This window comes from Epinephelus lanceolatus, chromosome 16 (genome assembly GCF_041903045.1).
Source record: "Epinephelus lanceolatus isolate andai-2023 chromosome 16, ASM4190304v1, whole genome shotgun sequence".
NCBI classification, from domain to species: Eukaryota; Metazoa; Chordata; class Actinopteri; order Perciformes; family Serranidae; genus Epinephelus; species Epinephelus lanceolatus.
In genome coordinates, this window is record NC_135749.1 from 30,234,776 (window position 1) to 30,378,954 (window position 144,179).

General features: G+C 40.8%; 3 protein-coding genes across 4 annotated transcripts in view; 1 reads left to right on the forward strand and 2 right to left on the reverse strand.

Moving 5' to 3' along the window:
- Nucleotides 1-19,269: 19,269 nt before the first annotated feature.
- pou2f2a (POU class 2 homeobox 2a) lies at nucleotides 19,270-104,501 on the reverse strand. 2 transcript variants are annotated; one of them, XM_033636274.2, is made up of 16 exons: nucleotides 102,838-104,501; nucleotides 39,540-39,605; nucleotides 39,274-39,302; nucleotides 36,578-36,634; nucleotides 34,419-34,601; nucleotides 32,709-32,984; nucleotides 32,406-32,520; nucleotides 30,803-30,894; nucleotides 28,533-28,799; nucleotides 28,277-28,418; nucleotides 27,715-27,863; nucleotides 26,567-26,764; nucleotides 26,395-26,443; nucleotides 25,612-25,753; nucleotides 23,562-23,635; nucleotides 19,270-21,203 (listed from the first exon to the last, which is right to left on the reverse strand). In XM_033636274.2, the coding sequence occupies exons 1-16, from the start codon at nucleotides 102,935-102,937 to the stop codon at nucleotides 20,824-20,826; spliced, it is 2,319 nt and encodes a 772-aa protein (XP_033492165.1). In that variant the 5' UTR covers nucleotides 102,938-104,501; the 3' UTR covers nucleotides 19,270-20,823. The 2 variants fall into 2 exon arrangements, with proteins under 2 accessions (XP_033492165.1, XP_078031985.1); XM_078175859.1 differs by lacking the exon at nucleotides 23,562-23,635.
- A 24,346-nt stretch (nucleotides 104,502-128,847) lies between these two features.
- LOC144467377 (uncharacterized) lies at nucleotides 128,848-131,440 on the forward strand. Its single transcript, XM_078175860.1, has 5 exons — nucleotides 128,848-129,088; nucleotides 129,373-129,528; nucleotides 130,041-130,081; nucleotides 130,201-130,266; nucleotides 131,065-131,440. The coding sequence occupies exons 1-5, from the start codon at nucleotides 128,952-128,954 to the stop codon at nucleotides 131,184-131,186; spliced, it is 522 nt and encodes a 173-aa protein (XP_078031986.1). The 5' UTR covers nucleotides 128,848-128,951; the 3' UTR covers nucleotides 131,187-131,440.
- Nucleotides 131,441-143,016: 11,576 nt separating this feature from the next.
- The window catches only part of atp1a3a (ATPase Na+/K+ transporting subunit alpha 3a), a 34,825-nt gene continuing 33,662 nt past the window's right edge, over nucleotides 143,017-144,179 (reverse strand). The window contains exon 23 of the mRNA XM_078175861.1: nucleotides 143,017-144,179. This exon is cut by the window's right edge and continues 283 nt beyond it. The gene's annotated coding sequence lies outside the window, so the exon portion shown is untranslated.

Here is a 144,179-nt window from a genome sequence, read left to right on the forward strand (position 1 = left end):
CACATGATCAGTGTAATTCCAGTATTACCTGGTCTTTTAGCTCATAAACAATTAGGTTCTGAGTCCACATGATATTACACTTGCTTGTCAGTACTGGTCAATACAGTGAAACAGTTTGCAGCCAGACAGTTTTTTTCTTAGAAGGTGGTACATACTCTTAGGGCGCATTCACACTGGCGCTATTTGCTCCACTTTAAACGAACCCTGGTCCACTTCCACAGGTGGTTTGTTTGGAGTGGTGTTAACGCTCATTTGAACTCTGGTGCGGACCAGACGAGCGAACCCTGGTCCGCTTGAAAACTGGGGCTCTTGGTTCACTTGCAAGTGAACCCTGGTGCGGTTTGCTTACTGTGGGAAATGCAAATGGACTATCCAGCAAACCAAAGAGAGGAAGTGAATCAAAGAGAGAGAGTGACGTAGAGTGCAGTGCATTTGGGTAGAAAAAAAACAAAGTCAACAGCACAAACTGGGAGAAGGAGAGGTAAAAAAAGAAAAAGTTGGAAAATGTCTCGTGGGTAGACTTGGAGTAATGAGGAGGTGCAGGTGCTTATTGATATATGTTCAGAGGACTATATATCACAGTTGCCTGTGGCTACCCACAAGAACCATGAGGTTTTTAAAGGGGATGGATTTCCGTTTTCGGTCCTGGCCAATCGATGAGCCGGGTTTTCTTCCTCATGCTTTTTTTCTTCCTGGTCAGTGGTTGTTTTGGGGCAATACCGCCCCCAAACGAGCAGCTGTTGTAACTGCATGACACTGTCCAGGCGGTTTGGTCCACTTTAAAAAGAGCAGTGTGAAAGTGAACCAAACCAAATGAAGGCCTAATTGAACCGAGTCCCTCAGACTATCGTTGGGTGACTTGACCAGGCCTTGAGTCTCATCCAGCATGTGAAAACTGGGGCTGATTGGACTGTGTAAGGTTAAGTTGCAACAGCTTCCTGTGTCATGTCCTATCGTCGAAATTTGCTGCTTTGCCATGGCAACAACGTTTGATGAAAACTCAAAATTTAATAACTTTTCATAGTTAGGTCTTTAAGATTTATCTCAAATTTGAAACAATCCTGATTAGAGTTTGAAAATCTTTGCATAAAATACATGAAAAACACACAAAATTCAAAATGGCGGACTTCCGTGTGGGTGAAGTTGATGAAACCCAATGAGAAAGATGTCCCAAAATAATGAGAGCAATGTGTATACTGAATTTTGTGAATACCAGAGCAACTTTGTTCCAACTAAGGCTTTGCATGCATTAAGGGTGTTATGGAGCCCACTAAACACACATGAACAAGATCACTTTACATTTCATTATGTTCACAGGTTTTGATGTATGTGCCTAGTTGTCGAGAATACCAAAGATGTCAAAAATTCGTAAAAACGCTAAAAGTAATTGGGGGGTGCTATAGAGCCGATGTGCCATGCCCAAGCTGAATTGCACCACCAAAGTGAATTACTTACTAGTCTGAACTAGTCGTGAGTTTTGTGCATTCTAAGGTCCTCAAACATGTGTTCATACAATGAAAATTAAACATGAATCTCCAAAGCTAAAAAAAAGAGAGCAATGATCCACTCAGATGATGTGAACATCAAATGAACTATGGAGCCTGCTGGCCACGCCCGAGACCACACTGGAGAATATTGTCATTTTCACCAGTTCTGCAGTGAGGGCCAATTTCTGTGAGTTTTTCAAGCAGCGTTTGTGGAAAAATAATGATCTCTACAAAAATAACAGGTTCCTCACACTTTCAGTGCCATGGATTGTTGGGCCCTGGCATTTTGTTGCTCGGGCCCTAATAATAGCAACACACCAAGTAACAAGAAGTATGTAGCTGTGTGAAAAATAAAGCAGTCCCAAAATGAGTCCTAAAAAGCACACCAGCAAGTTACATCCCCTGCAGACCATTAACCTATTTTTAGGCTGAATGCTTCCTCACATCACTATTCAGGATGCTTCGTCTACGTCCAAACTGACTGTAAATCACTCGCAGCAAACTGAATTAGAAATTTAATTTAGTGGTGTTAGTGATGCTAACAGGATCTTTTCTCTGCAGAATCTCACAGTGCTTCATTCATACGTTTAACTGTCTGTTGACAGCTGAGACAGAAAAGTATGTAAAAGCCGACAGCACTAACACAGCGACAGGCCAACGAAAATACTAACAAGGAGCTTAGATTTGATTCAGTGTTGATGTAGACGCCTGTGGCTTGGATGCAAAGCTGCAGGAGTATCTCCTTAATTAATCTCTCCTAAGTCACTGCCTCAGTCTCGCTTCTCTTAACTTCCTTTCCTACATCATTGTCTCCTTTTTCCTTTCTAATCCTGTTCTTCATCACTCTGTCCTTCTTTCTCTGGTCTGTTTCCTTTTCTACACGTCTTGCAGACCAGAAAACAGACCTGAGACTCAGCAGCTGTCTCTTCCCTCATCCTCCTTGTTTTTATTGTTTGAATATAACGTATACATTTAGACTGACATGTATAGTCTGCTGTCTTCTGCTACACAGACATGCGAGGCCCTGTTGTATGTCGACACTTGTCCGTACCTGCGTGTTTCTGAGACAAATTATAGTTTCTGCACTGTGAGATTAAGGCGACTCTGACTCAGATTGGTTTTGTAAGTGTTTTGTTGGCCAGTTCCACAGTCAAGACTCTACTGTTTTCTGTCCCACAAAGACCCGAAATAAAAACTGAAGCATTGCATCACATTGAAGGTTTGGCTGCGTAGTTTTTCCCCTCTGCACAAAGACGAAAGCTCTCCATCATTTTCTAGTTATTTGCATTTGAATTATTGTCTCTCTTTTATACTCTGATATATTTTGGTTTTGGCTCGTTGATGACACTCTTGTCCACAATAACTAACACTCAGTGGTTTGAGGTTTAGAGTCTTGCTTCAGCACTTTGACAGCAGACTGACAGACAAATCAGTTGCCAATACGATCAAGTGTTTGACCTTTGATACAAGGCGCCCCCTCTACCCACTGGGTGATCCTGCCACCTACAATTATGATGATTTCTTCCACTGTTTGCAGTTAGAACTCGCTCTGGGGGAGAGTGTTGGCTAAATGATGTCTCCAGTATTAAATATCAAATGTTGGGTTAGGGCAGGGTGGAGTGTGGTGGGCTTGGCTGCACACAGTTACGCTTGGATGGCTTTGGATTGAGACTGAGTTTGTCTGAGTCGGGTTGAGATTGGCTGGCACTGTGTTTGTGTAGGTTTGGCCCGGTTGGCAGGGGTTGGCCAGGGCGGGAAGCAGCCTATAGGCCCCGGAATATGCAAGAGTCCTGCTTCTTTTTTGGCTGAAGTCAAGAGCATGATGGCAACAGACATCACACCAGGGCTTGCGGTGATTAGCCAGCGAGACAACGCGCCAACCAAGCAGCCATCCAGCCGACCGCAAGCAGCCGGCCACCTACCACACACCCCGAGCGCGCAGTTTGTTTCTATAGCTACGGAGTGACTGTCTGCATCACCGCGGTTACCAGGGGACGTTGTGTCTGGAGGTGTCTGGATTGTGGGAGACAGTCAAACGTCAGAAGCAGATGTGGTGTCGCGTTGGCTCGTGTATTTACATTTTAGGCGTGTAGCCATGTGTCTCTCATGCAGAGACTTGAAGGCTGGGGGGGCCAATCAGGAGGCCGGTTCACTCTGAATCCATCCATCCTGACAGTCAGGAGGGGAAACCCCGATCTGAGGGTGCAGAGACTGACAGAGAGTTTACAGGATTTCTGCTTAATCCTGTAAACTCTGACACTTTGACTAAATCAGTCTTCTCCTACACTGATCTGTGAAACTCTGATTACCTCATACAGTTATGGAAAGTTGCTCAAGTTGTATTTAAAGGTCTAGTCTGTAGGATTTATGGGGATGTATAGGCAGAAATGAGAACCAGATGCTCCCCCTTTTCAGTACTTTGGTTCTGTCTTGGTTGCTATGATATGGAATATTGGCGATATTGGCATGTATTAGCATACATGTTGGTATAAGGTAGCACTAAGAACTTGCTTTGGATGAGGGGGAGGGTGAAGCATGCAGGGAGAGAGGACAGACCCGCCGCTCTGTGTAGGTTCATGAGAGGAAACAAGAGGAACCATGAGTGACATGTGTATGGTGATTTTTGCAGCCGTCATAAGTATATCTTGATTGGTTGAACAGAGCCAATGCAGCACTGGCAACCGCCATTTTTGAAAACCTGTGAGCCATGTAAACAACACGAAACACAAACACCAGCTTATGTTGAAAAAAATGGAAGAAAACATAGAATATGGCCAAACAGGAAAGTCCAGGCGTTACGTGGAAATACAACACGATTTTGACTTGTGAAATGAAAGTGACGTCACCAGTCGGCGGCCAGCTTACAGTGTTTCTCTTTAATAATAATAATGGTGCCAATGCAGACAGTAAAAAGGCCACTGAAGGTCTGGAGTTCTCGGGGAAGCTCCCCAGAGGGCAGTTCCTCTAAGAAAACGAAAAGTCTGAAAACGCCTGATGTCACTGGTGCACGCTGCTGCTAGGATGGGCCAAATCAACTCCGACTGGCCAGGTCAGAAAACATATCAACGTCAGGTATGAAAGTCCTGCAAGACAGAGACTGGGGTTTATCAAGGTTTGTTCACAAATTGCTTATTCATCTCAGATCCATACAGCAATTCACCGAAAGAGCAAAACAAGCATGCCTCCTTCTCTTTCGAAAACGTTCCACTTTCAGTGTGTAGGCTATTAGGTCAGAGGGTGTTGCTGTTGTTTCATGTAGCGAAGGGGATTTTGAATATGGTAACACGCAGATAGTGGAAGAGGGGGAAAATGCCTGCCTAAATAGCGACCAATGGCAGGTTTGTAGCCGCAGTCTACATCCGGTGAGTCGGTGAGTCAGACGTTTCAGATGTCTCAGATGTCTGTGAGTTGTTAGCAGTTTCACCAGTGAGACATCTCACCTCTAAACCTCTCAGCTGGTTTCAGTTTTTACAAAATGATCAAAGAGTCCAAAAACGTGATGCTTTGTGTGTCAAAATCTTTGGTTTTCTTCTCTGTCTTGTTAAATATCTCCCAACCCCTCAGATTTATCATGGGACCATTTAAAGGAGCCTGACCCCTGGGTTGCAAAACAACTGTGGAGTACTGCTTACACATTGATGCATCAGTATTAATGCTCTGATAATGTCATTCAGTCAGAGGGTACATTTTTCTGCTGAACGACTGTTACATGTTTTTAATAATACTTATATACATGTACCTATGTTGTATTTTGAATCCAGGACTTTTACTTTGCAGAGAGCACTTGTTTGAGTACTGCAAAATGAAGTACAAATAACTTAAGGGATTACCTTAAATAAACATCATTAACTTAACAAACACAAAATCAACAGTCCAGGCTCATGAGAGCATTTGTCGTGAAGCTGTTTGCCCACTAATTTTAATATTTATTCAAAACAACTCAAACCAGTGTGACATGTTTGTACCGGTTTGACAACACACGCAGTTGAACTGTTCAACACAAGCTCGTTTACGTTTATTATAACGGAGACGCAGAGCGGATGGATTAGATTGTTTACAGAAGCACATGTGCAGATGACAGCTTTAACAAATATGTGTCTTTTCTGATTTGAGTTTTGACAGGTAACAAAAACACTCCTTTAGCCTAAAGACATTTAGAAGGCCTTCAGCTGAAGCCAAATTAAAATAAATCCACCAAACTGGAGTTTTTTTTACAGAAACAATCACGAGTACTCTGCAGAGATGTTACCTAATGCTCTGGTGAGGCCGTTGAATAAGACTCATTTCCTTGAAAATTACAACAGTTCCAAGAAACTTGAGAGTTTTTGATTTTATGTTTTCTTGTGATTTCTTAGAGAAGAATCTAAGACTTGTGACAAGAGCTGAGTGTAAAGATTAAAATGTAGGTTTTTATCTGTTACAGGAGAATATTTAAGTAGAAATGTGGCAAGGAAGAATATGATTTGGCGATTGTAACAGGATGCTAAAAAGCTAAAACATTTATGGTTTTAAATTCCTGACATTAGATATACTGTTAGTATAAGCCTGGTATTATTATAAAAAAAACCCTTCTTCTACAGAAACAACTCCTCCACTGTCTAACTTTGGTGAGTTAAGCATCTTAAAGCTGCAAAGATTAGTCGATAATTGGTTAGTCGGTCAAAAGAAAATAAATCGACAACTATTTTGATAACTGATGAATCTTTTCAGTCATGGTTCAAGCAAAAATGTTAAACATTTGCTGGTTCCAGCTTCTGAAATGTGAGAATTTGATGCTTTTATTTGCCATTTATGAAAATAAATGAAAAAATTGAGTTTTGAACTGTGGGTTGGAGCAAACTGAAGATGTCACTGTGGGCCCTGGGAAATTGTGATGAGCCAACGATTGATCGGTTACTCATGAAAGTCATCGGCAGATTAGTAGATAATGAAAATTATCGGTACTTGCAGCACTAATCTTAATTAGTATTCATAGGAGACCATAAAGTAAACACCTCTTAAGGAGCAGTGAACAAATGAAACATTACACTTTACTTTTTTGTGTCAAACACTTCCTTCAGTCATGATTCAGATGCTATATTCTCAAATGCATCTCTCTGTGCTACCTGAGTTTAGGAGAAGGATGGAATTCGCATATATTATTATCAATTAATACCACATTTAAAACTATTTCCACTTCAAGGTGCCATGACATATTTGAGTCTCTGTGTCGTTTTGATCTTTTTACAGTGAATGAGCGCCACTTAGTGGTGTAAGAGATGAACTGCATCTCAACACACTCCAGTCTTTTTAAGAAAACAGCAGAACTCCTCTAAGGCAGACATGAAATCTCAAAATACACACTAAAGACGGAAAATATGGCTATTGTGGTAATTTTTAAAGGAAGGTTAATACTGACTGAAAAGTATTTGGCTGATGTTGGAAAGCCTCAGTTCCTTCTCTGTAATGTGGTTCAATTAGTTGTTCGATGTGGGAAAAAATAGTATAATTTAAAAGAAAATCCCTATTATGAGAAAAACGGTGTCAAACCATACTAAAGTACGCTTTTGGTGTTTATCCTGGCATTTTCTTCCTTTTTTAAAAGTTTGTTTGGTTATCACCGAACTCAAATACCCTATGAAACTTAATTTAAGGGTTTCATGTTTAGGCTTTAGGGGAATATATTGGCAGATATGGAACATGGTATAATAAGCATGTTCTCTTTAGTGTACAATCATCTAAAAATAGGAACCATTGTGTTTTTGTTACCTTGAAAACTGGCATGTTACACCACCGTGTTTCTACAGTAGCCCAGGATGGACAAACCAAACACTGGCTCTGGATAGGACCCTTCACATTGTAGTTAGTAGTCCGTTCAGGAAGAGCAGCATTGGAAAAACACTCATTTTTGTATGTGAATCGGTGTTTTACTGGTTTGAATCACCTGGTCTGTTTGTTTTGGGGAGGTAAAGATCTCTGTGGATAATTTGGCCCCCAGTTAAAACCTCCTGAACAATGAACACTGAAGGAACTGGAAGTTCAGGTTTTGCACATGGGAGAAGTTTCAGTTTGTTGCAAACTGCAGTCTTTAGCACAAGATGCCACTAAGTGCTACACACTGATCTGTTAAAGTAATATCAATTATTGTGAAGGGGATTTTTTTGTGTTGTTTTGGGGTGTGTGGGGTGTAAAAACTACTTTCAAACTAAATCCTCAAGATCAGGAAACAGATAAAGATGTTATAAACCCTCCTTAGCAGGTCATTCCTGCTGTTCTGCAACCGCTACACCCTTCAGTGTGTGTGCTGTGGTCGGGCCAAAGCCGCCAATTTCACGGCTGTTTCACACCTGGTATTTTAATTTTGGTTCCCAAACATTTGGCTCATTCACATCTGGCACGCAGGGCGTGTGAAGGTGCAAACACAGAGGTTCATTCACGGTTACAGAGCGACTGAGCACAGACGGAGTTGGGACTGAGTATCTACTAGAGACAGAGACAGGGTTAGTTTCTTCCTTGCAGCAGGCGAAGTTACTCCTCAGGGACCTGTGGGTTACAACATGCTAGTTCCCAGAAGAGAGACTGGGACTGACTGGAAACACACACACACACAGACCGGGCCACCCAGATCTGAACCACCCAGGACCAATAGAAGCGTCATTATTTCATGGGATCAGTTCATGAGGGAGGTGGCTGAATGTCATAACTACACATCATCAGCTTCACACAGAAGCCTCATATCTGCCTTTTATTTCACCACAGCTGGCAGCTGCTGGAGAAAATGTTTTATACGACTGGGACAAAGTCAAACTAAATACAGCATGAAACATCTGAGGTTTAATGTCTTTGAGGGAAAAAATAATGATATTTAAAAGCAAAATGACGGTGTTGAGTAAGTGAGTGTGTTTTTCAGGTTACTATGTTACTAGTGCAAATGGGCGCCCATGCCCTGATCCAAAAGGTTTGACTCTCAGCACCCAGTAATTTGCTGGACAGGGAACAGAGAGAACTAATTTGTACCCTGCAGCTATCTGTATGTGGAGCTGGATGCGCTGGTATGATTTACTGGATTTGGGAGGAGCTGTGGGGATTTTGGCTTGGCAGATGTGTGACATTACAAAGCTGCTAACCACTCTGGATCCTTCTCATGAAAAAAAGAGCAAGATGGAGACCAGGGAGAGGGGGAGGAGGAGGAGGAGGAGGAGGAGGAGGAAGCATGTAGAAACTGGCTGAGAAGATGTAGTTTTTGGAAAGAAAACAAGTTCGATCTTCTCTCCCTAAACAACAACACAGTGTGGAGGACGATGGAACCACTGGGCAGAAGTAAGTTGTGAAAGTGTGCAGGGGCACTGCTAGGAATCTTGGACCCTCTGAGCTCAACAACACATTAAATATCTATAATCCCTGGCAGGTAGCATCGTTGCTGTCCTGCTCCAGGCCCCCTGAATCATTTAGGGGTCTCCCTCTAGCACCGCTGAACATGTGTAACTGAAAGAATGTAAAGCAAAGTGCACACGTGTGCTAAAAACCCTCCTGCTATGTCAGCAACTCTTCACAAGCTACCCAGCAGCATATAAAAAATAAGCCCACAATTACCAGCTGCAATGTTAAAGTTATGCACATATTAAAGGAATACTTCACCCCCCAAATGACCAGTTGTACATCAGTTACTCACCATATGTTACGTTGAATTCAACAAGGGAACTTTTTTTCTTGCACGCCTCAACAGTGAATGGTATGATACGTAGAACCCGAAGCATAAAGTACCTAGATCACAGTGTAAAACTGAACCACTACATCACTGATCAAGACTGAAGACCTAAGTGTAGGTTAAGCTAGCTAGCTAACCCAACAAATTTTCAGGATTTGGTTTTGGTTTTGGAAAAGGGGAGAAACGCAGATTTCCTTGCAACCTCGTCAGTTAACATGTATAGCTCGAAATCCACAAAACCAGAATGAAAATAACAGAAAGCTCAAAATGACTGCATGAGAGTCTGTCAGCGTTGCGAGGTCGGAAATGTAGGATTATCATACCAGAGACTCAAAATTATCGTATTTTGAGGGAAATTATCGTACATCCGTCATAACCAAAATAACAATCCTACTGATGCGCTATAGACAAATGTAGTCACTCTAGTGTTTATTTTTTTGGTTTACTTTTTTTCCATTTTCCTTGCTTCTGTTTTTCCTCTTCTTCTTCTTGTTCTGTTTTGAATCTCATTCTCGCTCGACTTCCTGACGGGTCCTAGCGCCTAGTGGGGCGGGTACACTGCATCTGTTCCCATGTGACATGGGAACAGATGCCTTCACATTTGCCTGTGGTGATTAAATTGCAACCTATTGTGTGGCTGCAGTGGTCTCTAAATACTGGACAAAGACATTGCTGTCTCCATTAGTGCCTTAGGGTTTTTTCACACATGGTCCTTTTCAGCCTTCGAATCGGACTCAGAGCGGTGACTCGGCATTTTTTGTGCAAATGTGAACACTCCAAGAGAACTCAGACCCCTCTGAAGCGAACCGAACTCAGAGTTTGGTTCGCTTCAAGTCCGCGGTGCGGTTCACTTAACCTGTGCCCTATGAACATGGGTCCGCTTTGTCTTTTGCCATTGTATTGTAGCCCTCCAGGCGTGCCGTAGACACTATTTCAGTGGGCTGCATAATAAACACAATGGAACCATGGCCACAGGTAACAGCATGACCAGTGGACGAGGAGTACTTTGGTCTGACGATGAAACAACTGCACGTCTCGAGGAAAACATCAAACAGCAACTGTCCACAAGGCACAGAAATGCTGAGGTGTTCCTCCACTTTTAAGTTCATAACCTCACTGCAGTGCCACGTCAAAGTAAAAACTATATCAGCATAAATTATATATAGACTACAGTGTGAACAGAAAGAGGACTGAGGCCCCAATCAGAGCTGAAGTGGACCAGAGAGAGAACTGAGTCCTCTTTCATATGAACTGACAATGTGGATGCAAGAAGAAATGAGTCTCCTTTCTGTCTGTCCACTTTTTGGTCCACTTCAAGAGGACTGAGTTCGGTTCATTTAAAAAGGACCAAGTGTGAAAACACCCTTAAAAACAAAGCCACAGGAAAGGTCCAGGTTCAAAAATACCCTTCCCTTCCCTTCCCTTTAGGAGACAGGAAAGCGCATAAAACACAGTTTAGTCTAAAATTCAGCCGCAGTTTGGAAATACAAAAGTACTGTATTTTTGGATTTAACCTGCGAATAGATAGATATATTGAAAAGAAACATTCCTCAGGCACTCACAGAGAGAAAGTATATTAAAAGGTTTATTCTTTATTTAAAAAGACCGGTTTCCACCTCACAGTGTCTTCAGCACGGTCAGAGGGTCAAAGACTTTTACATTCCTTTTATCATTGCTCTGCCTCAGAGTGCCTGAAGAATATTTCTTTTTTGTGATTTTCTTTTCTATCTTCAAGGGCACCTGAACATTCCTCTAAGTTACTGCATATGAGACTGACTGAGTACTTGGCCTCAGTTCTTTTTATATTCAGACAGCACCATATTTTATACCTAGATTGTATTGAATTTAACCGTTTTCATGCTGAAATCTCACCAAAGAATTCAAAGTTCATGTAAGAAAGTTATTCTCCAGAGAAACTGAAAGAGACAATTCAACCCCAAATCAAAAATACATATGTCTTCTCTTACCTGTAGTGCTCTTAATATAGATTGTTTTGGTGTGAGTTGCAGAGGGTTGGGGACATCGTAGAGATGTCTGCATACTTTCCAATATGATGGAACTAGATGACACTCAGCCTGTGGTGCTCAAAGTGCTAAAAAAAACATTTGAAAACCTCCTCAGCAATGTCTCTTTACAGGAATCATGACCTGGTTACTCGAGATAATCCACAGACCTTGTTGTGAGCAGTTTCATGTAAGATTTTTTTTCTTTCTACTGAACCATATCACCATAATGGAATTGTGCATCTACTCATCAACGAGAGGTGTCCTCCTTGGCTAATGCGGAATTTATGGTTCTGCGTCAAATCAACGCCGTAGCTACAGCGTAGGCTCCATGTCAAAGCAAAGCCTACACTGTAACCTACGCTGTAGCCTGACGCGCACCTCCCCAGAAATGAAACTACACATAGCGGTGACGCAGACCTCATGTCTGTTTCTGTATACTGACACCATTTACCTCAGTGGAAAGAAAGCTTTTATTTACTTAAATTATGAAGACAGTAAAGGCTCCACTAAAATAGCATTTTAAGTCTTGTGGGTAATTTATCCTTCAGGAATTTTTAATTCGGCATTTATCCTGGCTTCATATCAGAAGAGGAAATCTCTGCTTTTCGCTAGGCTAATTTATACAATGTAAAATGCCATAGGCTTGTGCTAATAACGTTAGGGTGTTGTATGTGTTTGGAAAATGTATTTAGTATGACAGCTGTTTTGTGAGTGAACCTTGTGAGTTGAAATGGAGCCAAATTATGTACTGTTACCTTTGCTAAAGTCTGCCATTGTCCCTGGTTTAATATGAGAGGAAGAAAAGATCGCTAGCTGCTAGGCTAATTTATACAATGTCAAATACCTTAGGCTTGTGCTAATAACGTTAGCATGTTTTATTTGTGGGGAAAATGTGTCCAGATAAAGACAAGTGTTTGTCTTTTTGTTATAGTGAAACTGATTTGTGTAGTTGTGTTTGAAATTGTCTCTATTAAGCCATGTTTAATGTGTGTTTAATGTGTGTTTTGGGTATGTTTTGAATCTAAACTTTACAGCACTTCACAGAAACCTCCGCCGCAGACTAGTGTTTTGGAGGTGTAACTGCGGAGTGACAGACACCATTGCACAAGTATAAATGCTCACAACAGCATAGGCCACTTGTGTAGGCTATGGCGTAGGGTCTGCCGCACAACTATAAACCCCACTTAACTTTCACATTAGCTAGCTCAGTTGTGTTTGGTGAGCAGTGATACGGCTGTCGGATGCAGTTTGGTAGGAAAATAGTTCCCATCAATCATCTTTTTGTTTTCTGATTGAGTCTGATTTTTGCCTTTACAATTTTGACAGTGACATCCTTGAATACAGCAAAAAACAAAACAACAAAACAAACAACAAAGACACGGGAGATGACTTTGGTCTAAATTCGCACTTTATTCCTAACACTTACAGGTTTGTTTTGTCCCCGTTTCCCTGGCCCCTTAAAACAACAGGCACACAGATAGCGATGAGTTCAGGGACAGTAGAGAACAGTTTCAAACCCAAACGTTTCCAACAGAATTAGGTTATAGAATCAACTCAGACAGAGAGAGCCTCAAGGTCAAAAAACAGCATATTGTAAGCATACTTCAAAACAGAAAAAAGGACCCGAAAAACAGATACTGAAGCTTACAGAGCAGTGTTTGTTTCATCTTTTATGTCCACCATCATCATCACCGCCACCATCATCATTAGGCTATATTAAAGAATACTTTTAGAGTTTACAGCCACCATAAAAACGTGGGAGTTGCACAATGCGGAGAAAAAACTAAATCAAGGTGAGAAGATACAGTGGAGCTCTTTGGTTTTCACTATTGAGGTTTTTTTCTTTAGCAGTAAAATCTATCTTTGCTGTCCTCTTAACCTTTGGATTTAAGCTGCATTGTAGAAAAAATAGAAAGGAAAACGTTTCTTTAACTTTCTCCTAAATAAAGGAACAATAACATGGGGCAAACAATATCGACTGAAATTATTCTCTCTTTTTTTTTCACTCTATTGTCAGGTTTTACTTTTTGTGTTCTCAAGGCCAAAAAAGAGTCTTTTATGTGTCACGGTGACTTGGAAAGTTGAGCAGAGTAGTAAAATTAACATTCACAGCCACAGAAGAACTACAGTAGAAAACTGTCAAGGCCTGAAGTGCTCTTATTATCTGACAGTGTTTTTATATTAACAACAGACGCTGGATACCTTTTATTTTAGCAGTTTCGGTCCCTAACAAGAATCCTGAATGTTTATATACACATGGAATGACTGTGAGTGTGTGTGTTGTGTCGGTAGTGTAGCGTCTCACTGCGGTAGTTTTAACTTTGGTATCATTCTCTGTCCACCACAGCAGAGTCGGACTACACAGGCACACAGACAGAGCTGCACTGCTGTCGGAGACAAAACAAAAAAACGACAAAAAACGCAAATCTTAAAAATATAAATTTGTATTTTCTTAACTTTAGTTTGACATCCACGTTTTTTTAAGCTCCGCAGTGGATATTTAACAGCCCAAGGGTCAAGCATCACATTTAAAACATAACGTGTATTCTAAGTAAAACCTGAAGTTCAAATGTTTTCCTCCGACAGCAGTGACAAATATACACACACCTTCCTCTCTACAAAACAGCCACATCCTCAGCACAGAGGACATGGTGTAATCTGTAGGTTAAAGCCATAAGAACAACTGAAAATCTTTGTTTCTCCATCATCTAACTTTGCTAGGGCCAGTTTCACATCCCTCACTCCTGAGTTCAGACAAGTCACATCTCTTTTTTATTTTTATTTTATTTTGTCATTAAAGCTTGAGTGTCTATTTGGTTTTTTCATCAGAGTATCAGAGGTATGAGTTAAAAGCCCCTCGTCTGTGAAGAAGAGACGGAGGGAATCAGAAAGCTTTTAAGAGAGCAGAGGAGGAGACGTGAACGGAGGAAATTCACTCAAAAGGATGGAAATGTTGAGTTTTAAACCAAACATAGGACAAATGTTACAACGTGTCAAACACTGACTAGTTTAACCAGATTGGAGTGTGTGAAACTGAGCTGTTAGTATTTCATAGTCAGTTTACTTTACTTTCCAGTTACAGAGCAAACCAGACTTTCTATTGTCCTGAAGCAGCAGGACTGAGTTGCACAAGCTATTTGTGAAATCCATCGCTAAGTTTGTTTGTGAAGTTCTTAGAAACCACTAGTTAGTTTTAGACATGTGATCAGGTTGCACCAGTACGAAAAGATTTAGTTGAGAAGACTTTAGTAATTAGGACTTTGTGAGGACACATCTGTAGGCTAGCGCCGTCTCATCAGGAAGTCAAGGCTCATTCATACTCCCTTTACATACGAAAATAGATATGTCTGTTTCAAATGTTGTAAACATCACTGCCCTTATACTTCCCAGTATCCTTTATGATGGCATAGATACAGCCAATTGATGGCACAACAGTGCAGAGTCAAAAAAATTCAGACAACAAACAACGCAACGGTGGACGAGGTTGTAATAATCTACCTTTTAACAGAGGTAGTGTTGTAGATGGCCATTAAATGAATCCGGACATGTGAAGGGAGAATTTTTTTCATTACGTCACTAATTCGTCCTGTTCTGCCTTTTTTAGAAATGTCTTTGTCGTGTCCTTTGGTCATATGTTGCTTGACGTAGGCTACACTGTCCCCACGATCTCTAGTGGTACTGCTCTGTTTCGTTCATATCCATAAGCTTTCAGAAAATGTTCACAAATACGGACGAAATGAGCACAGAGGATGGACAGAAGTCTCTGTCCGTGTCTCTATACGTACCTAACATTGAGCATAAATGAGCCCTTAGCATCACAAGCTAACGGCCACAACTTACAGTTTTAGGGGCTTTTTTTTACTTTTAAACTTGACTGCTAATACTTCGTAAATGTAGATATGATTTTATTTTGTTATTTGCGTGAGTGATCAACTGTGAAATCCGATATGTCAACCATTCTGCATATTAGCTCTTTTAGTCGTCTAAACAGGTCATATATTAGCAAGCTAATGTTAGCTTTTTCAGTTAGTTCCGTTAGCTATGTAACGGCTACATAATGGCAGTTACTGGGTGTAAATAGTTAGTAACAACTAACATATACCTAAGAACCAATTCGTTTGGTGCAGATAAGTTTAATTTAGTAGCCTAATGTGTACCGTTCCATTTAGTATACACTAATCAACCACATTTTGAATTAACAAAGAGCTGGTGCAACTGAAAACAATATAAGTTTGATCCAAAATGAGAAACCCAATGTTTCCAACTGGAGATTAAAAAACAGTAACACACACTCCAGGTTCTGCGAGAGATTGCAAATATCAGACAGTCAACGCTGAGACAAATTGCCCCCACAAAGTTAATTTTAAAACAGCATTTTCCTCCGTCACAGTTTCCCTGCTACTTTCTCTCTGTCTCAGGTTACAACAGTCTTTAAGTTTGGTTTTGCTTTGAAACATTCGTTTGGCATTTTCTCTTCTTGTCTTGATCTCAAGAACACCCCTCTCTCTGCAGATACAAGCCTCACAACAACCCCTGAAAAAACTATTACAAAGATCCAGAAAGACATAAATAGGATCCAATAAATACATAAATAAAGAGTCAATAAATAAAGGTGAGAGACAAAGAAGTTAATAAAATACAAACGGACCATTTTTCCCTATCCCCGAAAAAAGCACACACCTCCCTCATACAATAAATACAAATATTTTTTTTTCCAACAAAGAGCCCGTGAGAGATAAAGAGTTTTAAAGCTTTTGGTTCTTAAATCAAGTCGTCGTCTTCGGTCGTCATCATCAAAGGTAATAGTCCCAGCCTTTTTATACATCAGCAACAAGTAAGAGCAGTTGAACATAGATTATTTCCCCCCTACAAAAACCTAGAAGAACTAATGGATACATTCCCTCTAAAAGTGGACGTTAACAGCCTTTAATCCGTCTCAGACGTGAGCACCCCCCCACTTCCCTCCCAATATCATCTTTATCATTGGTTGCCTTCAGTACCTGTGTGTGTTTGATGAAAGCTTTCTCTGTTTTCAACCTGGACCTCTTTTTATTATTCCATCAGAGTGATCTTTTCTCACAAAAATATCGCCAACTGCTTCACTGTGGAGCTTTTTAAAAGAAACATGTTTTAGCTCATTAACGTAAAATCAAACATACTGTATTGGTGATAATTTATCAACAGTTTTTAGATACTTGAACACTGGTATGCCTTCACTAATAAAAACAGCACAATATGAAAAATCACTGATCCTTAAAAACTCTACCTTGGTGATACATTCAATGGAAATTAGAGTTGACTGATGATCATCTAGATGTGCTGTACATACTTGTTTATCTTATTCACAGTTATGTTAAAAGGTTTGGTTTCCAGGTCACATAACTTAATAATAATATAATAATAATATAATATAATTAATATACAGCCTGTTCTCATTCCTGGGGCATCAAATATTGCAGCTTGGTCAGTGGCCGTCAGTTTCTGATTCTGATACACAAGGCACCCTACAGCATCTGTACAAATATACCAGGCTTTAATTTAACTCTGATGCAAACCCATCCGTGGCAATGACATTGTATAAAGAGCGAGACAGTCCAAGTTTGGCAGGAGAGGGGGACGGAGGGGTGGATGACTCAACCAAGCACAGGACTTTCACCCTGGAGATGGGTGTTTGTGTTTGTGAGAAACACAGGTTAAATTTACTTATTTTAACCCTAACCATGATGTTTTTTTCCTACCTAACCAAGTAATTTTATTGCCTAAACCTAAAACAGTTTTGGTGAAAGCTGTTTCCTTCGCCTGATATCGGACAGAATTATCAACTCATCACACTGTGTTTCCATCGTTAGTCTGACATTGCGTCCACTCTATCCGATTTTTGTAAGGGAAGGAGGTTCGATTTCCTCTAACCAATTAGACCAACATATCCACCTAAATCTAACATCATTTTAACTCCACACTGATGTGTAGCCATGCCAATGTCGGGTGATATTGGGATAGCATGTCAATTAAGAACAGCCCGGATAGCAGCTTCTATCTTGTCCTCAGCGCTCGCCATTGTTCTTATAACTCCTCATTGGTTCCGGCACACTGCTTGACAACAGCAAGACAATGATGTTAGTCCTGTCGGTGGTGCCAGTTGGCTAATTGAGGACCCCTGCATTGCTCATTTGTTGTTGTTATTTACCTGTGAAATTACTGTTTCATGTCACGATGCCAGACAAATCAGTCAACTTGTACTTGGGGTAGTGGTGCCGGTTCAAATGTCTGGACTCAAGCAAATGTTTCCCATGAACATGGAAGATTAGTTTGAAAAGACACTATGGATGTGACGTGTGGAAATTGACCTGCCATCCCTGAGCGTCCAAGACGACGCTAGTCGGGTACCTAAAGCATCCCAGTCTGAAGGCCACTGACCAAGCTGCTGTATTTGATGAGATGAGAGTGAGAACATGTTGGAATATGTGAGCCTGCTCTCACCTGCATTACAATAATACAACTTCAGGGAGAAACACATGACGTAAAGTTGAGATGACGGATTAGCAATATCGCTTATGTTTAAAATATCAGTAAATTGATTTTCATTCGTGCTGAAATGAATAGAAAACAGTGGCTGCCTGTTAAGTATGCTACATTAAAAATGAGCTATGTGGCCAAAAGAAGTCAATCTGTATTTTACACCACTTATTAACTTCTCACTCTGTAAAGAAACATCTGTTAAAAGATACGAACAAGAGCAACCGTACAGTTAAGCCTCAGAAGCCCTCTGCAGAAATAAATAGTGAAAGTTATCTGAATATAAATAAACTAAACTTGTGCTGAGTTTCACAAGGCGACAGAGGGATCACTTTGATTTTTGGAGTTTGTGTTAGAAATGATCCAAGCAGCAGGAGAGAACGTTGGAGACAATAAGTTTGATGGGAAAAGTCTGTGAAACGGGTCCAAGTTGAAAATGACCAGAGCTCTGCTTTCAAGTATCTAAAATAAACACTGGGTGACATTAGTTTGTTGAACATGTTTATGAGACATAAAGAGTGCGTTGTGTTTTACGGTTTGGTTTGGATGCAAGAGAATTTATCTTTATACCGACACATGCTCGCACAAGCACACACACGTTCCCACAGTCACACACAGCTGAGCCACACGTACAACTTGTGCATTGGTTTGGTTGTTCTATTTGGTTCTATGTCTAAAAAGTTTTGCTTTTGGTTTTCAGTTTTGGCTTTCTCACAACATTCTGGATCAACTAAAAAAAACTTTTTTTTTGTAATCTTGGAAGCTACATTTTCACAGTTATTTCCAACCATAAAAAAAAATAAAAACCCAGAGCACAACCGAAGAGACAAGAAGATATGAAAATAGGCAACACGTCGCCAAAACCCACCACCTGCCCACCCCTGCCCCTCCCTCCCTCCCTCCTTCCCGCCGCATAATAAGTAGAAAGCAATGAGACAAATCCATACATCATTAACAGACACACTATGGAAAGCAAAAACAAAAATATATATATTCTCAAAGTCAGTTTGTTGAGGTTATTCCATATTTTATCCATCCAGGAAAAAGTGAGAACAAAGCCGAGGTCGCTGGCAGAGGGAGGGAGGGAACGATTTCTGTCTGTCGATACAAGAACAGCAATCACAGCTAAAGACAAACAGACAGACAGGGCCTTACTCCCCCCTTTTCTCCCCTCGTCCTCCCCCTCTTTGTTTGTATTTGGTTTAGTTACGGTTCAGTCACTCATACATAATTAGTAGCAGTAGTAGTAGCTTTTGGTTTTGGGTTACTTTTTGGTTTTTTGGTCCGCCGCTTCGAGCGCACCTCCTCCTGCTCCTCTTCCTTCTATCTTCTTGCTTTTCCCCTGCAGCTTTTCATACCTTTGGCTCCTCCGCTCCTGACCGCTTCTCCTCCTCTTCTTCTTCTCCTCTTTTCTTTTGGCCCTTTGATCTGATCTTTGGAGACAAAGGAGAGGGGCAGATGGGAGGGAGGGATGGAGGGCAGGGGTTTGGGGGCAGTAAGGGGAACGCCGGTGCTTCACCTCTTTCTTTTGTTCTTTTTTTTTTTTTGGTTTGGACTTGCTTTGCTGTTTTGCTTGTAGTGTGTGTGTGTGTATGTGTGTGTGTTTTCCCTTTGACACTGCTGAGGTTTTGTCTGGACACTCGTCTCCCGGGCGAATCAAGAGACAACGCTGCCAGAGGCGATGCTTTGGTATCCAAGAGTGACTGTCTGGTGGTAGATGAGCAGTCTGGAAGATGACATGATGATGGTATGGGTGTGTATGTGGTGATGAAAATAAAAGAAGCCAAATAATGCTGAATAAAATCCCAAGACTGTCCACATCTGCCTGTGGTATCCTCTTTGTAGACTGTTGAGTGTGTTTACTTCGATTTGAGCAAACACTAAAGACAACAATGAGAATATTGATGATGAAATCCTGATAGAAAATGTTCTCTTTGCACAGAAAATTAGGATGTAAATAAAACAGCTAAACAACCACCAAAAAAAAGACCAATATATTTATTTTTACCTGGATCAAATAAGATTTTCCAACACGTAAGGTTGGTTTTATCCAATTTACATGCCAGAAGGGTGGGTTTTACCACATAGTATAATTTAATGAATACCAGAAAGCTCAGGCATTAACAGCAAAGTATACTACAGTAAGTATGGATTGGCATCTTTAGTGATGCTATAGTAATTATAGTGGTAAACTCCACCCATCTGCCACCCCAGGCTGGTGAAAACAAACGCTGCCTGTTCTACTGTAAGGTATGCATCACTGTAAAGAGAGAGGTAGGTAGATATGCTGCATGTGGGATCAGCTGTAAAACATTACATATCTGTAATACCATAAAGAGTGATTAATGGAAATTAATAGAAAAAATAGATGTTTTGTAAAACTGAAAATGAGAACAAAGGAAATCCTGAGTGAAATGGAAAATGTTTGTCATGAAGTGAAATGAAGTACTGACCTGATCCTGGACAGATCAGAATGCAAAGTCTTTTTGAACTAAAGCTTTTCTCTCCGTTTTGTTGTTTTTTTGTCTTTTTTGGTTTTCAGTTTTTGGTATTTGGAGATTTTGGTTTTCATCTTTGTAAGTGTGTGTTTCTCTTCTAGCATCTTTTCTCTCCTCTTTTGTTTTGTTTTTTTTTTTTTTAAATTTGGTTGCAACCACATGACCTTCCGAGCTTGTTAAACAAGTCTTTTCTTTTTGCCTCCCATTTCTCACACACAGTTTCGCTTCTCATCCCTGCCCTCAGCAAGTTTATTTTTTCTCCAGCCAATAAAAAGCATGCTGTTCGTTTCCCCGATGCTGAGCAAAAACACTCCTCAGTGCCACCTCTCCAGCTGTAGATCATTATTTGGTTTCAAATGTCCCCCCTCCGTTCTGCAGTTCTCTCTATCCTCTCCATTCTCCCTCTCTCTTTGCTTCCTCCCATCATCCATCTGTGTATATTTTTGGCTTCAGAAGACTTCAGCGGGGAGACAGAGAAAGAGAGAGACGAAATCAGAGATGGATCAGACAGAGAGATGGCTTTGGTTGAAAGGCGAGGTTGTAAATTTAGATTTTTAAAGCTCCTTTAACTCTTCCTCTTCCTCCTCCTCGTTCTCCTCTGATAAGAAACTTTGGCTGTCAGTGAGGGATCATTCGGCCATGGCCCCTCCCAAAGGAGGTGGCGAGGCTTCGCTGAAAGAACAGAAGGAGGCGGGGCTTGAACAAGGAGATGCGGACTCCTCGGGACACGAAGTCGGGCTCATGAGGTCGCTGGCGCCGGGCGGCGGAGACTGGGAGAAGGACGGACGGGGGCCGCACATTCCACCAACGCTGCTGACCAGTCCCATGGCAGGTGTGGAGGTTGTTGCCATGGAGCCGGTCACCATGGGGAGGAGGGTAGGGCGGTTGAGGAAGAGTGAGGGGCGGAGGGAAGGAGGTACAGCGGGACCCCCAGGTCCTCCCAGAAGCATGTGAGCGGCTCCCCCCTCGAGGCTGGAGATGGGCAGCTGACCACTGCTGGCTGCCAGGGCTGGTAGGGATGGACGAGAGGAAGAAGATAGAGGGAGTGTGGACAGTTATGGAGCGAGAGATAAGACAAGGGTTGAGATGAAAGGAGGAGGGAAAGAGAAAGAAAAAATGTGATAAATACAAAGTGACAAATGATGAAGAGAGGTAGAAAAAAGATGACGGAAGGGAAAAGAGTAAAAGGAAAAGCAGGACGAACGTAGATGTGGTGGCGTTGAAGAGGAAACAAACAGTAGAGATGGGACAGCAGTAATTGAGAAAAGACAGAAAAGAGGTGAAGAGAAAGATGGAGAGATGGATAACCAGGCAGAGGACAAAAAGGAAAGAAAATTTGTAGAAAAGCAGGCAGAGTGGATAAAAAAAGACAGGTTTGGAGGATAGAAAAAGACAGGAAGAAAAGAGACACATCAGTAACTAGAGATGCAGATGACGTGGGAAGACTGCAGAGTGACTAAACTGGCAGTTTTCATACATTCACTTATATAATGGAAATAAATCATTCTGGGAGTAAGCAGGCAAAAATGATTTAAGGGTCAGGTCACCCAAGTCACAACAAAACTATTTTCAAACGGATATCAGAATAATTTCGGACAGACTTTTATGAAAATAACTTGGTGACACATTTGCTGAAGCTGTCACTATAAAACAGACGGATAATGGTCTATTGCTTCTAATGGCATTTGCTAGAATCTAACTCAGCGCACCAAAAACAACCAATCAGAGCCGAGGAGTCTTTAAGGCAGCTGTCAATCATGTCAATCACTGCTCGTGAACGACGGCCAAACTGCCAAACTAGGCAGCGCTGATCAATTGCATTGCCTAATTCCCACCTCAAACATATTTTTGTGTACTATTTAGTTGTAACATGAGAAAGATTGTGACCTGGCTGCCAGGTTGGACCAGTCGGAACAGCTTTTCCATTTTACAGCCAATGGTACACTATAATATGTTCCTGAAAACATTTGGGGTGATATATACTGTGTATGTATATATATATCTATATCTATATATATATATATACAGTATATATGGTATTAGTTATTTGGGTGAACTGAACCTTTAGAAATAAATATGCTTCTATTTACATTTGGATATAAAAAATACTAAATCCTAAATTGCAAGAAGACAAATGATAGTCAGCAAAAGGATGAAGATGGAGATACAGTTATTTACTACACATGCACACAACCAGCTACATGATGCTATGAATGATGAATACTGAGTTGGATGCTTGTGAAAGTATGAAAATAAACTTCTGTCTCATTCTGCTGACTATCTGCACACAACATCAAGTAGCACCACAGAAAAACAAAATAAAATCATCAGTATGTGTCATACTGTTCACAGAAAAACCACGAGTGACCTAAAGAGGTTTACTTTAGATGTTACAAGGTGTTTTTCAAGGCATCATTATGTTATATAGCGATGAGAAATAAGATCCCAACACTGAAAATAATCCTGTATTTTCCTGCAGAATTACTGCAGCGAGCACGGCAGAATAAGCTGTCTATCAGTCAGAGCTCCACTGTAACAGAGAGTGACACCTGCCGACTTTTGAATTCCAGTGTAATAGTCAACACTTTTATCCATTACAGCGCCACGAGTGTAAACATTCATAGCTTGTGTGTGGCCCCAGAGGGATTCAAACCAGAAATCCTTTTCCACGTCAACACTTCATTTCAAAAACCCTCTTTTCACCGAGGCTCCTCTTTCTTCTCTCCTTCAGCCTATAACTCTATCAGAGCCGGCAGTGCCAGAGCTGCAGTTTCCATAACAGGCTGTATCCTTCTCATCAACACATGGCCTGGAGGAGGCTGGCTCTGAATGACGCCAGAACAGAGCGGGAGAAAAAGGGGAAGGTCTGAATCGGCGCTATAGGGAGATGGATCACATGACGGATTCAAAGCTGAGCTCACAGACTTTATTTGTGATGCTTAATTGATTTGGCAGCAGATCGTCTCTTTTAAAAAGGGGAATTTTGAGTGGAAACTAGTTATTTAGCCAACAGGCCTCGGTATAGAGAGGGAGGGGATTGTGCCTGTTCAACTGTTTACTGTAAGCTGACTTGGCCTCCTAAGCTTTGCCATAAGGGGCTCTTGTCACTCTGTGATAATAGCAGTCTATTGTATGAGAATCAAATTGAATCTTTCACCATACTGAGCAATTCAAAAAGTTTGTGCTGAGGAGGAGGAGTGAGAGCCGGGCTCGCTGTTGGCTACTGTCGTCTGAGAGCTGCAAGGAAATTCATTTTGGACAGAATGGATGAAGGGTGAAATGGGAAGTAGTCTTAAGAAATGGAGACTCATGAAGACTTGCTGGGCTGGAGGGGACAGTCTGCATGCACACACACATGCACACACACCTTGCATGGTAGCCAGGGGACTGCTGCCAATGAGGGCCTGGTTCATCCCTGTGCTTACTCCCATCAATGTGTTCCTGAAATGTGGACGGACCGCAAATTCACACAAACAATTCACACTTGTAGAGAAAGAGTTAGCAGGTTAGAGTGATGTAAACCCAGTAATTATGTCTCTTGTCTTGTGTTTGATGGTGTAATCTGGGCACCAGCAGCTTCTCTGACACTGTCTATCTGTGTCAAAACTGCATGCCTTAGCTTGTACATACATCTCCATGTGTGTGAGCAGAATTGCAGTCAAACTGGTGTGGCAGCAGTCTGACACACCTTTCAACAGCTTTTCTTTGCAACATACAGCTGCATACGTTTCAGGTGATGTCAAGTTTAACATGTTTTCATTACAGCTGATGGAGGGCTGATGGTTTCACTGATTCAGGAACAACCTAAACACTCCAAAATGTGTGAAAAAAAACCCTTTCAAATACAGATAGTATAAAATAGTTTAGCATTTTTGCATTCTTACACAGAGGTGTAAATAAGATTTTTCCAAAGAGTCAGTCTTTTATTTTGAAAGAAACACGGTCTCTCTCCTTTTAATTAAGGCCTGCAACAAATTATCATTTTTACTAATAATTTGTCTGTTTTTGCCTGATATCAGATGAAATTGTCAGCTGGTCACACTCCGTTTCCATCTTCAGTTTGACATTGTCTCCCCTCTAACTGATTTCCATGGGGGAGGTTTTTTTTTATTTTCTCCAACCAATCACTTGAGACCAGTATATCCACCTGAGTCTAATGTCATTTAAAGTCAACACTGATGCGCAGCCTTACCAATATACCTGCTTATGCTTGGGTTTTAAAAGTGGAGCAGAGCAAAGTAAAAACTAATGACAATGACAATAGCATCAGTCCCGCCCATGGCACTGACTGACTAATCTAGTCCCCCCACTGGATGTTGAGAAACTGCTGTTTCACATCACAATGCCAGACCAGAGTCAGTCAACTCAAACTCGGTGGACTGGGCGAATTCATAGGTCTACTCTGGACCCAGGCAAAATGTATTGCTTATTATTTTTGATTAATTGCCTTATTTCACAAAATGTGGATTATAAAATGTCAAATTGTCAAAAAACAAATATATACATTTTACAATAATACAAATCTAAAAAAGCAGAGGGTTTTCACATTTAAGACATAGACATGGGAGAGTGTTTCATAGCTTGCTTTCTGCTTTGATGACTTAGAAGATTGACCGATTAACCGTAAATTGTTGTGGGCAAAGTTTGTTTTCTGTTTTCCTGTTGTACTTCCACCTATCATCTTTCTTATTATGACTGGCTCAAAGCCTCAAACCGAATCATGTTTCTTTATAACTTCCCCTGCGTCGTGTACATATAATTTAATGGTGCTGAGCAAACGGTGGTGAAAAACAGTTGAGGTATCGGGAGAAAATCTTGTTGTCTAAAAGGCGTGTTTGATGCTTTCCTATCTCATTAATGACAATACTTTAACGTCAGGTTGAAGATCTAATTTACCTGTTAGGTGACTGAGTAAAGGAAACGACAGTTTGAGTTTCCCCAAAACTAGCAGTTAGTCTGACCAGCACTGAGGTGGCGCTGTTGGGTAATGGTAGATTTGGTTCATTGAAGGCCCTAGCAAAGCAATACGGTACATAAAATAAGCACAGCAGTAACATCAGATAGATCAGATTAGTAGGATTTAACTATATATCTTTAAATGTTACAGTTATGAATGAAAATGATGAAAGAAATAAACAAGTTTGCCTATTTCAGATATCTCTGCAGTTCAAATCAACTGCCAATTGTGTACCTGAAAGTAACTTTTAGTGTGAAGTCATCGTTATTCCGTCTATAGATCATTTCAAACTTGATGACTTAAACATTCTAAATAGGTCCACGTGTATTTCCTGTTGGAATGTCTGTAATGCAGTAGTTGAGAGGAAGTAAACAATGCCCTCTGCTGCCATAAAATCCCTTTAAAGATAAAATAACCACCATGTTTTTTTTTCAATTATTACCATCAGATAAACACTCACCCAGTGTTGAGCCCGTGGGCCCCAAGGCTGGGAGGGGCAGGGCTAGCTGTGCTATGTGGGGGTGGGGTCACAGAAGAAGAGGCAGAGCTTACAGCAGCGGAGCTGACAGGAGTCATGGGGCAGGATGCTGAAGAGCTGGCGGCTGAGGGGAAGAGAAGGAGAGGGATGTTGGTGCCATGTAGCAGGTTTGTTTTCACTGTGTGGATGAGTTACAGCATTAAATAAACATTTTGGTGACACAGTTCTTAATCAGCAGTCAGGATCCTTAGCTTTTTGAGTGTCTTCTTTAACTCCAGTCAACTGCAGACTGGAGAGAGAAGTTTGCAACTGGAAAGTATTAGCCTCGGCTCAACGGACCGATAAATTTCCAGCTGTGTTTGTTACCTGTCAGGCCATCTGTCATATCTGTGAAGCCTGGGATAGCTCACACCGTAGCCAGGGTCCATAAATCACGAGGACAAGCCATGACTCATGGAGGTAAACAACTCAAGACGGGACCAGTGCTTCCATGTTGTTGTCAACAAAACATCATTGTTTTCTATTTCAATCTTCCTCTCACAGAAATCATTTTTTTTAAAGTGATGATTCTTCAGTGTTTCATCAAAGCAGCGAAAATCTCCGACAATACAGAAGTATCAACTTCTTCCAAATAACGTCAGGACCAGTTTAATCTTCCCGTGACCAACCTTAGGGTTCCAAAAACACAATTGGGAAGCACTGCTCTAACCTTTAATAATTCATTGACGAGACTCTACACGGGCACAAACAGTAATTACAGCTCACCTGTTGTGCTGAGACAGGTGGTGACCTGGGACAGACCCTGACTCGATATCTGGAGAGGGAGAGAGGGAAAGAGAGATCAGGAAATACTTCCATCTGTGGAAACAAATATCCAACCTCTGAAATTACACAAAACAAGTAAAGGAAGAGTCAGTGGATGTGTGGTGGACTGTACCATGTGTGGGCTGTAGCAGGGGGCTTTGTGTGTCACAACAGGTGAAGTCTGGCTGGGCAAGGGAGGGGTGGTGCTGCTAGAGGGGTTGATGCGTTTCTCTTTCTGTCTGCGGTTGCAGAACCAAACACGAATCACCTCCTTCTCCATGTTGAGCTGCTCCGCCATGAGCAGGATCTCCTCCGAGGTAGGCTTCTGGTTCTGAGGAGGAAAACATCAAACTGATGAGTAAAAAGAGAGACGAGCAGAAACTGAAACCAATGGATGAATGAACGGGTGATGATATTTGCCTAACCCTTACATGCATACCTTCAGCTCTTTAGCAGGCCTGAAACATCCTGTCTAATTCAGTCAATTCACTCAAATGTGCACCCAAATTGACAGTATTCCTTAGATTATTTGTCCTCAACACTGACTATGTTTTCTCTCCTTTGGACCAGGGATGCGGGCTTTTCTTTTGGGCATGTATCTCTACCTCACAGTTTTACAATCTGTAAGCTAGTTGGTTTGTGTACAACACACAGAGCTGACTCAAATAGGTAAGAAGCTGTGTGTTACAAACTACGTTAAAACCCCAGCTGAGATGCATGTTATGAATGTGCCGTATTGGTGCTCAAAGAATGCTCCTAAAACCACAATAATACCGGCATATTCCAAATGAAAATGTTTCTTAAAAAAAAGAAGGCCTAATTTGGAATATCCAAATGCAATATGGTGTTTACATGACTGGTGTCATATTCTGAGTCATAGTGGAACATCATAGTGTGCATGCAAATGTAGACAATGTTCATATGTTAAAGTTTTAAAAAGTCTTAAAAAGCTTTGTTTTTTTTTTAGTATTTTCTCTCAAATGATTATATGCAAGACATTTACTTTGAGTAAAAGATCTGAATACTTCCTGAAAAATAAAAGATGAGGCTCTTAAATCTGCCTTGTGCATCATTTTGTACAGTTGAGATCCAGAAAAATACCTCACCTGTCAGATCTCAGTAAGAAATTCAACATCCACTGAGATATGATTCCTCTGAATGCCATGATATCTTTCTGTTGACATTTTTCTGTTTTTGTGTCAGTCTCACTCTCCAGACTGACAGATTCCAGACTGACAGACACGGTGTTCTATATCCTTGGTAAATAAGTCAATGTCCTACCGTGCAGAAGTTGCGCTCTAAGGCCACTCGCACATTGGTCTCGATGCTGGTGCGCTTCTTCCTGCGCCGGCCGGATAGACCCTCGATGCCCAACATAGGGGAGGAGAGAGAAGACGGGCTGGGCAGCATGCTGTCTACTGCCATGGTTTCTGTCAGAGAGAGAGAGAGATAGAGAGACAAGAGCAAGAATAAATAAAGAGACATGAAGACATGTGGGCCAACAGACAGAAAAGCATGGAAGAAAACATGCAGTAAAGCCTTCTGAAGTAAAAGAACTACAGTTTTTTGCACTTACATGGTAACAACCAAAAAATATCACACTGATAACTTTAGACTTTTAGAACTGTTACTGACATACAGTATTGCTTCCATTACTTCCATTAACAATAACTTCATCCATCCGCGCAATTTCGTCAGAGCTTGGTTTTGGACTTTTTCCAAGTTTTGGAGGTCATTTATAAGTCATGCAAAATGAATGATTGCTGGGAACAAACTGCTGTCTGGATTTTCTTTATGACAGACTTGTGTCTGCTGTCAATCAGGTTAAGTTCTGGACGTTTACCTGCATCACTCAGCCACTTCTCCAGCAGTGGTTTCAGCTTGCACATGTTCTTAAAGCTCAGGTTGAGAGCTTCAAATCGGGAGATGGTGGTCTGGCTGAAGTCGTTACCATACAGTTTACCCATCGCAACACCAACGTCTCCCTGTCAGACAAATAAACAGTGTCAGAAATTAAGCTGAGACACACACACACACACACACACACACACACACACACACACACACACTCCTGTCCACCTTCTTATTACCCCTTTTACCTGGGTGAATCCGAGCTTGATGCGTCGTTGTTTGAAGGTGCGGGCAAACTGCTCCAGCTCCTCCAGGTCGCTGGGTTCTTCCCCCATGTGACTCCCGTGACCTCCAGGAGTCAAGCCAGAAGTCAACGAGGAAGCCATGGCGCTGCTGGATGCTGAGGTGGCTCCTACAGACGTCACAACACCAACGCTGCTGCTGCCGGTGGCGACTATAGAGCCGCTGCTGCCACTGCTGCTTCCGCCAACCACAACATCGCTGCTCTTCTCCCTCTGTAATGTCGGGAAGACAGAGGTAAGAACTTTATTCAAATGGACTGACATGATATTGTATGTGTGGAGCAGGAGTCACCAACTATTTTTGTTGAAGGGCAAGAATTTGTAGGGGCAGGACTTTTTCTAAATAAACAATTATTTAGACCTTAATAGCATCTCATTGTTAATTAATTTAATGTGCAATAATATAATGAAATTACTTTTAAATAAAAAAATAAATAAAATGGAATGTTAGAAATGAGAGTTTGCTTCCATCCTTGCATGAAGATAAGCACAAGCCGCATCCTGTTAATAAAATACGGGAAATTGTTTCACCTTCACCTGATTGCACCTGATCTGCACTGAAATATCTGTAAATTAACCACCCGAAAACGACCCCAACTTTATTCATAATAGCAGCACAATTGTCAGGACTGAGAAAAGGCCTGAGGGCATGTGTGTTTATATTAAAATATTTTCTAGTAAGCTTACTAGAACCGGGCCTGCAAGCTGTGGGTCGACCCGAAAATCACTACTACTTGCTGATGAATGTCTGTAGTACCTGCTGATTGAACGCACATATTTGGGGTTTATAAATCATTCATGATAAAATGATCAGTTGCAACTGTTTTGGGGGTTCCTTCAAAAGCCAGCTGACGATCACGAGTGTACAGGTTGAGCATGAGGCCAAAGAAATTAAGTGAATCCTAAAGAAATACTTCACCCACCAAATAAACATTTATGTATCAATTCCTTATCTAGTGTCACGCTTTATTTGTGAAGCGAGCTGTTTTTCTTACACGCCTCTGAGTGATCCAATAACAGCAAACACTTGATGAATTAAAGTCACTGGGGACCGTGTTTAACAACAGCAAAACTATATTAAAATATCCATTTACAAACTCCCACACAACCCTGCAAGTGTTGCTGCAAAGTCTATTGGTATTGTGGTAAAATTTTGTTTCGTTTTGTTTTTGATTTTATTTACTATTATAATTTGTTTTGACTGTAAAGTACCTTGTAATTTTATTTAAAATGATATGTTGAAAAATATATACATAAAAATATATATTATAGTGTATTTTTTTTATTATGTATTATTGTCATTACTGCTAAATCATACAGAGCTGAAATAGACTGGTCAGTGAATACATATGATTTAATCATCTGGGAGACATGCATAAAAACAACAATTTGATCCTGTGTGCACTGACAAATTAAACAAATTTGACATCAATCATGCACAAAAAACATCTTTTATTCTAAACAGGAGAAAAAAACTATGAATATATTATCTGTAGACAGAGTTTAACCTCGGCCTGCCATCAGATCATCTGAGACACATAGTACGTCAGAGCAGGAGTTTGACCCTGCGAGCTTTGGGAGTATCAACTAATTGACCAGACATCATGCACGATACCTGCCGCTATGCGCCTCATTTACATTTATCATCTCTGTGAATAAAATACATGAACAAGCAGGGAGCGGCCGCTGTCGTGTTTGACACGACTTCATCACAGCTTATTGAAAAATCTATAACGGCCCTCGGATGTGTGGGGATGCATTCATGCATTGTGTTACAGAGGATAAAGACCTAGGACAAGAGGTGAGCTGAGTGAATATATCATCAAGATTCTATGCCTTTCATGAAAAGAAGCTGCCACAATGGAATATATTTTTCAATAAGCAGCTACCTCGACCTTTTTCCTTTGGCAGATTGTTGCAGCAGAGATCAGCTATTTGTTTAAACTCTAAAGTGTCTCTGAAAGCAGAAGACAATCTGAAGGATAGTCAAGAGTGTTTTGCATTCTGCAGGTAGTTTGCAAGAGATGACGGGTGATGGTGGTGAATATCAGTCTAACAAAAGACCTGTGCTGCAGAGATTCAACATCTATTGGTTTTGCATGAAGATAACTAATACCACTTGTTGTGTATTTACATTATGTTTCTCAAGGTCTCTTTTACGCTGTCTTTCTCTCCCTCTCTCTCTGTCCGAACAAACTCACACAAAGACTTTCTACCTGTGCTTGGAGACCCAGGCGAGGCGGGGTTGTCAGTAGCCCCCCTGGGCTTTGCTGAGGTAGCTGGATCAGATTTGGTGTCGAGAGCAAACCTGTGAAAGGAAGAGTAACCAATTAACAAACCAAACAATCATCCAACCAACCAACCACTCAATCAAATTATTAAAGGTCCAGTATGTAGGACTTAGGGGGAGATACTGGCATAAATAAAATAAACATCATAAGTATTTTTTTTGTATAATCACCTGAAAATAAGAATCGTTGCGTTTTCGTTACCTTAGAATGAGCTGCTCATATCTACAGAGCCCAAAAAGGACCAAACACCGGCTCTAGATAGGGCCATTCACATTTCCTTATTGGCTACCATAGGTAGCAGTTAGCAACATAGTTAGCAGTCCTTATTGGCTACCATAGTTAGCGTACAAGGTGAGCAGCATCAGAAAAAAAAAACATGAAACTACTTAGCTTCTAGTAAAAACCCTCTGAACCTCTGAATCATACATCATCACAAAGAAGAGGTGAACACACGTAGGAGAGAATTAATTTGTAACGTGAAACTGCTTTATAAAGTATTTTACTAGTTTGAATCACCTGGACCTCTATGGATAATTTGGTTCCCCAAACAATAAACACTGAAAGAATCCTAACAGTGAGTTCAAGTTTGGTCCATGGGAGACGTTTCAGCTGGTTGCAATCATAGACAATAGGCAATATTGGACGTAGCTACTGTGAGGTCAACCATCGGTTCATGGACTTCCATTTTGAAGCCTCAAGCTCGGCATTTTGGTCATTGCCATTTTGTTTGTTTGAGCCAGGAGTGACCTTATTTGGATGAGAGGCTGGCGCTGTGGAGGAGCAAGGGGTGGATCTGACTGAGAAGCCAAGGACAGGGGTGTCGGTGGCTTAGTGGTAGAGCAGGCGCCCCATGTACAAGGCTGTTGCCGCAGCGGCCCGGGTTTGAATCCAGCCCGTGGCCCTTTGCTGCATGTCATCCCCCTCTCTCTCTCCCCCTTTCACGCTTACCTGTCCTGTCCAATAAAGGCAAAATGCCCTAAAAAGTATCTTTAAAAAAAACAAACAAAAAAAAGAAGAAGCCGAGGACACTATCGGCAGACAGCCTGTCACTCAAAGCAACCAGCACTGTAACTTTAAGCCTTGATAAAATGTGACCCTAGTTGACCGCTGTACAGTTGCCATGAATGTTGAAATTAGCTTTTGAGACTGAAACTGTTTTTTGTACCAGGTTGTAAACATGTATTACTACTGTAAATTTGGGCATTTTAACACAGGGGGCTGTGGGGATTGACTTGCTTCCGGAGCCAGTCTCAAGTGGCCATGAAAGGAACTGCAGCTTTTAGCACTTTTGAGTTGGCTTCATTTTTCAGCCCCGTACATTGCCTCTTGGTTCCAGTCTGCAATCCTCACTGCTAGATGCCACTAAATCCACACACAGCTGTGATAAACGCACCAGTAAAGCCATTGGGTATGGAAACAAAAATTCTTTACCATATTACATGAATTCTTGGTGGTTTTAATTCTTCAAGTGTGTACTTTATTGTAATTATCAGAACTGAAGACCAGAAGTTTCCTAAGTGGACCTCACCCTGCTGCGGCTGCTGTGCCTGTGGTGGCTGAGACAGGAGGAACTGGGCAGGAGACTGGAGATGATGACCCGGCATCAGAACCAGCTGCTGGAGCTGCAACAGCTGCTGGATGTCCTGCAATGAAAACACAAACACTCCTCAATATACTGCACAAATAAACTGGGCTTAAAGGTGACAGACAAGTCAAGGGATGGCCAAATATTTTTAAAAGAAGTGTCAAAAGTACAACTAAGAAATCACATGCTGTACTTCGCTTACTTCAAAAGGTACACACTGTTCATTAGAGCACTTGCTGTTCATACCTGGGCTGTGAGCTGGATTGGCTGTGACAGGGCCAGCTGCGGTGGAGGTGGGGCTTGGACAGTTTGTTCCTGTTTGGTTTGTTGCTGTTGCTGCTGCTGTTGCTGCTGGGATTGTGATTGGCTCTGCTGCTGCTGCTGGTTGGCTTGTTGCTGTGCGGCAGCATGGGCAGCGTGAGCGGCGTGGGCAGCGTTTGACTGCTGAACGGCGGCCGCCAGGAGCTGAGCCTGAGCCTGTTGTAGGAGCAGCTGCTGCTGGGCTGGGAGCAGAGCGGCAAGCTAGGGGACAGCAGGAGGAGGTGGAGGAGGAAAGGGGCGACAGAGAAATAAGGACAGCGATGGCAAATGAGATGAAGTTGTAAAGATGCAGGAAGGAGGTTGAAAGGAGAGGTGAATGACAAAGTAGTTTGACAAAAAAGGAAATGAGAAGGATCATGTGCAAGAAGAATAAAATGAAGACAAAAGTGGAGACATAAAGAAAGTCAGGGGAGAGAACAAAGAGCAGAGTCAGCTAAGCATTCCAGGAATAGAGGTGTAGGTGAATCTGTTAGCGGACAATAAAAGCATGCCAGAGCAAGACAAGCAAGAAAAGCCATCCACTTAACTTAAAGAATATTTGGCTTAGGTATTTCACCTAATGCAAATACTGTACACTGTATGTTGTGCAGGTGCTTTCTTGTCCTTCAGGGCATTTATGTACTTAGACTGAATATTTTTCTCGTGTGCAAGTGCATGACAGTAGTCACATTATTCGGCACTTAACACTATAAACTAAATGAAGGCACAATCACATGAAAGCATGTTTGAGACTGCTTATTTAATCCATGAAAGCATTTAACTATCAGTTTTGGTTCATTTTACCAGATGACAGCATTTCTAAATTGTTGATAGAGCACAAATGTAACATTTTAACCACAGATGTGGACACAATGTAGCCAGCAATTTGAAATCAAAATCTTCGGATTGAAATCAAAGAGCAGATCTAGACTAACTCTCAAGGACCTTCTTCTTCTGGAATAGATAAATCATGACGAATAGTGCAGAGAGGAGTCCACTGTGCTTAGCTAAAATTTCAAGAGAGACTGGTACTCATCAAATCTGATAGAAACGGCAGTGCGCACAACTCCAAAAATCTTAATGTGTAGAAAATCTGCAAACAATAAGAACACCAGCACTACTAGGAAGTTTCACTTATTCAATATGGGCCAAAATGCACAGAAGATCATCAGCGCTGATGATGGTGCAAATATATTTTACCTAAAGATGGTTTCTGTCATTTTACAAAGTTCTAATCACAGTGATTAATGTTCAACTGTTCGTTTTTCTAATAGGTTTGGTTTTAATAAGTTATGGTGACATAAAAGGGGGTTCAATGTCATGATTGACAGCTGTGTGTGTTGTGATTAAAGTCTCTGCTTGGTATTGGCTGGAAGGGTGTATGGGCAGGAACACAATACTGGGGAGACTGCTACTGCGCAGAACGTTACTAGCGCAAGATGGCAACGGCCGTATCCAGGATATTTTGGCTTCATTTTTGTACAGTGGGAGAAAATGGAGCTGCCTTGTCCTTCTTTATATACAGTCTATGTTACATTTACAAGCAGTTTTTATTTAAAGTCTAAAAAAGCAGTTGCCATGTCAGCCAAGAAGGGGGTCACATCTCGTCTTAACACAATTTACTATGTGTGTGAGTGAGCGTGTGCATCGTCTCACCCCTGCTAGCTGACTGCCAGCCAGCATTAGCTGTGTGTGGTGGTGTTGTTGTTGTTGTTGTTGTTGCTGTTGTTGTTGTTGTTGTTGCTGCTGCTGTTGTTGCTGTTGCTGTTGTTGTTGTTGTTGTTGAGAGGAAGGGGGGATGTTGCTATGGGCCATCTCAGAGCTCTCCTCACTCTTTCCCTAAAGCAGATCACAAAGAAATGTTTTTGTGAGTAAATGCATTGATCCAGAGACGTTTTTTAAAGCAACACACACACACACACACACACACACACACACACACACACACAGTCATACGCTGATAGGTACAGCTATTGTCCTCTACTACTGACAATCTGACTTTTCTTGTTTTGCTGGCGCAGTGAAAGGTTTTTTTAATCCAGTACTCATGGAATATACACAGGGTATACATAGAATATATGAGAAATTATACTTGCACAAAATCAAACTGCTGTTTAACGCAACGCTACAAGAAAATGTCTGTTTGATTTCAGAAAATGAATCCTGCAAGTCTGTCCCCAAAATGATTAATCTTATAAATGTAGGGAGGAGGTAGACCCGAAGCACAAATCCCATATATACTTGTGGAAAAAAAAAAAAAACTTATTGTGAATATAAATGGCTGACAAAATGCAATCAACTTGTGCACACATTTCAGTGATCAAAGCCAGTTTAACATATCATTTTTGTAGCTATTTTGCACATGCAAACATACCAGTTTAGACATAATTTCTACTATATTTCTACTTTAACTCTGCATTTTGCTTCTCACACACACAGTCTCAGGTCTTAAAATGCAAACATTTAACAGATCAGACTTTGAGCAGCTGCATAATTATGAGACCTGCAAAGCTGATGTGATAAACCAGTTTTGGACCCTCACAAATGTTCGTGTAGCCAGGGAACAGGTTTCTCAGAATGCACAATCATGAGACAAACCAGATTTTGTCAGCGAAAAGAAAAAGAGTCAAAGATACTTCATTAGCGCTCCCTTGTTTGACTTTGTAAGCCTCCGTCTATTGTTGCCCTCTCCTGATTCACAAGTTGAAGTGTTTGCCGTTCACCTGTCCAGAAGGTCGAGTCAATCCTCCCCGTTTTCATGGTGTCAGGAACACTCCAAAGCTGCTGACCTCTGACCTCTAGCTGTCGTTAGCCGCTCACAGCCCTGTCATTACCCATCCATCACAGCTGCACTGTGCTGCATCTGTACGTCTATCACTCACTGTCACCTCTCTCACACCCTTTCTTCTTTCTGCCTTTTCTCTCACAGCTGCCTGTTTCTTCTCCTCAGTGAAGGTGGGCGTGGACAAAGTTGTATGATTTGCATATTAAGTGCAATGACTACAAACACACCACAGATACAGTCATGCCAGCACAAACACACACTTTTGTTGTTTGTTTTGTTTTGTTGTTGTTTTCAGTGATACACAAAAACACCAACGGTTTTTGATTAAATCTGACAACAACAAAAAAAGGTGACATAAAATGTACTAAAATGAGTACAACTGTAAGCAAATAACTTTGCACCTACAGTATCATGCTTGCCCTGGGATCCCTATGAGCAAAAAAACTCAATTTCAAACTGTTCTAAAAACTCTTTTGTGATTTTTAATGAAAGAAAGCGCTGCTATTCTCCATTACAGTCATTCCTCAGCTGCAAGCACAATGCTACCCATAGCTACATGCTAATGTCAGTGAAACATGTGATCCTGGTCACTGATGCTGAAAATTCCAGAACGATTTTGGATCATATTCATGCTGGAACATTAAGTAAGTTTTCTTGGTGATTTCTCACAGTAGAAAGTGCCGCTATTCTCTGTTACAGTCCTTCCCCAGCTGCAAGTACACTGCTACATGTAGCTACATGCTAATGTCAGGATAGCATGTTATCTCAGTTGTCAATGCTGTTCATTTTTCTCCAATTTGAGATCATTTTCCTGCAGGAACATGTCTGATTGTGTTAGGAAGGTTCTTATAAAGCTGATTATAATCAGAGATCAGTACTGGAAACTGTTTATGAAAATGGTGAATGAATATAAAAATAATTGATCAGCTCTTCGTGGCCTCTATATAACCAAAGAAGCTGCTGACAGCCAATTTTGACAGGTTATAAACTGGGATTGACCAAAACAGCACGCGTGTCAGATCTGGCTCACCTTGCTACCAGCCGGTGTGGGAGAGATGCTGAAGGGGCTTGTTTTCATCGGCTGGACCTGCAGTGGCAAATAAAAGTGACAAATAAAATCACGCACACCAGTGTCGACATCATCCGATGACAATGCAATCAGTTACTCAAACATCAACAACAACATAAAAACTGCCACTGCCAATGTTTTGATAATCTAATGATCATTTTAGTGATTTCTTTGAGCAAGAAAGCCAAAAATTTGCTGGTTTCATGCTTCTTAAATGTTCAAATTTGATGTTTTTTGCCATACATGATAATAAACTCAATAGCTTTTGAATTTGGACTGTGTGTCGGATAAAACATACTATTCTAAAACATCACCTCTGGCTCTGGGATATCACACATGCCATGTTTCATTTTATGACAAAATTATTCATCAATAATGAAAATAATCATTAATTACAGCCCCACTGTATGAGAAAGACGCTATCAAAAAACCCAACAAGTATTGTAGCTTAATATGGAAGTTCACAATCATGTGTCAGGATTTGAGAAAACAAAGTGTTGATTTTTCCACCAAATATTAAACTCTACTCTACTAATGAACAGATAAGTAACATTAAATGTTATTTTGAGGACTTGATACAGATATTGCTTCTATTATACATTTATGTATCTATATACAGTACAGGCCAAAAGTTTGGACACACCTTCTCATTCAATGCGTTTTCTTTATTTTCATGACTATTTACATTGTAGATTCTCACTGAAGGCATCAAAACTATGAATGAACACATGTGGAGTTATGTACTTAACAAAAAAAGGTGAAATAACTGAAAACATGTTTTATATTCTAGTTTCTTCAAAATAGCCACCCTTTGCTCTGATTACTGCTTTGCACACTCTTGGCATTCTCTCGATGAGCTTCAAGAGGTAGTCACCTGAAATGGTTTTCCAACAGTCTTGAAGGAGTTCCCAGAGGTGTTTAGCACTTGTTGGCCCCTTTGCCTTCACTCTGCGGTCCAGCTCACCCCAAACCATCTGGATTGGGTTCAGGTCTGGTGACTGTGGAGGCCAGGTCATCTGCCGCAGCACTCCATCACTCTCCTTCTTGGTCAAATAGCCCTTACACAGCCTGGAGGTGTGTTTGGGGTCATTGTCCTGTTGAAAAATAAATGATCGTCCAACTAAACGCAAACCGGATGGGATGGCATGTCGCTGCAGGATGCTGTGGTAGCCATGCTGGTTCAGTGTGCCTTCAATTTCGAATAAATCCCCAACAGTGTCACCAGCAAAACACCCCCACACCATCACACCTCCTCCTCCATGCTTCACAGTGGGAACCAGGCATGTGGAATCCATCCGTTCACCTTTTCTGCGTCTCACAAAGACACGGCGGTTGGAACCAAAGATCTCAAATTTGGACTCATCAGACCAAAGCACAGATTTCCACTGGTCTAATGTCCATTCTTTGTGTTTCTTGGCCCAAACAAATCTCTTCTGCTTGTTGCCTCTCCTTAGCAGTGGTTTCCTAGCAGCTATTTGACCATGAAGGCCTGATTGGCGCAGTCTCCTCTTAACAGTTGTTCTAGAGATGGGTCTGCTGCTAGAACTCTGTGTGGCATTCATCTGGTCTCTGATCTGAGCTGCTGTTAACTTGCGATTTCTGAGGCTGGTGACTCGGATGAACTTCACCTCAGAAGCAGAGGTGACTCTTGGTCTTCCTTTCCTGGGTCGGTCCTCATGTGTGCCAGTTTCGTTGTAGCGCTTGATGGTTTTTGCGACTCCACTTGGGGACACAAGTTTTTGCAATTTTCTGGACTGACTGACCTTCATTTCTTAAAGTAATGATGGCCACTCGTTTTTCTTTAGTTAGCTGATTGGTTCTTGCCATAATATGAATTTTAACAGTTGTCCAATAGGGCTGTCGGCTGTGTATTAACCTGACTTCTGCACAACACAACTGATGGTCCCAACCCCATTGATAAAGCAAGAAATTCCACTAATTCACCCTGATAAGGCACACCTGTGAAGTGGAAACCATTTCAGGTGACTACCTCTTGAAGCTCATCGAGAGAATGCCAAGAGTGTGCAAAGCAGTAATCAGAGCAAAGGGTGGCTATTTTGAAGAAACTAGAATATAAAACATGTTTTCAGTTATTTCACCTTTTTTTGTTAAGTACATAACTCCACATGTGTTCATTCATAGTTTTGATGCCTTCAGTGAGAATCTACAATGTAAATAGTCATGAAAAAAAAGAAAACGCATTGAATGAGAAGGTGTGTCCAAACTTTTGGCCTGTACTGTATATATATATATTTATGTATCTATATATATATATATATATATATATATATATATATATATTTACTGTATCATGATAATTTACGGACAGTAAACTTTATGTATTTATCAGATTCATTTTTTTGGTACATTAATTTTTATCCTATTTATCAATTTGTTGGATTTGTTCTGGAGTGAGGTATTTAACAAAGTCACTCCATGTTGTACTGTGTATGACTGCATATTTGAAAATAAAACTTGATTTGATTTGGAGATAAAAGCAAAGTTTAGAAAAGTGCAACCTTTATTTTATTCAAAATTACTCTTAATAACGGTAGCTATTATTATTGTTATCATTATTATTTTAGCTTCTGTGTTAAAATAATAACACTGTGATAATAACACAAAATAATATAATAAAATAAAAGTAAAAGACCAACCTGGTCATCTGGGCTGTTTCTGTCAGAGTCTGAAACACAAAGAGACCGTTTATTAGACAGTGTGAGGGAGTGTGTGTGTGTGTGTGTGTGTGTGTGTGCGTGTGTGCGTGTGCGTGTGCGTTTGCTGGGTTGTAGAAATTGCACAATGACTTAAACAACATCACAATCATTTGAAATAATTAGAGAAAATTCATGATGACTGAACATGTTTAAACAAAATGTCATTATTATTATTCATGTCATGAAATATATTTGTGTTTGTGTACCTGAACTGTCCCCTGGATACTCAGCCCCAGGCTTCTCCTCTTCTGCTGCTTTAGACATCCTGATATCTGCAAGAGACACACACATTCACACACACATCAGAAAGGGTCACGGAAAATACATGGAGGTACACATGCTACATGGTTAGAACAGCAGAAGGTTGTGAAAAACACACTCTCAGCGACTGTCATTTAGGTGCCTTTAGAACATTTGACCACTATACTGTATGTCACAAGAGAAGACTGGACACGCTGGACACACACACACACACACTAATGCTTATAAATCCAACAGTATCAGTGGGTGAAACAGACTGACTCTGTTCCTCTCTCTGTTTGTGTTGTAAATTAAAAAAAGCAGTTCATCACAAATGATGTAAAAGTGTAACTGACTAAAAAAAATGAATGTTGAATAAAATGCAAATACAACTGTGTTATCTGTTTAAACTGGGTTGATTATTGCATCAATAACTGCAATAATTTTCTGAATCATAACTTGCATACAGTGTCAAAAGTCATTGGGGGAGAAGGGCAAAACTAAATGTGTGACATGCCATTGTGTCTTGTATCAGAAGGCGGGCCGGCCCTCCCTCTCCGTCGGGCGAGATCAGCACTTGTATCTATTCATCTGTAAAGACGATTTGCCTCTGACATTATACTTATAACACCCGCTCTCAGGACTAGCGTACACTCTACAGTATAATTTAAAGTTGACACAGTGATATCGACAAGTCAAATAAAAAAAAAAATGGTTTGAAGTTTTACTGATTTTAGGTTTGACTTTTGATGTACCTGCATTTTTATTGCATTTTAAACCTATGCCAAGGATATTTTGCTTTAATTTATAATTTTTCCTGCAGAAATATTTTTGTATAATATGCTTGTATTTTAGTCCTTTTCAGACCGACATTAAGGATATTTTAGAATGTATATTTTATCCTACTTTCATCATTATGATTCTACCTCATCCCCATTATCATGATATTTTTTATTTCATTGTTTTTACTCTGAACTGAGGTCTCACTTGTAAGATCTTGGTCTCAGTGTCAATTCCTGAGTAAATACAGTAATAATGTAGTGCAAAAATAATCCAAAACTGCCACATGAAAATATGTTATTTTCCTCCTTGCTTGCATATGAATATTGTTTGCAGTTGTGGTCAGCCTATAGTTGCAGAGGTGCAGCATCAAATTCTCGGCCCTATTCGTAAGCCATCTCTGCCGTACTTGGCTCTAGTTGTGTCTTCAGACAAATCCAATTGCAGGGGCGGATTAAACCATTTTGCGCCTTCTGTAAGAGGTAAGAGGGGCCGCAGAGGGCTTCCACATTTTTTTTTATATGCAAAGTTCTGCTGATTTATTCAGCCAATTTTAATTTGGATATGTCATTCATTAATTTAAAAGGAAAAAAAATGCTACCTTACATTGAGGTCCTGGGTAATCAGTTCCCCACGTCCCTGTATAGTTGTACAGCAATAAATTCAGTAATTTCATATTCCATTTCATGTTTGAGCAAAACAAAAACAAAAGTGCAGTTCAGAATGACAACTATATTCTATATTTTTTTTTCAAACACAATCTACGTGCTTTTGAGAACATTTTAGTCAATTGTAATAATAACTGTGTGAGAAGAAGGGATAAAATCCACACATAGCCAGGATAGCTCTTGAATGACGCTATAGAAACCCACACAAATCTTCTCAATAGAATCAGTCCTCCATGTTTTATACATTTATTTGTGTGTACACTCTCTCCTGTCCTTGCATCATCTGTTGCTTGTTCTCTTTCACCATTCACATACACAAACAAGGGTCCAAACAATCCCTGCTGTCTGAATGAGAGGTCAGTCCTGCAGTTTTCTCTCTGCCTGAGTGCGATTCTCACTATTGTGCAGGTCAAAGTTCAACTGCTGCTGTCGGGGATTCAAAAGAACACAGAGCACTCGGATATGACTGTAAACAAATAATTTGCGAGCAGTCACTATTAGTGAAAGTGTCCTGAGTTGATGATCTTTGACAACAAGAAGTGGAAATGATAATGTCATTGTCCTGTGATAACCTCGTGTTGGTGATGAAACCCTTTGAAAGCTCGGCTGGATAAAATCAGAAATACATCACTGTCAAGATAAAACCTGTTCTTCTTCGCTCCTAAAAATTCAGGTGTGGAAGATATGGCACAGTTTTTACTCTGCAGTGATGATGTGAAACTTCCAAGATTTACCCCTGCTGATAATTTCATCCTGTTTTCATTAAATACGACCTGCAAACGACCGCACTAAGCAAAAATGTACCTCAACAACAAAACTGATGATACCATGCTCTAATTGAGCTCTTTAAATGTAAAATTTATTGACTCAGGATGTGGGACTGGGATTAAGAATCAGCTTTTTGTGGCAGATATTGTGTTAACTACCCTCGCTGTGCCTCCTGTTTGTGGCGACGTCTGGGATTGCGGCAGTAATTGGTCCAGGAAGAGCGACGCCAGAGGAACTGCTTACCTGAGCACCAGACATTACTCAGCATGGCCGCTACCGCCATCTTGGATAAAACACTACTTCACTCGCCCCCTGTGCTACGCCTTTAACTTCTGTCTGTCTTGTGCTTTTATAACTCATTTCGCCTCTTCAGCTCAGGGACTTTTTGCTCATCTACGGCGCCGGCTCAACAACAAAAGAGACACCTCGATAAAAACGTGGTAAGAAAGAGCTCAAAATGTAAGCTCTGTGTGATTTAGTGCTTACGTTCTGTCTGCGTGAGGTTCATGTGTCTGACAGGAGGCTGAAAATAATCAAAGTACACCTGATAAAACCACAGCTAACATCCTCCTCTAGCCTGCACCTCGTCTTCCTCGATATAATTACAACTACAGCTTCTGTCCTGCTGCTTCACTGCCTCCTTTATACCCTACAGAGAACACACACACACATACACACACATACACGGAGGGCCCACATTTTGTGTATGACACAGGAAATATGGACAAGGGAGGAATGAATGCTTGAAAACAAACGAAGGAGAAGGGCTTGCTGTAAATGATATATAAACCCAGTGTGTGTGTGTGTGTGTGTGTGTGTTTGTGTGTGTGGTAATCTTATCATCAGGGTCACAGACAAGTTCAAGATGTGATGAGAGGAGGTGGGAAGAAAGGACAGAGGGGGAGAAAGAGAAACAAAGAGAAAGAGAGCGTGATGTCAGGATGCAGTGAGAACATTTTGAATGTGAGGAAGAAAACTGGGACAAATCATGTCCTACCCAAAAAAAACCCCAACAACCTTAAAATTCATCAACACACTAATTCTGTTTCTGGGGTCAAACATTATTTTATACAGGATTTATATGTATAAAATAAACATGATTTTTTTTCTGTTCCCCTAAACTCGCCATGTGCCAGAAAACACCCTATAGATCTAGAAAAGAATTTACAACTTCAAGTAATTAATAAATGTGCTCAAAGCCTTTAAATTTTGAAACTAACAGTATGAACTGATAACATCGGTGTGAAAATATACTGCTATAATTGCGAAAATGTTGGACCTTAAAAGATGTGTCTCCGATTTTTCTCAACTCGACTCCTGTCTCACTTCCTGATTTCCAAAAAAGGCAGGAATGCTGATTAAGTACTGGTCAGCTTTCGTTTTTTTTTTTGTTGATAAATTCCTTAAATAATATTAATATCAGGTGTGTCTTAACCCTAACATGTCAACTCTACCCTCCTAAATCAAAACTTAGCATGAATTATGGTTTTAAAAAGAGCATTTTGATTAGCATTATTCCGTCAACTCTGTCAGATCTTACCTCTGACATCCATTGGGTACACTGTTAAAGAAAACATATAATCATTGGGAGGTTGGCCCAAGGTTTAACAGTCAAGACTTTGATCTGTTAAAATATATTTTCCCAGTTTAACTGAAAAATAAAAAACAAAACCTCAAAAAAAAAAAAAGGTTTTTGTTCCCATTTTCAAGAAGAAGTGAAATATTTTCTTTTATGCTGTTCAAACTATAATGCCAAACACTAAACCCTGACATTCTCTGGTGTTAAGATGACCAAAAGCCAGAATGGTTGTTTAATTTTGATGTGGTTAAGTTTGTCTCAAAAGCCTGGAAAAGAGGGCAAGATAGACTGTGCAGTTATTTTGATTCTGTAAATGTCTCTGTGAGTGATCCATGAACTCTGTCTTACACAATGATGATGTGATTATACAGACTTCTTTTGTTGCTTTGCTCCATTTTCCATTTTCTTTTTTCTTAATGATGTCTAAAAATATGTTGGTTGGACTCTGGTCCTGGATTGTTGGATTTCATGGTGTCTTGCAAGCCTTGTCTGACACAATAATAACAAACTATTTCATTTATATAAAAAAGGAGGAAATGAAGACAGAAGGAAAGATGAGACGGACAACAAAAATATTGTTTTGCAGGTGTAAAATATCTGTGCACTGAACAGAGATGCAAACTTTATCACACACCTCCCTTTTTCTGTGTGTTGACTTTTTCTTTTTCTCTTCTCTATAATAATAAACATTCATGTCAACCTACGTGGTGATTCCTCATCAAAGTTAGGTGTTGAAAGAAGTCAACATTTTTTGGGGGGAGTCAATACGGGTAGGAAGTAGCTGATCTTGTGATATTTTTAATCCAATAATTACTTTTGTTCCATTTGTCAGAATCTTCCATTAAGAGCATTGTGGAAATAAAGGTTTGTGTTGTCACGTCTGTGATTTAAAAAACTGCATTCATCAAAATCAACCTGCATCACTGTTGTAAAGGAGCGAATTCTATGAGGACTGAGTGAACCTTCAGTTAGTGGACGATTGCAGTTACATGATACATCCATATGGTGGCAGCACCCTCCTGGAAATGCTGAGCCAAAACTGTGTGTGTGTGTGTGTGTGTGTGTGTGTGTGTGTGTGTGTTTGTGTGCTGTACCAAGCACCTCATAAGTCATCTGAATCTTTTAAATTAAAAAAAAAAATCTATGTTGAGGAATAAAAAGTTTTAAAGGGGTGTAACAGACTGCCATCACAGGTACACTAAGAAATACATGATGAGGCTGAACACTGAGCTCAAACTGGAATAAAAATCTCTACATACATTCGTCAGCTGTAAAGATAAGATGAACCCAAGACACAGAAAAACTTTAAATTCATATTTTAAGTTTCTCTGCTCACATCTGATCCTCCTTAATGACAAACTCAATCCACTTCTGTGACCTTCAGCAACAAATCTTTTTTATTAGATCATTTCTTGCTCCTTCTTTCCTGCTGCTGATTTTTGTGCACTCGTTGTACTTTTACTTATATGTTTATACTAATATTTATACTTTATTTTGCACTTATAGTGGTTAGATTTAAATACTGAATAGTTATCATTGCTTACATTTGTAAGCATTCTATATGTAAGTACTTGCATAATGACAACAAGGTTCTTGAATCTTGAAATCAGAACAAAAACACAAAAAACACAAGCTGATGTTTTAAAAAATTTCAACTTTCCTCCACACTGAATTAACTAAACTGTATTTTACACATATGAAATATATATATATATGATTTACTGACCTTGTAAATCACTGTCTTTTGCAACATTTACATTAAATTATTTCTGTTATCACTACTAATGCCACTACTACTACTCAACAATACAATATAGAAAATGAGATCCATTTTTTAATTGTCATTTTTATTGTGAGCTGCATGATGCTTTGGTTAGTAAGATTAAAAATGGATTTTGTAAATATGATGTGGCACACAGAGACATCTGTTCACATATGAAATATATAAATGAGTTACCTGGGGAAACCCTCCAAGAAGAGGAAAAAGGCACTTTATTAAGATAGTCTGTAGATATTAAGTAGTTTCTGATGTGTTCAGTTCATTTGGGATGTTGTTTTGTTTTTCGTTTGCAGTGTTTTGCAAGTCGTTTGCAGTGTTTTGCAAGTGGAATTAATAATAATTGTGCACTGAACAAGGATGCAAACTTTATAACACACCTCTCTTTTTGAGTGTGTTGTGATATTTTTATTTATTAATTTGTTTGATGTTATATGATACAAGCTTCCATCAAAGAACATCGTGGAAATAATGGTTTATTTATTTCATTTGTTTTTTTGTTTATTTGGAGTGTTTTTTTTTTGTTTTGTTTTTAGTTCTTTCCTTTCTTTTTCCACATGCTTTGTACATGCAACACCAGGAGATGTTAGAAAAATGATGGTGTCTTGTAATCCCATGTGGGATGGGCCAAATGATTAGGCATGACACAAAAATAAAAATAAATGAACGAGCGCTGTTACTGCTGCTTCTACTTTTACGACTATCACGGCCTCTATTACCAGTACTGATGTAGTCTTGATGTGACCACTGTGCCCGTCAGTACCGTTGCCAACATCACTAATTCAAGTGCAGTTGGTATAAACACCACTTCTTGCACAAAACGTTTCCACTACTTAAAAATACAATTTGCTAAGATGTTGGATCCATTTCATTCAAACATAGGCTTCGATGTAATACACTTCAAACACACACACACACACACACACACACACGTTATTATCCCTGGCTCCTTCATCCTCTCAGCATATAAAGGGAGGAACCCCATAAAATCATTTTATCATCCCACTCCCCCCCAACCTCCATCTTTCCCTGCCCATAACTGCCCCTAACCCCTCTGGCCATGGGGCCTTTCCACCCCCACCCCCCATCCATCCAACCCACCTCATATGTGCTAACATTAAAACACACACCGAACCCCCAAATGTCACAGATGTCCAGTACACAAGGAGTTTTATTTTCTCTCATCAGAATCGAAACAGAACTTATTTTTTCTAACACATCTACAAATGTGTGTGTTTGCATCATCTCTTTAATTTTTGACAATATCTTTATTTCTATATCAATTTCAGGGTAGAATTTTCCCCCCAAGTTGACCACCATCCCAACACACTCCTCCGCCCCGGGGGCAGTTTGACAGCAGCCTCTTGTATTCAGACCCCCGCCCTCAGTTCTTACTCATCCTATCAGTGCTAATAGCACAGAGAGAGAGAGAGAGAGAGAGAGAGAGAGAGAGAGAGAGAGAGAGAGAGAGGGGGGGGGGGGGGGGCAGATGATGTATCTGTCTTCTGCTGTTGACATCGCCAGCCTGTGTGTGTGTGTGTGTGTGTGTGTGTGTGTGATACAGGGACTACAGGGGGGTGCAGGGTCACTGTCAGGGAATTAGAAAAGGGGGAATGAGTGAGAGAGAGGAGGGGGGAGAGGGGGATAGGATGGCTGAAGGGGTCCTAAGCTCACCCCCCCGTCCCTCCTCCTTTTTGCCCACCCACCCCGCCTCGGTCACGCCTGTCAGGGGCCGGTGACAGACGGCGCGTGGGTTTCTGTGTGTGTGTATGTTTGAGTAGGGGTGTGGGGGGTGTTGCCTGGCGCTGTTTGGCGTGTGGATGTCAGAGGTCAGGCACATGGTCTCGGTCACCTCACGCCTCGCAGACACACACACACACACACACACACACACACACACACACACACACACACACAAGCTGCCTGCCTCTCCCACCTGTCCCCTGTCACACACACTACCAAACAAACACACACATCAACGGGCAAATCTGCTACCGCTGTGATGAGGGGACATTTAAAATCCATTGCGAAATGGACACAAGACACTAAACTTAAAAAGCTGTAGGAGCTAGTTATCGTCTAATACAAAGTTACACTCTGCTCTTTTATACTTTTATAGTTAAAATTCTCAGCTTATTTTGCACATATTTGCAGGATGAACTTTTGCACAATCCTCTGATTAGTATATTTGCACAACCTGCAAAACACTGTACAGCTTTATCACTCTGAAACAGCTATATCATACACATTTCTTATGTTATAGTATTTTTTATGAGAATATTTTCAATATTATTATGACAATGTTTTTATTTTATATTTAGGTTCTTGACTGTTGCAGTACTTTCCTCATGATATGTTTAATGCATGGATCACAGACAAAAGCAAATTCCCTGCAAGTGAAAACCTACTTGATAATTAATCTTATTCTGATCCTCATCTACTATCATTGATATCGATAATCATCGTTGTCTATTAAATCTTTAAAAAAATATGGGAAAGATGCCATTTACAATTTCTCCAAGCCCACTGTGATTTGTGTTATGTCCAAACCCTATAAATATTCAATTTCCTGTCATACATAACAAAGAAAAGCAATAAATCCTCACGTTTGAGAAGCTGAAACCAGAGAATATTTGGCGTATTTGCTTTAAAAATGACTGAAATGATTGAAACAATCATTGCAGCTCTAATAATGTTAATGTTACATAGTAAAGAGGAACAGAAAAGATTGAAAAATATGTGACGATGAATGTTATTAGCCATAACAAGGCAAAAAAACTCCCAGGTAAACAATGATTAAAGGGTTGATGATTACGATTTTAATTACTATAAAACTTCAGCCACACAGCTTTGCACAGTCATGAGTTTTAATTATACAAACATGGCAGGACTTTTGAGAAAGTCGAGAAATATCACTTTCTGCTATTACCTCCAAATGCCATAAAAAGCATCTCAACTTAACTGTTATAAAGTCATAGATTAAATAAAATATAAAGATCTGCAAAAAAACAACTTTCAACTATCTGACTCAAGAATGGGGAAATAGTTGTGAATGAATATTTGATAGTTTCATGTTGCATCTCTTTTTCTGCTGGTTCAAATTGAACATTTGATTCCCAGCAACACATCTGAGAAACGGACAACGTGTGTTGTGTCTCATTTTAATGGCCATCACAGCAGCAGAGAACAGAGCTGCGTATCTGAACACATTTGGCTGCATCTAATGAGAATATATTCAGCTTTAGAGACGATGCTGCATACATAAGGTGGACTGTAGCAGCATTAAGTCATCCACATTGAATCCTTAAGCAGAGAAATCATACTTCCAAATTATGCCACCCTACTGTGTATATTTTATCTCAGATTCTGCATTTTATTATATAGGTTTACACAGCCGTATAATCAGGGCTCACAAATTGTTAGATATTTAGATGTTTGAGCAGCAAAAATTTTTATACTGCAAAAAGAATATCTTAATATCGCTTAATGGGGCCGTCTCTTCTATGGAGTGCACGTGACCACTTTCCAATATAAACCAAGTATTTATGGATTATTGGTGAGAATTTTTGGCTATTTGACACTTGTGAAAAAGGACTGACAGCATTAGTGCAGACACCCTGTACAGAAAGCTGCCAGTTAGCTCTACTTGACTTGGTTATAGTTCTCCACCTTCACTCTTCCCATTAGCATCCCTCCTCCTTCACTTTGTCCCTCACCTCCTACCCCTCTTTGTCCTGCACTCAGTCCATTCTTGATTTATTCTGATCTCTCTCTCATTTCCTCTCTTCCTCTTCTCCCTCAGCTATAATACGACCATCTCACTTGAACTTCTATCTAACCTCCTCCCTTCCATCCCTACTGTTCTTGCTCCCTTAATTCCTCCATTCCCACCTCCCTCTCTCTGTCGAATTTAATCTCTGACATCCCATCCTCACCTTCATATACCCATCTGTAGTTTTTTTTGTATTCTCTTTCATACACTTTAGATTTTGTAAATTTGCTGAGCTGATGTGGAAAACACATGAGCACATTGGTGGAGATAATTCTCATTAGGTGGACCATGTTTTTGTGCAAGAGAGCGAGTTCGCCTCTGGCAAACTTAAGGGTCAGCAGACTGGTAACTAGCTCACCTTGACACTTGTGGCTCCACTACAGTGAGAGCAAACCTCTGCCTGGTCTCATAAAGTGTGAAATAATGAGTCCTCAATGCAAATAATAAAAAAAGAAAAGAGAAAAAAGTGTTAGCCAAAACTTCTCCCAAGCTTAAAGGTCCAGTGTGCAGGATTTAGTCTTGGCAGAAATTAAATATAATGTCATACGTATGTTAACTTTAGCGTATAATCATCTGAAAGTAAGAGTCGTTATGTTACCTTAGAATGAGTCGTTTATATCTACACAGGGAGCGGGTTCTTATTCATGGAGATCGCCATGTCGCATGATTCCGTTTTCCATGTTTCTACAATAGCTCAGGATGGACAAATCTAACACTGTCTCTGGACAGGGCAATTAGTTTTTTCATGTTGGCCACTGTAGTTAGAAGCCCCTCTGTGACAAGTGAAACAACAATGGAAAAACACAGATTTTTAACATTAAGCTGCTTTTTTCAGTGTTTCTACCAGTATATATCACTTGGTCTGTTTCTTTTGGAAAGAAAGAGACCTCTGCAGATAATTTGGCTCCCGCTGGAAACCTCTTGAATGTTTGGATATTATCAGAAAAGAAGGTCGACACATGCTAGCCAAGCACTGGCAGGTGCTGAGCTAGTGGCCCATCTGTCACAAACCAAACAGCATCAGAGAAACACTGATTTTTAACCTGAAGCTGCTTTATTCAGTGTTTTTACTGGTTTTAATCATATGGTCCATTTGTTTTCAAGAGGAAGAGACCTCTGCGGATAATTCAGCTCCCAGTAAAAACCTCCTGAACTATGAACACGGAAGGAAATCTAAGCTGCAGGTCACGCTTGGCACATAAGAGAAGTTTCAGCTGGTTGCAATCTGAAATCCTCGTCGCTAGATGCTACTAAATCCTACATACTGTTCCTTTAGTACTGTTTACATGCACTGATAAAACAACATCATGCCACAATCTAATTGTGATAAGCAATTGTTTGTACAATATACGGAGTGTAATGAACCAATTGTGAAGCTGCCGACTAAATCAAACCAATAATCTTCACAAATCCTGTATGCAGGATGCAAAATTAACTTATTTGTACACCGGCAAAATGGCCAGTGAATATTCAAATTTGACCTGCCACTTACATATTTTTCCAGCATTTGGCTGGTAGATGGTGCTTAGTTTGTACCCTGCCTGTATGTATATGTAAGTCAGAATTTAGTCTGCTTTTGAGTTATTTTTAAGACTTTGAATGAAAAGTCTGGTTCCTAATATTAGTCTCTGTCTGTCTTCCTAAAAGGTTTTTTCGGTGCTTCTGTCTGATGCTACTTTGCAGGATTAGTTCCATTAGGCTTCAACGTCCACCACAAATAGATGATTTCTGTCTCAGAGTAATGTTTGTTTGACTAAAACTCTAATTTGTCTCCCTCTCTCCTCCTGTGTCTTTATCCCTTCATCCCCAACCCCCCTCCCCCTCCACCTTCCTCCCCCTCTCCTTCAGTAGTGGTCAGCTGCAGCGGTCATGGCACCACTGGACAGCACTCTGCTAGCACAGGACACACAGACTCGTTGCCAGGCAACAGCAATGAAAGATCACTCTGTGTGTGCGCGCGTGTGCCCACATGTGTGCACAAGTCTATGTGTGTGTGTGTGTGTGTGTGTGTGCTCCTCACATGTTTGTGTGTGTACCTGTGAGAGTGTTAATCATTAAGAATAAACATGTTTCCCTGCCTGAAGCTGAGGCTTTGCTTTGAGGCAAACAAAATGCTGCATGCTAATGTCTCCACTCATGCTGACACTTTAACAACCAGTATTAAAGGGTTCTTCTGCCTTTTTTTTAGGTGGTACTGACATCATAGATGTCTGATAAAAAAAATAAAGGTGAAACCAGAAAAAAAAGAATCACATCTAAAATTCATTTAACCCCGCCATATGTTACAGCTTTACAGCTCACAAGGCTAAAAGCTCTCAATGAAATATTTGAGAGAGATATTTTAGTTTCAATTGGTTGTCAAGAATGTGTGTCATGGTTACAGTTTTATATCAGAAAACACATGTCAATAAGAAAACACATACACAAATATGTAATTTCAAAGCACCCACACTGATCTGTACAACAGTTAAGGAGTTTATATGTTTCATAAATGTCTTGTTTCATGCATCTACTGAGGAGGCTGCACTGTAACGGCCTCTCCAGAGTGAATGAGTAACGCTGAGTGTTTGTATGAGTTTATGCACAACTGTTTTGTTAACACATGCTGTGTGCATGTGTGTGTGTGTGAGTCAGAGACAGAGAGTGATTGCACGAGTGTGTGTACACGGGCAGCTGCATGCATGTGTGTTCACGAGCGTACGTGCACGAGGGCGAGTGCTTTCCGAATATGTCTCTAGAGTGTTTATTATATCCGATACAGTACCTCTTTCTCGCACCACATATTTCTGTGCCGATCGATTCTTCTGACTCCCGACAAGACAATAATCGCACCGCCCTCCCTCTCTCCTTCTCTCCACCATTATTACTGCCCTCCCCAAGGAGAGCAACGCAGGGATGGAGGGATGGAAACCGAGAAAGGGAGGAGAGGACAAGGAGAAGGAGGAAATGGCCACTGTGTGTTACTTCCTTTTCCAGAATCCCCTCGCCGGGGTGTAAAGACAGAGGGAAGAAAAATGAGTGGACGATGGAGGAAGAGGGGAGATGGAAACAAATGAGCGAGAAAGATGAAGACAACGAGTAGATGCCGAAAATTTAGGGAATTTTAGGCGGATAATGGTGGAAGCTGGGAGACATGACACAGATGGTTTCAAAGAGAGAAAACAAGGGGAGTAAAGAGACAGAAAATGGCAGGGGGAGTGATGGAGAGAATGGAGGGAGGACAGTGATGGGACAGTAGGGAAGACACTAGAGGAGGGAGAAAAAACAAATAAGGAAAGAAGATAAAAAAAGATACAGTAGCAAATGACAAACAGGCAACAAAAAAAATGTAGGAATCTGGGGATAATGGCTGAAGGTAGAAAAAATAATGAGGTGTGCCGAAATAGAAAATTAGAGAAAAAAATCCCCCCCTCAAAAAAAGAAAAAAAAAAGACAAGAAGGACAGAGTAAACAGATGAGTGGAGAGATCCTGGGACAGTCAGTGAGGAATTGAGCGGACGAAGCAAGTAAATGAGCAATAGAAACACAAATATAAAACATGATAATGACAGTAAGAAAATAAAAACCGGAGGACAAACAAAGTGAAAAGAGCAAAGTGGAAGAAAAGAAATAAAATGGACACAGAACGAACTGCAGTGTGACAGAGCGTCCTCGCAGGAAATAGCAGGAAGGAAAAAGATGGTGACAATTGGGCTAACAAAGACACACAGCCTCGCCTTGATGGTGTGTGTGAGTGATTGGATGAGGAGGGAGGGGGCAGATTGTGTGCAACAGAGTCAATGACAAAACGAACAGACAGAGTGGACGGAAGATGACCAAAAAATGAGATGAAGAAAGGAAAAAAAAAAAGGTCAAATAAAAGCCTCTGAGACACAAAACGTGCATCGAGAAATCCTGGTTTTGTGTCCGCACTAACATGGATGCATCACTGGAAAAAAACAATAAAGACTTATGGATAAAACCATAATAGTAATTTCTCCTAAAATCAACTTACAACGTGAGATGAGGAAGGAAAGAAAGGTCAGATTAATGCCTCTGAGACACAAAATGTGCATTGAGAAATCCCAGTTTTGTGTCTGAACAAATGTAGATACATCACTGATAAAAAAAAGCCCATAATATATTAATTTACTCCTAAAATTAACTCACAATGAACACAAAATGTGTTATGCTGTCCTGAAAGAGACTAAATTCAAAAATGCTCTTTAAATCCTTCAATAGCTTTGATGCTGATGGAAATGTTTTATTGTGTGTAAAAAAAATCTCAAAACATGCACTTTTCTTATTAATTTGCAAATACAAAGAAACAAAAATAGAGACAAAAGCTGGTTGAAATACTGATTTTCATTCTCACTTGGAGCTCAGATCCTACAGCACTAATTCTGAGTCCAAATCCTGCAGCCTCCCTTTCAGTTTGACCACCACATTTATTCAACGGGGGCTGAAAGGAGCTCATAAGTCCAGGGGTGGCAGAATTTTCTCCACCCATAGGAGATCACATTATCCTTCAATTTGGAGTTATGAGGTTGTCATGTGACTGCAGGGATATTTATGTTTGGACTGTCTGGATTCGGGGTGAAAAATCTCAGCAACGTGTGTAAAGAAAATCTGTTTTTTATGACACCTCTGATTCAGATTCAGGATCTGATCTTGCATGGTTCTTTTCCAGGTTTGATAGCTCTACAAGTGCAAACAAATGAGCGAATGAATGGCTGAATGAGGTGTGCTGAAACCAGCCCGCCATCCTCTCCTCCAGCCACGGATCCTGGTGATCTATGGTGCGTGCTGCGAGCCGTTAGATGGTTAGGTTTACAGGTTTATCGATTGAACCCGACTTAAATTGGCTCCCAATTAAACAGAGCGCTTATTTGACCTCTTTACCCCTTCCTGTCCTCTCCTTTCCTGTCCTGTTAAATACCCCCCTCACCTCCATCTCCTCCACCGCCCTCGCACCGAGCTCCTCTCCATCGACACATCCATCTCTCGCTCAGCGTAATACCTCTACTCCCTTCCCCCCCTTCATCTACGGCCGTTACCCCATCCCCATTTTCTGTTACCAGCACCTACCCCCCTCTATTTAAACCCCTCTCTCTCCATCACCACACAGCGCTGCATTCACTTCCTCTCGCCGTCCATTTCCCACCTTTCCCAAGATCTGATCTTTGCTCTGTTTCTCTCTTACACTTTCTCTAAGTCAACCCATCAATCTCTCCTTAAATAACAACGATGAATTATTAAGCGTATTTATTCAAACACCATTAATTATAAAATACAGGCAGCTTGTCAGTCTATTCGCTTTGGCTGAGGCCGGTGTCAACAGGACGGGGAGGGAGAAGAAGAAGAAGGAGAGGTTGGAGGAAGAGGGAAGGTGGAGGGTGAGGTGGTTTGGAAATGGGGGAGAGAAAAAGAAGAGGGAGGAGAAAAGGGGGGTAAGGAAATTGGTGTGGCTAGCGGAACAGCTCCCCCCCTCCCTCCCCATCACCCCATCCCTCCTCACCCTCCCCTCCCCCCTTCTCTTCCCCGCTCTGCTTTGTATTCTGCGGAGATGACAGGGGGAAAGCTTTATTGCTCTGAGTTTGTATTGATCGGGGCCCCACAGAGGGGGTAGCCAGACCCACACACACTGGAGGCCCTTTCGCAGAGGCCGCTGACTCCTGCCTACAGCCCCCCCGCTCCCTGCCTCACCCCACCCAACCCAGTCAAACACACCCTTCCCTCTCCTCCCATTCTACCTCTCTTTCGTTTTCTCTCACTTTTAAAATTGCGGGCTCCTTTCCTTGTTTTGAGAGGTCAAGAGACGAAGCGCGGCGGCTTTTATTTACCTGCGTGCAACATCAACGCGCCCGAACACAGAAAGCCCTGGCACCGGCAAGAGCGGAGTGTAAATGAGAGTGAATGAAAACATGATCTCTCCTGTAAAAGACTTTCCACACACACACACACGCACACACACACACACAAGCAGAGGTGAAGCACTCGCATGAATACGCTCATATGTGGCAGCAACTCACATGAAGAAGTACACAAACTCACATACACATTGCCAAAACACAATCCCAGGCTGCAGGGGCTGAGCTGCTGTCCTGACCAGTTGCATCAGAAATCCCTAATCTGGGAGCGTGACCGTCCTCAGTTCCAGCAGGCAGGGATCAGGACGCTTCGGGCAGATTCTGAATTTAAGGATAAGATGGGATGGGGATGCAGGTTCTGAAATCACCCCAAGGGACGAAGGGATGGGATGGAGCCAGGGATGAGAGGGGGTGGGGGAGTGGGAGGGGGGTGAGTGGTATGATTTGCACCCCCTGTGCCCCCTCGCTGTGCACCCAACTTCCCAGCATTCCTAGGGGCAGAAGGCCAGTGGAGAGACATGGGGACCAACGACTCCGTCTGTTATTCTGATACTGTTGCAATGATTAATCAATTAGTTGTCAACTATTGAAGTTATAATTGATTTGCCAACTAATTTGATAATGCAAGGTCCTTATTCTCAAAGGCTCCTCCTGATGTACTGTGGTTTGGATTCCATTTCATTTGTGTGTCGCTTTGGACAAAACTGTCTGCCAAATGAACATAAATTATTCATCACTACTTCTATTCATCAACTATTAATCTCAAACTGTCTGATTTATAGTTACTGTATTGTGTCCAAGTTGAGTGTTTTCACCATTATGTTACAAATCATGCTAATCACATTCAGAAATGGAGGTAAGGAAAAAAATATTAGTATTTAAAAAAAAAAAAAAAACATTGAAAGGGGTTGAGATAACTTTCACTGTTTATTACTCTGTGCCTTTTTTTTTAAAAAAAAAAAAAATCTATTAGTTGTTTGGTCTATTAATTGTCAAGAAATGGTGAAAATTTTGATTGTTTCTCAAGGCCCAAGATGACATCCTTAAATGTCTTCTTTTGTCCACAATCTTAAGATATTTTGCTATCACAGAGGAGTTAAGACACCAGAAAATATTCACATTTAAAAAGCTGGAATCAGAGAATTTGACTTTTTTTTCTCAAACTAATTTATTGATTATGGAATTAGATGGTGATTTATTTAAAAGTTGACAACTAATCAATTAATAATTGATTAACTGTTGAGCTGAATATCTCTGGGTTGTGGACAAAACAAGACATTTCAGGACGTCATCTTGGGCTTTCATAAACACTTCACCATTTGTAACCATTTTCTCATATTTTATCGACCAAACAACTAAACAATTAATCAAAAAAATAATCGACAATGAGAGTAATCCTCAGTTGCAGTCCTATCTACATTTTGAATTGATTTTACTTTTATCAGAAAAAACAACATGTCCTGGGTCCAAGGTTATCAACACTTTCAAATAAATTTGCAAAAATACATAACAACATTCAACCAAACAACAGACACTACAAATCACACATGTATGTCATGCTTTCATTTTTTAATATTTCCCCAAATACTTAGCAAAAGACATGATTTAGTACCATTTTCAAATCTAACTTGTTTTTCATCATTTAATCAAAAACAAAATAAATAAATCTGTCCCTGTTGACAAATATGCTTTAAATACAGCGACACAGATGTGACAATGCTCTGTTAACTGATTATTATTTTGGGGGACTTTTTTGTGGCTTTATTAAATAACAATAGTAAAAAACAGAAGATAAGAAATGAAGGTGACAAAGTTTAGCTCATAGTCAACATCCTCACCCCATAAACCTATGTTTTTTTAAAAAAGATACTATATGATTTTCTAACCTCCATTTCTATCTGTATGTGACTGGCATGATGGTGGAAACACTGAACTTGGACACACTAAAATTTGTATATGATATATAATTTATATAATTAGCATATAAAAGATTTGGCAGACAGTTTTGTCCAAAGCGACACACAAATGAGGTGCAATCCAAACTACAGCAGATCAAGGACAAGCATTTGAAAATAAGGACCATGTACCACCTGACAAAAGTGCCACTAGGGATGCAGGTGCATGAAGTAACACATACGTGCCCTGTACATGACTTTTTTTGAGACAGAGATTAAAAAGGATTGAGAGATGGAGGAAAGAAGTGTAGCAGGTGAATTATCTTACTAAATAGGCTATTACCTTTTTCCCACCAAAATTAGAGCGTGTATGCAGGTGATTTAAACACAGGAAAACACACTAAAAGTAGGCGACAGACTCCTTTGCCACTGCCAGAGTCATGTACGCGCCAGAAAACACGTTCGTAAACCACAGCTGTCTTGAACACCAGTTTGGGGACATCGAAGCTTTGTTGAGAAATATTTTTAGCTTTGAGTGGAGAGGGATCAAAGACCAGAGGACATCCCTTATCAGTCAATGCACCTAAAATAACACCACATTAGCCACTTTGTTAGCATGTCGGTTGAACATTGGCCATAATAGCTAGAAAAAAAGAACACGGCTAATACGCAAGACGGCTTAGATGCTACTCAGAGTTTTCAGGTGATTATGTTGGCTAACTATTTTTTTATTTATGGGTTGGGTTAGTCTATAGAAACCGATAAATACCAGAGACTTATGCAGAGTCATTTGTCCTGGGAGTGGATGCCGATTGTAACAGTTCCCATTAAACACAAAAGTCAGATGTTGGTGGGTGGTAGTGGGCTTTTTGTCCAGTAGGAAAGGGGCTTAAAAGTTGTTTTCATCATCGACAAGAATCAAAGGCAACAAATGGCCTCCACTGATTGATGAAGAATGATTCAAGACATTCTCGTGTACAAACAGCATGTCCAACATAGATCACAGCAAAAAAAACAACAGCAACAAATCAAATGTTTTCCTTTAAGGCTCTCCTCGGATGATCTGAGATTCAAGCCTTCAAACTTTCCGGCCTGAATCTGTAACCTCCTGGCTGCCATCGCTGCCTTCCACTTAACAAACTCCATTTTGTTGAGGTGGGCTGAACGAATCGGCGAGCCAGCCATGGAGGGAGAAAGAGATAGATAGAGATGAAGAGAGAGATGGACGAATCGACGACTGGAGGGAAGAATGGGTGCTCAAGGCCACCCTGCTCTGACCCCCCCCCCCACCCCCCCCACCCTCCTTCAACTCCTTCGCTCCAGAGTGGCTGTTATCTCTCTATTTTTACACTCCTTCCATCAACAGACCGCCCCAGACCCACTTATGTTCACTCACCAAATGACACATGGACAGACACACACAGAAAAATACACAATTACAGATGAAGACAATGACCGTGGCACTGCTAAGCCATCGCGAGTCCTCAAGCAAGTGTGTTCTTTATGTGCGTTTGTATGTGTTTGTAACCTTTTTACAGACAAATCGCCTGCTGTTTGACCACGGGTTTGATCAGGAGTGGTTTTCCTCTGCATTAGGCTGGTTTAGAAGTGTTTCTCTGAAATGTTGTGCTTTCACTTTGTTTTATCTATTCCAAAAGGAAATTCTATATGTGAGGCGATTTTAAATTTGACCTGAGCATTAGTGAATTCCTCTGAAAAAAACAAAACGATGATAGAAGCTCAAGGGGCCTCAAGGCTGCTTCATTGGAGTGTTTTTTACGTGAGACTTTTCAATCAGAGCTTTTCATAATTTCATAAGCAAAACATTTCTTTTTTACCTATATAAAAAGTGAATAATTTAAAAAGCGTGTGACAGAGGCAGTTTAAGATTCCACACAGCTGCTTTGATGATATAGACAGAAATAAAAAAATATAAAAATATAAAAAAATATATAATAATCACATCAGGTTAAGGTATGTCCATTACACATACACACATATACAATTACAGGCTTCCAGAGCAGAGATAATTGTAACAACCATAAAGAGAAGAGATGTGTGTGACATTGTATGGATCAGATCCATAGGGGGTAGACTATACAATAACGACCAATTTAATGGAAAAGTCTATGTTTTCGTGGGTGGAAAGTGTCTGTGTGTGTGTGTGTGTGTGTGTGTGCATGCGTGCATTCAGACTGTAACACACACAGGGATGCCAGCATGAGGCCATTATACATTTCACTGTAATATCATGCCTGACGCTATGTGTATTCATTGTTTACCATAATCATGCCTTTATTCTGTGTGTGTGTGTGTGTTGGTCTTTACTCACTGTAGATGAAAGCACACTGGACCTGCACAGTGTGATGTGCAACTAAGACCACTCTCTCCTCAACACACACACACACACACACACACACGCAGTAACGGACACACACACACGCTGCCTGGCTGACTGACCTACCGCCATTTCACACCACTGACCAGTACAAATTGGATAAGGGTCCATTCTCTCTGCACCAGCACACTTTCACTCACAGACACAACGTGCACAAGTACACGTATGCACGCGCACGCGCACACACACACACACACACACACACACACACACACACACGCTCTACAAAACAAGCTCAAAATGGCCGAAATGCTGCGGTAAGAGTCGGCCTCTCAGCGGTGAGTAAAGTTACAGAGCCAAGAGAGAAGAGGTGAGATAAGGATGGTGTGTGTCTTTTTCTGCTTTATGCTAAATTTTGATCACATTGCATCCAACGCTCAAATTTTGGGTACGTTTTCTGTTTCGGGATTTTTACTGCACCAAAAAAAGAGATGCAAAACGGAGGTCGGTTAGAAGCAAAGTTAAAACTTCCCACAAGAATCACTATTTCTATCCTACTAAAACATCAAATTCTAAATACAGTACAGTAGAGACCACACATTTAGTTGCTGTTGTTGTTATGGAACTTACGTCATGGCCTTTATGTTATGTATGATTATGTTCTGTACACTCTTCTCTTTCAGCTATAATGTTGTTCCTTGTTCCTTTCCCCTTTGTTAAACCCCTGCGTCTATGTGTGTGTGTAATCTTCACTGTATTAACGGCGAAACCTTCAATACACATACTAAGACCCCCAATTTCTATTGTATATACTGTATGTTGCTGCTTCCTTGCGACAGACATTGTGATTTCTTTACTTTTACTAATTATCATTCCTACTACTGCCAGTGGTCAAAGCACCTCGTAAAGTCCTAAAATATCTGAATGGTAAACAAAAAATTTCTCTCATGGCCTGTTACTAAAAGCTGCAGCCCCAACAAGACACACGGATTTGGTTTGATCACTGTCTACCAAATTCTTCCTAATAAATGATTTAATTCTTCTCCATAGTCTGGATATGATTGGTTTGTGTGAAACTTAAAATGTTTTCCTATCTTAAAAAGTAGACCAATGCCCATCAATCAATCGTTTATTTAATCAATTAATCATTAACTTGTCTCGTGAAATGATACAAGGTACAACCTCAGTGAAATGTGATTCTATCAGCTCCTTCAACCAGCCCTCCCATCCTGAATTATGCTGAGAGACAATGTTTCTTTCAGGTAATGAAACACTACATTCATGTGACACACAGGCATCGCAAGGAGGTGATTGGGGAGAATGGCGTGTGTAAAAAGTACAGGACCTTGATATCAGAGCGTCGGGATCATGTCCAGAGGCCTGACTGGAAATGCCTGTGCCTATGTCATGTTGCACGGGTTCCTCAACAAGATGATGGTGTTGCCTTAATCTGTAAGTCTACTCTAATTTAACCTTCTAACGTGATATTAACTCAACTCATTTGAGGGTTTTGCATTAAAACCATCTCTACTGACAGACTTCAATCATTCCACCTTGTGGTACTCCACAGATGCTCTGGCCCTTATTTCCCTTTTTTAGAAGAAACCTGAATAAACCCTGCGATCACTGAAGTAAAGCTTCCTAATACTTTTGGTTTTGCTGACTTCCTGCAGTGTGAAACATCCTTGACTTGATCTCGCGGGATCAAGGTTTCTGCTCTTACTCCGTCACATCCAGATCACTTTCTTATTAAATCTGAAGCGACACCAGCCTATCCTTGTAACGTTGGTGCTGATGTATTCACCACTTGCCACATTGGTCTGTCAACTGTAACTGCACTTGATGAGTGATTGCCAATGGTGGTCCTGGCTCTCCTCACTGCAGCTACAGGCCCTGTTGAAATTTGTACCAGTGACTTAAACACAGCTCATTTTTGTCTCCTCTACCAAAACAAGACGGTTTAAGGGGTCTACTTGATCTCTCTTTTCACTCAGGCTTCTCTGTGCTGGATCATTGGTCTTCCTGAGACTTTCCTCTCTCCTGACTGGTGACTTACTCTAGATGTTTTGGATCTAGATCTCCTACCTCTCCTCTTGTCTCTCTTTCACTCTTCCTCTATGTGAATGGTGCGAGTTCATATCCTGATTGTCAATACTGTAAATTCACAAAATTGGTCTATTCAGTACACACAATATATACTGCAAACCTTGAAATACCTTGTGCATATACACTGCACCAGTACATCAAAGTCACACACTGACTATAAGACTCACGCAGTTGTCACTTTTTGCGTGCCCTCATGTCACAGTCTATGCGCGCCCTATGTCCATTTTCTCACGCAGTATAAAAAACACATTAATAACAGATAAAGTTGTGGAGCAAAAAGAGGACACTGACAGCACTCGGACAGACGAGACAGAGCAGCACAGCCAACAGCAGCACCATAAAACACTGAGGTCAAGCCAGGCACAGCTGCCTCACCACGGTAAAGTTAGCTTGAAGTTGGATATTCGACAGACGAACACTCTGGACCCAGCCGCTTCTTCATACTCAGTTTCACCCGATATTGGCAGCAGGAGGGCGGTGAGCTCACCTCCCAGTCCTCTGTTTAACTGCTGGGGGCTGACTACAGGATCATCAATGTATTACTGCTTAAAAAAACACATACTGTGCCAATATTAATGAAGATTATGATTAAAAATATATACTTAATTTGTACATGTAGCACACTCTTTTAAATTATTAATGTACAGTTCAGTTATCTACTAGAAAATGATGTTTCCTCAATACCTTCCATGTAATGTGTCCCAGTGACTCAAATTCCATAATGTAAGCTATCCCTAAACTGGACACACATGACACACCTCTTCATAAGAGGTTTTAGTGCTTCTTCTATTTTCTTTTTCTTTTAAGGAAAATTCATGTTGTTTTTTATCCAATAACTTCCCTGTAATGTGACCCAGGGACTTAAATTTAATATCAAAATGTATCACTGCACTGGACACACAGGACACACCACTTCAGATGGGGTTTTAGTGCTTTTTATTTTTTATGAAGGTTTTTTTTTTTTTTTGTTAATGAAAACTTCCCAACTTCACATTTGGTTTCACTCATATTTACAAACAGTATTGAAAGCTGTTATAATCCTGACAAGTTAGTAGTGCGTGGAGGTCAATATTCAGTCTGTAATATTTATTCATAAATTAATATGAATAAATATTCATATAAAATAGAAGAAAAGACGTTACCAAAGACGTCATCATATGATTTAAAAAAACTTTTCATATCAGGTTTGCTGAGTAGCTACTAAAATTTTCCTATGGCCATATAAAATTCAAAGTAGTTTCACTGTCCATTACTGTAATTTCAACTGGATCCAGCTGCAGCCATGGCAGAACTGCAGATAAAGGAGGACAAATACACCAAATGGTGTGGAAAAAAGCTTTATGTAATTTTAAAAGTTACATGCACCAATGCATGTGAACAGAAAAAGTATTTTGAGCCCTGTATTGCACGTCAGTCTGATCCGCAGATTCTTCCATTTTTTTCCCTGTTAGAGTTTTTCCTCATATAAATCGAGGGTCTAAGGACAGAAGGTGTCGTATGCTGCACAGATTGTACAGCACCTTGAGGCAAATTTGAGATACTGGGCTACATAAATAAAGTTGACTTGACTCAATGCTCTCAATGTGCTCACCTCTCTATTCACTCTGATGAAACACTATTGATTGTAAGCCAGGTTTTCAATGCAGCAGCTCGGGTCACAATGCAGCACAGTATATAGCGCACGCTACCCTTTGCTTCCCCCCGTCCCCACCCCACTCAGCTTCATATAGAGCTATGTAATTACAGTGTGGCCTTGCCATACCCCCCTATAGCGTCTAATTGTGTGGATGCCAGGACCGCATGCTGTTAGGGAGCGGCTGCATTGTGTACGTTTCAGATGTTTGCCTTCATGTGCAGGTCTGGTGTAATAATGTCCATACGAGCAGGGGAGGGGAAAGAAAAAAAGATTCAGCTGTATCGCCTGCTTTCAGACTTGTGTCTTTAAATGCTGTGCGGTATATCTATCTGTGCGTCAAGCTAAGTTTATCCTTCTACATTTTAAAAATCCAGTCTGTGGTGTCAGTGATCTTTAATACTGTTGGTATCATTTTTTGATAAAATGCATCTCTTTTTTTTCATTTTTCTGCTTCTTTTTCAGCTAGAAAATTTTGAAAGAACAAATGATATAACACATACATGTAAATATAAATGGGATGGACAAAAAAATAAAAAATATGAGTGAACATCCTCCAAAATATCTATTAAGGTTAATTCACACCTCTCTTGAACAGTTTAAACAAAAACTGAGGATTATAACCTTAATAAGGGGAGGATTTACTGCAGGGCTGTTGTGTTAAGAATGTGGTGGTTTTAGCCAGGTGTACCTAATAAATTGACAACTGAGGGTATACAGTATTTAAGGCAATACATCAAAACAAATCAGGAAAATCAAAGCAGCCAAGAAATTAACTTTTGTGACAAATAACTAATGACACACACTATCTGACACTAACAGAAAAAAATACAGAGCTTATAAAGTTATCAATCATGTACCATCTTTACTGAATGTGCACAATGGGTGGGTGCTGGGTGCTATTTTAGTACATCTGAAGCCCCTTTTCCACTGGACAAAAACCCACTAACAAATACGACACACGGGAGAATGAGTTAATTTGAGCCCCTTTGCTGACACAATGCTACGTCTGTTGATGATGATCTGGCTAATTATCACTCTGAGTATTAGTGATTGATGCTTTGATGGAAAGGCTGGTGATTACTAGGCAGAATACGAATGTGTAACTGTAAACTGTTACTGTAATATGAACTGCAGATTATTAGAGGTGAGATCACCACTTAAACACACTATGGGAGCAACTCACTTCATAATTACAACAATGTACCCATGTGTAGTAGAGGGTATATGCAGGTATTTGGGGTATACCCACCTCTTTTTCTGGCCATTTACAATATACCCACCTATTAGCCAAAAAGCCACTGGAATATATAGGAGAGTATGCCCACTTTCTCCTTGGTAAACTACCTATCTACCTGGTAGTACAACCACCTTATCAACTACCACTACACTACTAAATGTAACCACATGAATTTTGAAAAAACAAAAAACAAAAACAAGCTAGGTTGCTAATGAGCACAAATGATATTTCAAACAGATACTTAAATGAAGTTAAATTAATTTCACATATTCTCATTCAACGGTTCAAATGATATCTAACAAATTACAGCCCCACGAATGCCATTGTCCTGTTACATACTTGATGCACTTATTTACCTAAGGTAAAGTTACATAGGTTAGGTTTAGGAAAAGAAATGTGCTGACCATGTACCTTAAAATAACTCAGACTTTGCTTGGTTTCACACCAGTGTCCTGGGGGAAAGTCCTGTGTTGTTTGATCCATCAACCATCCCAACCTGCCTCCATGCTTATGATCACAGCTTTCCCAATAACATGGATTATACATGAATTACTGGCTCAAGTTTACATGGGTTACATAGAAATTGCAGTGCATTAATTTTTGTAGATATATGTACAATCTGTGCATGAGAACAACTTCATTAATTGCCTCTTTTTGGTGCCATTTTTTCTTCTTCTTCTTTTTCAGTTACTTGATACAAATAAATGTTTCTATGAAATTTTCCTTTGTTCTAAAATAGTTAATTTAAGGTATACTATGCAGAAATTGTTGGTTTCTGTTTGTAAACAATATGCAGCAAAAGTGAAAGCCAATCACAGCTTTGTTGGCTTTTTTCTCCTTACTACATATGCATTTTTTCTGCAATTTTTATAGCTTCCTCTTGGATGTGTGCTTCTTATGTTCTGGAACCTGTTCACCACCTTTTAATAAAGTTCCTACCTCACCTGAGCAATGTGCCTACCAACGTACCAACCAAAGCAAAAGAAGAAGAAAATAAGAAAATACAGGCAAAGGGCAGAGACTCTGCAGATGAATATGCCACCACACACTGAAAGGGGTTACTTTTGTATAAGACTACATTGTTTTTAAGGAACATCCTGCGTAGTATATCTTTAATGAAAATTATTCTAAACACTAAGCTGTTCCAGGTAAAGTAGCACACAGGAAGTGATGTGCTGTATTGAAATGAGTGGGTTTATTTCAGCCTCTCAGTGTTGTCAAATGGAATAAAATGGAATGATATTTGTAGTACTGGTTCAGATGCACATATATTAGGGCCATGTATGATCATAATGTCATATCAGGATCTCCCTGGCGGCTCCCACCTGACCGTGCCTGGTCGTGTGTTGGTCTAGCTGAATCTGAATATTTGTATATCGGTGTGTGTTTGTACTCACAGTTGAGCCACGTGGCCCGGTGTGTTTACATTTGTTGACGGGGGCACGCGGGGCGATATCTCACGGTAATCGATGAACAAGAGAACACAAGGGGGGAGAGAGGGGGGTGAGAGGGATCGGAGGGGTGGGTGAGGAGGGAAAAAATCGGTAAGGAAAGCAGGTTATCTCCTGTCATTAACGGAGGGATTCCCGCGTGGAGGGAAGGAGGGAGGGTTGCGTAGGGGAAAGACCTAGATTCATTGAGAAAAAACACAGGGTGTTTGGCATGAAGAGAAAGCAGACAATTATCTATATTGATTAAAGCCAGCCAGCCAGCACAGGGAAGACAGAAAACTATGGCTGGATCAATAGAGAGGGAGGGAGGGAGAGAGGGATGTAGGGCAGAGGAAAGAGGGATAGTTGGAGACAGACGAGACGACGAGGGCTTGAAGAGAGACGAGGCCGAGGCTCGACAGATGAAAAAGTGAGTGGAGAGGCCGAGTATTACGAGCGAATAAAAAGAGAAAATGAATTAAAGCAAGATGATGGAGGGAGTGAGAGAGGTGGCGAAGAAGAAGAGATGACTGGCAAGAAATCTCACGGCACAGGATGAGGTCGATGGACTTAACCGACGATAGTAAAAGTGTTAATGAAAATGACTGGTGGGTTTTTGATGACTTAGCATGTAATGTACATGAGGAAGAGAGCGTAAGGAGATCAATAAGTGGACAGGTCCGCTGTACGTGTAGATGGACAGATTTAACTGGACAGGGAAACTGAAGAGGAGGGGCAAAAGAAGACAAAAACGGGAGTTGAGGATGGAAGAAAGAGATGCAACACAGACAGATATGTTGGTAATGATAAATACTTCTCCCAAAAAGAAGCCGTTTTCTGTCCTGGCAGCAGAACATTCTGGATATCCTGGGAAATGACTTGTTTTTAAGATAACTTAAGTTACAGTCAAAACTCTGATCAAGTATTGGTCATTCTTTAAATAAATGTATCAATATACACAGGGTCCAAAACTAACTTTTTCACTTACCAGCCAGGCTGGCTGGTAAGTAATTTTTTACCAGCCAGGCAGATATTTTACCAGCCAACCAAATAAAAATTGCTTTTAAGTGTTGTAATTTGCAATCAGTATTATTTAGCTTGTCATTTGGGTCTTGTATACGATTATCAATATTTTAATAGTGTGCACTAATATTAGTAATAATGTATGCTAAAATATGAATAACTTTCAACAGTTAAGTGTAATATTTGGGTTAATAAATTCTGTAGTATTCTTACTACAGTGCAAAAAGAATCTTTCATTAAGGAATTTTACATGAATCACTGACTTCAGTCCCCTTTGGATAGTTGGGTCAAAGTAAAGATACTCTTGGTCAAATATTACTCCAATACAAGTGAAAGTTGTTCAGTCTTTTTTTTTTTTTACTTAAGTGAAACTGCACCAACTGATTAACATACAAGTAAAGAAGAGTCCCTTCGTAAGTAAAGAACAGTCCCTAAAGTACGGTGAGGTTTGTGGATGGTTACCTGCCACAAAGACAGAAATGTGAATGGCTCATTTCTCCTCTGACACAACACATACCTGTGTGCTCGGCTGTTCAGATACATTTGGGCAGCGATTGCAGCTCACCGAAATTCTCGCGCGAGCCCGTTCACATCAGACGCGCATTTCTCCACGCCAGTCGACAAGCGGTTCTGCTCCCAGCTGTTGTCTCCGTCACATTTGGGGCTGTTTTTCCATTGACACATTCGCTCGCAGCTCGCGCAGAAAATAGACCAGATGCCGAAACGATCACTGCAGGGCAGCTCCGCGGCTGGTGTGGATGACACAATCGGTTAACATGGGCGCTGAAAAGAAACTGGCTTCGCTTCTCGGCGCTTCGAGGCTATTCACAGCGCTTCCGCGGGCGGTGTGGCCCTGGCGTTACGTGACATGAAATACACATTACTCTGCTAGGAAACCAGCTGATACCAGCACCTTTCTACAATAACAAAAAATGCATTTTTCGCTGGTAAAAAAATAACTCGCCAGAGTGGCAAGTGGTCTTAAAAATTTACCAGCCAGAGACATAATCTACCCGTAATTGGCGAGTGGCGAGTGTTAGTTTTGGACCCTGAATATACCTAGACCCTTTTGGTTCCAAACCTGACCACTTTTGTGTATTATTTGTTATAAATAATTATCATGGCAAAAGAACGCCATTTATGTTAATCAAGTAGTGATGCGCAGGTTCGACCACCAACCTGCAGGACCCAGATGGGGCAGGTTTGAGTAAGCTTACCAGAAAATACCAGGGGTTTGAGTGGGTCAAAAAGTGTCAAATTTGCTAGGCTAAAAGGAACTTAACCTTAGGGCTGTATGATTATGGCCAAAATGATAATCGCGATTGTTTTGATAGATATTGAGGTCTCGATTATTTATCACATCTGTTATATTTGTCATATTGTCATATCTGTCATATTTTTATTGCACTTTTACGTTTAAATAAATGGAGCAATGCTTTCATGTGTTACATTCCTGCTGATGTACAAATCTTTGCAGCAAAGTAAGACTGGTCCTCGGTTCTCACAGTGCATCTCCTAGAAGCAAAATATAAATAAAATTGTGCCAAAAATATTTTACCCAAAATTAAATCAGCAGAGCACTGCTCTCACTTTCACTTTGTGGTAAATTCCTGCTAATTAGCAAACCCTTGCATCAAAATAAAACTTAAAATAAGGCTCATCTTCATCTGAATTTTGTATGTCTCAGATGGATACATCTCCAATGCTGTATTATTTTTTACAGCAGTCATGGTATGTTGTACAGCGGCTCTGTGGATGTCTGAGTTGACACTGGACAAGGACGGGGATTTAGTGAGGTGACGTTAGCGCTGTTATTGTTCTTGGCCTTCGTGCATTCATTGTACTGCAAAGTGTAGAATTTTCCAGGAAGTTTATCATGTTAGTTGTTGTGCTTTGCCATGCAGACACAAGTCTAATGCAGTCTTGGCATACAATTTGTTCTCTCCTAAATCTGAAAAACTTCAAATCAATGGATGAGAGGGGTTAATGAACAGACAATTTTTGTTTAGCCTGTCTGCAGTCACAGTATTGAGGAAGGTGTTACACAGGCTGCTGCTGCAGCAGGGTAAACGCGTAGTGGACAGCTCTTTAAAAGTGTAGGCTGGCTCTTGTTTAGGAAGCGCTTGATTTGATGTGCAGCAGAGTTTTTTTTATCAGCAGAGCACACATTTTAAACGTCAATATCGCAGCCAATCGAATTCACTTAATTGGGGGAAGCCCAAATCATGATTGAGTTTGAATGTGATTTATTGTGCGGCCTTGCTTAACGTTGTGCATCCCTGTTGACTAAGAAAACTGTAGCGGGGTGGGGTATTGCAGAGGAAGGATATGAAGGCCTTACTTAAAGAACTTAGTATTTCTAAAGTGATATATATGTTTAATACCTATCAGCATATTTGGTTTATGCCTAGAATGTCTAGTTTTTCCCATTTTGCCATTATCATATTTCCTGGGAAAAGAGAAATAATTTGGATGTGTATTCCTGGGAATGTTCCCTCATGACTGGAAACCATTGATAGGGGACCCCTCTTCAACAACCACCATGTGTTTGTGATTTTGTGCTCATGTTCCATTTTGTGTACCAGAAAACACATTAGGATCAAAGACACACCAAAAAAACCTGTCTAATACTCTGTGTCTATAAAAAGGCGTAGTAAGAATCCATCCAACACATAATCTCAAAAATGTACAAGGTCTCACTTCTATGTAGACAAACTCATTGTGGTTTTACAGTAAGGTCACAAGCCAGTACAAAATAACCACTGCTGTTTGTAAGTGTTTTGGGGGAAGTCAAAGTCAGTTCAAAAGTCTTCAGATGCACAGTCCTAATAATTATGTAGTCAAGCTGTGTGGCTACAGAAGGCCAGTCTGACGCTGCCTTATTGTAGTTTCATTGTACATTAACGTTTATCAAAGATTTTGATTTTTTTGTATTCAAGTCTCAAGTTTAGTCTTAATTTTTGGTCACTTACATTTAGCTATAGACTCCAAGAGCTGTTTTTTAGTCAGAGAGACTTTGGTTATAACGTTATAATTTTAGTAACTGTCATACTTCATTGAGACGTCTGAGTTCATTCACTGCCTGAAGTTGTCCTAAGCAGGACTAATTTGCCAAGAATTTGGGGTAAATTAAGACTTTTTTTCTGAAGGAGACTGAGCAGGCCCTCTTGTAGGACATTTTACTGGGAAAATGTATTCAAGACAGCAAAAAAAAAACAAACTTCCAAAAGCATGAAATTCTCTTCCCAGTGCAAACCTGTAGTAGAGCTGAGCTGCTGTGGCTTCTTAATGTGGGGCTCAGTATTTCTGCTAACTCGTCAGCCAGGCTCAGGATAATATCCAAATAAAAACAACCATCCATGTCCTCGCTGCTGTATGTTTCCAACAGGTTACTGCGCTTTCTATAAACTCTTTCCCTTCTCATTATTCGCTCCACAACATTGTTAGCAAACCACAAATTATGAGCCGTGCTTCCCTCTTTCTTTTGTCATTTGGTGTCACTGATTGTTACCATGGAAACGTGGCTCAAAGTTAGCTTTGGGGGATGAGGATGGCTAACCTTTTAAGATTTAAAATAAGTCCCTCGTTATTTTTGTGAAACTATTTAGCTTGCGTTTGACTGACAGAGAGAGGCGGACCAGTCTAAAATGTCTTTGTGACAACAACCCTTGGTCTCAAGGTCCAGGTCTCATTCAGTCCATTTCAGTTTAACTTGTTTTTTGATATTCAGGTTGCAAACTTGAACTTGAGCCACTCTGATAAAATTAAAAAATGGAAGACCTAGTTCATTTTCCTTCCTTGCAACCTTTCGAAAGTTTGTAAAAATTTTCTGTAAAGGTGGTTAGAAACCCAACTACCTTCTCTTTGTCTCTCAATCTCCCTCTTCAGCACTTTCTTTACCTCTCCCTCCTTTATTTTCTAATTCTCTCCTCTACAATCTCTTTTCTCTCACTCTCCCACTTTCACTCACAATTTCTCCATCTCAATTTGTCTCTCTCTTCAGCCCTGCTTCTGCCTATTCATCCCCGTTCTCCCCTCTTCACTTCTCACTCCCTCTATCTCTGCCTCAGCAGGGTCAGCCTGATGGTCACCAAGGTGCTGTAGTGAGCAGTATGGAGGATTGTAGGTCTGGGGCAAAATGGTCCTTAAATGGCTCTCAAACTCACACTGGCTTTATTGATGCTCTGGCCTGACGCCAGCTAGCCTTAAGACTGTGTGTGTGTGTGTGTGCGTGTGTGTGTGTGCGCGCGCGCGCGCGTGTGTGTGTCAGGGGGAGAGTGCCGCTGATTGCTATGTTGATTATACAGAATAGTCCTACACCTCTCTGAAAGCTTCTTAACACAGATGGTGTGGAGAGACAAGACAGAGACAGGTGGAGAAGGACAACGCAACACTAGCTGGAGTTTTAAAGCACTGAGCTGGCTATTTTTATATACACTGTGTATGTCAAATGACAATCTGTAAAGTAAATACTGACTGATAAATTCACTCACTTTCACCTACAAAAAAATAATAAATGCCAAAATGATCAATTTGGATTTAAAGGGATAGTTTGGATCTTTTGAAGTGGGATTGTATGAGGTACTTATCCATAGTCAGTGTATTTCAGAAAGTAGATGCACACCCCCAGTTTGTATCAGTAGGTAGGAGTAGTGACTCGGAAGCTAAGCAATGTGCTGCTTTGGACGGGACAGCATCAAAACGTGATTTAGCCACCTCAAGAAAAATCATTATCAATTTCAATGTACACTATGTTTAAAGTATTTTCACCAGTTTACCTAGTCTTCAGACAGCCCTTTACAACAGCGAAGCTGTTCTCCATCTATGCCTTTACGACACCAGATTCCATTGACAAAAACAGTAATTTTAGGTTGCTGAATATGGGAGCTGCTGGTCTACCGCTGCCTCGATTATTTAGTTAGTTTGTATTTTGCAACTTCAGTAAATCTGAATTAAACCTTTTAACACTTAAGTCACTCAATAGCACAAACAAACTAAACTAAACTAGGCAGTAGTAGACCAGCAGCTCCTGTGTTCAGCAATGTTAAATAACTGCTTTTCTAAGTGTAGTCTATGAGTGATGAAACAGTTTCAGTTCCATGTTAGAAATCGCCGACTCCTTCAAGGTGAAGCAGTGAAGTATTCTGAACATAGCATACATTTAAACTGATACTGATTTTTCTGGGTGTCTAAAATACATTTTGTTGCTGTATGTAATACACTGACTATGGCACAAAACGGGCAACCACATAAATTCATTAAGGGTTTAAGGGAAAATGAAATGATCTGGGACATTTATAAACCTCTAATGTCCCACTCAAGTCTTGCTGTTTTTTCTTAGAAGGGAATTTTTGAAGAAATTGGTTAAAAGTTTAAGTTCTACCTCTTAAAATATATATTGAGGACAGCGTACCCATTAATCGATGTGATATCTAATCTGAGATCTCAGATATTGCTGTTGTGAATTGGAAAGCTTGTGAGTTAAAATATACTATCTAATTCTTTTTTGCCTTTACTAAGTAGTGCACAGTAGAGAATTGAAAAGGTAGAAAAAGAGAGCATTGACGGGATGACATGAAATAAAGGAACCACACGTCCAGATACCTCAGTTATAATGTATCTCGATATTACTAGACTGATTTCGACAACATTTGGAGGGGGGCACACCCTGGACAGGTCATCAGACTATCACAGGGCTAACACAAAGACAGACAACCATTCATGCTCATATTCACACCTACAGGCAATTTAGTGTCACCGATTAACCTGTATGTCTTTGGACGGTGGAAGGAAACTGGAGAACCCTGAGAAAACCCACGCTGACACAGGGAGAACATGCACACTTCATGTAAAATCCAGCAGTTGTTATGCTCAAATGACACTGATTAAGATGGTAAAGACGTTCAAATGATGCATCATCAGTAATGTCTAATCAGGGATGATGCATTCACGTGAATATTCAATGGTGGAAATCCTTTAAGGACATGACTTGAGCTGATAATTGCATGTAAAAAATCTGAAAAAAAAAAAAAAAACAACCTGGAGAAAAACCACAGTGGTGGCCATATCTCTCTTTCATCACACGTGTACACGTGCACACACACACACACACACACACACACACATAAAGGCTACACATGAGTGGCCTCAGTCAGTCATATGTAATTAGGAGTCTCATCCACATTCTGGCTGAATGTCTGGCTTCTTTTTCTTCAGCTGATGCTGGCATGTTACTGTGGACACAATGCAACACAAAGGTGTGTGTGTGTGTATGCTCTCTCTCTCTCTCTCTCTCTCTCTCTCTCTCTCACACTCACACTCACGCTCACACACACACACACACACACACACACAAACATATACATAAATGCACATACACAATGTCTGGGTTCTCTCCTTTTGCCACTCTCCCACTCCCACACAAACAGAGTTGAGGTGTGCAGAAATTTTATCCTCGTCTTAAAAAAAAAATAAAATAAATTAACTTCAGTTTATCAACAACTTTGACTTTAAATAAGCAGTGAAATAAGCAGTGCAGCTTTTTAATACCTGTCCCATATAAATGTTATGCAGATATATTATTACCACAATAAATTTTCATTCCACTGAGGAGAAAGATGAAATATTTTGATATATATCTATGAGGATGCCTCAGTAACTAGCCCCGCTTTGATATTGCCTCTGACGTGCGATTGATGAATGACTGAATTCAATAAAACACAATCTACTCTGGCAGACTTGATGAAATTTGGAATTCAAACGTATGTTAAAGTATGTTTTCTGTACGGGATGGGGGGGTTGCAGAGTTGCCTTCGTTATGAGGAGCAGTGGGTGTGTGTGTGTGTGTGTGTGTGTGTGTGTGTGATTGGGGGGCTGGGGGGCTGAGGGGGGATCACGCTTATGAAAAATAAATTTCAAAAAGCCAGCATTACCTCTGCTCAAGCCCGAGCTCCAGCCTTTGCATTTCAATGTGAGGTGCAGCCTCCATTATTTATGACGCTTTACACCTCAAAACCACGGCCTGCCTCTCTCTACCTCACTCACTCCGACTCCCTCTCCCGCTCACCCCTTATCCCCATAGTAACCACCAGCACTGGGTCTCCAGAAACACTGTTTGTGTGTACAGAGGGAAAGACACAGCGGCCTGTGGGATGGGTCAGTACCAGTAGGCATTTGATAGGTGACAACAAGCAGAAAGTTCAAAACCAACTTCCATGATGCCTGAATTGTCTCACGATATTAAACCTCATATATAAACATCTTTGGGGACTGATAGGAGGAAGATTTTACTGTTGCAGACAACAGCTACAGATGATTACAGATGTCTTCTCAACTTTCATTTTGGTGTTATATCTACAAGTTTGTTCAGTGATAGTGCCAGCTGTCATATCCAGCGTCAAAACGTTCACTCTTTCTGTCTTCCTGTCGCTCCTTCTGCCTGAAAGGAGACAGTTTTTATCTTGACATGTGAGTTGCTACGCTGCCAAAAAACTGCACATCCACACTGAGCAAAAAACAAAGTTCTGCTCAGACATGTAGACTCTGACACATTAAATGTGCTACATGCAGATTTTAATGCATCATGCACAAATTAATGCCACTATCAGATATTTACAACCACATCTGCACTGTTTCATCCTATTTGCTAATGGCAACATCCCCTTTGCATCAAAATGTAACAAGGTTTAATGCAAATCTGTTAATTTTGAGAAACTCCAGCAGCAACACTACCAAGGCCATCAAACAAAGGATGTATTACACCAGCTAGGAAATGTAATCATTCTGACATTAATTCAAATGATACAAGCAGTCCTTACAGTATATCTGCCTGTAGTATTTTGTCATGGGTCTCAAAATAACAACAACTAGTCATGTTCAAAAGGAATATTTTCATGACAGAAGAAGAAAGCTATATACATGAATATATCCACTCTGACAATAAACTATGGGACACCACCTTCTGAGCCGGAAAAATCACTTCAGCTGAAAGCGGCACTTCACTCCCGGCATTGATTTGATATCTTTTCAGATGATGGATTCTTAAAAAAAAAAAAAAAGAAGAAAAATCAGGAGACTTAGACGGCTCTCACATCAGGGAACCGGGCTCCGGATCTGTGTATACTTGACCCCAGAGTCCAGTCCTTTTGATTAGTGTGAACATTGTGTACCGTACCATGCCTAGGTCGACTTGAAAAGGTGGTCTCGAGTACAGTTCATGGGAGCTCGGGTACAGTTTGCATCAGGTGTGAAAACCAAGTATTACAAGGTGGTGTACTACTTATAACACGAGGTTGAGGAGCAGTCGGCAAGTAGGGTTGCAAAGGCATTTCTCAACGCCACCAATCTCTCCAGAAACATGTGTAAGTGTGCAGCACGTGGCAATGTCATAGTCTGAACTGCTCGACTATTAGTGATCAAGTAGGAAGACAGGAGAGAGGTTGTTCTTGACATTGTCTCCAAAATATAAATCGTAGGAATAACAAAAAGGTCGACTCCATTTTATGGGCTTGGGATTGTGTGATTGGCGCTTTCTTCTATACTGTAGCGACAACATAAACAAATGTCACGTACATGATGACAGAAGCCATCATACTCGGGTACAATATGAATAGATCGTACTAAATATGAAAACGCCCTTATTTATGAGAATTATGGTCTGATATTTGGGTGTGTTATGCTAGTAATAGACAGGGATAAGGAGAAGGCTACAGAGTTCTGGTAAGCTCACTTCTTTCTAACTCTACACCCCATGATTTTTTAATTTATTTTCAGACTTTGTCTTAAGCTCCAACAAACATATCCTTATACAATGGTTCATTTGATATCTTACAAATTAGCACCCCTACCCACTGATTCTTTTCAGTGAGATTTGGGATAAGGATCATGGTTGGGCAACATGATGTGTTATATACATACAAAACTTAAAATAACAAGATTTGACTTTCGGTTTCACATGGGACACAAACAATTGTCTCCTGGGTGAAAGGCCTGTGTTTGTTTGACCCTTTCATCCACCCCGACCACCTCTCTGCATCCACTTTCTCACTCTTTTTACGCTCAGTCAGGTGACTTCATCCTTTGCTTGCGTTAAATGAGGAAGGACAGCCTGCAGTGCATAGGTCACGTGATCACAGGCTCTTGGCTCACAATAACATACGAATCGTAGTGCATTGCTTTTTGCAGATAATATGGCTAATTTATGTTTGCCGTTAGACATGTATACAAACACAGATGGAACCTCCTGTCTGTACTCTGCGTTCATTTCGTCCATATTTGTGCACATTTCCTGAAAGGTTAGGGACAAAATGGACAAGTACTGCAAGAAAATGCCAAGGCAGTGTTGCACAGTTCAACCATGATATGACCATAGGACATGACTAAGACATTTTTCAAATGGTGGAACAAAACACGTCTGTCATGTAGTGACAAGAATAGTCCGCCCAGATGTCACAATGTATTTAATGGACTCACAGACCCACACTTCATTTAAAAGTAGATTATTACAACCTCATCCACTGTTGCCATGTTTGTTGTGGTCAAAAACTTCTGACGATGCCTTCTAGTGCCATCTATTAGATGTACCAATGCCAACATAAATGATGCATGCAAGTATGCGCGCAGTGATTCACAACTTTTGAATTGAACATGTTTTTTCATATGTAAAGAGAATAAATGAACCTAAGGACAAACAGAGAAATGAGAACAGCCTGCTCTAGTCAACACTGACTCAAGTGACTCAACGCATTTCAGGGCAAGCAGCATAAGCCTCCTAAAGCTTTCTAAATAACTTTCAATTTCACATAAATAATTCCAAATGACTCTCTCTGAGTCCACCTGAAAGAAAACAAAAAAGTAGTTCTCTGAATTGATTGCACTTAACTGTATAGGGATCTTACTCTAGACCAGCTTGCTGTTTCTTCTGAATCGATACAATGGAGGTGGCAAGTGCAAAGTTATTATGACCCATTAACAGAATGGCCACAATTATAAAAATGAGACACAAGTTGAAAGATGCTGTAATTTTCCTTTAAATACTCAAATCCTTTGCCAGTAGCACAGGGTTCACACCATGAGGGCATTATGCCAATTCTAATAATTCCCATATAATATAAAAGACAGTGGAGGATCTTAGTGTTTCTCCCTTGAATACTGACCTGATAACAGTATGCACACTTTAGTAAGCATTGTATAAAAACACCCTTGAGGATCGTCTTTACTGAGTTTATGGCCTCTTTGGTCCTCAGCTGTTCCACAAACATCATCAAAGAAAAAACAAAAAAATTACTTCAGGGCTTTAAATTATTTTTCCTCAAGTTAAATCCAGCTATAGTGCATGCATTTCTATAATTTGACTAAAAGACAGGATGCATGTCCTCCACATTGTTCCGAAGGTTGACACGCGCAGTGCAGGCTTGGTGGCCTCTGCATGCAGTTAAAGTGCAAAATGAAACTAATGTAATAACCACGGAGCCTAGAAGGGATGAGGCTTTTCATGGAGGAAGATTTATAGTTTTTGAGCGCAGAAGAATCTCCATTTCCTGAATTAGAAGCGAACTGACCCCAGCCCTGCGACAATAGTTGGCGTGTAGCGTTAGAACATCTGCCAGACATTAGTCAAACACACCATTGGCTGAATGATGAGGCTTCTGAGGGGGTTGTAAATTATAATGGAAAAGAGGGGTAATATCCATCAGTCCATCCATCTGTGTGTGTGTGTGTGTGTGTGTGTGTCCGGACCCTCGGACAAAAGGCCTGCTGCTGCTGCTACGTTGGCCAAAAGCTCTGCTGGTCAGACTTAATGAACCTTACCCTACCCCCCGCTCCATCTCACACACACACACACACACACACACACACATATATATATATATATATAAACACACCGCCCATCCCCCCCTGTGGCTCTCTCTCCTCACCAACTCTACCTTGGCCTGCAGTGGCTGTGTCACTGCTAATATTGACGACACCCCCCTCTCTCTCTCTCTCCTCCCTCCCTCCCCCCTGCTTTGGCCGGCAACCGCTGTTGTCCACATCTCACCTCATCCATAGTAGACAGTATTGATTTTCAGCACGGAAAATAAAAAAGGCCATGAATTTTAATGCCTCACTGTCTGTCTGTCTGTCGCCCGCCCTCTCTCTCCCCTTTTTCTCTCCCTCTCCCATTCTCTTAGTACTCATCCTCACCTCCTCTCCTTTTATTCTTACAGCCACCTCTCCCTCCCTCCCTTTCTCTGATGTACCTCTCCGTCTGTCCATCCCTTTCCCTCTCTCTCTCACTTTCTTTCTTCTCTGACCAGTGCTCTCTCTATCGCTCTGTCCTTTCACCAAACCCACCCACCATCATTCTCTCCCTCTCTGTTTCTCTCGGTTTTGTCCTGAGGGAAGGATAGGGGAGAGGAAAAAGTGGGGAGGCAGGTGTGGAGGATGCAGTGAGATGTGTGTGTGGGGGTCATCTGCCATTTCCAAGCTTATACAGTACCAAGCTTGTTAACTAATCTGTGTGTGTGTGTGTGTGTGTGAGGGAGGAAGAGTGTGTAAGAGTGTGGTGGGATTTGGAGAGACTACTAATATTTGAGAATGAAAAAAAAAAAAAACTTTCTTATGCCTTATTTAAACATTAGCTCATTAAAAACCCTAACAGACAGTATTTGATCATTATTTTTGTTGAACTATCTGAGAAAAGTCTTTTCCCAAATTGACAAATTCCGGCTGTAACACCAGTGAGCTGTTTCACGCTGTCTTACCTTCGACTACGGCTGCAGCAGAGCTCTATTGGATTTTTCCTGTTTTTCAGATGGTTATTAAGCCCGAGAGTAGCCACTGGTGACCACTACATTTGACGCTGGCTAATGCTGAGTGAAGTGAGGAAGATACTATATAAAGAAAAACACACCCTACTGTTTGCCTCATCTACGGGAATCATAGATTCATTTTTCAACAGAGAGCTATTTTTCCCATTTTACACATATTCAAGAAGATGATGGCACACACCGTGTAGTTTCATCAATATGAAGGTAAAACCACAGTACTGAAGGGAGAAAACTGACAAGTTGGAACATAGTGATTTCACCACTCAGGAACAGAAGAAGAAAGTGGCAATTGCCATCAATGACAGGTTGCATGCTTCTGTCAGCACAGACTGCATATCATCGTTGTCAGGTAAAATCTCTGTTTTTGCAAAAAGTGCAATTTTCAAGAACCATGGAAAGGATTTTCTTTGATTTTCTTCTTCTATGTTAGCTTTCATGGTTCATTTAACTTATTACATAAATAAAAGGCTTCCAGTTACATGCATTTCCTTTACACAGTGGGCCAATTTTGTTCCAAATAAAGAAACTAAATCCTCTGTGCCAAACAGGTTTAAATCAGTTTAAACCACCAGCTAACTGCATATATGACACAGGAGTTTCAAGAATGATTGTAACCAGTAATCACACCAGCGATCAGATACATTTACTCCTATGCAGTGTAGGACCGAGGACATAAAACGATAAGGATAATCCCTACATACTATAGAGCTTCATCCAATTTTGAAAAAAAGATGCATTGAGTTAAATCAAAATCAAAACTGCAGACACTGTCTTATTTTATAAATTCATACTATTTACTTTGGACTAGGAATGGCACCACATGAAAATCTCATGTCAAGATGATCCTGACCAAAATAACTGTAATTCCCAATATTTTTCCTTTAATTGTCAAAATATGCTTAAACTGACACTAAATCATGTAAAAAACAAACAATATTTAAAAGCCAGGCCTGTCAACGATGATGATACAATGACCACAATTATCCCGATCGTGAAAATTCACCATGATCAACTTATTGTGATTTTTTTATGGCACGTGAGATGGTAATGTCAGGTGCGTGTCGCTAAGTTTAACAAGGTTTTTTTGCATCTTAGAGTCTCTTTTATGTCAGCATGAGGGCACTTTTTTCTGTGATATGGATCATTTTGAAAGACTGTGTTTAGTTTTTTTCAACATGTGTTCATCTTGTGTTGGTGTTGGGCTACATTCAAATGTATGTATGTAGTCAGGGATAAATCTCAATGCACTATTACAGTTTGTCTGATAGTGAATGAGTGCACTTTAGTTGAGAACATAACCTCCCCTGTCTCATGAAGATTGTTCTTTAAAGCACACTGAGATGTGGATCACTGACAGAAATACTGACACATACACATTTACACACATGCACACACACACACGCACGCACGCACGCACACACACACACACACACACACACACACACACACACACACACACACACACAGCGTCAGGAGGGCTCAAAGATAACCACTACACCTCAGCTAAATGTCAAACAAACAACACAACAACTATTGATTGCCAGCGTAGAATGTGTCCAAACTAATCAAACTAATTCAGGTAAATTCTGACAGAGACAGTGTTTCAACTCTCTGATATTTTGCTCACAGCTCCATCCTGCCTCTGATTAGTCTCAGTTTGTGTTATGACAGTCTGAATGCTGTTTGTGGGTTTTGCAAGGATATACTTCTCCAGCAAATGTACATTACGTGTAGTTTCATGTTTAAGTTTGTGGTTTCTCTAATTTCTAAAATGTGTAAGCCCTTAAATTGGTTTAAGTCACACTTTTCTATTAAAAGCAACAATTTTTACAGGTTCTGCAACTGTTAAATGTAGAGATAAGCCATCTTTATACAGAGATCCCATGATAGGGCCTCAACAAAGACCCTTCATTAGGCCACCTTTGCTCTTCTACACAGAACTGAACAACGCCAGCATCATGTCGCCACAGTGTGTGATGTTAGACAGCACACCAGCATTCTGAAAGCAAAAGAGGCATGAAGGGCATGACGTGTAACACCACAGCGTTGCCGTCTAGTGTGACATATGTCATAGGTGTCATGCAGGGCTTTACAAACACTAACAGTTATTTACTGTTCCTGTTATGTGGAGGTTGATCTCATCCTCTGTTCGGAAGGTAAGGAGCTCCCGTAGTAGCTGCTAGCTGCTACCAGCTACTTTTCTCCAGCTGCCACATCCATCCCTTCCTGCGTGTTTTACATAGACGTCAGTTTGGTGCTGTTTACCTCTGCTGCTGGCTTAAAGGTGACACAACTCCTCCACTCCATTGCACAATTGTACCTCTTACAGACAAATGCAAGGCCGAATAACAGTGCAACATCCCCTACTTGAACAGGCAGTGTGAAATAGGCGAGACAAACAGACACACACACAAAAAGAATACACTGAAGGCAGGCACAGGTTACCCTTAAAATATAAATGCTGTATTATTAACTAAACGCAATTCTTTGTGTGTGTTAAGTTAGCCACGGTTATTTTGTAGCCTCAGCATACAATATAGGCTCATCTGGAAAAGTGTGTACATCTCAGCACAGCCATTACCAGCTGCCTAGCTTTGGCTCTCAGAGGGCAAAAGTCATCCTCCATTTGCTGGATAACCTTCAGGCCAGCTCAATCAGTTGTCAATTGGTATGCTTTCAAAACAAACTCCGGCCCATTATTGGTAAGAATGCCCCAAACACAAGCAGTGGGTTAAGTGTCAGATGCCTAAACAAATTGGTTTCACACTTAACATATCCTTGGACTTTGTAAGGCTCTGCATCTCCTCTAGGAATGTTACTTAGCTTTTCCACAAAAAAAGAAACAAACAACACGAAAAATAGACATATTTGTATGTTTTCTAGGATAATATGTGTGGAATGCGCAGTGTACAATGGTAAGATTTTTTTTTATTATTTCGCACTGAGTGGGTGTCCTGTGCACACTAACAGCGCCGCGCTGGCACAATGGAGATGTTTTTTCAGTTTAATGAAAGCTTATTTATTGTTAGTAGATGGTTCATTCATTGCATTCATTCAGTGCCACACATACAAGTTGAAGGACGCTGGTGTGTGTGTGTGTATGTGTGTGTGTGTGTGTGTGTAGAGGTTTGTGCGCTCTCATATACACTTCATTTGTTTGTGGATGTATTATAAGATGTGTCTGCTTTCTTATTAAAACAATAAATGACTTTGCTCATGAAAAAGAGTCAGGAGAGCATTAACTCTGCTATTCAAACTCGAAAACATCACCTCCTGCACCACAAATGAAAAATGGATAAGAGCCATAATTAATTTCTAGAACCCTTGTAACACAAATAAAAATTCCTCAACCACACACACTTACATTTCCTGTGCAACACAAACTAATACAACCTTTACCCGCCAAAAACCAACACATTCAAGCCTTTCTCTCTGACAATACACTTAAACACAAGGAGGCTCCCAATCCTGTTAATCCACTCATCCACTCAATGTCAAGTCCACCGTCTGCGCGTCCGTCTGGCTAGCTGACCCGGGCCCCACCCACCTTGACCCTGACCCCGAGACCGCAGCACCAACCCCCAAAGCAGGCCCCTCGGTGAAGGCCACAATGGAGCCTCTTGACAAAAACTGAATGACTTAAGATTGTAAAGGAGAAGTGTACGGGTTTTAATGAGAGTCGCTGCCCAACATCCTGATAAATAAATATATATGTACAAATATATTTGTACACATTATACTGAGAGGTGATTGTTATTTAGCCTATTCTCACTGATACAATGGGGGTGGACAAAACAGCAGCACAAGCTTCATCCTCCTTCACCCACTGTTCAACAAAAGCTAGGGCTGTGCAATAAAGCAAAAACAATAATTATTTCAACAACATTTTCTGGGATAGAGACACAATAAATGTTTGATAAATCTTCAATATAATGAAACCACCCTTACACCCATAGAGGGGGGGCTGTGATGCACTTTAACGCCTATCATAATTTGGGTATTTAGTTACAGTCATTTGACATAACTTGACTGAATGTGACTTAACTTCAATACGTTAACTTGAACTTAATTTGAACATAGTTTCTGTCTGACTTTCACCCACAATGAATGATCCCACGTTACGTCACAATGTCATCAAAGTCTGTCCTCTGTTTTTGTTTAGACTGAGAAACTGCAGACGTTACATACGGGTGCAAAACTTGTTAAAAAAATACTGACCGCACTTAAGATTTTTCTTCTGTCTTCTTTCTTTAGTTTACATTGTCAGCTAAATCACTAAAACACAGGCTACAACATGTTTTAAACTGTCTGCACAAGGGGTTTGGATACTGCTGAACACAATTTACTTTTTTTTTGTCCATATATTCTTAATTGACATTATTTTGATTATAAATGTTTTGAATCTGTCTCATATTTGTGAAATGTTCTTCTGTTTGTCATGTTCTGACAATAAATAATAGTTTAAACCACAATAATGTGTTCTTCAGTTTCACTCAGGATTTTTTTTTTTTTTTTTTACATTTTTTTGGGGTGATATATTTTATCATGATTTTTTTTTTAACTGTATTGCCCAGCCCTAACCTGAGACTGCATTGGTTTAAGGTACGTGTACCTAACAAACAGGTAGTGTTGACAAGACCTACAAAAATACTGATACTGAATATTTAAAACAGTTTTAATACATATTTTCTGTAGTGTCGATACATCAGTACCAGCTGTGCCTTAACGCTCTCTTTTATTGTTAATGTTTATTACGGTTATTCTGCTGTTGTTTGTCACTAACCAAGACAAGAAAAGTTGTCGTTGTCATGTTTTTTATCTTTTCATAAAAAAGTTATTTTGTCAATTTTTCCCTGTGGAATAAAAAATAGTATTATCAGTGTTTTTCAAGGTATTGTATCCAAGTTACAAAGTATTGTGGCACCACTATAAACTGTCAATTAAGTGTACGTCATCTGTTTTAGATAGTCAAAGTCAAAAGTACCTAAATCTAATAGCTGAGTGAGTTTCATGTGTTTTCTAAACACTAAGATTTCCTAGCTTCAAAGCAGATTAAATCACCAGTAAAAACAGACGTGTTTGTCAGAGTGAAGCTGACCTCAGTGTGTGACCTCAGCCCATCCCCGAAACACCAGCCCACCATCTCTCCCTGACCCCTGATAAAAAATGAGCAGCCAAACACTGGTTCATCACCCTCCCCCCGATCCCCGCCGCCTGCCAGGTCTGGTCTGTTGTGGCCTGGCCTGGCCCTGGATGGCCTGTCCTGTCCCGGGACTTGAACTTGAGACGTGACACAACAGCCTGGCCAGGCGTGGACAGATGAAAGAAAAGAATAGGCGGGTGACGGGTCGCTTGCATATGAATCGCTGGGGTAACGGAGAGGGGAGGGGTGGGGTTAGGGGGTTAAGGGTAAAGGTCAACCCCCCGCATCCCATGGTCCCGCACAGACCGCTCCCTAACTGACGAGCAGACAAAGGAGGTGAGGAGGGGGTTCAGGATGACATGGGGCACTGAGCGCTCGGACCCCTGCCGCTGCCCCCCCCCAGCCCCCTCACCGCCAGGAGGAAGGAGGGTAGAGTAGGGGGCTGGGAAATGAACACACATGGACACACACTAACACACACACAGGCAGATGCGTTATGCAAACACACTTAGGCTCACATGTGCCACAGCTGAGGGCCAAAAACATTCGGACACACACACTTATGTCCATTTCATCTGAAAACACGCACAAACACACACTTAAGCCTCAGCTCACATGAATGAGCATGCTGAGGACATTTGCATCAATATTTTATCGCATCTAAATTGAAATGCTAACATTTGTGCACACTGCTGTGATGAGCGCGGGGAGCACTTCACTCTGTGATCATTGATTAAATTCAAATGAACAAAAACATTAACAGGCTACTTACAGTGTTTAAAGCTCAATATCAAATTCGATAATTTAGTTTTTGTGGAGGTGGGTAGATAAACCATCATAATGATGATCTATTTCAACTCTCCAAATCCGGTGTTTGAAAAAATAAAAATAAAAATCATACTCGTCTTTACCTGTAGGTTTCACTTCATATTATGTTTCCCTACCAGAATTTGTCAGCTGATTATAGAAACTGTCCCTCATCTGAGAGGTCATAAGATTGATTCCCTCTTCGGGTCATGTGTCCTTGGGCAAGATACCAAATTTCTATCACACCGCAGCCTGACCCTAATAAATGTTTGATTTTACAAGCCTAGGTGATTACAATTTACACACAGGCTGTATATAGCGTGAAAAACTTAATCACCCACTGAGTAGAATGAGGAGATATATCAATTTAATGGCGATAGCTTGATGTAATGACTTTATGTCTTCTGGAGCCGTAGTTATTGTGATCATTACCAGCTCAAATGTTACCTTCCTTTCTTCTCCCCCAGAGATCATATTGCACCATCTACTCTATATTAAAGGTCTACTCTGCAGGATTTGACGGTTTATGTTTGTAAACGCGCTCACCAGCGGAAGTGAAAGTAAAAACTAACCCCAGATTCAATCTCATTTGGCGTTTCACCTCACTGTATTTGTGTTTTTTTGGTGCTGTGTCTCTTCAATGCCTGCTGTCTACAGTCTGGCAGCTGGTCGCTACCTTTTCATAAAGCCCTGACCTCACCCGAGCACTGTGGGGGTACACGCCCACAAACGTCCGGAGAGAATGCGAAAAATTTTTTAAAAATACAGGCAGAAGGTCTCTGCAGAAAATTACACTGCAACACACTTCTAGTGGGACATAAGTGATGATTCAGAGCGATTACTTCTGTATGAGTCTTTCCATTGTATGTTTAAGGAAAATCCTGTAAAGTATATCTTTAAATACTGTGTTAACAAGCCAATAAACAAATAATGATTGAGTCACTGAAGTACTGAGTCAGAAATATTTGCTGTCTGATTGTGTCAGTATTTCCCAGCTCTGCTATGGAGGCCAGCTAGGTGCAAATAAACTGAATGCTTTGTCTTCTCCAGTAATGGATGACTGACAGACTGTCTGAGTGAGCTGCCATCCAACCATGTTCTCTGAACCCTACAAGACTGGAGCTGCAGAGCTGGTAGCAGAAAACAACCCTGTGTGTGTGCGCGTATGTGTGAGTGTGTACCAGAACATGACGATGGTCATCGGTGATCCCTCACTGCCTCAGGCGAACACTAGCTAAATGTACCTCACTCAGTCAGCGAGACACTGACATGGATGGAGGCTCTGCATGTGTGTGTGTGTGTGTGTGAGGGTGTAAAAGCCATGCATCCAGATAGCGATAGCTGTGTAGCTCCAGCCACCATGTTTAAGCTAAGCTGCTGTGTTGTGTGCTATCACTGCTGCTGCTGCGGTGGTGAGATAGATAGGAGGATTGGGGCAGGCCGGGGCCCTTTCAAACCCCCAGAGAGCAGAAAGGGAGTGAGTGCTGGGCCTAAATGCAGAATCTCCTTAGCTTATACCCCCGAGGGACGCAGACACTGGGCCATTTTCTGGGAGAGAATCATGCCGCCAAGCGGACAGCGGATTTACCATATTCATACCACTCTTTAGAGAGGAGGAGGAGGGAGAGGATCTTCACCTGTCCCATTTTGCTGCTATGACTGTATGTGGCTGCACCAGCTCGCACGGCCGCTAAAACCCCTAGGGGAAACCATTAAGGAGAACCTCGCTCACTCCCCACATTTCTCTCCCTCATCCCCCATTTCTGCCTCCCTCCCCTCCCTGCATCTCCCTGCCTCCCTTTTTCATATGAAGTATGAAGCCTCTCTCATTCATTCGATATCCCCACTAATAAGGCAGGGTGGTTCAGCCAAGGCCAAAGCTAAAATCCGGCAATATCGCCCGTCTCTATGTAGAAGTGGCAGGAATAAAAGGGGGGTGGGGGCGGCTGTAAACAGCTATTTTCCAGGCACAGACCCTGATGAAAGATGTGTAGCTGCTAAAAAGTACAGCTGGTATATTGCTGCTGCTGGCAGCATGGAGAAAACAGCCCAGATTCATATCAATGGCTTTGATTGAAGCACCGGGAGAAACCTGCCGGAGGACGGTTTGTCAGAGATGTCAACATGTGTGTGTGAGTGTGTGTGTGTGTGTGTGTGTGTGTGTGAGGATTGGGATTTGTCGAAAGATTTGTTTAGATACCTGTGTGGAATGAAGAGTGCGTGAGCTTGGTGTCCGTGCATGTGCGTAAATAAGTGTGACAGTGCCTTTGTGTGTCTGTTTGTGTAAATTGACTTCCCTGTGTGTGTGTGTGTGTGTGTGTGTGTGTGTGTGTGTGTGTGTGTGAACTATGTAGATTGAGGTGGGGAGTGTTAGAGAGAGGGGCAGGCGGGCTAACAGATTCATATCCAATATGAAGAGGTTAAAGTGACGAGTCCAATCCTCCCCACAGAGCAAAGAGAGAATGAGATTGAGATGCGGGAGGAGGAGGGGGAGCAAGGAGGAGGAGGAAGGAGAAGAGGAGGAGGAGGAGTGAGGAAGGAGGGAGGGGTGTAGTACAACAGATTAATTTCATTTCTGGACTGAGCACTCCTCTGCTGAAGGAAAAAAAAGCAGAGGATAATAAAAGAGGATAAAAAGAGAGGAGGGGGGCAGTGATAAGCAGGAGAGCTGGGAGGAGAGAAAAAAGGGTAAAGAAAAAAAGAGTTTTTTCGCTCCTTTATCTGATGTAGTAAATGTGTGTGTACTGTATGTGGGAGAGATTGGAGCTGCAGAGTGTGAAGACGATTATGTGTTCAAAACTGCTCGTGAGTACGTCTGGCCTCTGTGCATCTGAGGAGGGATACGTCGCAACTTCACAGCACGCCTAAAGTACTTTAAATCATGTAGAGCGGCTGGGAAAAAAAAAAAAAAAAAACAGCATTTGATAATAGACCTGAGTGTGAAGCCTCAAATATGTCCTAAAACCTAATCAGAAATGTGCTTTTCAACGGGGGTTGTTTTAGATATATCTTTCATTCCTATACATTTTGACAATTTGTATTGATTCATCTGCTTTTTCCTTTCTTCACAACATTTCTAAATATGTCTACAGTTTAAAAGTTAAGTTCTCTAGTTCAGAGGCAGTTTAGCTGTTTAAAGGTCCAGTGTGTAGGCTTTAGGGGGATATACTGGCCGAAACAGAATACAATCTAATAAGTGTGTTTTATATAGTATATAATCACCTGAAAATAAGAATCGTTGTGTTTCATAATCCTTAAATGAGCTGTTACCTACACAGGGAGCGGGTCCTCGTCTACGGAGATTGCCATGTTGCACCACCATGTTTCTACAGTAGCCCAGAACGGACAAACCAAACACTGGCTCTAGATAAGGCCATTAACTAGCCAGTCACTGTGGCAAGCAATCCCTCTGCGATGACAACATCGTGAAACATGTGAAAGTGCAATCTGCAAGATGCCCCTGATACACACCGTTCCTTTAATTAATCCAAAATAATTGATTTAAACATACTTTTATGCCATTTATCTATAATCTTTATCTAAGCTGTCTTTGATCCAACATGAAAGAAGCACCTTTCAAGGCTTTCTGCCAGAAAGTCAGGTGATGTCAAGAGCGACAAAGTCCATGTAGATAGACAGACAGATGGATCTCTATGGGTCAACATTAGTTTATTATTTGGTCATGTTTACAATGTAATTCGACATTCCTAAGATGCTCAGGGAAAACATCCATCTGACAAGAAAGTAATGGATGTCTACACAACTTTTATTTTGGAACTATAACAGGACGTCTTGATTGGACATTCTAACAGTCATTCAGCATCTCAGTGGTTTCTTGGCTTATGCAGAAAGACCCACCATGTCTAACTGAGGACTCTGCAGTGGTTTCACTCTGTCTGATTGTTACACATTGCTACAAAATGATGGGTCCACAAAGAGGCCCTTGCTCTTTCCATGTGAGCGTCTGACACCAAAACCCGATGTTTTTACTGTTGATGTTTTAGACAGGTGAAAGATTTTCTGCTATTAGACTCCACTGTAGCTGCTGAAGATGTCTCAACGTGACACCATGCCATCTGTACTCGGCCGGTTATCTGTGACGAATAAGAAAATTACACCTTCAAACAACAAAACAGACCCAGAAATGCAAGGTACATCGCCGGCAGCTGTTTTTTTTTTCCAGTGCGTTTGCGTGGAACTTTTTTTTTGCTTTAACACACCAGGCACTCAAACTGGATTCATTGCGTGCATTAGGTGCAGTAGATACAGCCCATCCAAGTACTTCTAGGGAATAGCTCACTGTCTAGCATTGCTCTTAGTCTGTTTTTATGCTTGTTGAAATTGCACAACTACAGCACCACTTTTTACTGTTCTGCTGGGTGTTGACAGTGGAGGCAGTTGAAGAGGACTGTCAACAAAGCAAAAGTTCAAAAGATTAAAAAAGGGGAAAAGAAATCCAAATTATTATTAAAACACCAAACATTGTTTTTCATACTTTTCTGCCCACATCTGGTGGACCGGACAATTAGGAGCAGCATCAGCTGTACCGTCTGCCGAAAAACACCTTCTAAAAGCCCTTGAGCTGGTAGTCTGGCGACAGCATATGTGGGTGAAAATGAGTCACAGAGAGTAAGTGCATGTATGTATTTGAAAGTGTGTGCATGTGTGTGTGTTTGTGTGTAATGTGGGTAGGGGGTTAGTTGAGTACAGCAGATTGAAGCACTAACCAGAGCACTCAGATTTATTAAAAAGGGCCGGACCCGGTGCCTGTCCAGCCCCTCCTTTCTCTCTCCATCCTCTATTGTTGTCACTTTACTTCTGTCTCTGTGCATACATACAGCCCCCCCCCCTCATCCTGCATGATATTACGTTTTTCACTAAAAACCCTTCACAGTCACCGCTGGCCCCTCAATAAGACAAGCTGAAGAGAAGGAGGGGTCAGGGGGAGGAAGGACGTGGTGTTCCTGAGGTAAATGGGGAACCCGACCCCTCCTCCCTATCCATCCTCCCCTCTCCTCACACACCCCCTTTCTCTCCTGCACGTTCATTACCATAACTCCTGTCCGCTAAATTAAATTGGGGGGTCTAAATCTCCTCTCTTCCCCCCAAAACAGCACTGACCACCAGCCAAGAGGATGGATGGGTGGAGAGAGGAAACAAAAGAGGTGGAAACCAATCTACCTAACCCCACTTTTGTCATCCGACTTTATTAGCTAAATGTATCAGCAGCGGGAAGAAACGCATTGTTGGCTGCAGGGATTCATATTGCTTAGGAACACACACACAGTTGCAGACATGCAAAAGGGCCGCACAAAGGACACGCGTTCGCTCTCTGTGTGTGGTTTATTCGATACAAACTATGTTGGCGGGCATAAAACGTCCCTGCGGCGCTGCAAACGGCGAGATTACATTACAGTGGCACACATAAACATGCAAACACTCAGAGAAGGAGAGTGTACTCAGACACAGGAATACACACCCGCACAAACACACACTGTTCTGCTTATCCGCGGCCTTGTCATTTTAATCTCTATAAAAAAGCTTTGAGACAGCAGACGTGTGCATCAAGACGCGCTTATTCACACTTCCACAGAAAGGTTTTGCGTGAGATCACACACTGGCTTCATTATGTCAGAGACCTGTGAAGGAGGACAGGAGCCTTTCCCTAAGCCCTGTTCTCTCTATTCATGCAAGCAGGGGAATAAGATCACTGCCCTCAGGTTGGCACAAAGGACCAGCACTTCTGTACAACACACACCAGCAGCAGGCAGTAATGGGCATTAGCTAACAGATACTGTAAGCACACACACCTGCTGGAGATCACACATGCTCAGAACCACAATACAGCCTTCTATACACCCACAGAGCAGCACATTAATATGTTTTTATGTTACTTAAAGAAGAACTGCCTTTGTTGGACAATATATTGTCCCACGAATTACTGCAACAAACAAAATTACTGTCATTTTGAGACCATTTTGTGCCACTGATATAATGATAATATAGTAACGTAATAATGCAAGTACACCCTTTTAAAGAGCAATGAACTGTTACTGTTAATATTTAGAAATTTAGACATTGGAACATGAAAAAAATATTTAACATTTAATATTAATATTTAATTTTTAAAAAGTAAGTAACACCTGTTAATATATACAAAGCAGTATATATAAAATTACAGTACCTTTATAGGAGTGGCCTAAAATACTGTCCGCTGTGCTGAAGTCAGCTAACGGGAATGGACAACCTAGGAGCAAGGCAGTTTACTGGTGTATTTACAAAGTGGAGGATTAAGTTGTTGAAGGGTAAAACTCCAAACAACAGACTTTTTAGCTCATTGCCAGGGGTTGACAAGCTAACACCTTTCAGAACGCTGTAACTTGAACTCAAAATGTGCAGCTGCAGGTTACACTGTGCAGCTGCAGGCTACACTGTGTGGTCTCTGAGGTGTTGTTTTTAAAATTTCTTCTAACTCGCGCAAGTAGGCGGGAAAGAGAAAAAAAAAAGGGAGAAACATTGCGCCCTAGTCTTACTATGGTAGGGTAAACCCTGCTGTTTGTTGTGGCATCATGTTGGCTAAAATGTTAATGACAATCTCATGTTACAATCACAAAATGATCAAAACGAAAAGTTGATAGCATAATTATTGTGACTAACCTAGAGAGCAATGGTTTCTGATTTTAAGTAAAGCACTTCGAAAATTTTGACCACTGGAAAGATGTCTCATAAGTAGGGATGGTACGATACACATTTTTTTGCAGATCGGATAAAAAACACTCACAAAAAGGATGTTTACTAAAAAGGATAAATGTCCTCTCTGTGATGCAATAAAAACATCTGTTTCTTTCTTACTCGTGTAAGGTAAAGTAATTCCAATATGTTTTAATGCTATTTTATGAGTTTAAAGCATAGCTTGATGATTATTGGGATAATATTGTGACAACTGATCAGTATAACCATAAAATTCTCATATCATCTCATGCATCATCTCTTCATCATCTGAAATATAGACTTGTGTTCATTATGTTAACTATAAAGCAATGTTTGAGTGCTCTGAAATTTTGAACTATTGGAAAAGTGACTCACAAGAATATCCAGTGCTTGTCTACATCTTAACAAATTTAGCACAGGAGAAATTTTGTTTTAATACAAGCATGTAGTTGGCCCACAGATACAGTACAGGCCAAAAGTTTGGACACACCTTCTCATTCAATGCGTTTTCTTTATTTTCATGACTATTTACATTGTAGATTCTCACTGAAGGCATCAAAACTATGAATGAACACATGTGGAGTTATGTACTTAACAAAAAAAGGTGAAATAACTGAAAACATGGTTTATATTCTAGTTTCTTCAAAATAGCCACCCTTTGCTCTGATTACTGCTTTGCACACTCTTGGCATTCTCTCCATGAGCTTCAAGAGGTAGTCACCTGAAATGGTTTCCACTTCACAGGTGTGCCTTATCAGGGTTAATTAGTGGAATTTCTTGCTTTATCAATGGGGTTGGGACCATCAGTTGTGTTGTGCAGAAGTCAGGTTAATACACAGCCGACAGCCCTATTGGACAACTGTTAAAATTCATAATATGGCAAGAACCAATCAGCTAACTAAAGAAAACGAGTGGCCATCATTACTTTAAGAAATGAAGGTCAGTCAGTCCGGAAAATTGCAAAAACTTTAAATGTGTCCCCAAGTGGAGTCGCAAAAACCATCAAGCGCTACAACGAAACTGGCACACATGAGGACCGACCCAGGAAAGGAAGACCAAGAGTCACCTCTGCTTCTGAGGATAAGTTCATCCGAGTCACCAGCCTCAGAAATGGCAAGTTAACAGCAGCTCAGATCAGAGACCAGATGAATGCCACACAGAGTTCTAGCAGCAGACCCATCTCTAGAACAACTGTTAAGAGGAGACTGCGCCAATCAGGCCTTCATGGTCAAATAGCTGCTAGGAAACCACTGCTAAGGAGAGGCAACAAGCAGAAGAGATTTGTTTGGGCCAAGAAACACAAGGAATGGACATTAGACCAGTGGAAATCTGTGCTTTGGTCTGATGAGTCCAAATTTGAGATCTTTGGTTCCAACCGCCGTGTCTTTGTGAGACGCAGAAAAGGTGAACGGATGGATTCCACATGCCTGGTTCCCACTGTGAAGCATGGAGGAGGAGGTGTGATGGTGTGGGGGTGTTTTGCTGGTGACACTGTTGGGGATTTATTCAAAATTGAAGGCACACTGAACCAGCATGGCTACCACAGCATCCTGCAGCGACATGCCATCCCATCCAGTTTGCGTTTAGTTGGACGATCATTTATTTTTCAACAGGACAATGACCCCAAACACACCTCCAGGCTGTGTAAGGGCTATTTGACCAAGAAGGAGAGTGATGGAGTGCTGCGGCAGATGACCTGGCCTCCACAGTCACCGGACCTGAACCCAATCGAGATGGTTTGGGGTGAGCTGGACCGCAGAGTGAAGGCAAAGGGGCCAACAAGTGCTAAACACCTCTGGGAACTCCTTCAAGACTGTTGGAAAACCATTTCAGGTGACTACCTCTTGAAGCTCATGGAGAGAATGCCAAGAGTGTGCAAAGCAGTAATCAGAGCAAAGGGTGGCTATTTTGAAGAAACTAGAATATAAACCATGTTTTCAGTTATTTCACCTTTTTTTGTTAAGTACATAACTCCACATGTGTTCATTCATAGTTTTGATGCCTTCAGTGAGAATCTACAATGTAAATAGTCATGAAAATAAAGAAAACACATTGAATGAGAAGGTGTGTCCAAACTTTTGGCCTGTACTGTATGTTTTATTCATTAGTCAGTTAGTTGCTTTGTCTTCCCAGCAGTTGAATGTTTTAAAAGCCATACAGATGTTCATGGAAGCTGGTGGACACAGGTTTTGGCCCAGACATACAGATCACATATTGGATGTGATCTGTATCTGAGATTAAGAGAATAAGATGATTATAATTTTTTTTAGCCATAACGATAAAACTTAGTGAGTTAAACTTTTAATCCTGAGGGTGAGTGCAGTCAAGAAACCAATTTACCTGGAAATTCAAGTGTTTGAGCAGTGACCTCTCCACTGCTTTTGGTCTCTAAAATTTTCTATCTGGCGTTAAAGCTTTTAAGGTATTTCATAAGTGATTCAAAGGTGTGGTAATCCCTTGTTTTAGCTATAATGGAAAACCTTTTCACAGTCACTAAACACATACAGTTTACATGATGATAAGGTGCTAAAACGAGCAAAGAAAAGAAACACCTACATGTTCCAACCTATACAGACACAGACACACACACAAACACACCTCTGACTCATATACGGTGTGAAACCTAATCATTCTGCTTAATTAGAAGGTGACCAGCAGCCCTGACCTCAGACCAGCCGCTAATCAGTTGAACAGCCTTCAGGCCTTTCTCTTGCTATCTCGCTCTCTTTTCTTTCTACCTTACCGTCTTCCGGCCCAACACCCCCGTTGGCACGCCAGCCCAAGGCAGGGAATTATAGTGATGGAGGGAGTGAAAAGAGGGATGGAGAGGACCGTGAAGAGAAGGAATGTGAGCTATAAGACGAATGAATAGGCACAGGCTTCTTTATGGCATTTATGTGCACCGAGGAGAAAGCCTATCGACAGACACCTTGTCGGACAAAGGGGGAGCACACACTGAGTGCATTCGATTAGGGGTGCGCATTGGTGTTAAACCAAAAAAGGTCCCCTGCTGTGCCCAGGATTCATTATTTAGCAGGGGTGTAAAATGGACACTGGCCTGTATATATATACACACACACACACACACACACACACACACACACACAAATACTAAGATGAGCCATCAGGGAAACACCAATTTTCACACACATGCAGCAGAAATAAGTACTCAGTAAGTATACTGGTGCTCATGTTTACACGCACAGAAATACAGGAAATGTGCTCACAAATGGCTGCAAACACACATCAACACACACTCACATATGATTGGCGATTACAAGCCCAAAGAGAGCGAGACACACAGGGAAGTCAAATATAGCCTGAGTACAGCCAATTTAGCCCTTAATGGTCTTTGTGACCATCAAGAGCAGAAGACAAAGATGACTGTCCAATGGAAGGTGAATGTGTGTGTTCATGTGTGTGTGTGTGGAGGAGGAGGACAGTGTTTACCTAGATTCCTTTCCTTCTATATGTGTGTCTAATGGCCTATGAATGTTTCCACGGTAACAATGACAGTTTGAGCTGGTTGGATGGACCGACATACGGACAGCAGCAGAGGGGAGGCAGAGTTCAGGTGACCATATTTGGCTGTGGCAAGGATCTTTATTTCATATCCGCACAGCAGGTAGTGTCCATGGTGGGAAATGACTTTTATCATCTATGTGTAACAAAGACAAAATGTCTGCATGTGTGTGTGTTCCCTGCGGCATTCACAGGCATGTGTGAAGGTAATGTACAGTGCATGTACACGTATGGAGGCGGATATAATACATGACTATTTTGCTCCTGTGTTTTGATAGTAACTGTGCATTAAGTTATGTACACTTGCATTTAAATTACAAGGCGTTTGGAAGGAAATATCTGCTGGTACTGTGTTAACGCCACTAGTTCAATAAACACAGAGTAAACTTAAACTTCTAATGTAAAAAGATGTAGTCAGTACTAATCATGATGTTTCTCAAAAATGAACTCTGGGAAACGTAGTCAAGGAACACCAGAGCACATACTGTCAAGACGGCGAGCAATAAACCCCAGGACTGACAAGTGAAGCCAATGCGCAAGTGCCAAAACTGCAGTTTTTTGAATGGCCACTTGAGGCTGGCTTAGCAGTCGCTCTGTGCTTCTACTGGTCAAAGTGACGGCTGTGACGGGAGAAGTCGTGGAAGCCAAAAAGAAAATCAAACATGCAAGACTTCCTGCATGTCGTGAGGCATCCCAAACGTGGCATCGCTTGTCGTCTACCATGACACACTACACATGATGATACGATGGATTATCGTGCCAGACACTGATTGTTGTTCACGATCTCAGCCTCACCTCGGGTTGTCAGTCAGAACCACTGCTCACTCCTCCACAACTCCATCCTCTGGTCCAAATTTAATTAATTCTGGCTGTCCAACTTAAGGCTTTAAAACGGGAATCTGTAAACCAATGGGTGACGTCACGGTAGCTACTTATATTATTTTACACAGTCTACTCAAGACACAAACAAAAATGTTCCTAAAAATCTCACTGACAACCTGTTTGATCTGACTTGATGTGTAAGTAAATGATAAATGGACCTGTACTTGTATAGTGCCTTTCTACTCTTCCAACCACTCAAAACGCTTTTACACCACATGCCACACTCACAAATGATTGTCAAGGCTACCATACAAGATGCCAACTCCTCATCAGCTTAAACACTCACATGCACTCACAGACATCAGGAGCAATTTGGGGTTCAGTATCGTGCCCAAGGACACCTTAACACGCAGACTGGCGGAGCCAGGGATCGAAGTGCTCATCTTCTGTGACCCGCTCTACCTCCTGAGCCGCAACCGCACAAAGTATAATTCACATGAAGTAACACTAACGTTTTTCAGTGACTCTACGGCACAAACTGTATGAAAATGTGTGCAGGTGACGTACATAAATACATAATTTAGGCGTCCAAAAAGTATATGCATGTGTGTGGGAAGATTAAATTGTGTGCAAACTGGTTTGACAGTGATGCCAGTTAGTGTGCATGTTTATATATGTACGTGAACTTGTAAATACTTTAACATCTGCATGCATGTGTTTTTGACAGCAACTCTAGCGCAGATACATCCTCAGATAGAGTGTGTGTGTGTGCGTGTGTGTGTGTGTGTGTGTGTGTGTGTGTGTGTGTGTGTGTGCAGAGCCCTGGGTGGGGGTGAGGCAGCTTAACGCAATAAAGCATGTTGTATTGACATCTGTGTTGTGTCTATTGATTCCCCATTATGGAGCTAACAAACCCGCCTGGACGCTTTGTCATTCGCAATCACGTTAGCACCGGGACTCACCAACGATGCTGCCCCTTTTAAAATCTGATCCATACACACGCACACACAGAAGCAGGTGTCCTCACATGCACACACTTTCTCGCATTCCTACACATTCACGGCAATCGTTCATGTCACCACACACACCCGGTGCACCCTCACACACATACACTCAGGTTAGAACCACAAATTCACATGCACACATGTCAGCAGTCCACAAACGCACACACACATACACACACAAACAGGGTGGCGGGAGAGTAGTCAATGCTGGCTAATCAATAGCAGTGGAAGGTTAAAACCACTCACACAATGGGCAGCTATGAGCTTGCGGTTTCCAGATAAACCACACATGCCGGACAGATCCATAACTGACCTCAGCGTGCAATTATTGAATCATCTACCTGTCTGTCTGCTCACACACACAGCCAGTAGCTTCATACACACACACACACACACACACACACACACACATACACACACTTAAGCAACTAAGCCCAAATGCATCTTAATGAACCACACACTTTTCACTTGCAGACAGCTGCAGATATACAGTATATACAACTGTACAAATTCCTGCTCATATACACGCCTGTCACACATACTTTACGACACAGTCAGAGACACACACCGTATATCTCTACACATGCACAGACGCATAAAAAGATAGTGCTCCAACCTGAACAAATTCTCTTTCCTTTCTCGCACAAACACAAGTACTTGCAAATACACACTCTTACACATAAGCTCATACACAAACACACACAGCCAATTAATCCAGGCACAGGGGCCTTTGCTCAGGCCCAGTTTGGTGTGGCCCAGACAACACAACCCCCTCCTGGGCACCGCGAGGTGAAGAACCAGGGTGGGAGAGAAGGTAGTTATCGAGCAGCACGGAGCACTTTGTCTGTGTGTGTATGTGTGTGTGTGTGTGTGTGTGTGTGTGTGTGTGTGTGTGTGGGCAGGAGGGCTGTGCTTTGAACTCTGAAATAAAAGTTTTTCTGCACAGATATTAAACAATAGAATAGTATAGAATAGAACACACTATTGTCACTTATTATTATTTCAGCATCTTCCTAGACGTCGTTGCTGTGGTTATTTGGATTTAACAATTCTAAAATTCGTATTTTTGTTTTGTTTTCTTTGTTGTATTTTTAATACCACCGGCACAAAAATATTTTTGTTTGTGTATCATGACTTCTCATCACTGCACTCAAATGGTTTACTACAGTGTAAAGGTGTAAACTTGCAGGTTGAGGCAGAGAATAAAACCAACACTGTGCTGAATAACTACAGCTCAGATGAGAAGCCTCTCAGAGTAGCCAACATAAATAAACCATCCCTCTCAATCCAGACACGTGCCTTCTCTCTGAGAATTTGACAGCTCTCAGTTTTATATGGGCCACAGTGGCCCTGGAGGATTTTTACAGCAGTGTACATAAAATAAAAGAGCATTTAGATTTCCTTTGTTGTGGTGCAGAGCAGGGACAGAGCAGCGGCAGCTACAGGTCCCTCACCGCCCTGCCTGCCCTCTGAAAACCACGCAGCAGAGGAGACTGTCTGGTCAGATCTCTGAGCTGCACAAAAGAGAAGCCTTTTGAGCCTTTGTGGCAAAGATCTGATGCTCAGTACAAACTGAAGAGCATCAGTCTCTGCTCTTCAGCACTTAATCTGTGTAGTTGCACAGCATAAGTCTATTAATGACCAGCAAACAAGAAAGAATTCAATGAGGGGCTTCTGGACAAAGGATGTGGTCTCTCCTCTCCTTCCTTTTTTCTTCCTGCTGGTCTATGACAAGCATCAACAGAGGATGAGATGTCAGGGTTCATTCTCATCCCTGCCCAGTTGGCTCTTTATGTTCACTCTTGTTAAGTACAGAAACTCTACACATGGTGAGAAATTAAAACCTCCAAACTGATCACAGTGAAGTCTTCTTTGTGACAGTTATGCTGCATTAACCAGTGAATCTCAAAAGCTTGAATTTTCAACATGAATTAAAAGTAAATGTTACAAGAATCAACACATATACAGCATGGCTTGAAAAATAACTTGGAAAATGTGTCCAGTTACAATTGGTCTCAAAAATGCAATGCATACAATGCATGACTTTTGATTCAGAAGGTATGATGGCGTGTTTCCTACAGCTAAAAGCATGTTAGATTAAAGACTTTTTAATGCCAGTTGGAATGAATTTTAAGATCAATTTTACAATAACTTATTAAAAAAACAAACACATGAACTGACATCAATTACTTAAGGTTAGGGATGATTTGGCTACATTGTTTATCACGTCAGACATGGCATTTTTGTCTTGTGGTGGAGACGGGGGTAGAGCAGAACTGGAAAATACCAGGTGTTGGCAAGATTTTTGGGGCGATTTTGTGTTTGTCACTCTGCATGTGGGATTCCACTGCCTTGATTCCCATTGTGCCGAGTCTGAAAGGCTTTTTGCACGAAGTATACCAAGCCTAACACGCATTGCCCTGTAGAAGTATCAACCATGCTGCAAAATCTCAAATAAATACTCCATTTCTGTTGAATTTGCGCTTCCTCGTGCTGTCCAGGCTACAGTGACAGCTAGCTAGCAGACAGTGGATCCTCTGTTCTGTGTTCTGAGCATCTAGGCCAGAGACAAAATATGAGTGTTGTTTGTTCCACAATCCCGATCTGCTTGATGTTCATGCACGTGGCATTTGGCAATTTATTTAAAAAATAATAGATGTAACCAATTTTTTGAGATTTTACAATGCAACACTAGAAACAAATGATTCATTAAATCCTATGCCCATTGCTGTAACATTTTTAAGACTTTTTAAGACATTTTAATACCAATCTTATTTTTAGATTAATGAATTTAATGCCTTTTAAGACCTTTTAAGGATCTACCGGAACCCTGTGATGTTTTTACTCAACCACAACCACAAAAACCTCATGGTTGTTCTGTGTACTTATTAACTTAAGGATCCATTGACTGTAATTATGTTTGCAGTCTCATAGCAGCACTGTCAGGTGGTTTAATTATAGTGAATTTCAGAGTGAACTAGGGCTGGGCAATATGGGGAAACTGCAACAATATTGTAGGGTTGACTATTGGTGCTTACATAAAATATTTACACAATGAGATGTGATGTGGTTACAATGACTAAGCGCATAAAGGCAAATCATAGAACAATTAAAACAGTTGAGAAAAGGTGAGAAAATGACAACATTGTAATGTAATGCAGCCAGGAGACCAGCAAAGATATGATATCCAAAATCGAAGACCATATATGGTTTCATGTAACGATATCAATATAAGACTGATATATTGGCGAGCCCAGAGTGAACAAGTGTCAACTTCCTTTTTTATATTAAAATTTAACTTAAATTTCTGTAAACATTCATCATCCTTAAACTTTTCCATTTCACATATACACAGTCAAACATTTCCATTAGTAGTGGGAGCTTGTAAAACAGCATTTAGACTTCTGAGGGACATTAAAACACAACAACTAAGACTGAATGGACTTCTTTTGACCCAACCCATTGACTTAATGGCAGGTGACAGTCTGAGACAGTTCACAGTCATCAAGTGAACAATTTATTTACGACAATACATCACTGGGCCATTAAATGGAAAAATAAAGCGTGCAAAGACATCATCTTAACTCTCCGATAACAAATTCAATCCAGTGACTGTTTTAAAGTGTTTCAGTGTGGTGACGTGTCTTAGGCCCAGCTGAGCTGAGGCCAGCAGTCTCAACACTGTAGTGTTAAAGAGTCGAGCTGACAAAAAACCCATAAGCCCTCACTTTAGATCCACTGTAGAACCACTGTCTGCTAGCGTCTGCTGTTTAGGACCTCTCTCTCCCTCCTTCTCCACTGAACCTCACTCACCTCATCTCAGACTTTTGACACCCCCGTCTTTGCTCACACAAACGCAAACACACCCAGATATCTGCGCGCACACACACACATACACACCTACAGGTGCAGGCAATCGTACAGATGCACACATGCACACCTTGGTCAAAGGCGCAGATCAGAGAGAGACAGAGAATTGTGGGTAACAGACTTAGCTAAAGTGGCTTATGGGGCCCGGCCAAACCACACCAGGCAAATCCAATTCAACAACCTCCCTGTCCATAGGGAACGAGAGAGGGAGAGAGGAAGAGAGGAGAGTTTGCATTTTACTGAAAAGGCTTTCGTGTCAAGTGAATACTTCACAGAAATGAGAGAGAGAATGAGAAACAGGGGGTTCTGAGTTTCTTTCTCTCCAGAGATTAAGGATGAAAGAGGGAGAAAAGAGAAGGAAAAAACAGAGGGGGAAATGAGGGATGAGTGTTGGCCTTTGCTCTCCTACGAAGTTTATTTCTCTCATGTGTATTGGCTGCTTATCACACCAACATGTTTAAATATAAAAGCAGCATGTACAGGCACTGTGACCCTTTCATTTCCTCACATGACAAAAGACAACCTCACTCACACAGTTATCTTTTCTACACATTTCTTAAATAATTTACTCCCTCATTTATTCCTTCACATATTCAGTCATTATTCATTCTTTGGACTGTACGCTGCGCATCACATGATTGATCCTTTCAGCGTTTCATCTCTTCATTGTGTTTATTAATCCTCTCACTCAGTCGCTGCTTCTTTCGCTGCTTTCATCAGTTCAATTCACTGATTCTTTCACCTGTTAATTCGCCAACTTTCACCTTCTCCTTCATCTATTATTCATTTATGTGCTCACTCATTCTGTTATTCATCTAATCATTCATTCACCCCCTCTGACCCAGCCTCCACCTCTTCTTCTTGTTCTCTCATCATGTCGTCCACTTTAATTTCTTAAAGGACCAACAGAGAAATTGACCCCCCCCCCCCCCCCCCCCCCCCAAAAAAAACAGAGGCCAGCAGTTATATGTCACCTGTCAAAGCCGCCAGGAGCAGCTCTCATTAAAACCTCAACCGTTTTTCTCCTCCTGACACCTACTTAAGGTGATAGCCTGAATTACCCCTGCACGGCTCGGCACGGCTCAGCATACACACCTACCCCTCATCTGTCATTTGAAATTTCCGCCCTGGTGGATTAAGGCGGTGGGGATGGGGGACAGAAGGGAGCCACTGCCACTGTCACCCTCTGAGCACTTAAACATGTAGACACACTTCAGTACACGCATAATGGTTTGTGTTCAAACAGCGACCAACAAGTCACACTACTAAGTTTTAAAAGTCCCACAGGTGGAAAGAAAAACTAAAGCTGGGTGACCTCTAACCTGTCGAGTTGAACAAAAAAAATCTAATATATTGACAGAAGAACACTTCTGCTTTTCTTAAACTCATTTCGGTTTTGTACTCATTTTTATGTTTCATAAAGCTTTTACTGCGGGAACTTGATTATGAGTTCACTATGATGAGCAAATATCACAGATACAGCACATTAGGAATATTAGGAGCATTATAGTGAGATGAAAAAATACCATAAAGAGCGCTGCCCTTATTGATCACACTGCAAGTCACTAAAGCAATATAGGAGAGATCATAGGGCATTAAAGCACAGCATTAAGGCATGATAAGGCAGTTAAAGTGAGTAACTATTGATTGACAAACTCACTGCAAGTCCCTTTAGTGAGGCCAATTATAGGAATATTACTTCTATAAAGGATGCTTGTTTTTGGTGACAAACACATAATTAATTTTGAATTGAAGTTCAATCATCTCAAAAATGTCCCTTTTTTCTGCTCACGTCACCTCCAGTGAAGCCAAACTTTCTCCCTCAGCCAACTTGACTGTACTCCTGTTTTCCCAATGTGAGCCCCAGTCAGAGATCAATACCTCCTGATCGATAGATGACCATGAATATTCCATCCTAACCTGACCGAGAAGAGACTGAAGGAGAGGAGAGGAGCGAGGAGAGAAGGCAGATGGGATGAGGGTTGAGATGGATGGAGTGCCATGAATGAAAGAGGGAAAGATGAGGGAAGAGTGTGGCGCCTCTGTGAGACTGTGATGGATGCTAATGAGCCAGATATTCATGCATCCAATCCTGCGTGTGTTTTTACATTTTTTTGGATTATGTGCAAGTAAGTATTTTAATTAAACTCTCTGTTTATTTCTTTTAGCAGAGATACAGGGGGAAAGTGGATGTAAAATATATATGCACCTTCGCGTAAAGATCTGTAGTCTTCTAATTTTTCTTTAGATAATTTAACTTAGAATGCAGTTTCACTTGTTTGTGCAATTTCAAGCAAAGCATAATAAGTGACAAGAAAATTAGTAATTATTGAGGAGACAAGTTGATTGAATTTTAGACAAATGAAACAATCTGAGCACCTTGGCAGATTTCTTTTCTTAAAGAAATTACACTCTATAAGACACAAAGATTTGGGTGCAAGTCTTGCAGCTGCAAATTAACTTTCACACATGGATATATTTGTTGTGAGTTGTATGTTGAGTACAATAAATATAGAGTATGTGTAGTTTAATCTTTGTGCATACACCTAAAAAATCTGAGATGAAACTGAGATAAGAAATATAATGGTCTGTATATAAAACAAACTAAATCTATGGGGTTATACATGAGAAGAGTTGAAGCAAATGTTGTTAACTGGGTTTTATTCTTTGTGTAGGTGCACAGTGGTGACGGAAGGACCAGCAGAAAAGAGTCTTACCGGGGCTGGACCGCGGAGCCAGCGAGGACTTGAGTCTCCAGGCGCTGAAGTCGGACGCTGTTCTCTGAAAGACGAAGGGGACCGGCAGGGGGACAAACATGGTCCTCTGTCGACCTGGGGGTCGTTGTTTTTTATTTTAGTCTCACTTTTCTTCTTTTCTTATCCGTCGTGCTTCCGTCGTTCTTTGGCCTGTCTTCGTATGCTTTCCAGGTTTGTGGACAGCCGGTTGTAAAGATGCTTCGTGAGGGAAAAAAGACACTCAGTATTTGGCTTCTTCTTCTTCTTCCGTGGATCGAGTCCGTCTCAGCTGATTCACATTTCTCTATTATAGATTTGCGTGGTTGTGGGATACAGATAAATACTACAGCCCTGTTACTCGTGTCTTCTCGGAGTCAAGTAGTCCGGCACACACACACACACGTACACGCAGCGATGTGCAGGGCGCGCAGTGAAAGCTTTGGGAGAAAATGTAAAGCTACCGGCGGTTCTCCATACAGGCTACCTAACACAGGCTGCAGGTGACTGGACAGTAGAGGACCCTAACCCTAACCCGTGTGAATCTAGTGCAGCCGGTGCTCCCCTCTCAGCTGCTCTCCATTGGATGTAACGCAGACACAATTAGACTCCATTTATTGTGTCCAGACAGCTGTGCGTAAAGATCGCAGTGGCTCTCCGTCTCGGTCTCTCCTCCTCGGCGGGCTTTGCTTTGGTTTAGCTTGTGAAAAGATAGACGTCTCCTCCTGCGCTGTCATGAAAAGTCTCAAACAAACACTATCCAAGCGGCGGATCCTCCTCGGCACAGAGAAATGGGATAAAACTGTCCGTGTATCACTGGAGTTGCTTCTTTTTTGGTTCTCGTAAAGATTTGGTTAGTAGCTGGCTGGTCTGCTGAAGAACACAAGCACACAAAGCGACACGATAATAAAACGCAAAAGCATTATTTGGTTAAAAGATGGGAATAATCAAATAAAAAAGTAAGGCTACGCAGGCACCTCCTGTCTGACTTTCGCTCCTCCCTCTCCTCCCCTCGCTGTTTCTCCCTCTTTCTCTACCGCGGGTCACTAATTAAAGCAAAATCAATAGATAAATAAATGAATAAATCCATATCAATAAATACACCTGTCTTCTGCTTTCCTCCTCCACTGAAGCGAGAAAAAGAGGAGGGGAAAGCGATGCCCCCCTTTTCTATTTTACGCTGTAATGTCTTTTCTTTGGCTCTGCTCCGCCATCCGCCGGTGTGTATCTCTCGTCCTCTCTCTCTCTCCTCAGCCTTTCTCTCCGTGTGTGTATCCTACGTGTGTGTGCGCGCGTATCTGCGTCCCCTCAGTTTATTTTGGGAACCCCGGTGGTTTCGGTCCTTCACCGCGCAGCCTGAACGCACTCTGGCACGGCGATGCGCTCCGTCCGGGAGACAGACAGAGATACCCAGCCCCCCTCTTTTTTTTCTTCTTTTTTTTTACCCCGCTTTCCTTCCCTCCCCTCTCTACCACTACCCCCCTTTCTCCCCTAACCCCTCCACCCCATCACACTCACACATATGCACATATACACAAACATACACATGACCCCACTTTCTCTGTCCATTCATGTTTTGCGCAGATTTTTAACATTTACTGACACATTTACGTTTCTTATTTATATTAAAGTTACACATTGGCACTGATGTTAACATTATAAACACTAATTTAAAAGACTATACGGGAAATTTATTTTATTAAAGGATCTATTTTATGTTGAATTACTTTTTTGTTATAAATAAGCACACACATCACTCTCTCGCCCCTCTCTGATCACTACAATCCCGTACAAGACGAGCACAGATCCGGCCAATTGATCCTCTGATTACTTCATTATAATGAAGCCAATAATCACATCATCGCTGGCCTCTAAAAAATCGATCGCCTCTTCAAAATGTGCGGGCATGAATTCAAAAGGGGGGGAACCTTTGATGTATATTTCAGCAGGTGGATCTCTCTCCCTCTCTCATATAGATTTACGTGGGTCTGGCCGACGCAAGGTCACCTGCACCACTCATCTAATGTATTTTTTTTTTCCTGCACAGAGGTGAATAATCAAAGCCTGCAGAGCCATGGCTGTTAAATTAGTAATTATTTCGGGCTCGGGAAGGCTACGTGCGTGCGTGCGTAAAATGTGCGTAAAATGTCAGTTGAGCTGAATCTAAATTGAATGTTTTTCCTATTAAGGCTCGGTGAGAATGTTGGAGTTGCCGTGGTGTGTGTGTATGTGTGTGTGTGTGTGTGTGTGTCCGAGGTAAGGTGCCTCCCGGCAGTCAACTCTCCTCTCCTCTCTCCACAGTCTATACTCCACCCGGCTGTCAGACGCACCGCCCCAATCCTCGCTGCTGTGCATTTACACTCAAGATTATCGCCGACATGGATTTTTTTAAATAGAAAAATCTATACGCTAAATATCAGTCAATAAAAGAAAATCGACCAAGCCGCGCACACGTCTCTCTCGCCCTCTCTTTCCCTCTCTGTATACACTCCGAGGTGGGACTGACTTGTTAATAAGTTATCGATCAATTATGGCCCTCATATATAGAAAGGCCTCGGGCTCTTTGCCAATGCTAATGTCTATGAAGGGAGAGAAAGGAAACGTCAAATATAAACTATCTGCTACCCGGATAACACATCATCAGGAGCGTCCTGAGCTCTGACTTCACTGCTGCAGTACTCATACTGTGGCTAGTGATACTTCCACTACTGCCTGTACAACTGCATCTGATGGTGTCTCTACAGTCCTGCCACTGATAAAATACTTCTGTCATCACTAATGCTGCTACTATTACTGCTATTTGGACTACTTACACTGCACTAAATATTATAGTTTGCAAGATTTAAACTGCTACTATACTGGGGCTTGTACAGTTGGTACAACCACTAATCCTCCTCTACTAGTGACACTACAACCACTTTTATAAGTTTGTACAACTAATACTTACACTACTACTACTGGTACATTGACCCTTGCTGCTGCTGTGGCCTCTACTACAACTACAACCACTTTTTTAATATATGGCTTATTGGCTTATGGCTTTCTCCTTTAGTAATACCACAACCACTTCTAACACTTCTATTTCTATTACTACTGCATCTGGTATTAACCTTGCCAATGTAATTTCCTGTATTCTTACTTGTACTAATACTGTGACTACCACTGATGTGGCCTCCACTACAACTATTACTACTCTATTAGTACCTGTTAGTGCTAATAATGCTGCTATACCATGTATTACTACTGCTAGTAATACCACGACTACTACTGCTGATGTGAGCTGTACACCAAATAGTGCTACTCCTTTCATAATACTACAACCACCTTTCATAACCTCTATTTCTATAAATACATCTTCTAGTATTAATAATAGTACTAATAGTGCTACAACTGCTGCTACATCATCTGTTACTGCTATTAATACTGTGACTATCACTGCTGATTTGGCCCTGACGCCAACTAGTACTTCTACTTTGGTAATACTACCACTTTTACAACTTCTTTGTCCATAACTACTGCTTCTAGTATTAATAATAGTACTGCTGGCGCTACTACGGCTGCTATTTTCTGTATTTCTACTAGTAGTAATACTGTGACTACTACTGCTCCTACTACTACAGCACTTGTCCTTCTTCTTAAGCCTGTGTCCTACAATTTAGAGTATTTCCGTCACCCGCTGCAGCTTTTGATGTCATGTATGCATAGACACACGTCACATCACAAAGGACAACCCCCCCTCCCATTAAAAAAGCCCACTCCCCATTGACAGATGACATCCGTGTGTCCAACAAGCGAGAGCGGGAGGAAAAAGAAAAGGAGCAGAAGGAGGAGGGCAGGGAGAAGCCATATAAAGAAGCGACCGGTTGTCCCTCAAGAGCCCCCCTTTCCACATAAGGGCGAGCGCAGAGGAGCCCCGATCCAAACTCCTTCCAGACAAAAGCAATTATTTCTTGTAGAATATAGTGTGTTTTGTGCGTCCATCGCGGGAGGGGAGGGAGGTGTGCGTGGATTTGAAGGAGAGGTGAAAAATATGGCGCACGGCGGGCCTCATCAATAGCAATATGTTCTTTTTCCCTTCTGTTATATCTATCCTTTTATAACTACTCTGCAACCTGCTGCCGTTGCTTTGTCTGACATCGTGGGCTTATAGGCCATAGTGGACTTCTGATCATTTACACACACAAAAAAACACACACATGAACAGACAGCAGTGTAAAAGGAGCCAAAAATAGATTCTGACTGTTATCTTTTACACCAAACCTGTTGTTTCTGTATCCAGCCTTTAAACAAAACTGTTAAATGTTGGTATTTAATTGATAGTTATGATAAAAATGACTCTCATTGTGATTTATAATGAGGTGACTGATTCACACACTTACACACCACTCTGTCTCCAACTGAGACGGCTATATCCTTCAAAAGCATGAAGGTAAAAGATTCAAGTTTGTTGCAATGTATTTTTTATAAAGTAAAATATTTTTACAGTATATTAGTACTACAGTACCAAATGGTCTTCTGCATCATAGGCTTTATTAATTTTGCTAAAAAAAAAAAGAAATACAAATGTATCTTGAGAAAAACAGAATCTGACTGAGTGAATGCAACCTTTTCAATACAGGAAGTCTATTGCCGAATTAGATCTTATTGCTCTCTGTCTGTCTGCTCTGTGTGTGCGCGCATGTGTGTGTGTGTGTGAGAGAGAGAGACAGACAGACAGAGAGAGAGAGAGTTCATTGTTAAATGGCAGTGTCATGTTGACAAACGAGTTGGTTGAATTAAATTCTCCCTCATCAATAACAAGAGGGGGCCAATCAATACCAGCTTACAATTATATCACCGCCTACTGCTTCGCTACTGCTGTAACCACACAAACACACATACACACACGGACTAAGAGATAGCGCGAGCGAGGGAAGAATCATTACCTCGCTGTAACACAGGGCTTAATAAACACTAAAAATATTCACACACACACTGAGGAGGAGAGTTATTACTTTGGTGTTACATGGATTATTATAAATACACACACACACACACACACACACACACGCTTAAATGCACACTTTTGCACACACAGAGGGAATCATTTATGAGACACTGACCCTAATAAACACACACATTATTTTTAGCATCTGACATCTATTTTCAGCATCCCTCTCTCTGTTTCTGTCCCTCTCATTCTCTGTCTATGTCTCTCTCCCTTTCCTCACGCAGCCTGACTAAGTAATCAATGTTGACAGATTGTCAATAGACCAGTGCGGGCCCTGCCAATACCTCTCCTACATATCCATTATTCCTCTTAAGGCCGCGGAGGACAAACACAGAAAAGAGTAAAACACGATGCTGTCGATACGCCACCTTGATGCGATCATTGAGGCAGATCAATGCTCTTGCTTACAGCTCATGAGCTCGCCTCCAGCTCGCTGGAAATCACAGTTAGCGTGGAAATTGGTTTGTGAATACGTATTTTCTCTCGCTGGATGTCTTCCCGTGTTCTTATCTTCATAGGCTGGGGATTTTTTTCATGTATATTCTCTTTTATTTCACGCATAATTTTATTTCGACTTTGAAGATATCTTTTTTTTCCTTCTCTGAATTTACCGGTGTTCGTATTTCACACATGTTCTGCATCCTGTCTCATCCTGGATTGGTTGTAATGGATTTAAGATGTAAAATGCAGGACAGCACAGAAGTTTGGGAGGGGGGGCAAATGCAATATTGCCTTCTTGCTGTCATTCTTGCTATCAGGTCCACACGCAATCCTGTATTCCCCACACACACACACACACACACACACACACACACACACATACACACACTGATTCATGTACACACACAGACACAAATTTATGTACACGCTTAGCAGCACACACATGCAAACACACCGTAACATGCAAGACAGCACGGAAACACCAGAGTGACACTCATGCAAGATATTCACGTACATGCAAACACACCGTAACATGCATGGATGCACGAAAAGTAGACAAACACACACACACACACACTTAGCCTCTGGTTCTCGTGCTCAGAGAGGCCCAAACAGCTTAGCTTAGCACAAATGCAGCATCAAGGCTCGAGGTAATGCCAATGACATGGATGGAGCTTTCCAGCCCATGCAGCCTGGAGAGTGTGTGTGTGTGTGTGTGTGTGTGTGTGTGTGTGTGCATGTGTCTGTGTGTGTGCGTGTGTTCATATGTGTGTCTGTTGCAGTCGTGGGGGGAGATGAGAGCCTTAAACACTGAGAGGATCAGACCAGGCTCTCCTGGACACCATGGAATACGATCAAGAGGAAAGAGTGTGTGTGTGTGTGTGTGTGTGTGTGTGTTTGATGGCAAGACATAACTGCAAAAAACACTACAAATATAAGAACAGAGAGGTGTTTAGAATGTCGTCTAAAACAAATTTTAAAAATCAAAATGGGGCGTCGGTGGCTTAGTGGATGGAGCAGGCGCCCCATGTACAAGGCTGTTGCTGCATCTCATCCCTCTCTCTCTCTCTCTCCCCCTTTCATGTTTACCTGTCCATTAAAGGCAAAATGGCCCAAAAAAAATATCTTAAAAATAAATAAATAAATAAAATAAAAACTTCATACTTTCTTTAGGGCTGTACCCAACTCAGAATTTTGTCAATCAATTCAGATTTGGCTGTTCCTTACAAATATTCTACTTTTTATCCATTTAGAGTTTGAACGGGGTTCAGCGGGGTTCGGCAGGACCCTCACAGTGACAGTGATATTTGCACCCGGTCTCAGTCTGAAGTCATCGAAATCCGACGATTGGGCAGTGACTTGGGGCTTCAGGAATCAATGAAAAAGGGCGTCCTTTAACATCGGCATGATATGCAGCCGGTTGCCATTATAGTTTGATGGTGCCCGACGGTGTCAGGGGGAAACATGGCGGGACAGGACGAAAGTTAAGGCGGCGAAAGTCTGAGTGGGGTGAGCAGAAGGTCCAACAAACACTGACTTGCACCGGAGAGAGCGGTGTTCATGTCCCGTTAGATTCCAAAACCAAACCCTGTTCTTATTTTCCTAAACCTAACCACGTGTTTTTGTCGCCTAAATCCAACCAAGTGCGCTTGTTGTTGAAGGAATAAAAATGTCAATTCCCAGTGTTGTACTGACGTAGTGCATTTATTTTGAAAGAGACTGTATGTAAATGTTAAATTTCCTGTGAAAATTTCCCATGTATCTTGAAAGAAGAGAACTTGACACGGTGTCCCAGAACATCAACAACCAACACACCCAGGCTACCTTGCATGTCATATGTGGACGTGGAAAGTCCATGACCAAAACGTCAATATGTAACGAGGTCGGAGTGAGAATGTGTTGGACATTCACATAATACAGTGAACAAGCTAACTGCGCTAACGACAGATTGGAAATGCACAACAACATTTTTTGCCAACACTAAATATCAAACAAAAGTAAAAAAAAAAAACCTGACCATTTTAAGTTGCTGTGAGCTATAAATTCACCCCCTCCAAGCAGAAGGCAGAAGATAACGTCATATCAGGGGCCTTACAAGGCACCAAAGAATGATGTGAAAGTAAATGCCGCTAACTCTGCAGCAAAATCTGGGGACCAAAATGTCCCAGATGTACACTGCACACTGACTGAAAAAGAAAAACAAACAAACAAACAAAAAAAAACTAATGCTCGACTTGAAGCAATCTCAGTAGACCAAGGGGTCTCTGACAAATGATTCAGATCTCCGACTTTCAGGGGCCAGCCCCACAATTCTTTAAAAATGAGGTGGAAGTAGTTGCCTGACCCTTAGATGTATTACTATTCATAATAAAATGTTATTGCTATTGTGTGTGTGTGTTGTATGTGAGGCAAGGAGAGATGTTTCCATTTGACAAGCTCACTTAAATAACCAAAGACTTCTTAAGACTTTTTCTGTCTCCTACACACACACACACACACACACACACACACACTACATCTCTTCTGTGGGATGAGAATTTTATTCACAGACCTTATAATCCCTTTTCTTGTAGTACATAAACACTGTCAACTAAAGTCTCAAATCTCTTTTCTCTGCGTCTTTTTCTCCATGTTTGCTATCTGCTTCCCTCTCTCCGTCTTTCACAGACTCACTCGCTCAAATACACACACACACAAACACACACACACAGACACACACACGTGTTCATGCTCGGCCTGCGTGGTTTTCATGGAGAGAAAGCAAGAGACAGACACACAGTGTGTGTGTGGGTAGATTTAGAAGCGGGGATCAATGAGAAATGTAGAAATCAATGCACTTAGCAGTGGGAAATCAATGGGGCCTAATCGGGATGCCAATGGCACAAGTCAAAACAATTAAGAAGGAAGAAAAATGTTTAACAACCCCCCACCACCACTGCCGCCGCTACCCCACCCCAATGCTTACACAGAGGCTGAGGAGAAACGGAGGGAGTGGAGGGAGGAAAGAAAAAGACTGCGCTGAAGTTACACAGGGGTTGTTGAGGATGCCGAGAGGAAGATAACAACGGCGTTTTGATATGCTTATGGATCAACAGAATTAAATACATTTAAACTGCCTGTGGGGTAGCTCATTCAAGACCAGGTCACTCACAATAAACTGTACAAAAGACGGAGAAGGAACACAATATAATAAAATCCTGACAAAGACAACTACAGACAGACAAATGTACAGATATGTTCCAAATATTAAACTGCTAACAAATTACTTCAACAGTATGGGCCATGCAAATTAGAGAGTAAGTGATTTGTGTTGACAAAGTGCCAAGTCAAAACAAGTTTATCAGAGAACTTAACCAGTCAACAATGATAAGCTGCAGTGTGTAAGTTTCAATCTGGATCATGCAGGTTGATAAGTTAAAAAAAAACATACACCTTGCAGCTTTGCAATCAGAATGAGTGTCACTTTGTCAATCATCCATCCTTATTACGCTGCTAATCCGAGGTGGTAGCAGGCTAAGATAAATCCACAAGGTGTTCCTCTCCCTAACCATGTCCAGTTCTTTCTGAGGGATCCTGAGGCATCTCTACACCAGATGGGAGTGCAAATCTCAAACCCCAGGTTTTCACTTTAACAAGAAGGGGGCATCCACTGTTTTGTGACAGTGGGTGTTCTCTAATGAAACCAACAGAACTACATTACCCAACACCACACTTTGGCTGCAGTGCTGCTCAGTCCTGTGACTCTACTGCTGATTCACACGTTCCCTGGGATAACCAAAACAATAGTCACTGAAGATCTTATGGCTGCAACTCCAAGCAGACATCCAGAGTTTCACTACATATTCCACCACTAACTTGGTACCTTACTGGGCAATTCTAAAAAATCAGTTCCTATACAGAGTTTGGTTCAAGGGCAAATGCTGTGCACAGAGACAAGCATATGCATTAGCCCTGACTCCTTCACTGACTATGTTTACATGCACGTTTGATACAGATCATGTAAACAGCATATTCCATCTGAATATTCGAAATTTCGAATGAAACATTTTCCCATTCAGACGCTGAAAATGCTGGTATTATTCAGGTTTTCAGAGCATTCTTTAGACATGTATAAGCATCTCAGCTGGGGTTTTACTGCAGTCTGCCACACACAGCTTCTTGCCTGTTTAAAATTAGCTCTGTGTGTTGTACACAAACCAACTAGCCAACAGTTTGCAAGGTCAGAAGCCATGTAAACAGCTCAGTAGAAATGCTGTCGTTTTCAGAATAAGGGCAAAAGACGCAGTATTGTCTGCACGTAAATGGGGTCACTGTTGTATGCCAGAAGCCAGATTTTATCACCAGAGGTCCATTGTCAAGGTCCTAAACTTCTCCTTCACCTGACTGGTTACACAAGACTTTTAAACCTAACTTTTTGCAAGGTGGGTCAATTTGGTGGCAGCCCCATACTGAGCCTGACCAGGCCCCTTTGGTACAACCCATCAGGCACTTGCCTGCGAGCACCCTTGCAAGGCTATATTCTAGAGTTGCTCTGGGTTTGCTGATCTGTATGATGTGCCTCTGGAGATGCCAAACCATCTTCATCATTATATTTGAATGCAATGCACCTGAGACAAATTTGTCTTACTGGGCGCTCTTGCACCACCAAACTGTTTGTCAGATTTTGCTCTAACAGAACAGTGTCCCTCTAAGTGTTTCTCTATGATTCAGCACACCCAAAATCTTTTGAGAATTACAAAATAAACTCTGTACTGTAGGCTTGAGAGGTTGCTGTAAATTGTTTTCACTTACTTACATTAAATTACAATGATGACAAGATTTGATTGTTTCCTCTGTAAAAACATGACACCATCTAAATCCTCTGAACCCGACAATTTAAACTGACCACAGCTGCTTTGTCTGTGAAAAATGAAAACTACAAATGTTTTACAGCCACCTTTCAAGTCAACACCAGCTGAAGTTTTTTGATATTGAAGATTTTTGAAGGTTTTTGGGAGGAGTATCACTTTAATGTACTGATAGAGATGAAAGAATATGAAAGTATTGGCAGTGGGGCAGAACAGGTAGAGAGGGAGAGAGAGGCAGTTTTGTTAGATGCCTCCTACAACTCATAAAATCTGTCAAAAATATTTCACTCTAAAAAAGAATTGACTGATAGAGATGACACCGCTGCATGACACAAATATACCCACCGGCACACTAGGAGAGAGGCAGAAGGTGGATAGGCAGCAAGAAAAGAGCCATAGAAATATAGAGAGAAACTATCTGAAGGTATGGTAAGGCCACATACCGTAGGACTGCAGTTGGGTTTAATGTGTGTGTGAGTGTGTGTGTGTGTGTGTGTGTGTGTGTTATGGGGAGGTGGTGGTGGGGTTGATCTGGGGCCAATCAATAGCGGCAGGCTCTCTTACGACCCCTGAGTTCCTCCTGGCTTGGCTGTCAGGCTGGAAATCAATGGGCTGGGCCAATAACTCAGGATGGTGTGTGGATTAGTGAACTGTCAACTAATCAGAGAGTTACTGAATCTGACACTGCAGCTATTAACCTATCGATGTGACACTTGGCACTGACACACACTCACACACACTCACACACACGGATATATATGTATTTATGTGTGTATATATATAAATATATATATATATGAATTGATGAACACACACACAGACAAAGAAACACATATGTAAATGGCTGAAGGTGGCTGTTGATATACACATGCAAGCATACGTTTATGGTGGCGATAAGATATATATCTACACTTATATGGAGACCCACACAGTACGCAATTGTAAGCATATACTGTAAATGTTCTCACAGATTAATAGTACTTCATCACACACTGTGATGTTTAAATGAAAATGAAAAAGGCCTTTACATGTTAGTGAGTGGTTAAGTAATAAATAAATACTATTTTAGAGAAGACGGTGCGGGAAATACAGCGTTTAAAGAGCTCTATATGACATCCAGAGCTAATCTATGATTCATAGTCTTAACCAGGATTGTCTGCTCACAAGTCTCAGCATGGAGGTCTGCAGTTATCAGAGCTAACATCATGAATAGTGCTAACAATGGCAACTGTGCTATCAGGGTGGGATTGGAGAGTGGGCGTCACGCTCTGGCTAAGATGTCGACAATGTTACGAGCGGTAACTGCCAAACCAGCACAGTGCAGAGCAGCAGCTATGAGCTAACCAGTGGGACACACTCATGCTCACTCACATGCAATAACAAGCGCACCTGGCCGGACATACACATAGAGAAGTATGACTTCATTCTCTGCTCAGGATGCCATTACTCCACTATATATTACATCCTGGGTCTTCAACAGAGGGTCCGCAAGGTCTTCAGAGTTACTGCAGAGGGCCACCAAATGATTGTTTACGAATTAAGCTTTTATTTAAGTTTTTATTAAAAAAAAATGTCTGAAAATACACGTACACAAGAATCCAACATAAAACTTATTCCCTCAAGCCACAAAGATACTGAATGATGACCCTGACTTATCCTAAACATTGAAAGGTATTTATTACCTGTCAATATCACTGACAGCTACATTTTACTGAAATCATATTTTATGATTTCATGTCACAAATAAATTGATTGATTTTCTGCAAAAATAAATCAGCCTATGTACAAAAACAAACCCATTTAATTCACAGTAATAATAGTTAAACTGATACCCATAAATTCTTCTGTAATCAACACTAAAATCATTGTACTGCACTTCAAATCGAGTGTAGGGACATTTTTATGAGCCACAATGAATTGTTTTATAACTTTCTGAGCAAGAGACTCTGACACACTATCCACCTCAGAAACCACCAGCAAAAGCACAGTGAGTGAGGCCACCGCAATGCACAAACGAGAAAAGACCAAAAACTATTCTGAGAATTACCTCAAGTGCAACTCATTTTTATACAATATGTGTAGGGGGTGTCTGCTCCGTCTCTCTTTCAGCTAAGGGTTCCTTTGTCTGGAAAACATTGAAGACTCCTGTCCTACATTACCTGCCCCACACATAAAAACTTTGACAGGGCTAACTGTTAGCATGATACAGCTAATGCTACCTAAAAGGTTTAATGACACAGTCGGGCCATTTCGGTGTGGGTGTCGGTGTGAGTTTATTGGGACCGTTTAACGGCTCGGTTTCGGATGTTAGCCACTGCTGCTGTGTTCGCTTCTGCCTCTGGGTCATTCGCCTGTTGAAGGGTGCTGCAGTCATCTCCCAAGAGAAACATCACGGCATTGCCCTGGCAACAGTGTTCGACTCCAGTCTGGGCAGACTTTGCTGTCACATCATCTCACCCTGTAGCACTAGTAAATTATATTTACTATATCAATATATATATAATATATTTTCAATCTATCGTATTATATGTTTAATTATTAACATCCCGAGATAAACAATTACAACAAATAATTATGTAACTGTCAGTTTTTGTAATCCTGGAGAAAAACACAGTTGTTATCCTGGAATAAAGACGCACTTCAAATGTATCTGAGTACAGGAGCTTCATTAGGAATGCACAGAATATGCATTGATCCCTATTCAGTAGTCAGTTCATTCAAAGATCATTTGAAATGAACAGCCATCATTCAGATTTATTACATGTATTGTGTAGGCACAGCTGTGTTGACCCTTGACCTCCAGAGCACTTACACCTTCGAATGTTGGTGAACCAGAAATTAAAATATACTGTTACAGGCATTGTGTGTCTCAGTAACTCTATTATGCTGAGTGTGTTGACGATGACTTGTTTCCTGCATACTAAGTTATTAATCAATACTACAATATATTTGTTTAAGCTTTTAAGTGAACAAATACGAATATGAACAAAAGCTCATAAAATGTTACCTTGTGTTGTTTCTTTAAAGACTTTTTCTATCTAACAGTTTTATGCACATTACATCTAAGTCCTGAAAATTTCTGTCAGCTGAAAAGGTGATTTATCTCCACATTGTAAGCGGGGTAAGCTGAGTTTAGGTGGCTTTACTCTGCACTACATCCCAGCTTTTTACCCACAATTCATATCCAGATTCCTCGGTGCTTCTTTAATATGTAGCCTCTCTGATCTTTTGATATTCTCATGTTCCTCTAGTGTGGAACTACAGGCTTATTCTGTGTCAAGGGTGCTGGTTCGTTTTACATTATTCTCTTCTATTCTTCTGTCCTTTTCTACTTTTTTGAGGGGGGGTGAGCAAAAGGAGATTATTTTGGGGGGTAATTCCATTGAAACCGCTCTGAAATAACTTGACTTGGCATGTGCCTATACAAGGCTCCACAAAAGGCTCCAGGAATACTATTCAGTAATGGGGTAAAGCAAGAGAAGAAGCAGGACAAAAAGCCTCTGCGTGCTTGTGTGTATGTGTGTGTGTGTGTGTGTGTGTTAGAGAGCAGCTGAAATGAGGGAGAGGAGAGAGAACGAAATCACCTGAGAGAAAATAAGACAGCTAGCGAGAGGGAAAAAAGAGGATGAATGAGCAGCAGAGAAACCAGTGGAAACTAATCAAGTGCTGAGAGAAGAGAAGAGGGGCTCACTAGTTTGATATCCTACAAAAAAAATAAAATTCATTCATTAAGGGATGGCTCTGTACGGACTTGTGTATCCATAATCTTCTCACTCTTAAGTTTTGGGTCTGCTGTTTAGGTTCAAATTTAAGCATGTTAGATGAATCATATTAGAGTTTTGGTCATGAATTTTTGATCTAATGTTTTTAGTTTTAGTGTAATGTAAAAAAACAGGGCCAGCTGAATCAGTACAGTCTGCCATTCTTCATGTTTAAGCATGTCAAAGTGTAACTCTCAAGAGAACTGGCTAAAAGTACAGAGAAGAGAAAACAGATTACATAACCATAAGAGAAGTAAAGAGAAATGAACAAAAACAAAACTAAAAAACAGAAAAGAGAAGCAGAAAGGCTCCAGAAATGAGAGGAAGGGAAGAGTGGAAGGCGTCGGGTGGGGGCAGGCTAGCTCACACTGCTGTCTAACGATAAGAGCTGCGGAAAGAAAGACAGAGAGGGAGTCTAAGGCTAAGAGAAAGAGGAATGGAGCCAGGTTACAGCATTACAGCCACCAAGAGAAAGGCAAGGGTGGAGGGGGGTGAGGAGGAGGAGGAGGAGGAGGGGGTTCATGGGCCTCCCACACACTCCGGATTAGGAAACATATGCAGTGGAGTAGCGAGGGATTAGGGGGTGAAGGAGAGCTGGAAGAAGGAAAAGAATGTTTTTTTGGGGAGGAGAGGAGGGGTGAAGGGGAGGGAGGGGAACACAAGTGCTCGGCCAGGCGTATTTCCACCCCGCTTTCATCCTGCATCGCCTCCTCTACCTTCCTCCTCCTCCTCCCACTCACCTTCATCTTTGAACCTCTGGGATGACGAGATTGGTGTGCAAGGACTCGGAGGGAGACAAGGGAGTGGGGCCGCTTGCTGGCGCCATCCTTTGATTGTGGTTAATTGCTGCGAACACAAGGAGTAGATCGGGGAAAATTGTTTGAATGAGTAACAACCTTGAACTTAATTCCTTTTAGTTCCTGTACAACACGACTGGTGACTTGGGGTTGAGTGCTAAGGGTTTTCATTTAAGGGAGGACACAGAAAGCATTTTGATTTTGTCAGGTTATGATTGAAGAGACAGAATAAATAAACAAGTGAGCTCAAAAGTGATAGTGACAACTCAAAACATTGTTATAATTGGGACAAATCTTCATGAATTTTGATTGCCTCTCTAGCTGTGACCAAATCACTTCCACACACACATTTCAGACTAGTGCAGAGTATATGCTTAATATGTAAGCTTAACAGCACTAATCATTAAATCGTTGATGTAAATTTGGTGTCAATATACCCACTGGTATATTTACATGTACTCTAAAAATTTAACTATATTCAAAGTACAGCAGTTTTCTTATTACTGCAACTGTCCTGACGACAACACAACAAGTTATCTGTCCAAACACAAGTTTAAAAGATGTGTCAGCATAACTCAATTAGGACAGCATCTAACGATTGCTTTCAAAGTCAGTTAATCCTTTAATTATTTTCTCAATTTATTAGTTTTGTCAACAAAATGTCAGAAAATTGCGAAAAATGTTGACCATTGTTTCCCAAAAACCAAGATGACATCCTCAAATGTCTTGTTTTAACAACAAGCCAAAGATATTTGGTCCCAAAGATATTCAGTTTACTGCCATAGAGGAATAAAGAAACCAGAAAATATATTCACTTTTTAGAAGCTGGGATCAGCGAATTTTGTACTTTTGTCTCCCAAATTACTCAAACCCATTAATCATTATCAAATTAGTTGCCTGTTAATTTCACAGTTGATAATTAATCAATCTATTGTTGCAGCTCTGAACTGAATTTACAGGGCTGGTTTACTCCTGAATACTAAACTTAAAAAATTACTTTCAACTGTATTTTCTGGATTCTCACCATGAATTTACTCTGCGTATGTTGTGACCATCTGCCCATACAGCAAAGCAATTCCATTTGGTGAAAACAAAGTCTATCACACTCCAATTACTTGCATTAAAAAACAAAGTCCTTTTTCCTTAATTTTTTGGTAACTTGCTGGGGGCTACAAGAAGTCTTGACTCAAGTGCAAATATCAAAGAAATCACACAAATCTATTTATTTATTTAGTGGTACTTCAAGCAAACAATTTTCATGCTTTATTCACAGTGTTTAAATGATGGCGTGAATTTAAACTGTACTGAACCATATTTGACTGTAGCAGTATTTGGAGAAACATATGTTTTCAATAGCCAAAATAAATTTGAAAATAACTTTAGGGAATGCCTCCAAAATATGGAATTTAAAACTCTCCTTTAGTAGCATGACCACAAACATAACTCAAATATCTGATGCATGTCATGGAACGTGTGTGTGTGTGTGTGTTGATGGCTGCTGTACACATGGGAGTCTGCAAGCCTGAGTGTGTGAGCTAATGCTTGTGTGTGTGTGTTGTATGCCTGCTCAGTATTTCTGTGTGTGTGCACGTATGTGTTTTGGGTGTTGCAGGAGGTCATGAGTCAAGGTCAGGTGATAATTTGCCGGAAAAGCCGGGGAGAGATGAAGGGATGGAGGGACAGTGGAGCAGACAAAGTGAGAAGAAGAGGTAAAAGAGAGCGAACTCGTGGCAAAGTGATTCTCAGAAGGGAGAAGAGGCCAATCATTGAGGAAGAAGAAAAGGTGCAACTGAAACTATCCACCAATCTGTCATTGTTCTCTTTCTGCCAGTTTCTTTCAGTTTATCTTTTATTTTGTCTCAACTTTTTTTCCCATTTCATCCACTTTTTGTCTCTGTTTCCCATCTCTCATTTTTACAATTAGTCCACATTTGGTATACAAATGTAGAACAGAACACACTAAAATAACAGATTTCCTGCCTTAAAATCATCAACATCCTAAAATCAAATGATTGTTATTCACATTCACACACACACACACACACACACACACACACACAAACCATTTAACAATTGGCACTATATTTCATCAAATTTCTCCCCCTTTCTCTCCCCTCTCACACAAAACCACAAGCACACACACTCCTGGCCCAGGGAGGTCAATCTTTGGTGGATGAGGTCAGGTGTCTGGGATGAAGTTGACCTTTGACCTTGAGGGCATGATCACCCGCTTGCATCCTAACCAGCTGGACAATGAGCCAGCCTTCTAAGCATGGCTGTGTCTTTTTATGTGTGTGTTTGTGTTTGTGAGTAGTGTATGTTTCCATTTCTACACGTGTGTATCCATATTTCTGTGTGTGTATCAGTGATGTGTGTGAGCTTTAACGTCTGTAAATACATGCTGTAATGCATGTGGTGGACTGTGTGTGTGAGTGTGTGTCTGGACTGAGAAATTGGATTTACCTCCTCAGTCTCAGAGGGCCGAGGTCGGGGCTGCTTGTTACCGACGCTGAATAACAGAACAATATTGATCAGGCCGGGGTCATCCATTGATGAATCCTGTCTTTAGTCTTTCCCACAAACGCTCATCACTTCCTGTCTTCTTCCTTATTCGGGGTTAATATCTCATTAACTGCTATTATCTCCACACCGGTCACCACGGCAACAGCCAACGGTACAAGAGATGACAATTCCCTGTAGCCTGCATCCTGCGGATCAGACAGGCAATGACCAGATTATTGGAAATCAATCCAAGGGGAGTTACTGTTTCCCTGACCTCCCAAGCTTCATTTCCACTATTTATTGAGGAACCCTGGTCAAATGTCGACTATTGTGAGGTTTACACAGATGTCAATACACGCAACGACAAAGTCAATATGCAATGAGTATCACGACTGTGGTTAATCATTTTGAGGTCCATAAATCAGACGTTAGCTGGAAGCCATTTGATGTCAGAAAAAAATGGGTTTGTTACACGGATTGAAAAGATTTAAGATTTATTATTTGTCAGCCGGGGTTATTGTTTCTTTTTTTGCGGATTGCACCATTTTCGACACAGTAAAATACCAAGTAGAAATTAAAAAATAAACTCATAGATGTTATCAGTTAATTTGGAATTAATTCATTTCAGACTACTGAGTTACACAGGGATGACAGTGAACCGTGGGGGGTAGGAGAAGGTCTATATGGAGGGGCTTTTCTTTCTTATCAGTCACTGGACAGTCCTGATCCTTATTCTCCACGGAGCAATGGAGGAAATATTATTTAACAGCCTACAGTTTGAGCTGAGCTACACAACTTTACTGTCACTGTATTTTGATGATTACACAATTCTTTCGTTAGCTGATAATGTTCTGCTTTACCAACCGAATGCATTTATATACTTTAGGTGAGGAACATAAGATGGCATGTATCTTAACCTACCTTATCTAAAAATGTATAAATGTAAGCTTATCAGATTTATAATTGTGAGGGGGGGGGGGGGGGGGGGGGGAAGTAAAATCATGAGAATACTGCAAAAAAATTGTTAATTCTGAAGCCAAGCTCAAATTGTAGGTTGCTAAATAATATTTCCCTCCATTGTTAAGCTTCAGTGCATTAGAGCTGAAGTTAAATCTTTAGAATTTATTCATAATAACCAGACTGATCTGTGAACAGAATGTTCACATTCAGGTACAGGCTTAGTTGACCCGGATATCCTTGCTAACTGCATAGCGAATTACAGGAATTAGCTATTCAATTAGCTTAGCGGTAAAGCTAACAACTGTACAATAGTCTCTATCTGAAACAAGTTTTAATAGCCCGTTAAAGCTGACTTACTCTAGGCTAACGATATTGGATAGGATTTAGTTGAGAAATACCGCGTCAACTGTTGAATGAGTTTATCATTTATCAAGTTTATCAGTTTATCAAGGGTAACATTAGGCTATGTGGCTAATTGGGGCCTACCGCTAGCCTAGCATCGATAGCTTGTTTCGGTTGTAGCTAGCGCAGCTTCAGCTAACGTTAGCTAACAAGGCTGACAAGACGGTGACCAATTACTCACTCTCCTTCGTGTGTGTCGCTTAGTAACGACGTTGACAGTGTTCTAGAACGTATCATTAACACAAACTAACTCCATTGTGTGTACTGTTGGACTACAATGTGTTGTTTGTTTACGGCAACACACCTTAAACCTGTTTAAAGAAGGTTTAGAGGAAAACAGGAGTTGTTGTTGGGCCTACAGGCTACTTACCCATAATTAAAAATGCGCCGGGTCCGCCTGGTGTCTGCAGTTGATGAGTTGCGGTAATGGCGGAGTGGCCGGCTGACCTTTGACCCGTGGGTCACGGCGGCGGGGTCTGGCTCGCGGGGCTGCGGTGACAGACGCTCCCCGCAAATTGATGAAAAAGGCAATAGAGTCTGCAATAAAACCAAGCAGCCGCCATCAGCAAATAATCACAGAATGGCCTCAGAGATAATCATGATGTTTTGTTACACAGGTCTCATGTTTACCTTGTTTACTGCAGAATATGGGCCTATATTTCCAATTATCCCTGCAGATGTTTAATGAGGTTGTGTTTCTGTTTCAGGTGCAGTGCTTGTGTTTCATTGTGTTTCTATAAAAGCTAATAAATAATTCACCTTTGCTTGTTCTGCTCTTTTTGTTTTTCCCCAAAGATGATTTTATGGGGCCTTAAGTGGCTATCTTGAGATTCATAATTTTATGAATCAACCTAAAGGTCAAGTTTAAATATTAACTTCGATAATAAGTTTCATAAAAGGTCGGTAAAACGTTTATAATTTTGGCCGGGAAGCTATGAAAACGGTTATAAGCATCAGGGGACACGTGGCCCTGCAGATATGAAATTGTGGTTATTATTCATCAATTCAAATGGAGGTCAAACTGTTTGTGTTTGGATGGAAAATCGATCGGTGACAAATGGACATTTGAAAGCCTTGGCAATATTCAGGCACAATGAGGACACTTGTCTTCTTCAGAGCTCAGTCTTTAGTTTTCAACTTTATTAAAAAAATATATTAAAATCCACACTGTGAAGCCTAATGAATGTTTCGTAAATATATTTTGATTTATGCAAACAGAAAAAGAAAAATAGGATAAACTAAACGTCATAAAATGCGAATTACACAACTTTCTTCATTGTCTTTCATGCGGTGATGTTTTGCAAGTTTCTGTCATATAATTTATTCATGCATTTAATTTCGTTTACGTTCACTTTGGTGCTTTTTATGAAACATTTTCCCCTCTGATTTTAAATATTTTTCAGTGACAAATCATCAAATGTTTTTCCGTTTTCTGGCGCATCGGCGATAGGCCATTTACATCCGATGCATAAATCAAAACTTCACTAAAATAAACACAAGTACGTGCATAATGATTGATTACAGTACGTAGTATTGATATTGGTCATTTATTATTATAAACGATATCAGAAATTACACTATTTCGTTGACTGTGACTTATTTGCATATAAGCAAAATATTTAAATCCGTGGCATAAACATGCAGCTTGTGTGTTTTGTTTAATTCTGACAAAAATAGATGACATTTCTATATCCAAAACGAATAATAATAACTTATTTAAAATAAGTTCCAGCAAATTATCAAGAATTTAAAACAAAAGGAAAAACTATTTTAGAGATTAAAAAAAAAGCTCAACGTTACTTTTCTTTAATCCTTTAAAAAATACGTCAGAGAGCAGATAAATGTGCACTAAATGTGCAGTTTCTGATTTCCAGTGATCCATTAATTAGTCAAATATGAGACAGTAAAGAACACTTGATGCTGATTTTCTTCATTTAGCTGATTCCACATCAACAAAATTACAATAAAAACGCAAGCATGTGGTGGCATGACTGCTATTATTGAATTTAAGTCTATTAGAATAATTTAGGTAGCTTTTTATTTTCACTTTCATCCATTAATAGCTGGAGTGGGTGAAAGGTTTTGTCGCAGTAGAACAGCAAAAGACCTGAAGTAAATTCAATCATTAAAAACACACAAAGAACATTTTCGCAATCATTTAGATATTCTGACATTTTATTTAGGTTGCATTTAATTTTGAAGCTGACTGTGAAGAGAAATTGTAGTTTGAAACAACCTGGCTACAGAAGTGTGTGTGCAGAAATGCATATATGCCTGGCAGCTGATTGATTGATCGGGAATCAGGTGTATCAGAGGGATCGATGGCTCACATAGCGCACGTGTCTGTCTCCATGCAGGGTTCAGATGGACAGCAGATTTTGGTCGGAGTGTGTTTACCCTCCGACTCAAGATCAGGGTGAAAATCCTATTGACCTGTGTGCGTTGGAGGGGAGTGTGTGTGTGTGTGTGTGTGTGTGTGTGTGTGTGTGTTCACATCCCTGACCGATAGGATTTCCATTAATTTACCTGCAGCCTCGGAGTTTTGTGAGGAAAACCAAACATATGTCACGGCTGGATCTCTGTCTGCAGGATGAGCTTTTGTTTGGTGTAAATTGTTGTAAAGTGTGAGCGCATATGTGTGTGTTTTAAAGAGATAAAGAAAAATCTGGACCATAAAATAAAAGTGATACGAGAGCTTGTAAAGAAAAAAAAGAAAGCAGCATAAATCGTTTTCTCTTATTTTAGAAAGAGAGAGCAAAGAGAAAGAGAGAGGACATCACCTTCCTCTGCTCTGTGGCCGGCAGGGTGCTCCTCTCAAAGCACCCCCTCCCTCCTTTTAATTGATTTCTCATAATTAACTCAGTGTGTTCATCGATTTCACCGCGACCCCCCAGCACCGCCTCGAGATCGGCAACCTCATTATTTCCACGTTAACCCGAATAATCCCGAATAAATACTGAGCACATTCAATAACAGTTAGACTCAGGCAGCACTAAATAACCCTGTTTCCTTTGGATGACCTGGCCTCGGGACCAGCTGCACTGGAATAAGAGGACAAAACTATTTTGGCTGTGAAGCTGATTTTAAAAGAATAAAAATAATCTTGCAGCTTCTTTATTGTGCTCTTTGCAAAATGCATGACAGAGCCACTGCATGCAAATAAACTCCAAGCTATTCAAAGGTATTTTAGGTGCGAGAGAATTAGAAAATCAACCTGCACCTCCAGAAGCTAAAGGCTACTGTACTGCTGTTCCCTCCTCCACCATCTGACCAATTAACCTAATGAAATCCTATTACACACCAGCTCAGCCAATTAAAAGGCCCGCTGTGGACATCAGTCACTTTGACTCTGGTCAGTGTGTGTGAGACGTGGAGCTGTAGCATCTCTCTGTGAGGTTCAGTGGCTTTGTAAGAGAGGAAGAGGAGGAGGTCAAACAAGCCTGCAGGCTGCAGATCAACCGGCATTGATGGATTGAATGTAAAAGGACAGTGGTTGAACATGATTGTACCTTTACGTCACTTTACGTCACCTCCAACAACCAAAATTCTACATTTCTCAAGTGTATAATAGATTTCTACGCTAAAATTGGAGATTGAAAATGAGCTGACACATTGACATCATATTGCCGTTAATTTGGGTTGTCCCTGATAAATATATTAACAAATTAAATTCTTGACCTTGGAAACATCTGACAAAACTAAAAGGTCCATTAGTAGCTGCTGAGGAGCTTTTGATCGTACAACAGAATCTTCCTCAGGAGATGGAGTCAGTTTAATGAACAAAAACTCACTTATTTTGAAAATAAAAATTCATTTTCTGGAATAAAAGCTGGAGTCAGACAGGAAGAATATGCGCTGCATGTACTGTACTGTAATTTCTGTGTATAACAAAAGAGAACAAAACAGTTTTATATGTATTTTAAAAAGTACAGAGCGCAATAGACTTTAGCAGAGAATATAAGACAGAGAGAACAGGGTAGAATAGAGAAATGAGCAGAAGAAGAGAAGGCAAGAACACATGAAACTTGACACAAACAGAACAAAGCAGAGCAGGGAAGAGTGTAACTGAAGAAGAGATAATAGAGTAGAGTAGAACAGAGGGGGCCAGCAAGGACAGAAAGCAGAAAAGAGAGTGAGTGAGGAGGGAGGAAGGAAAGGAGGGAGGGAGGTGGGCAATGGTGTTGGTCACGGGGGGTTAAAAGAAGGAGGCGTTTAAAGCTTGTGAATTAAACGCTGTGAGGCCCTGTGTCCTCGGCACGTGCACCGGGGCCTCAAGAATAAAAGGAGCCCCAGTCCATCTGGCTTTTTAGAGGCAGGAAGAAAAGGGGGAGAGGGAAAGAGAGGGAGGCCGGGAGATATATATATAGAGAGAAAGCAGGTGAGGGAGACAGAGGGTGAGGAAGAGAAGGGGTCCTGTGCTGCTCAACGGAGAGAGCGTGGCATTAACATAGCCAGGCGTTTAGGGCGCTTGATTCCCTCTGGGGGTCAGCGATAGGAAAAACTATAGGCTCTCATTGTAATGTAAGGTGGTTCTGAGGGAACATGTGCTCTGGAAGGGTGGAGGGTGAGAGGCAGGGTGAGCAGGCGAGAGACAGGAAGGAGAGGAAAGAGAAGAAGAGGAGGACAAAATGATTTGGAGAAAATGAAGGATGAGTGAGAGATTTTTGTTTTTGTTTGTGTGTGAAAAAAGGAAGTCAGTTTAATTAACTATATGGTGTCAAATCAATTGTGGCCTGTGAATGTGTGAATGTGTGTGTGTGTGCGTGTGTGTGTGTGTGTGAGGGTGGGTCAACAAAACACATTCACCTTTAATCCATATGTGTCCTTCAGAAAATTTTTCTATACCTTCACAGTCTCCCTCTCTCTCTCACACACACCTTACCTCTCCTGCACTCGGCATCTTAGTTGTTTCCATGGCGACGGAGTTGAGACTGCAACCAGAAAAAGGGTGTGTGTGTGTGTGTGTGTGTGTGTGTGTGTGTGTGTACAGCAGCAGCAGCAGCAGCAGCAGCAGGTGATGAGGCTCAGCTCATGGCAGACAGTGCTTCAGCATCTGGGAAAGTGATTTCTTTCCCATCTAATAAAAGTTATATTAAGGTCATAGAGGAAGAGGAAGAGGAAGAGGAAGAAGAAAAACAGACATTGTAACCATCATTAAAAGAGAAAACAGACCTTGGCGAGTAAAAAAAAACAAACAAAAAAAAACAACTGGGCATGTTTAAGGAGTATAGTAAGCAAAAGTGACGTAAGGGTACTTTTCATATCAGCAGAACACATCTGGAGTCGTCCTGCTGAATTCTCAAAATACCTGAATCACAAAGTGCAGGACAGTTTTCAGAGTTTACTTCATATGCAACAATGTTAAACAAATTAAACATGATTCAAACCATTTAGGATTTAGTGGGGGCATTTCATGGCTTCAGTCGACGGCCAGCAGTGGAAAAATGACAGGAAACGACATGCAACAAACATCCCTGTGGTTGTGACCAAACTTGGGATGCTGCAGCTCTCAAGGTCAGAGCTTCAACCCCTGGACCACCACGGCACCCGACACTGAACAGGCCTTCGTCACGGCTCACAGTCTGACTTGTAGCAGAAGAGAAAATGCGGCGGAAGTGTCCCTGTAAGTTATGACAATGAGCCAGCATGCAAACAACTGAAACAACTTGTCCTTACACATGCTTTCCCTGCTGTGACGTGTCAAAATGTCTGCTGTATCATAGGCTCATAGTTAACATAAGCTTCTTGACAATTGGTCTACGCTTGTCTAAGGTTTGAAGGCACAATATGTCGATTTAGACAAGCTGCTTTGTGAATAAACAGAGTTCATTAAAACAGTGAACAATGAATGTCATATTTCTGACACATATTTAGTAACACATTTAGTGATACAACTCAAGGACTGAGTGACATGAAACAGTGTTTTCCTAAAGGGGCGATATCATTATATGCTGATTTATATATTTGTATTGGTGCTGTTCACCTGCAGTTTGGACACCCATTAGTGATCATTTGAACCTCCTTCTACCACAACACCATTAACCAAAGCAAAAATTCAGTATGATCATACATTTCCTTGAAACCATATATATTTAGATTAATTTAAAAAAAGATTCACTTCCTCCTTAAAATTTGAAACTAAATCTTAATGCGTCAGAACTCCATGGAGGAAATGTGAACAGTACATAATTACGCAACATTTTACAGACTGTTGTGTAATGGGTGGGGGTGCATTTACAGCATCTCGAAAATCCTGCAGGGCACTGAGCAGTTCATCGAAGCAAATTCAGTGTGCATGAAAGTGGTATCAAATGTACTATATGGGTAGATGAGTGCATTAAAAGGCTTAGAATCGGCCCCAGTACACACTATAATGATGGCCCCAGTGCAAGATTTTGCATCTAAACTAGCTACGACTTGACACTGGAAAACATCAACATACATATTACCCAGCAAACATTAGAGCAAATCTGTATATGACACAAAATACCAAATAAAATAAGAACCGATTCAATCAATTAACAGTACATTTGTGGTTTTATAGTTTATATAAACACGTAATCTTATTGTAGAATAGATTGCTACTGTTGATTTGCCTCTATAACAGCGTATATAGCAGTTGGCCCCATTTTTCTTCGAACATGCGGATATTTGTGATGAGTTACAAGAGCCTGTTCTCTCCCCCGTGCAACCACACTGCCTGCACTGTCTGTATTTACGTCCCTGTTGAGGAGTAACTACTCACATGTAATTAAATGACAAAAGAAATGTAATCAGTTACAGTTACTGAGGGACAATGTGTTAAATAAAAGTTTGTGAGTGTGGCTAAATCCACATAGATTCTTCTCAGTAAAAGGTTCACATGTACAGTCATTCTGTTGCTTTGGATCTTTTAGAGTCTAAGACATGTGTTTTAAAATGAATCAAATGTGATTACATGAGTTACATTACTTAGATGACGTAATTAAAATTGTTACATTACTTGTTATATTTTAAACAGGGTAACCTATTACTTATCAGAAGTAGCCTTACCAAGACTTAGTTTGTCACAGCAAATGAGGGTTGACCACACATGAGCTTCATTTAAGAAACCAAAAGTTAAATCAGTGTCATGATTAACTAAATGGAAGTAGCCCAAACAGGGTCAGTCTTGCTGCCAGGCCAGGTAAACAGGTAACCTGATCATACTCAGACAGGTGTTATCACACATCTGATACCACAGCATGACTGTGTCTCCCCTAAAAGGTATTATGCTGGAAATATTCCCTCCTACCATTGTTGCACGTGGCCTGAAACTTCCCGTCAATTGCCCACACGGAAATGAAAGCGACAGCAGCAGGCAAGGTGCAGATTCTTCCAAATCGAAGTACAAGACGACAGAATAACACCAGATTTTAATATGGGGGAGCACATGGAGAAGGCAATCTCTGTAAATGAGAAAGAGGTGCATGAGATCTATGTAAAAGAAGAAGAAGATCTGAAGGAAATCTTTTTAAATGCGGAAGGAGCTCCACATGTCCAGCATGATTACATACGGTACGTAAACACGATAGTCTATAATATTCCTGACATTTCTTATGATGTGTTTAAGGCTCCTTATAAAGTGTGTTTATTGCTCAAACAGAATATGGCCCATTGCAACTTCTCACATCCGCCTCACACTCATAATGTATATTTTATTTCTTCCTGGCGATGGAACAAAAAAAGCCAAGATTGTTAAAACCACCTTGACAAGCCCAAATGTGTTATACTGCATTTAAAACTCTCACTAGTGAAAGCTTTGCTGTAATCAGAGCTGCTTTATTCTTCTCTCCACGAAGGTTGATGTTTAGGCAGCAGCGGCCGGAGGGCTTCGAGCGCCCCTGTGTGGCCAAATGGCTGAACTGCAGCTACTTCTCCAAACACGCCGAGGAGGACACGTTCAACCGTGGCCTCAAGCTGCTCTTCTTCGCCATCCTCGCTCTGGCCGTAATCAAGTAAACACATTCAGTTAATGTGCAGTCATTCCTCATGAACAGAAAATAAAATATTTTAATTTCTGTCCTGCAGTAGGCTGATTAAGTTATTTAATTTCAGAAGAACCACTTCCTCAAACATTTCATCACCACTGGCAACAAAGAAATGGTTTCACTATCAGTTACTATGACATTCATTTTGTCGATTCATGCAATTATTTGTTTAATATAATGTCATATAACAGTGAAAATGCCTGCACTGAAGTACTTAAATTGCTTTTTTGTCCAGCCTAGAGTAAAAAAAAGATATTCAGATTATATTGCAGAAAACAAAGCAAATCTCCACATCTAAAAACCTGGAACCAGATATTGTTTCTGATTTGTGCTAGAAAATGACATCATTTATCAATAATCCATTATCAGTTATTCCACATTATAATAAAGTGAGTTAAAGTGGATGTACCCTGTGTTTTATCCCTAATTATGTGAGTGAATTAATGCATCTAATCTGTGTCTTCTTCCCTTCTTGGCAGTATTTTCTTGTCAAAACATTTAACATACTGGCTCCAATACAGTGAGTATTTATTGTGGGATGGATATCATTTGAAATATCTGTTTGCTCTAACTATAATTCAGCGGTTATATTGTTTATGCAAAAATAAATAAATGGCCTGTCTCCTTGTCATCCTGCAGATCTTCATACAGTGCCGTTTGGGCTTTTTCAGGTCGTGCAGGGAGTCGCACTACTTGCCATATTTGGTGAGGTTTTGTTTCATGCTGTTTAAACATGGATTTGTATTTATGTCCTGCCACAAAGTTTCCTTAAACCCGTGCAGAGCAAACAGTAACTGCAGCGCTGAGATGTGTCTGAAATCAGTCACACAGATGTAGTCGTCCAAGCTGCACAGGGACTGTTTGATAACCCTGCAGTGGTAATGCAGGATATTGGAGGGGCAGGGGCTGGGGGTCTGCGGCGGCGAGAGATTGGCTTTGCACGGACGCCTTGTGACTTTAAGATCCTATTTGGTCCACTGGCTTAAAATCTAAAAAAAGGAAATCTTGGGACTAAGGTGCTTTTGACCAGATAAGTCAAGCTGAATGTGAATTTGTATTCTGAACCACAGTCTGGCAACATTTTTCACTTCTCTAAACACTGAAACTTCCTCTGTTACATTTAACAGGACTGAGCTCATGTTGAAAAGTGGCAAATACATGAGGGTGGACACAATATCATAAACATCTGTACGGTCTAATCCAGTCAAATAAAACAGTCCTGCAAATTTGACTTTTTTTTTTTTTAAACATTAAAAGTTATTGTTAAAATGGAAGAGGTTTAATTCAGCTTTTTATTATATTATAAGGAGTTTGTTTTTGTGTCACACTGGAACATAAATGCAGTGTGTGGACAGAGTCACATGAAAATGAGGACGAGTGTCCCCTGCGTCCTGCCAAAAATCTAAACCCTCGATTGTTTAAAATAATACCTCATCTAACAGTGTCTAAACACACTCTGCACAGAACCCACCCATACCCTTTTCTTCTTCATTTGTCTTGTAGCTGCTTTTGTTGTGGTCACTGTACATATGAGGAGGATGAAGAAGAGTGCCGATTTAGCCACACAGAGGAAAGACCAATTGCAGAAAATCTCAGCTCTCGTCCAGCAATTAAAACCAACTTAACTGTAAACACGAGGATTTTTATGCTTTATATGTGTTGCTTTTCTACTGTGTGATGGAGCTCAAAATGTGTTTTGATATGTGGAATTTGCACTTGATGTGATATTTGTACACATTGTATGATAGTTTTATATTTACATGTCTGTCCCAATCTTACTATAAAAATGTATATATGATAATGATTCATGTCTGTGACAGACACTAAAGCATTTTTTGTGGCTTCTTAATTCAACCAATAAATTGAATTTTCTATACAACCCTCTCCTCCAGTGTTACTGTTATAGTAATGATGTTCATTCACTTCATTTAGAGAAACATACTCACAATAAATGTGTCGAAGTACAACATGACATTGTTCTGTATGATGCTGTCCATGAAGTACTAAGAGGACAGTGGTGTTTTTTTTTTCTAATGTTTGCTGACGAGATGTGGTGTGACTTGAAGAAAAACAGAAGTACTCAGTTCTACCAAAGAGAATTTAACTGTGCGAAAATTGTGCTACATTTTGAGACTCTGAACGATGCAGGCATAGGTGAAGATTTCGGGGGGACACAGGGGACACGACCCCCTGAATATTTCCCCAAAGACACATAAAAGTAACAGAGGACTTTCATTTTGACAGAACTAAAGACATTTAAGCCACAAATTGGTGCATAAAAACTCATAAGAATGCAGGAAATTAGGCGTTTGATGCTCAAAATCTTCTGACGGAGAACTCCACACCCTCAGTTTCATATGTGTATCCTGCTTTCCAATGTTGTACTGAAGCGTACACCCTTTCAGGTTACCCAAAAACTTTGCAAAAAAGGGCAAAGATCATTCTTCATGTAGATTTAGTAAATCTATCAGAAGCAAAATATGAATATGAATGCCTACCTAAGCCTGAGGTGAAGAAAAAAAACTAAATGTAAAAATGAAATGCACAAGAAACATTGTCAGTTTTTGTTTTGTTTTCTACTCATACATTTTCTATGATGCTTTATGTTTTTTTGTGTATCTGAAACATAGATATGATGTCAAATCTAAAAAAAAAACAGCATGACGTTGTTCTGTGAAGTGTATTTTTAAATAAAACAAGAAATTGAACTTGATGTTTTACTGCTTCATATATTATTGCGACACACACACACACACGCACACACACACAGAGACACAGACACAGAGGAAGGGAGAGACACAGATGGAGGGAGAGAGAAAGAGACAGTGGCCACATACAACACCATTCATTATTAACACACCCAATATAGCTGGACTGGACACCGCTCTCTCCTCCACCCGCCTGCCCCCTCCCTTTCTATTAACACACTCAAACACACACACACACACATAGGGAGAGGACAAGAGCCCTCCAAGACCCTCCCCCTGACCCTGCGACCTAGGCACCATGGCAACCCTCTGACCCATCCTGCTGTTGCTGTGGTAACAACCTTGGAGCATGTCTGACCACTGCCCCCCCCTCGCATCTCACACACACACACACACACACACTCCCTATAGCCCTACAGCTGCCCCCCTCCTCCTGCTCCACGCCGAGTCGAGGCAAACCGATCGATATTCTATCACACAGAACAGTGGAGCGAGAGAGAGGAGGCCACGGGCCAGCCAGATTACTGGGAGGAGGGGAGGAGGGAGGGGAGAGGAGGGGGGGGGGGGGGGGGGGGGGCTAGTGGTTGACAAAAAGAGACCCTGTGTGTATGTGTGTGTGTGTGTGTGTGTCAGAGTCAGAGGAAACGAAAAAGGGTTTTAGGGAAGGTAGGGGATGTGTGTGTGTTGAGGAGGAGTGCAAAAAGGGGTTTTAGCGTGCGGGTGTAATCGGGTAGGAGATTGAGAGAAGATGTGTGTGTGTGTGTGTGTGTGTGTGTGTGTGTGTGTGTGAGATTTGGACGAAAGAGGTGGTAGTAGGAGGGGGCTGAGAGTGTAAGTGGGTAGAAGATTGAGAGAAGGTGTGTGTGTGTGTGTCAGAGGAAAGGTGGTTTAGTGTGGTTGTTATGGTGGATAAGAAAGGGAGGTGTGTGTGTGCGTGTGTGTGTGTGAGCATCATAATGAGTGGAGCTGCAGCGCTATAAGGCATCTCCTCTCTTTTTCATTCTAACAAGTTTGTTGGTGGATTCCTAGCTGTGTGTGTGTGTGTGTGTCCTTATGAATTGAATACTTTTATTCCAGTGTCACACACCCGAGGGTGCCCAGCCCACATGGGTCTATAGGATATGACTGACATACAGAGAGAAGAGAGAACACAAAGGAAAGCAAGCACAGTGTAACATAATATAACATATAATATGAATTAAAGTAAAGACACAACATATTTGTTAAATGCAAGAAGATGAGGTGAGTTTTGAACTGACTGACTTCATGTACACGTACATCAGTGGTGGAAGAAGTATTCAGATCATTTACTAAATTAAAAGGAGCATTACCACATAAAAATAATACTGCATTACAGGTTAAAGTCTTACATCATGAATCTTACTTCAGTTAAAGTATCAGCAGCAAAATAGGCAAGGTTTTAGATTACTGCAAATTACTGTGTTATTATTTATCATATACAAGGTATCAGTAAAACACTTACTGTATGTAAGTACAATAGAAGAAGACCAGTAGCACACTGGAGGGTATACACACCTCTTCCTCTGGCTGTTCCCAGTACACCCAACAGCCAAAAAGCTCACTCACCTCATCAGCTACCACCACACCGCTGAAGACGACAAAAGTTATATTTTTACAACAATGATTTTGGGAAATTGCAATGTTAAATATGGAGTACTTATTATTATAAGAATCATTTTAATGTTTTTATATATTAATATTGTCACTGGTAAGAAAAAAATGTGGCTTAGTGTTGGATGAAGGCTGTGACTTTATAATCATACGATACTTTTCAACACTATGGTATTTCTGTTTTTATAATGATGATTAAATACTGGGCTGTAAAATAAAACGTTTGATTGTTTGCCCCCATTTTAACTGTCATTAAAGTGTAGTTATGGGATATATTAAAGTTTCTTATTATGTTTTGTTTTGTTAATTTTATTTCTATTTGGCTGAGTTTAATGGCCACACATAGTTTGGCTCGTTTTCACAACAAGGACATATAGGTTAAGTCTGCTTTTATTCTGTTTCTACCTTGTAAATTCTTCATATGTATTTGGCGATTTAAAAAGTACTTACAGTGTAATTTAATTTAAGGTCCCCCTACTAACATAAATGTAGATTTGTTACCCCCTTGTTTCCTGTATGTCTTCACTTGTACCTATATCGCAAGTATTTCACTTATACCCTGTTTTAGAAAATATGCACACTTCCAACACACAATAGTGCACTGTTGCAGCTACAGGTAAGACACATTTTTACCCTGATGCTTATTTAAAAAATATTCTTTTATCTTTGTTTAAGTGTACATAAAGTAATACATATTGTTTAAGTATGAATTACACTGAACAGAACTACATATCCTGACTCTGTGGTAATCAAGTTTTAAACAAATACTGTCTGCGTGCAGGAGACAAGTGGTTAACTTCAGTTAATGAACAACAGGAAGAAAGCATAAAAGGCTGCAGCAAAGTTCTGATAGAAAGAAACAGAGGAGAGAAAAACAATGAACTCACAAAGGAGGTGACCTATATCCCTGGGTTACAAGGGTGTGTGTGTGTGTGTGTCAAGTGGGCAGGAGCACTCATTTGCTCTGTGAGCCTTGTAATAGTATTCATGAAACATGGACAGCGTGTGTGTCTGCACACACACACAAAGACTCATCCGTTCAGAAGTAGAAGTGTAAATTATGGAAGCCAAACAGAGTCACGGGCTGTTTCTGATCCTGGGTTTTTCTAAAGGAGCATTACTGCAATTAATAAACAGGTTGATCCATTTGTCTTATGTTGAAAGTTACTGATAAACTACATTAAGCATTACTGAATACATTAATAACTAATAGTTGTCTAAATCATTAAAATAGACTGTAGACAATTTAAAAAAAACCCTAAAAACTAGTTTTTCATTGTCTGTATATTTTTGAATCCTGCAGGTCTGCCATGTGATGATCTTCACAAAACCAGAGGAGGCTTTAAGGTCAGTGGAGATTCAGGGCTTAGTCCTACAATATTCTGAGCAGTGGAATTAATTCCAGTAGAGTCTAATGTATAATCTGATTTGATAAACTTGTTAGATTTGTCACCAGCCACTTTTTAGCAAAGAAGTTGCTGAGAAGGTCTGTAAAAGTTACGAGGATGTCACCAGGGTGTCTACAGGCGTCAGACACTTACTTATTTGAACGAATCATATTTTTCTTACTCAAGCATTGCAGGTACGTTTAAAGGTAAGTAGTATGTAATGTAGCGATATGGTTATTAGGGTGAATGAGGTTAATCTACATTTTGCCAACAGGTATGTGCAAATATAAAATAAAAGACAGTATTAGGTTCAGTGGACTGGAAAGTTAAACGATTTGTAACATCAGAAATGTGGACTTTGATGGATAAATGAAATTAGATAAAATGTTTGTGGCAATGAAGGCCTCCCAAATTTCAATTTCAGACTGTATAATAACACTTAAAGCCTATTATTTAGTGATTTGAGTTTAGGACATTTTAAGACTGTATAAGGACCTGCAGACACCCTGGTCGCTGGCTAGAAATGAGTTTGTGTGTGACGTGCCAGCCTGTGAGTGAGGGGGTGGGAATGGCTATGTTTGCCACAAAAGATTAATCAGTTAAATGAGCTCATAATTCATATTCATATTAAATATTTTTGCAGTACAGAAAAGACCCCGTAACAATGGCCCAATAGCCAGGCCCCAAACATGCCCCTGCTTAAAACTACTGGTTTTATTGTGTTACAGATATTTTAAAATAAACAAACAAAATTTATCATGTTTTGTACATTAAGTACAGTCGTGCTGTTGTTGTGGGATTATAATTATTCATGTTCTGTATCATTTATGCCAATTTACTGTGAGTTACAGAACAGATAAACTTAACAGACTTCACACAAAATACTTCATTAAAAATGCACAAATATAAAAACTAAAATCATATAGACAGGACAGAAATTTCTGTCAGCATTAGGTTAAGCAAGAGAGCTGCAAATACAGCTGAGGGTAAAACAACAGTAGTTAAAAAGATTGTGTGAGGAGTACTAATGCATTTAACTTATGTTAATAAGGGCTCATTTAGTAAGGTTGACAAGTAGAACCACTTCAAGTGTTGCGGTAAACTTGACGTCCCCGTCTATTAGTTAACCGTATCTTAGAAAATGATTCAGTTTGTGGCGCTGATGATTTTTATGCTTGTCTGGAAATGCACTTGTCACTTGTACTGAAAAGCAGCTGCCTATGATGCTGCAATAAATGGTTTGATTTTACCTATGTTTAAAATTGGACAAATTTAGAAATTGTCGCAAATGGTCTAACCCATAGACTGTATATAATAATGGACTCATGAATGCTGTGTATTTCATCTTCTTAAAAGGTGTAGCTCTCTTCACAACAACACAGACACAGGTCGGTTCTTTGAAATGGGCGTTTATTGCTTGGGCATGTCTTGCTTCTCTGCTGCATCCTCGCCTTTGTCACACCATCACGCCATCACGCCTTACGCCGTGAGAACTTGCTGGCTGCTTGTTGTGAAAAGAGGTTTGAAGTCCTTGAAAAGTCCTTCGAAAGTTTCTTGGACGTTTCTTGAAGTCCCTTAACTATCTGCTAGAGCTTCAGACATGAACATAACTTGAATGAATAAAATAACAGAGTCTTATGAGACAACACACACCTTGCGTTGTATACAGTTCCACAATGAACTTGAGTGCAGGGGAACTGCAAACAAGGAACGCTATTTCCGGGCAAACCCATACAATATGAACAATAAACTAATGCATATGTTGTTACGACATTTTTAGTAATTTACACCTGTTTCACATCAGATTTTAACACACTAATTTTAACCTGACATCAAATTAATTATTTATTTATTTGGGTATTTATTGCATGAAATTATGATGTCACTTATGAATTATTTTTCACTGTATCATGAACTCAGAATTTATGTAACAGCACTTTCAAAGGGTAACTGTTTTTTTTCAACCTGGGCTCTATTTCCCCATGTTTTTGTGTCTGAGTGACTAATGGGAACAACAGTTTTTGAAATTGGTCCAGTATTGAATGAGAGGGCTGCAGCCAGCAGCTTCCAAATAGACATAACACACATCCACTGTAAATGCTTTTTTTTGCCATTAACAGGCTCAGATTTTATTCTAAGTATCTCACCACATAATGAAAAGGACCATGCCGAGATAGACCCTGCGTCGTTAGAAACCAACGAAAAAAGGCCTCTTCGGCATGATACGCAGCTGGTTGCCGTTATAGTTTAATGGTGCCCAATGGGAAACATGGCGGGAGAAGGATGAAAGTTAAGGCGTCGACAGCCAGAGTGGGGTAGGTGGGAGGAGTGGTGGATGGGTCCAACAAATACCGACCTTCACCCAAGAGAGCGGTGTTCGCGTCCTGTAAATTTCTAAAGCCAAACACTGTTCTTTTTTCGTAAACCTAACCACATGTTTTTGTTGTCTAAACCTAATCATGTGTTTTTGTTGCCCAAACCTAACGACACGTTTTTGTTGCCCAAACCTGACCACATTTTGTTGGCTAAACTTTACTACGTCTTTTGTTGCCTAAACCTAACCATGTTTTTGTTGCCTAAAAACTAACCACGTTTTTGTTGACTAAACCTTACCACGTCTTTTGTTGCCTAAACCTAACCATGTGTTTTTGTTGCCTAAACCAAACCACATTTTTGTTGCCTAAACCTTACCACGTCTTTTGTTGCCTAAACCTGACCAGGTTTTGTTGGCTACACTTTACCACTTATTTTTGTCGCCCAAACCTTACCACGTTTTTGATGCCTAAACCTAACCACGTTTGTTTCTTTTGCCTTAACCCAACCATGTGTTTTTGTTGCCTAAACCTGACCACGGTTTGTTGGCTAAACTTTACCACGTGTTTTTGTTGCGTAAACCTGACCACATGTTTTGTTGGCTAAACTTTACCACGTGTTTTTGTCTCCTAAACCTAACCATGTTTTTGTTGCCTAAACCTTACCATGTGTTTTTGTCTCCTAAACCTTACCATGTTTTTGTTGCCTAAACCTTACCATGTGTTTTTGTCGCCTAAACCTTACCACGTTTTTGTCGCCTAAACCTTACCATGTGTTTTTGTTGCCTAAATCTAACCATGTTTTTTTTTTTTTTTTGCCTTAACCCAACCATGTGTTTTTGTTGCCTAAACCTAACCACGTTTTTTTTTTTTTTTTTTGCCTTAACCCAACCACGTGTTTTTGTTGCCTAAACCTGACCACATGTTTTGTTGGCTAAACTTTACCACGTGTTTTTGTCTCTTAAACCTTACCACGTGTTTTTGTCGCTTAAACCTTACCACGTTTTTGTCGCCTAAACCTTACCATGTGTTTTTGTTGCCTAAATCTAACCACGTGTTTTTGTCACCTAAACCTAACCACATGTTGTTGTTTTTGCCTTAACCCAACCACGTGTTTTTGTCACCTAAACCTAACCACATGTTGTTGTTTTTGCCTTAACCCAACCACATGTTTTTGTTGCCTAAACCTGACCACATGTTTTCGGCTAAACTTTACCACATGTTTTTGTCTCCTAAACCTTAGCACGTTTTTGTTGCCTAAATCTTACCACGTGTTTTTGTCGCCTGAACATGACCACGTTTTTGTTGCCTAAACCTTACCATGTTTTTGTTGCCTAAACCTAACCACGTGTTTTTGTTGCCTAAACCTGACCACGGTTTGTTGGCTAAACTTTACCATGTGTTATGTCTCCTAAACCTTACCATGTTTTTGTTGCCTAAACCTTACCATGTGTTTTTGTTACCTAAACCTTACCACGTTTTTAATGCCTAAACCTAACCATGTGTTTTTGTTGCCTAAACCTGACCACATGTTTTGTTGGCTAAACTTTACCACATGTTTTTGTCTCCTAAACCTTACCATGTTTTTGTTGCCTAAACCTTACCATGTGTTTTTGTCGCCTAAACCTTACCATGTGTTTTTGTCGCCTAAACCTTACCATGTGTTTTTGTTGCCTAAATCTAACCATGTTTTTGTTGCCTAAACCTAACCACGTGTTGTTGTTTTTTTGCCTTAACCCAACCACGTGTTTTTGTTGCCTAAACCTGACCACATGTTTTGTTGCCTAAACCTGACCACATGTTTTGTTGGCTAAACTTTACCACGTGTTTTTGTCGCTTAAACCTTACCACATGTTTTTGTCGCCTAAACCTTACCATGTGTTTTTGTTGCCTAAATCTAACCACATGTTTTTGTCACCTAAACCTAACCACATGTTGTTGTTTTTTGCCTTAACCCAACCACGTGTTTTTGTTGCCTAAACCTGACCACATGTTTTCGGCTAAACTTTACCACGTTTTTGTCTCCTAAACCTTAGCACGTTTTTGTTGCCTAAACCTTACCATGTGTTTTTGTCGCCTAAACCTTACCACGTGTTTTTGTCGCCTAAACCTTACCATGTGTTTTTGTTGCCTAAATCTAACCATGTTTTTGTTGCCTAAACCTAACCACGTGTTTTTTTTTTTGCTTTAACCCAACCACGTGTTTTTGTTGCCTAAACCTGACCACATGTTTTGTTGGCTAAACTTTACCACGTTTTTGTCGCTTAAACCTTACCACATGTTTTTGTCGCCTAAACCTTACCATGTGTTTTTGTTGCCTAAATCTAACCACGTTTTTGTCACCTAAACCTAACCACATGTTGTTGTTTTTTGCCTTGACCCAACCACGTGTTTTTGTTGCCTAAACCTGACCACATGTTTTCGGCTAAACTTTACCACATGTTTTTGTCTCCTAAACCTTAGCACGTTTTTGTTGCCTAAATCTTACCACGTGTTTTTGTCGCCTAAACATGACCACGTTTTTGTTGCCTAAACCTTACCATGTTTTTGTTGCCTAAACCTAACCACGTGTTTTTGTTGCCTAAACCTAACCATGTGTTTTTGTTGCCTAAACCTTACCACGTTTTTGTTGCCTAAACCCAACCATGGCAAAGTGTATCTTGAGAGAAGGCAATGCATGTAACAGGCAGAACTTGACACAGCGCTCCAGAACATCAACAGCCAACACACCCAAGGTACCTTGCACATCGGATGTGGATGTGGAAAGTCCATGACCAAAGCATCAATATGTGACGAGGTCGGAGTGAGAACATGTTGTTATCGACTATGTTACATGAAGACGTCCTCTGTGTGTCTTTACCTGTGATATGGTCACTCCAGTCTCAAGACAAATATTGTCCTGGTTTTTCTGTTTGTTCAAGTCATAACATATTTTCCCCCTGAAGGCTGCAGGGTTTGATTCCTCTGGAGACATCACACAAGCCTTTCCTGTTCATGTGTAAGAGGCAGAGTTCTCATACCAACAAAGGACACAGTGTTACTTTGAATTAAAAAACGGAGCAAAGCCAACACATGAGCCCTGACTGATTGTTGAGCGTGTAGATACTGTTGATGATGAAGAGGTGAACAGGCCACTATAATGAAAGGATGAAAGGTTTACATGCCAGACTAAAAAATTCTGAAACGTCTCAGCTACCAGAACATAGTCTAGATAGCCAACTAGTAATTTAGTAACATACAGTGCTAACTTTTGGGATTAAATATTCATTCTTGACTTTTAGTATCTTATAAAACAATGTAACCACTGCGTCCATGCTACCTTTTTCTGGTGCCACTGATCATACTGCATGTTATTCTTCAGCAGACGGAGGGACCCAGCTGTCATGGAATTTCCAATTTTTGTCACTTCTCGTCCACGTTGGCTTCAAAGTTTTAGATTTACAGTTCATTCTTGAGCTTGGAAATAGAAACTGACAAAACAAATCAACCAAAAGGTCCACTAAGTAGCTGTTCTGGAGCTTTGATCATCTCAGACGATCTTAATTGGCAGAAGTCATATTCAGATTTCAGTCGAGAATTACCTTCTCATCTCAAACTTTTATGCCAATATGAAGAAGTCCTTAAAGCGGCTATGATCAATATTTTTGTGATAAAATTGTATCAAATGACTATGAAAATGGAGTCACTCATAATGACTACAGAACTACAGAGAATTATCATCTGAATCTGCAGCTCCTCTCGGCCCTAGGAAGCTTTATAGTGAATTTTGACTCATTATTTATCTGTCTGGCTGCATCTTCACTTTTTTGGTTCACTCTCACTGCGTTGTTTTCAGAAAAAAAAAGCTGTGAAATCCCACTGTAAACTCCATGCTCATTACAACACAGCTGACAGACACAGTTAGAGACTTGCTGGTGAATTTAATGAAGCATCTAGCAGCTGAAGAGACAGATATTTCCCTCAGGAGTTTGTGAAAAAACCAAGGAGCATAAATTTTGGACCTACATTCCTCAGGTGGAACATAAACTGTTTAAGAAAATATACGCAGCTCCCATGGTGTCATCAACTGTTTTGAAGGCTCGAGTTCGGCATTTTGGCAGTCGCCATCTTGGTTTTTTGGAGCCAGAAGTGACCAGCTTTGGATGAGAGGGGTGGATCTGATCTGGCTCGCAGACAGCCTGTCACTCAGAGCAGCCCACCCTTATGTATGCCTAACTTCAAGCATTAATAAATTGTAAATGTGTGGGCTGCATAAAAATCCATCCCCCATACAGTCGACATTAACAACCACACTAGCTAAAGAGACCAAAACTGTTTTCTGTACCAGGCTATAAAAAAGTTTACCTCTGCTGTAAAGTTGGACATTTTAACACAGGGGTCTATGGGGATTTACTTGCTCTTTGAGCCAGCCTCTAGTGGTCATCAGGGGAACTGCAGATTGTGTCTGTGTTGGATTTACTTTTCAGATCTGGAGGTTGCTGCTTGAGGTGGACACAAATACGACTCCAAATGAATGATGATTTGTGAAATAAACAAGTTTGTGTTATAAACCACAAGGTGATAATATGTAAGGGTTGTGTTGACTGGTTTCTGTTGCCACCAAATGGCCAAAAAAACAGAAATTTCAGATTTTAAGTGCCGAGAAATAAGGAAATTTGAACATCTATATTTCCATGACAACTGGGCAAACTATCTGCTGAGATGTGGTGCGGCTACTAAATAGACCTTGTGTGGTCTGACTGCTTATGTTCCTGACGATATGAAACTGATACCTGTTAAGAGCTGCTGAGGTCCTCAGTGTTGTGCTGATGGATGCAACGTCAATTAAATCAGCGAGCCTGTTGTCCATTAAAGACTGAAATGTGGCATCTGGAACCAAGATGGATCTTCAATCCTGCTTCATACATCCTCTTCCAGTAAACAGAGTACAACAGAATTTCTACTAAATTATGTCTACTAACTTTATGTCTTCACATGTAATGTTTTAACATTTCCTCCGACCTGGTGAAACTCTTTAAAGGTGCAGTCAGCAATTTTAATCCAATACACTTTTTGTCAAATTCAGTGAATATATCCTGAAGGTCTGCTAGCTGTCTGTTCTATGTGCACTGAAAAAAATCAGGTTTCTATACACAGCCCTGGCTCTATTCAGCCAATGAGCAACAAGGGTCATTTGTACTCGGGCACAGGACAAGGGAAAGGCCTTGGATGTATAAAGAGAAAGAGGGACAGTAAATTTAGCACACGCTAAAGTGAGCTGCGCAGTGCATTGTGCATGTTTCTCCAGAATTGCTGACTCCACCTTTAAGGTAGAAAAGAGATGACTTGACGCTACTGTCACAAACAAGAGTTGGTCACAGCATTTATTTCCATTTTCTGACAAAACTCCACACAAAAACAAACTGGAGACCAAGCTGAAAAAAGAGAGATCCTTCTATTTTATTTCATTTTCTTTTTTTCTTTTTTTTGCTGCTGTTTCGCAAGTTAAGGTACAGTGCCTTATTCCATATTTCCACTGATTTATTTAAATAATGAAATCGGAGAGAAATCTCTTTTTCCGAGGACACAGAAAGATTGTATTTTTTTTTTACGGGTGAGGTTGGGTTGGGGGCACGGGCAGGGGCGGGTGGGAGGGTGGGAGAGTCAGAGAGTCAGAGGTGGTGAAAGTGGGTGGAAGTTTACAAGGACGGAGGGTTTGCACGGTGTTCACAAACAGACAGACAAACAGGGACAGATAGACAGGCAAGGGTGGGGGGGGGGTAAAGGAGGAGTGTGAGAGAGAAAGAAGAGAGGAAGGAGAGAGAGAGACAGTGTGCTTTGTCATGTCCAAATGAAAACAAGCAGCTCTCAGACCCACTCCGAATTTAAAAAAAAAAAAGAAAACATAAAATTTATACGAACAATTTTGTTTTTTAAAAAACACCCAGTCGTCTATTAAAAAACAACAACAACACAAGCAGAAAATAACACATGGGGAGGAGGAGGAGGGAAGGAGGGAGGGAAGGAGTCAGAGGAAGTGACAATTTTTCCACCCTGTTGAGGGCGTGAGTGAGTGCTGAAGTTTTATGGTGAGACTGATTCTTTATTGATGGTGGAGGAGGAACAGGAGGGGCGAGAACGGCAGTAGAAGATTGGCAGTGAGTACATAGAAATAGAAAGAGAAAAAAAGGAGGGTAGGAAGTTGGCGAATGGCAGGAAATGGCAGTGATTAAGGAGCTGGATCGGGGTGGCTTATCTCTGGCAAGAAAAAACAAAAAAAGACGCCACCGACCCGCTCAGATCGCCAGTTGGGAGCCTAGACAGGAGCTGCCATGTTGTTATTCTGCTTGGCAAGAGTGATCGCAGTGGAACAGTCAGAATTTTGTCTTTATTCTTGCAACTGTATTCTTTATTCAGTTCTACACAGCGGTGTAGTTTGAGTACACATATGAAGAGTGGCTGCAGTTAACAGTGCAGTAAGAAGCATCGGCACAACAGTGTTACTGGCAGACTAGTGCTGTATAGACTTTGGATAGAAAAAAAAGGGACAGAGGGACAGAGAGGACAGGGAAGATTCACAAACCCACCTCCTCCCCCAT

Bases quoted from the DNA above. Each gene is read 5' to 3' on its own strand.
- pou2f2a (XM_033636274.2), bottom strand. From the start codon at position 102,937: ATGTTTGTCCCCCTGCCGGTCCCCTTCGTCTTTCAGAGAACAGCGTCC. The intron at 26,765-27,714 runs GTAGGACATTGA...TTTCCTCCTCAG, and splicing joins TAGAGCGCAACTTCTGCACG to AACCAGAAGCCTACCTCGGA. The intron at 23,636-25,611 runs GTGAGTGTTTAT...TCCACATTTCAG, and splicing joins GCCCACGGGCTCAACACTGG to GAACACATTGATGGGAGTAA.
- LOC144467377 (XM_078175860.1), top strand. From the start codon at position 128,952: ATGGGGGAGCACATGGAGAAGGCAATCTCTGTAAATGAGAAAGAGGTG. The intron at 129,089-129,372 runs GTACGTAAACAC...CTCTCCACGAAG, and splicing joins GTCCAGCATGATTACATACG to GTTGATGTTTAGGCAGCAGC. The intron at 130,082-130,200 runs GTGAGTATTTAT...GTCATCCTGCAG, and splicing joins AACATACTGGCTCCAATACA to ATCTTCATACAGTGCCGTTT.